The sequence below is a fragment of the Brassica napus genome, chromosome C1 (assembly GCF_020379485.1).
Source record: "Brassica napus cultivar Da-Ae chromosome C1, Da-Ae, whole genome shotgun sequence".
NCBI classification, from domain to species: domain Eukaryota; kingdom Viridiplantae; phylum Streptophyta; class Magnoliopsida; order Brassicales; family Brassicaceae; genus Brassica; species Brassica napus.
In genome coordinates this window covers 50186710-50326256 of record NC_063444.1, presented here as the reverse complement: position 1 = coordinate 50326256, position 139547 = coordinate 50186710, and the positions used below count along the sequence as shown (strand labels likewise).

The 139547-nt window shown below is 34.1% G+C and overlaps 22 protein-coding genes, 1 long non-coding RNA gene and 1 pseudogene across 26 annotated transcripts; 11 read left to right on the top strand and 13 right to left on the bottom strand.

The window, feature by feature from the left end:
- Window positions 1-20021: 20021 nt before the first annotated feature.
- Window positions 20022-22052, bottom strand: LOC111198574 (NAC domain-containing protein 46). 2 transcript variants are annotated; one of them, XM_022687243.2, is made up of 3 exons: window positions 21441-22052; window positions 21056-21336; window positions 20022-20837 (listed from the first exon to the last, which is right to left on the bottom strand). In XM_022687243.2, exons 1-3 carry the CDS (start codon window positions 21646-21648, stop codon window positions 20280-20282), a joined length of 1047 nt encoding a protein of 348 aa, XP_022542964.2. In that variant the 5' UTR covers window positions 21649-22052; the 3' UTR covers window positions 20022-20279. The 2 variants fall into 2 exon arrangements, with proteins under 2 accessions (XP_022542964.2, XP_022542965.2); XM_022687244.2 differs by having other exon boundaries at window positions 21450-22017.
- A 5564-nt stretch (window positions 22053-27616) lies between these two features.
- LOC106445293 (NAC domain-containing protein 67-like) lies at window positions 27617-29362 on the bottom strand. The gene is made up of 3 exons (NM_001316260.2): window positions 29076-29362; window positions 28589-28941; window positions 27617-28340 (listed from the first exon to the last, which is right to left on the bottom strand). The coding sequence occupies exons 1-3, from the start codon at window positions 29242-29244 to the stop codon at window positions 27789-27791; spliced, it is 1074 nt and encodes a 357-aa protein (NP_001303189.1). The 5' UTR covers window positions 29245-29362; the 3' UTR covers window positions 27617-27788.
- Window positions 29363-35425: 6063 nt separating this feature from the next.
- On the bottom strand, window positions 35426-38524 carry LOC125580738 (apyrase 1-like). The gene is made up of 9 exons (XM_048745766.1): window positions 37990-38524; window positions 37763-37891; window positions 37627-37683; window positions 37458-37550; window positions 36766-36971; window positions 36555-36646; window positions 36251-36468; window positions 35974-36163; window positions 35426-35810 (listed from the first exon to the last, which is right to left on the bottom strand). The coding sequence occupies exons 1-9, from the start codon at window positions 38275-38277 to the stop codon at window positions 35698-35700; spliced, it is 1386 nt and encodes a 461-aa protein (XP_048601723.1). The 5' UTR covers window positions 38278-38524; the 3' UTR covers window positions 35426-35697.
- A 304-nt stretch (window positions 38525-38828) lies between these two features.
- LOC125580739 (aquaporin SIP1-1-like) lies at window positions 38829-40999 on the bottom strand. The gene is made up of 3 exons (XM_048745767.1): window positions 40550-40999; window positions 39282-39554; window positions 38829-39204 (listed from the first exon to the last, which is right to left on the bottom strand). Exons 1-3 carry the CDS (start codon window positions 40835-40837, stop codon window positions 39001-39003), a joined length of 765 nt encoding a protein of 254 aa, XP_048601724.1. The 5' UTR covers window positions 40838-40999; the 3' UTR covers window positions 38829-39000.
- A 1299-nt stretch (window positions 41000-42298) lies between these two features.
- Window positions 42299-43220, top strand: LOC125580737 (agamous-like MADS-box protein AGL29). Its single transcript, XM_048745765.1, has one exon. It carries the CDS (start codon window positions 42423-42425, stop codon window positions 42978-42980), a length of 558 nt encoding a protein of 185 aa, XP_048601722.1. The 5' UTR covers window positions 42299-42422; the 3' UTR covers window positions 42981-43220.
- Window positions 43221-43255: 35 nt separating this feature from the next.
- On the top strand, window positions 43256-50268 carry LOC106403591 (glutamate receptor 1.1-like). Its single transcript, XM_048745764.1, has 5 exons — window positions 43256-46734; window positions 46839-48037; window positions 48298-48610; window positions 48911-49242; window positions 49326-50268. Exons 1-5 carry the CDS (start codon window positions 46473-46475, stop codon window positions 49626-49628), a joined length of 2409 nt encoding a protein of 802 aa, XP_048601721.1. The 5' UTR covers window positions 43256-46472; the 3' UTR covers window positions 49629-50268.
- A 247-nt stretch (window positions 50269-50515) lies between these two features.
- LOC106365675 (glyceraldehyde-3-phosphate dehydrogenase, cytosolic) lies at window positions 50516-52905 on the top strand. The gene is made up of 9 exons (XM_013805132.3): window positions 50516-50657; window positions 50744-50773; window positions 50861-50961; window positions 51341-51456; window positions 51549-51648; window positions 51779-51925; window positions 52028-52088; window positions 52165-52405; window positions 52481-52905. The coding sequence occupies exons 1-9, from the start codon at window positions 50654-50656 to the stop codon at window positions 52695-52697; spliced, it is 1017 nt and encodes a 338-aa protein (XP_013660586.1). The 5' UTR covers window positions 50516-50653; the 3' UTR covers window positions 52698-52905.
- Window positions 52906-53910: 1005 nt separating this feature from the next.
- LOC106445290 (40S ribosomal protein S16-3-like) lies at window positions 53911-54562 on the bottom strand. Its single transcript, XM_013886804.3, has one exon. It carries the CDS (start codon window positions 54490-54492, stop codon window positions 54052-54054), a length of 441 nt encoding a protein of 146 aa, XP_013742258.2. The 5' UTR covers window positions 54493-54562; the 3' UTR covers window positions 53911-54051.
- A 1270-nt stretch (window positions 54563-55832) lies between these two features.
- On the bottom strand, window positions 55833-61694 carry LOC106445285 (probable UDP-N-acetylglucosamine--peptide N-acetylglucosaminyltransferase SEC). Of its 2 annotated transcripts, XM_013886799.3 has the most exons (25): window positions 61402-61694; window positions 60960-61105; window positions 60788-60886; window positions 60652-60702; window positions 60450-60566; window positions 60317-60373; window positions 59776-59958; window positions 59621-59699; window positions 59415-59524; window positions 59286-59339; window positions 59137-59204; window positions 58967-59069; window positions 58677-58879; window positions 58419-58515; window positions 58256-58327; window positions 58105-58181; window positions 57665-58034; window positions 57470-57580; window positions 57303-57389; window positions 57089-57216; window positions 56924-57006; window positions 56735-56840; window positions 56505-56651; window positions 56294-56414; window positions 55833-56206 (listed from the first exon to the last, which is right to left on the bottom strand). In XM_013886799.3, the coding sequence occupies exons 1-25, from the start codon at window positions 61544-61546 to the stop codon at window positions 56093-56095; spliced, it is 2928 nt and encodes a 975-aa protein (XP_013742253.2). In that variant the 5' UTR covers window positions 61547-61694; the 3' UTR covers window positions 55833-56092. The 2 variants fall into 2 exon arrangements, with proteins under 2 accessions (XP_013742253.2, XP_048601719.1); XM_048745762.1 differs by lacking the exons at window positions 60450-60566; window positions 60652-60702; window positions 60788-60886; window positions 60960-61105; window positions 61402-61694 and having other exon boundaries at window positions 59776-60055; window positions 60317-60351.
- Window positions 61695-64572: 2878 nt separating this feature from the next.
- On the bottom strand, window positions 64573-66411 carry LOC106362542. The gene has a single exon (XM_048744086.1). It carries the CDS (start codon window positions 66409-66411, stop codon window positions 64573-64575), a length of 1839 nt encoding a protein of 612 aa, XP_048600043.1.
- A 1791-nt stretch (window positions 66412-68202) lies between these two features.
- Window positions 68203-72362, bottom strand: LOC106365672. The gene is made up of 10 exons (XM_048745763.1): window positions 71944-72362; window positions 71180-71351; window positions 70878-71095; window positions 70744-70804; window positions 70593-70665; window positions 70430-70507; window positions 69129-70353; window positions 68841-69044; window positions 68628-68761; window positions 68203-68550 (listed from the first exon to the last, which is right to left on the bottom strand). Exons 1-10 carry the CDS (start codon window positions 72316-72318, stop codon window positions 68352-68354), a joined length of 2739 nt encoding a protein of 912 aa, XP_048601720.1. The 5' UTR covers window positions 72319-72362; the 3' UTR covers window positions 68203-68351.
- Window positions 72363-72498: 136 nt separating this feature from the next.
- LOC125580736 lies at window positions 72499-73828 on the top strand. The gene is made up of 2 exons (XR_007318483.1): window positions 72499-73517; window positions 73634-73828. It is a non-coding gene; the product is annotated as an uncharacterized LOC125580736 (long non-coding RNA).
- Window positions 73829-79944: 6116 nt separating this feature from the next.
- LOC125580734 lies at window positions 79945-81450 on the top strand. Its single transcript, XM_048745760.1, has 2 exons — window positions 79945-80709; window positions 80793-81450. Exons 1-2 carry the CDS (start codon window positions 80492-80494, stop codon window positions 81013-81015), a joined length of 441 nt encoding a protein of 146 aa, XP_048601717.1. The 5' UTR covers window positions 79945-80491; the 3' UTR covers window positions 81016-81450.
- On the bottom strand, window positions 81131-84004 carry LOC106445283 (inositol phosphorylceramide glucuronosyltransferase 1). The gene is made up of 9 exons (XM_048745759.1): window positions 83669-84004; window positions 83450-83570; window positions 82717-83066; window positions 82528-82635; window positions 82316-82450; window positions 82100-82237; window positions 81736-82021; window positions 81543-81666; window positions 81131-81448 (listed from the first exon to the last, which is right to left on the bottom strand). The coding sequence occupies exons 1-9, from the start codon at window positions 83903-83905 to the stop codon at window positions 81307-81309; spliced, it is 1641 nt and encodes a 546-aa protein (XP_048601716.1). The 5' UTR covers window positions 83906-84004; the 3' UTR covers window positions 81131-81306.
- A 370-nt stretch (window positions 84005-84374) lies between these two features.
- On the bottom strand, window positions 84375-87466 carry LOC125580733. The gene is made up of 2 exons (XM_048745758.1): window positions 86993-87466; window positions 84375-86081 (listed from the first exon to the last, which is right to left on the bottom strand). Exons 1-2 carry the CDS (start codon window positions 87108-87110, stop codon window positions 84538-84540), a joined length of 1662 nt encoding a protein of 553 aa, XP_048601715.1. The 5' UTR covers window positions 87111-87466; the 3' UTR covers window positions 84375-84537.
- A 1654-nt stretch (window positions 87467-89120) lies between these two features.
- LOC125580735 (60S ribosomal protein L23) lies at window positions 89121-90141 on the top strand. Its single transcript, XM_048745761.1, has 4 exons — window positions 89121-89222; window positions 89419-89703; window positions 89785-89826; window positions 89944-90141. The coding sequence occupies exons 1-4, from the start codon at window positions 89210-89212 to the stop codon at window positions 90024-90026; spliced, it is 423 nt and encodes a 140-aa protein (XP_048601718.1). The 5' UTR covers window positions 89121-89209; the 3' UTR covers window positions 90027-90141.
- Window positions 90142-96931: 6790 nt separating this feature from the next.
- Window positions 96932-98333, bottom strand: LOC106449190 (protein LIGHT-DEPENDENT SHORT HYPOCOTYLS 2-like). Its single transcript, XM_013890985.3, has one exon. The coding sequence runs from the start codon at window positions 97655-97657 to the stop codon at window positions 97070-97072; it is 588 nt and encodes a 195-aa protein (XP_013746439.2). The 5' UTR covers window positions 97658-98333; the 3' UTR covers window positions 96932-97069.
- A 2052-nt stretch (window positions 98334-100385) lies between these two features.
- LOC106445278 (rubisco accumulation factor 1.2, chloroplastic) lies at window positions 100386-102004 on the top strand. The gene is made up of 2 exons (XM_013886793.3): window positions 100386-101250; window positions 101332-102004. The coding sequence occupies exons 1-2, from the start codon at window positions 100458-100460 to the stop codon at window positions 101868-101870; spliced, it is 1332 nt and encodes a 443-aa protein (XP_013742247.2). The 5' UTR covers window positions 100386-100457; the 3' UTR covers window positions 101871-102004.
- A 2866-nt stretch (window positions 102005-104870) lies between these two features.
- On the top strand, window positions 104871-106384 carry LOC106449188 (AT-hook motif nuclear-localized protein 19). The gene has a single exon (XM_013890983.3). It carries the CDS (start codon window positions 105091-105093, stop codon window positions 106042-106044), a length of 954 nt encoding a protein of 317 aa, XP_013746437.2. The 5' UTR covers window positions 104871-105090; the 3' UTR covers window positions 106045-106384.
- A 5833-nt stretch (window positions 106385-112217) lies between these two features.
- Window positions 112218-115732, bottom strand: LOC106445275 (protein EIN4). Its single transcript, XM_013886789.3, has 2 exons — window positions 113647-115732; window positions 112218-113068 (listed from the first exon to the last, which is right to left on the bottom strand). Exons 1-2 carry the CDS (start codon window positions 115405-115407, stop codon window positions 112529-112531), a joined length of 2301 nt encoding a protein of 766 aa, XP_013742243.2. The 5' UTR covers window positions 115408-115732; the 3' UTR covers window positions 112218-112528.
- A 417-nt stretch (window positions 115733-116149) lies between these two features.
- LOC106365666 (AT-hook motif nuclear-localized protein 14) lies at window positions 116150-118544 on the bottom strand. The gene is made up of 6 exons (XM_013805122.3): window positions 118040-118544; window positions 117780-117832; window positions 117455-117577; window positions 117135-117287; window positions 116663-117020; window positions 116150-116531 (listed from the first exon to the last, which is right to left on the bottom strand). The coding sequence occupies exons 1-6, from the start codon at window positions 118449-118451 to the stop codon at window positions 116473-116475; spliced, it is 1158 nt and encodes a 385-aa protein (XP_013660576.2). The 5' UTR covers window positions 118452-118544; the 3' UTR covers window positions 116150-116472.
- A 439-nt stretch (window positions 118545-118983) lies between these two features.
- LOC106365663 (tryptophan--tRNA ligase, cytoplasmic-like) lies at window positions 118984-121522 on the top strand. The gene is made up of 12 exons (XM_048746178.1): window positions 118984-119333; window positions 119416-119535; window positions 119599-119784; window positions 119868-119919; window positions 120007-120072; window positions 120150-120236; window positions 120457-120549; window positions 120628-120708; window positions 120806-120877; window positions 120964-121032; window positions 121128-121238; window positions 121351-121522. Exons 1-12 carry the CDS (start codon window positions 119113-119115, stop codon window positions 121399-121401), a joined length of 1209 nt encoding a protein of 402 aa, XP_048602135.1. The 5' UTR covers window positions 118984-119112; the 3' UTR covers window positions 121402-121522.
- Window positions 121523-124357: 2835 nt separating this feature from the next.
- LOC106445271 (histone deacetylase 19) lies at window positions 124358-128087 on the top strand. 2 transcript variants are annotated; one of them, XM_048746177.1, is made up of 9 exons: window positions 124358-124464; window positions 124572-124601; window positions 124894-125459; window positions 125978-126649; window positions 127020-127090; window positions 127174-127231; window positions 127615-127689; window positions 127784-127890; window positions 127930-128087. In XM_048746177.1, exons 3-8 carry the CDS (start codon window positions 124932-124934, stop codon window positions 127886-127888), a joined length of 1509 nt encoding a protein of 502 aa, XP_048602134.1. In that variant the 5' UTR covers window positions 124358-124464; window positions 124572-124601; window positions 124894-124931; the 3' UTR covers window positions 127889-127890; window positions 127930-128087. The 2 variants fall into 2 exon arrangements, with proteins under 2 accessions (XP_048602134.1, XP_048602133.1); XM_048746176.1 differs by having other exon boundaries at window positions 127784-128087.
- A 576-nt stretch (window positions 128088-128663) lies between these two features.
- On the top strand, window positions 128664-131781 carry LOC106445268 (annotated as a pseudogene).
- The last annotated feature ends 7766 nt before the right edge of the window (window positions 131782-139547 follow it).

Here is a 139547-nt window from a genome sequence, read left to right as displayed (position 1 = left end):
CTACTCTCCCTAAATCGATGGAATAACCACTATAAAATTATTATTTTCTTGATAAACGGAGACGACAAAGACTCCAAACCTTTTGAACATCATCATATGTTAGTGAATGATGCAACCAATATTAAAACATATTGTCATATTTTTTGAAATTTTCTCAAAATCTATGGGCTAACCCCTACAAAAATATTGAGTTTTTGGTAAATTCGTTATATAATGAAGCCCATAATCTTTAGTGTTGTTTTAAAATTCTACCATATTCTACATTTGTATTAATGTATAATAAACTCATTTTCATTGTAAATGAGCATCGTTCAATTGTTTTTATCAATTAATTTAGTAAAACTTCATAACACTCCCTAAATCGATGGAATAACCACTATAAAATTATTATTTCTTGATAAACGGAGACGACAAAGGCTCCAAACCTCTTTGAACATCATCATATGTTAGTGAAGGATGCAACCAAGCATTAAAACAATATTGTCATATTTTTTGAAATTTTCTCAAAATCTATGGGCTAACCCCTACAAAAATATTGAGTTTTTGGTAATTCGTTATATAATGAAGCCCATAATTTTAGTGTTGTTTAAAATTTCTAAACATATTCTAAATTTGTTATTAATGTATCTAAACTCATTTTCATGGTAAATGAGCATCGTTCAATTGTTTTTATCAATTAATTTAGTAAAACTTCATAATAACACTCCTAAATCGATGGAATAACCACTATAAAATTATTATTTTCTTGATAAACGGAGACGACAAAGGCTCCAAACCTCTCTGAACATCATCATATGTTAGTGAATGATGCAACCAAGTATTCAAAAAATATTTTCATATTTTTTTGAAATTTTCTCAAATCTATGGCTAACCCCTACAAAAATATTGAGTTTTTGATAAATTCGTTAGATAATGAAGCCCATAATCTTTAGTGTTGTTTTAAAATTTCTACCATATTCTATATTTTTATTAATGTATGCTAAACTCTTTTTCATGGTAAATGAGTATCGTTCAATTGTTTTTATCAATTAATTTAGTAAAACTTATAACACTCCCTAAATCGATGGAATAACCACTATAAAATTATTATTTTCTTGATAAACGGAGACGACAAAGGCTCCAAACCTCTTTGAACATCATCATATGTTAGTGAAGATCAACCAAGCATTAAAAATATTGTCATATTTTTTGAAATTTTCTCAAAATCTATGGGCTAACCCCTACAAAAATATTGAGTTTTTGGTAAATACTTTATATACTAAAGCCTATAATCTTTAGTGTTGTTTAAACATTTCTAACCATATTCTAAATTTGTATTAATGTATACTAAACTCATTTTCATGGTAAATTAGCATCGTTCAATTGTTTTTATCAATTAATTTAGTAAAACTTCATAATACTCCATAAATCGATGGAATAACCACTATAAAATTATTATTTTCTTGATAAACGGAGACGACAAAGACTCCAAACCTCTTTGAACATCATCATATGTTAGTGCAGGATTCAACTAGGCATTAAAAAAATATTGTCATATTTTTTTGAAATTTTTTCAAAATCTATGGGCTAACAACCCCTACAAAAATATTGAGTTTTTGGTAAATTATTTATATACTGAAGCCCATAATCTTTAGTGTTGTTAAAATTTCTACCATATTCTACATTTGTATTAATGTATGCTAAACTATTTTTCATGGTAAATGAGCATCGTTCAATTGTTTTTATCAATTAATTTAATAAAACTTCATAACACTCCCTAAATCGATGGAATAACCACAATACAATTATTATTTTCTTGATAAACGGAGACGACAAAGGCTCCTAAACCTCTTTGAATATCATCATATGTTAGTGCAGGATGCAATTAGGCATTAAAAAAATATTATCATATTTTTTGAAATTTTCTCAAAATCTATGGGCTAACAACCCCTACAAAAATATTGAGTTTTTGGTAAATTGTTATATACTGAAGCCCATAATCTTTAGTGTTGTTTTTAAAATTTCTACCATATTCTACATTTGTATTAATGTATGCTAAACTCTTTTTAATGGTAAATGAGCATCGTTCAATTGTTTGTTTTTATCATTAATTTAGTAAAACTTCATAATACTCCCTAAATCGATGGAATACCACTATAAAAAATTATTTTCTTGATAAACGGAGACAACAAAGACTCCAAACCTCTTTGAACATCATCATATGTTAGTGAAGGATGCAACAAGCATTAAAACAATATGTCATATTTTGAAATTTTCTCAAAATCTATGGGCTAACCCCTACAAAAATATTGAGTTTTTGGTAAATACTTTATATACTAAAGCCTATAATCTTTAGTGTTGTTTTAAAATTTCTAACCATATTCTAAATTTGTATTAATGTATAATAAACTCATTTTCATTGTAAATGAGCATCGTTCAATTGTTTTTATCAATTAATTTAGTAAAACTTCATAACACTCCCTAAATCGATGGAATAACCACTATAAAATTATTATTTTCTTGATAAACGGAGACGACAAGGCTCCAAACCTCTTTGAACATCATCATATGTTAGTGAAGGATTCACCAAGCATTAAAACAATATTGTCATATTTTTTGAAAATTTTCTCAAATCTATGGGCTAACCAACCCTACAAAATATTGAGTTTTTGGTAAATTCGTTATATAATGAAGCCCATAATCTTTAGTGTTGTTTAAAAATTTCTACCATATTCTATATTTTTATTAATGTATGCTAAACTCTTTTTCATGGTAAATGAGCATCGTTCAATTGTTTTTATCAATTAATTTTGTAAAATTTTATAACACTCCCTAAATCGATGGAATAACCACTATAAAATTATTATTTTCTTGATAAACGGAGACGACAAAGGCTCCAAACCTCTTTGAACATCATCATATGTTAGTGAAGGATTCAACCAAGCATTAAAAAAATATTATCATATTTTTTGAAATTTTCTCAAATCTATGGCTAACCCCTACAAAAATATTGAGTTTTTGGTAAATACTTTATATACTAAAGCCTATAATCTTTAGTGTTGTTTAAACATTTCTAACCATATTCTAAATTTGTATTAATGTATACTAAACTCATTTTCATGGTAAATTAGCATCGTTCAATTGTTTTTATCAATTAATTTAGTAAACTTCACAATACTCCATAAATCGATGGAATAACCACTATAAAATTATTATTTTCTTGATAAACGGAGACGACAAAGACTCCAAACCTCTTTGAACCCATCATATGTTAGTGCAGGATTCAACTAGGCATTAAAAAAATATTGTCATATTTTTTTGAAATTTTCCAAATCTTTGGGCTAACACCCCTACAAAAATATTGAGTTTTTGGTAAATTCTTTATATACTGAAGCCCATAATCTTTAGTGTTGTTTTAAAATTTCTACCATATTCTACATTTGTATTAATGTATGCTAAACTCTTTTTCATGGTAAATGAGCATCGTTCAATTGTTTTTATCAATTAATTTATAAAAACTCATAACACTCCCTAAATCGATGGAATAACCTCTATAAAATTATTATTTTCTTGATAAACGGAGACGACAAAGGCTCCAAACCTCTTTGAACATCATCATATGTTAGTGCAGGATGCAATTAGCATTAAAAAAAATATTATCATATTTTTTGAAATTTTCTCAAAATCTATGGCTAACCCCTACAAAAATATTGAGTTTTTGGTAAATTTTATATACGAAGAGCCCATAATCTTTAGTGTTGTTTTAAAATTTCTACCATATTCTACATTTGTATTAATGTATGCTAAACTCTTTTTAATGGTAAATGAGCATCGTTCAATTGTTTTTATCAATTAATTTAGTAAAACTTCATAATACTCCCTAAATCGATGGAATAACCACTATAAAAATATTATTTTCTTGATAAACGGAGACAACAAAGACTCCAAACCTCATTGAACATCATCATATGTTAGTGAAGGATGCAACCAAGCATTAAAACAATATTGTCATATTTTTGAAATTTCTCAAAATCTATGGGCTAACCCCTACAAAAATATTGAGCTTTTGTTAAATACTTTATAAAGTAAGCCTATAATCTTTAGTGTTGTTTTAAAATTTCTAACCGTATTCTAATTTGTATTAATGTATAATAAACTCATTTTCATTGTAAATGAGCATCGTTCAATTTTTTTATCAATTAATTTAGTAAAACTTCATAACACTCCCTAAATCGATGGAATAACCACTATAAATTATTATTTTCTTGATAAACGGAGACGACAAAGGCACCAAACCTCTTTGAACATCATCATATGTTAGTGAAGGATTCAACCAAGCATTAAAACAATATTGTCATATTTTTTGAAATTTTCTCAAAATCTATGGGCTAACCAACCCCCTACAAAAATATTGAGTTTTTGGTAAATTCGTTATATAATGAAGCCCATAATCTTTAGTGTTGTTTTAAAATTTCTACCATATTCTACATTTGTATTAATGTATGCTAAACTATTTTTCATGGTAAATGAGCATCGTTCAATTGTTTTTATCAATTAATTTAATAAAACTTCATAACACTCCCTAAATCGATGGAATAACCACAATACAATTATTATTTTCTTGATAAACGGAGACGACAAAGGCTCTAAACCTCTTTGAATATCATCATATGTTAGTGCAGTATGCAATTAGGCATTAAAAAAATATTTTCATATTTTTTTGAAATTTTCTCAAAATCTATGGGCTAACAACCCCTACAAAAATATTGAGTTTTTGGTAAATTTTTATATACTGAAGCCCATAATCTTTAGTGTTGTTTTAAAATTTCTACCATATTCTACATTTGTATTAATGTATGCTAAACTCTTTTTAATGGTAAATGAGCATCGTTCAATTGTTTTTATCAATTAATTTAGTAAAACTTCATAATACTCCCTAAATCGATGGAATAACCACTATAAAATATTATTTTCTTGATAAACGGAGACAACAAAGACTCCAAACCTCATTGAACATCATCATATGTTAGTGAAGATGCAACCAAGCATTAAAACAATATTGTCATATTTTTTGAAATTTTCTCAAAATCTATGGGCTAACCCCTACAAAATATTGAGTTTTTGGTAAATACTTTATAAAGTAAAGCTATAATCTTTGGTGTTGTTTTAAAATTTCTAACCATATTCTAAATTTGTATTAATGTATAATAAACTCATTTTCATTGTAAATGAGCATCGTTCAATTGTTTTTATCAATTAATTTAGTAAAACTTCATAACACTCCCTAAATCGATGGAATAACCACTATAAAATTATTATTTTCTTGATAAACGGAGACGACAAAGGCTCCAAACCTCTTTGAACATCATCATATGTTAGTGAAGGATGCAACCAAGCATTAAAACAATATTGTCATATTTTTTGAAATTTTCTCAAAATCTATGGGCTAACCAACCCCCTACAAAAATATTGAATTTTTGGTAAATTCGTTATATAATGAAGCCCATAATCTTTAGTGTTGTTTAAAAATTTCTACCATATTCTATATTTTTATTAATGTATGCTAAACTCTTTTTCATGGTAAATGAGCATCGTTCAATTGTTTTTATCAATTAATTTTGTAAAATTTTATAACACTCCCTAAATCGATGGAATAACCACTATAAAATTATTATTTTCTTGATAAACGGAGACGACAAAGGCTCCAAACCTCTTTGAACATCATCATATGTTAGTGAAGGATTCAACCAAGCATTAAAAAATATTATCATATTTTTTGAAATTTTCTCAAAATCTATGGGCTAACCCCTACAAAAATATTGAGTTTTTGGTAAATACTTTATATACTAAAGCCTATAATCTTTAGTGTTGTTTAAAATTTCTAACCATATTCTAAATTTGTATTAATGTATACTAAACTCATTTTCATGGTAAATTAGCATCGTTCAATTGTTTTTATCAATTAATTTAGTAAAACTTCACAATACTCCATAAATCGATGGAATAGCCACTATAAAATTATTATTTTCTTGATAAACGGAGACGACAAAGACTCCAAACCTCTTTGAACACCATCATATGTTAGTGCAGGATTCAACTAGGCATTAAAAAAATATTGTCATATTTTTTTGAAATTTTTTCAAAATCTTTGGGCTAACAACCCCTACAAAAATATTGAGTTTTTGGTAAATTCTTTATATACTGAAGCCCATAATCTTTAGTGTTGTTTTAAAATTTCTACCATATTCTACATTTGTATTAATGTATGCTAAACTATTTTTCATGGTAAATGAGCATCGTTCAATTGTTTTTATCAATTAATTTAATAAAACTTCATAACACTCCCTAAATCGATGGAATAACCGCTATACAATTATTATTTTCTTGATAAACGGAGACGACAAAGGCTGTAAACCTCTTTGAATATCATCATATGTTAGTGCAGGATGCAATTAGGCATTAAAAAAATATTTTCATATTTTTTTGAAATTTTCTCAAAATCTATGGGCTAACAACCCCTACAAAAATATTGAGTTTTTGGTAAATTTTTATATACTGAAGCCCATAATCTTTAGTGTTGTTTTAAAATTTCTACCATATTCTACATTTGTATTAATGTATGCTAAACTCTTTTTAATGGTAAATGAGCATCGTTCAATTGTTTTTATCAATTAATTTAGTAAAACTTCATAATACTCCCTAAATCGATGGAATAACCACTATAAAAATATTATTTTCTTGATAAACGGAGACAACAAAGACTCCAAACCTCATTGAACATCATCATATGTTAGTGAAGGATGCAACCAAGCATTAAAACAATATTGTCATATTTTTTGAAATTTTCTCAAAATCTATGGGCTAACCCCTACAAAAATATTGAGCTTTTGGTAAATACTTTATAAAGTAAAGCCTATAATCTTTAGTGTTGTTTTAAAATTTCTAACCGTATTCTAAATTTGTATTAATGTATAATAAACTCATTTTCATTGTAAATGAGCATCGTTCAATTGTTTTTATCAATTAATTTAGTAAAACTTCATAACACTCCCTAAATCGATGGAATAACCACTATAAAATTATTATTTTCTTGATAAACGGAGACGACAAAGGCTCCAAACCTCTTTGAACATCATCATATGTTAGTGAAGGATTCAACCAAGCATTAAAACAATATTGTCATATTTTTTGAAATTTTCTCAAAATCTATGGGCTAACCAACCCCTACAAAAATATTGAGTTTTTGGTAAATTCGTTATATAATGAAGCCCATAATCTTTAGTGTTGTTTTAAAAATTTCTACCATATTCTATATTTTTATTAATGTATGCTAAACTCTTTTTCATGGTAAATGAGCATCGTTCAATTGTTTTTATCAATTAATTTTGTAAAATTTTATAACACTCCCTAAATCGATGGAATAACCACTATAAAATTATTATTTTCTTGATAAACGGAGACGACAAAGGCTCCAAACCTCTTTGAACATCATCATATGTTAGTGAAGGATTCAACCAAGCATTAAAAAAATATTATCATATTTTTTGAAATTTTCTCAAAATCTATGGGCTAACCCCTACAAAAATATTGAGTTTTTGGTAAATACTTTATATACTAAAGCCTATAATCTTTAGTGTTGTTTAAACATTTCTAACCATATTCTAAATTTGTATTAATGTATACTAAACTCATTTTCATGGTAAATTAGCATCGTTCAATTGTTTTTATCAATTAATTTAGTAAAACTTCACAATACTCCATAAATCGATGGAATAGCCACTATAAAATTATTATTTTCTTGATAAACGGAGACGACAAAGACTCCAAACCTCTTTGAACACCATCATATGTTAGTGCAGGATTCAACTAGGCATTAAAAAAATATTGTCATATTTTTTTGAAATACTTTATATACTAAAGCCTATAATCTTTAGTGTTGTTTAAAAACATTTCTAACCATATTCTAATTTGTATTAATGTATACTAAACTCATTTTCATGGTAAATTAGCATCGTTCAATTGTTTTTATCAATTAATTTAGTAAAACTTCACAATACTCCATAAATCGATGGAATAGCCACTATAAAATTATTATTTTCTTGATAAACGGAGACGACAAAGACTCCAAACCTCTTTGAACACCATCATATGTTAGTGCAGGATTCAACTAGGCATTAAAAAAATATTGTCATATTTTTTTGAAATACTTTATATACTAAAGCCTATAATCTTTAGTGTTGTTTAAACATTTCTAACCATATTCTAAATTTGTATTAATGTATACTAAACTCATTTTCATGGTAAATTAGCATCGTTCAATTGTTTTTATCAATTAATTTAGTAAAACTTCACAATACTCCATAAATCGATGGAATAACCACTATAAAATTATTATTTTCTTGATAAACGGAGACGACAAAGACTCCAAACCTCTTTGAACACCATCATATGTTAGTGCAGGATTCAACTAGGCATTAAAAAAATATTGTCATATTTTTTTGAAAATTTTCAAAATCTATGGGCTAACAACCCCTACAAAAATATTGAGTTTTTGGTAAATTCTTTATATATTGAAGCCCATAATCTTTAGTGTTGTTTTAAAATTTCTACCATATTCTACATTTGTATTAATGTATGCTAAACTATTTTTCATGGTAAATGAGCATCGTTCAATTGTTTTTATCAATTAATTTAATAAAACTTCATAACACTCCCTAAATCGATGGAATAACCACTATACAATTATTATTTTCTTGATAAACGGAGACGACCAAGGCTCTAAACCTCTTTGAATATCATCATATGTTAGTGCAGGATGCAATTAGGCATTAAAAAATATTTTCATATTTTTTGAAATTTTCTCAAAATCTATGGGCTAACAACCCCTACAAAAATATTGAGTTTTTGGTAAATTTTTATATACTGAAGCCCATAATCTTTAGTGTTGTTTTAAAATTTCTACCATATTCTACATTTGTATTAATGTATGCTAAACTCTTTTTAATGGTAAATGAGCATCGTTCAATTGTTTTTATCAATTAATTTAGTAAAACTTCATAATACTCCCTAAATCGATGGAATAACCATTATAAAAATATTATTTTCTTGATAAACGGAGACAACAAAGACTCCAAACCTCATTGAACATCATCATATGTTAGTGAAGGATGCAACCAAGCATTAAAACAATATTGTCATATTTTTTGAAATTTTCTCAAAATCTATGGGCTAACCCCTACAAAAATATTGAGCTTTTGGTAAATTCGTTATATAATGAAGCCCATAATCTTTAGTGTTGTTTAAAAATTTCTAACTATATTCTAAATTTGTTTTAATGTATACTAAACTCATTTTCATGGTAAATGAGCATCGTTCAATTGTTTTTATCAATTAATTTAGTAAAACTTCATAATACTCCCTAAATCGATGGAATAACCACTATAAAATTATTATTTTCTTGATAAACGGAGACGACAAAGACTCCAAACCTCTCTGAACATCATCATATGTTAGTGAATGATGCAACCAAGTATTAAATTAATATTGTCATATTTTTTGAAATTTTCTCAAAATCTATGGGCTAACCCCTACAAAAATATTGAGTTTTTGGTAAATTCGTTATATAATGAAGCCCATAATCTTTAGTGTTGTTTTAAAATTTCTACCATATTCTACATTTGTAATAAACTCATTTTCATTGTAAATGAGCATCGTTCAATTGTTTTTATCAATTAATTTAGTAAAACTTCATAACACTCCCTAAATCGATGGAATAACCACTATAAAATTATTATTTTCTTGATAAACGGAGACGACAAAGGCTCCAAACCTCTTTGAACATCATCATATGTTAGTGAAGGATGCAACCAAGCATTAAAAAAATATTGTCATATTTTTTGAAATTTTCTCAAAATCTATGGGCTAAACCCCTACAAAAATATTGAGTTTTTGGTAAATATTTTATATAGTAAAGCCTATAATCTTTTGTGTTGTTTTAAAATTTCTAACCGTATTCTAAATTTGTATTAATGTATAATAAACTCATTTTCATTGTAAATGAGCATCGTTCAATTGTTTTTATCAATTAATTTAGTATAACTTCATAACACTCCCTAAATCGATGGAATAACCACTATAGAATTATTATTTTCTTGATAAACAGAGACGACAAAGGCTCCAAACCTCTTTGAACATCATCATATGTTAGTGAAGGATGCAACCAAGCATTAAAAAAATATTGTCATATTTTTTGAAATTTTCTCAAAATTATAGGCTATAACCCCTACAAAAATATTGAGTTTTTGGTAAATATTTTATATAGTAAAGCCTATAATCTTTTGTGTTGTTTTAAAATTTCTAACCGTATTCTAAATTTGTATTAATGTATAATAAACTCATTTTCATTGTAAATGAGCATCTTTCAATTGTTTTTATCAATTAATTTAGTAAAACTTCATAACACTCCCTAAATCGATGGAATAACCACTATAAAATTATTATTTTCTTGATAAACGGAGACGACAAAGGCTCCAAACCTCTTTGAACATCATCATATGTTAGTGAAGGATTCAACCAATCATTAAAACAATATTGTCATATTTTTTAAAATTTTCTCAAAATCTATGGGTTAACCCCTACAAAAATATTGAGTTTTTGATAAAGTCGTTATATAATGAAGCCCATAATCTTTAGTGTTGTTTTAAAATTTCTACCATATTCTATATTTTTATTAATGTATGCTAAACTCTTTTTCATGGTAAATGAGCATCGTTCAATTTTTTTTATCAATTAATTTAGTAAAATTTTATAACACTCCCTAAATCGATGGAATAACCACTATAAAATTATTATTTTCTTAATAAACGGAGACGACAAAGACTCCAAACCTCTTTGAACATCATCATATGTTAGTGCAGGATGCAACTAGGCATTAAAAAAATATTATCATATTTTTTGAAATTTTCTCAAAATCTATGGGCTAACCCCTACAAAAATATTGAGTTTTTGGTAAATACTTTATATACTAAAGCCTATAATCTTTAGTGTTGTTTCAAAATTTCTAACCATATTCTAAATTTGTATTAATGTATACTAAACTCATTTTCATGGTAAATAAGCATCGTTCAATTGTTTTTATCAATTAATTTAGTAAAACTTCATAACACTCCCTAAATCGATGGAATAACCACTATAAAATTATTATTTTCTTGATAAAGAGAGACGACAAAGGCTCCAAACCTCATTGAACATCATCATATGTTAGTGAAGGATGCAACCAAGCATTAAAACAATATTGTCATATTTTTTGAAATTTTCTCAAAATCTATGGGCTAACACCCCTACAAAAATATTTAGTTTTTGGTAAATTCGTTATATAATGAAGCCATAATCTTTAGTGTTGTTTTAAAATTTCTACCATATTCTACATTTGTATTAATGTATGCTAAACTCATTTTCATGGTAAATGAGCATCGTTCAATTGTTTTTATCAATTAATTTAGTAAACTTTTATAACACTCCCTAAATCGATGGAATAACCACTATAAAATTATTATTTTCTTGATAAACGGAGAAGACAAAGGCTCCAAACCTCTTTGAACATCATCATATGTTAGTGAAGGATGCAATCAAGCATTAAAACAATATTGTCATATTTTTTGAAATTTTCTCAAAATCTATGGGCTAACCCCTACAAATATATTGAGTTTTTGGTAAATATTTTATATACTAAAGCTTATAATCATTAGTGTTGTTTTAAAATTTCTAACCATATTCTAAATTTGTTTAATGTATACTAAACTCATTTTCATGGTAAATGAGCATCGTTCAATTGTTTTTATCAATTAATTTAGTAAAACTTCATAACACTCCCTAAATCAATAGATTAACCATTATAAAATTATTATTTTCTTGATAATCAGAGACGACAAAGTCTCCAAACCTCTTTGAACATCATCATGTTCAAGCAGGATTCAACTAGGCATTAAAAAAATATTGTCATATTTTTTGAAATTTTCTCAAAATCTACGGGCTAACAACCCCTACAAAAATATTGAGTTTTTGGTAAATTCTTTACATACTGAAGCCCATAATCTTTAGTGTTGTTTTAAACTTTCTACCATATTCTACATTTGTATAAATGTATGCTAAACTATTTTTTATGGTAAATGAGCATCGTTCAATTGTTTTTATCAATTAATTTAATAAAACTTCATAACACTCCCTAAATCGATGGAATAACCACTATAAAATTATTATTTTCTTGATAAACGGAGACGACAAAGGCTCCAAACCTCTTTGAACATCATCATATGTTAGTGAAAAATGCAACCAAGCATTAAAACAATATTGTCATATTTTTTGGAATTTTCTCAAAATCTATGGCTAACCCCTACAAAAATATTGAGTTTTTGGTAAATTCGTTATATAATGAAGCCCATAATCTTTAGTGTTGTTTTAAAATTTCTACCATATTCTACATTTGTATTAATGTATGCTAAACTATTTTTCATGGTAAATAAGCATCGTTCAATTGTTTTTATCAATTAATTTAATAAAACTTCATAACACTCCTTAAATCGATGGAATAACCACTATAAAATTATTATTTTCTTGATAAACGGAGACGACAAAAGCTCCAAACCTCTTTGAACATATCATATGTTAGTGAAGGATGCAACCAAGCATTAAAACAATATTGTCATATTTTTTGAAATTTTCTCAAAATCTATGGCTAACCCCTACAAAAATATTAATTTTTTGGTAAATTCGTTATATAATGAAGCCCATAATCTTTAGTGATGTTTTAAAATTTCTACCATATTCTACAGTTGTATTAATGTATGCTAAACTTTTTTCATGGTAAATGAGCATCGTTCAATTGTTTTTATCAATTAATTTAGTATAACTTCATAACACTCCCTAAATCGATGGAATAACCACTATAAAATTATTATTTTCTTGATAAACGGAGACGACAAAGGCTCCAAATTTATACCATATTCTACATTTGTATTAATGTATGCTAAACTCTTTTTCATGGTAAATGAGCATCGTTCAATTGTTTTTATCAATTAATTTAGTAAAATTTTATAACACTCCCTTAATCGATGGAATAACCACTATAAAAATTTTATTTTCTTGATAAACGAAGACGACAAAGGCTCCAAACCTCTTTGAACATCATCATATGTTAGTGCAGGATGCAACTAGGCATTAAAAAAATATTATCATATTTTTTGAAATTTTCTCAAAATCTATGGGCTAACCCCTACAAAAATATTGAGTTTTTGGTAAATATTTTATATACTAAACCTTTAATCTTTAGTGCTGTTTAAAAATTTCCAACCATATTCTAAATTTGTATTAATGTATAATAAACTCATTTTTATTGTAAATGAGCATCGTTCAATTGTTTATATCAATTAATTTAGTAAAACTTCATAACACTCCCTAAATCGATGGAATAACCACTATAAAATTATTATTTTCTTGATAAACGGAGACGACAAAGGCTCCAAACCTCTTTGAAAATCATCATATGTTAGTGAAGGATGCAACCAAGCATTAAAACAATATTGTCATATTTTTTGAAATTTTCTCAAAATCTATGGACAACCCCTACAAAAATATTGAGTTTTTGGTAAATTCGTAATATAATGAAGCCATAATCTTTAGTGTTGTTTTAAAATTTCTACCATATTCTACATTTGTATTAATGTATGCTAAACTCATTTTCATGGTAAATGAGCATCGTTGAATTGTTTTTATCAATTAATTTAGTAAAATTTTATAACACTCCCTAAATCGATGGAATAACCACTATAAAATTATTATTTTCTTGATAAACGGAGACGACAAAGGCTCCAAACCTCTTTGAACATCATCATATGTTAGTGAAGGATGCATTTAGGCATTAAAAAAATATTATCATATTTTTTGAAATTTTCTCAAAATCTATGGTCTAATCCCTACAAAAATATTGAGTTTTTGGTGAATACTTTATATACTAAAGCTTATAATCTTTAGTGTTGTTTTAAAATTTCTAACCATATTCTAAATTTGTATTAATGTATACTAAACTCATTTTCATGGTAAATGAGCATCGTTCAATTGTTTTTATCAATTAATTTAGTAAAACCTCATAACACTCCCTAAATCAATAGATTAACCATTATAAAATTATTATTTTCTTCATAAACGGAGATGACAAAGTCTCCAAACCTCTTTGAACATCATCATGTTCGTGCAGGATTCAACTAGGCATTAAAAAAATATTGTCATATTTTTTGAAATTTTCTCAAAATCTATGGGCTAACAACCACTACAAAAATATTGAATTTTTGGTAAATTCTTTATATACTGAAGCCCATAATCTTTAGTGTTGTTTTAAAATTTCTACCATATTCTACATTTGTATTAATGTATGCTAAACTATTTTTCATGGTAAATGAGCATCGTTCAATTGTTTTTATCAATTAATTTAGTAAAACTTCATAACACTCCCTAAATCGATGGAATAACCACTATAAAATTATTATTTTCTTGATAAACGGAGACGACAAAGGCTCCAAACCTCTTTGAACATCATCATATGTTAGTGAAGGATGCAACCAAGCATTAAAACAATATTGTCATATTTTTTGAAATTTTCTCAAAATCTATGGCTAACCCCTTACAAAAATATTGAGTTTTTGGTAAATTCGTTATATAATGAAGCCCATAATCTTTAGTGTTGTTTTAAAATTTCTACCATATTCTACATTTGTATTAATGTATGCTAAACTATTTTTCATGGTAAATGAGCATCGTTCAATTGTTTTTATCAATTAATTTAATAAAATTTCATAACACTCCCTAAATCGATGGAATAACCAGTATAAAATTATTATTTTCTTGATAAACGGAGACGACAAAAGCTCCAAACCTCTTTGAACATCATCATGTGTTAGTGAAGGATGCAACCAAGCATTAAAACAATATTGTCATATTTTTTGAAAATTTCTCAAAATCTATGGCTAACCCCTACAAAAATATTGAGTTTTGGTAAATTCGTTATATAATGAAGCCCATAATCTTTAGTGTTGTTTTAAAATTTCTACTATATTCTACATTTGTATTAATGTATGCTAAACTCTTTTTAATGGTAAATGAGCATCGTTCAATTGTTTTTATCAATTAATTTAGTAAACTTTTATAACACTCCCTAAATCGATGGAATAACCACTATAAAAATATTATTTTCTTGATAAACGGAGACGACAAAGACTCCAAACCTCTTTGAACATCATCATATGTTAGTGAAGGATGCAACTAGGCATTAAAACAATATTGTCATATTTTTTGAAATTTTCTCAAAATCTATGGTCTAACCCCTACAAAAATATTGAGTTTTTGGTAAATTCTTTATATAATGAAGCCCATAATCTTTAGTGATGTTTTAAAATTTCTACCATATTCTACATTTGTATTAATGTATGCTAAATTTTTTTCATGGTAAATGAGCATCGTTCAATTGTTTTTATCAATTAATTTAGTAAAACTTCATAACACTCCCTAAATCAATGGAATAACCACTATAAAATTATTATTTTCTTGATAAACGGAGACGACAAAGGCTCCAAACCTCTTTTAACATCATCATATGTTAGTGCAGGATGCAATTAGGCATTAAAAAAATATTATTATATTTTTTGAAATTTTCTCAAAATCTATGGGCTGAAGCCTATGATCTTTATTGTTGTTTTAAAATTTCTAAACACATTCTACATTTCTATTAATGTATATTAAACTCTCTTTCGTGGTACATGGGCATCGTTTTAGTTTTTTGTCAATTAATTTAGTGAAACTTCATAATAATCTCAAAATTGATGGACTAACCAGTATAAAATCGACATTTTCTAGAGAAACAGAGACAACAAAAGTTTCAACCCTCTTTGACCTTCATCATAAGTTAGTGAAGGATGTAACTATGCATTAAAACAATATTTTCATATTTTTGAATTTTTCTGAAAATCTATGTACTAACACCTATGAAAATATTGAATTATGTGGTATATGCTCTATATACTGAAGCCTATTATCTTTAGTGTTGTTTTAAAATTTCTAAACACATTCTACATTTGTACTAATATATATTAAACTATCTTTCATGGTACATGGGCGTCGTTTTAATTATTTTTTCAATTAATTTAGTAAAACTTCATAATACTTCCTAAATTGGTGGACTAACCAAAATAAAATTGCTATTTTCTAGAGAAACGGAGACAATAAAAGTTCAAAACTTCTTTGACCTTCATCATATGTTATTGAAGGATGAAATTATAAATTAAAACAATATTTTTATATTTTTGAATTTTTCTCAAAATCTATGTGTTAACCCCTACGAAAATATTGAATTTTTCGGTAAATACTCTATATACTGAAGCCTATGATCTTTATTGTTGTTTTAAAATTTCTAAACACATTCTACATTTTTACTAATGTACATTAAACTATCTTTCATGGTACATGGGCATCTTTTAGTTTTTTCCCAATTAATTTAGTAACACTTTATAATACTCCCTAAATTGGTGGCCTAACACCTATAAAATCTCAATTCTCTTGAAAAACGGAGACAACAAAGGTCCCAAACCTCTTTGACCTTCATCATATGTTAATGAAGGATGCAACTATACATTAAAACAGTATTTTCATATTTTAGAATTTTTCTTAAAATCTATGCATTAACCTCTATGAAAATATTAAGTTTTTCGGTAAATATTCTATATACTGAAGCCTATGATCTTTAGTGTTGTTTTAAAATTTTTAAACACATTCTACAGTTGTATTAATGTATATTAAACTCTTTTTCGTGGTACGTGGACATCATTTTAATTTTTTGTCAATTAATTTAGAGAAACTTCATAATAATCTCAAAATTGGTGGACTAACCATTATAAAATCGTCATTTTCTAGAGAAACGGAGACAACAAAAATTTCAAACCTCTTGGACCTTCATCATAAGTTAGTGAAGGATGTAAATATGCATAAAAACAATATTTTCATATTTTTGAATTTTTCTGAAAATCTATGTGCTAACCCCTATGAAAATATTGAATTATTTGGTAAATACTCTATATACTGAAGCCTATTATCTTTAGTGTTGTTTTAAAATTTCTAAACACATTCTACATTTGTACTAATGTATATTAAACTATCTTTCATGGTACATTGGCGTCGTTTTAATTTTTTGTCAATTAATTTAGTAAAACTTCATAATCTATACTATTAAAGCAAAATCCTTCTTATGATTATGCCCCTGACTTTTTTAAAAAATTACAAAACATACCATTGTTTTTTTTTTAAATACCTTTAATGATTTACATAAATTTAAAGCCCATTCGATAGGCCCAAATTGAACCATTGTTAACCCATTAGGCCCATTCTATTTAAAATATATTTAGTGAAAATCATTAAAAATATTGTTTTATTTTTTATACAGGGATTATACATTTAAGAGATAAACAAATATATTAATCTGCCAATTTGTGTAAAATATCTATACTTAAAATTATAAAAAGCCTGTTTTATTTTTAAAGTTGAGATTATACATTTAAGAACTAAACAAATTAATATATGTGATATATTTAAGAATTAAACAAACAACGGATTTGAAGTCCAATATGTGTAAACACAATTTTACTAATAACAAATAAATTACAATACAATTTATAAAAATAAAACCATATTTGATAATAAACTATTCAAACACATACTTTCACTAATTAGAATTACAATTTATAAAAATAAAACCATATTAGAAAATAGACTATTGAAACACATCCTCATCTAATTAGAAATAATATTAAAATTGAAAAATGACATTTTAATAGGTAAAATACCCGCCATTTGAAATGGCGGGTCAGTATCTAGAGAAACGGAGACAACAAAATTTCAAAACCTCTTTGATCTTCATAATATGTTAGTGAAGGATGAAACTATAATTTAAAAAAATATTTTTATATTTTTGAATTTTTCTCAAAATTTATGTGTTAACCCCCTACGAAAATATTGAATTTTTCAATAAATGCTCTATATACTGAAGCCTATGATCTTTATTGCTGTTTTAAAATTTCTAAACACATTCTACATTTGTATTAATGTATATTAAACTATCTTTCATGGTACATGGGCATAATTTAGTTTTTTCTCAATTAATTTAGTAACACTTTATAATACTCCCTAAATTGGTGGACTAACAACTATAAAATCTCTATTCTCTAGAAAAACGGAGACAATAAAGGTTCCAAACATCTTTGACCTTCATCATATGTTAATGAAGGATGCAAATATACATTAAAACAGTATTTTCATTTTTTTGAATTTTTCTCAAAATCTATGCGTTAACCCCTATGAAAATATTAAGTTTTTCGGTAAATGTTCTATATACTGAAGCATATGATCTTTAGTGTTCTTTTAAAATTTCTAAACACATTCTACAGTTGTATTAATGTATATTAAACTCTCTTTTGTGGTACATGGGCATCGTTTTAATTTTTTGTCAACTAATTTAGTAAAACTTCATGATACTCCCTAAATTGGTTGACTAACCAGTATAAAATTGCTATTTTCTAGAGAAACGGAGACAAAAAAATTTCAAAACCTCTTTGACCTTCATCATATGTTAGTGAAGGATGCAACTATGCATTAAAACAATATTTTCTTATTTTTGAAATTTTCTCAAAATCTATGTCTTAACCCCTACGAAAATATTGAATTTTTCGGTAAATACTCTATATACTGAAGCCTATTATCTGTAGTGTTATTTTAAAATTTCTAAACACATTCTACATTTTTACTAATGTACATTAAACTATCTTTCATGGTACATGGGCGTCGTTTTAATTTATTTGTCAATTAATTTAGTAAAACTTCATAATACTCCCTAAATTGATGGATTAACCACTATAACATTAGGGTTTAGGCTATTATTAATTACAACATTAGTCTTTAACATCTTGTATCTCTTATATAAGAGCAAAGGAAAAGAGGAAAGATTATAGAGAGAACTCATCGTTTAGAAAACGGTCAAGAATGCTCAAGTTCTCCGTATGCTTTTTACCAAAAAAAAAAGTTCTCCGTATGCTCGGAAACGGACGGTGCAATGCGTTAATTAACATGAAAAACGTTCTATATATTAACATCAATTGTAAAATGGCATTAGGATATACGATAGTTTTAATCATCAGAAGAAAAATATCACATAGAAATTCAACATTTTGTTTAAAACTCTTGAAAGCCAAGTTTATAAACACAAAGTAAGAAAACGTAAAGTAGCTGAGCGTGTAATAACTAAGCACTGTTCCTTAAGACAGAAGACTTAGGGATCTGGAGTTTGTTTTTACAAGAAATCCATCATTAATTACTGTCCTTGCTAAGCATCTTTTAATATATTTAACTAATTCTTAGATAATTTAATACTAGTAAGCTAACTCATTAGCCAAATTTAAGGAACAACTCACATGCTTCGTGAGCTGTGTTCTTCCTCTCAGTTTATTCAGATTCTATAGGTCCATATTTTGCCACTTTATGAGCAGAATAAAAGGAAAATTACTTTCTTGATATTCGTCTTCACCCAAATAAAGACAATACTATAGATATTTCGCACTTAGCCGTGCATGATATTATAACTATTGCTCTAGAAGTAAAGTATGACTTAAAAAAACTAATTAAGAGACGGTGGTCTAATAACTACTATGAATTGAATTGTCTGGTTGATAAATAGTACCATTCAAACTCACCTAACCGTAGACTTTACATTAAAACTACAAGCTTGTGGGATTAGTATTCACGAGTTTCGAACCGGGACGTTGCATCTCATAGAAAAGACCATATTGTCTTGTTATTATATCATAACCAAGAGTTGATAAACCCTGCTTGAAAGTCTTGATCCTTCAAAATCTTGAATTTATGTGCACTTCACCAATAATTTTTATATAGAAAAATCGACTACAAATTTATTTATATAAAATACCAAGAAACTTCATAACAAAGATATAAAATCATACGAAGAAATATATATGTGTATATATATACAAGTTAATCACAAGGAAATGTATTGCAAATTACAAAGTTTTTTTTATCCCAAACTAAAAACTAAAAACTAAGTAAACAATTTCGTCTACCTAAAGTTCATTGCCTAGGAACACCTAATAATCCAAGTGGATTTATAAACAAACTAATTCCCTGATTAAAATCACTAAGCAAAGTAATCAGTACCACTCACAGATTCACAACTAATAATAACACCTTCAAATTAGTTAGTAGTCGTCCCAAAAGATCCCCAAGTCATCATCATCGTAGGACGTCTTGTTACCATCCATCATCGCCGCATTGGCCGCAGTATTCACCATCCCTGGATACGAAGAAGATATCTCCGGCGTGGCGGTTGTGTTCACATCGGAACTTAAACCGGTTTCTTGAGACACACTCACCAGAGAATTCTCCCGCTTGATCATACCGTTGTTATTGTTGCCGGAACCAGTCCCATAACCAGAACCAAATCCATAATTTGGCACCGAGTTATAAGGGTAAGTGAGGGTTTGGGCTGATGGGTAAGTGTTGTTGATCTGCACGGTTGTAGGGTGATGAGGGATGGGTTTGAAGTCGTGTTGTTGGCCGGCACCGGAGAAGCTTGGGCCGGGCTGACTCAAGAAACCCGGATCGATGAGAGGAGGGAGAGACGAGAAGTCTAAGAGATGATCAATGTTGTCAAGAGAATCAATCCTTGTAAGTTGATTTGTAGTAGTAGTAGTAGTTGCTGTAGTAGTGGGAGGAGGAGCGTTCTTGTGAAAAACCCTACACACCACCCATTCATCCTATAATTATCACAACAACAAAAAGTTAAGTTAATTAAACAATTCTAATTAATAAAGCTCGTATTTATATGATTATATTATCTTTTACGATTTGGATTAATTAAGAACAATTATAAGATACACATTTCCATACCAAATGCATCAGAGTAAGGTAATTCTCACAAAGTTTCTAATAAAAATCAAACTAATAGTTCTGTAAAAATAGTTGAATTACATACCCTTGCGGTTTTAGGGAGGTTGTGATAAGAATAGATGCCATCAAGACGATACTCATGCATAACCCAATTGGTCTTTTCACCTTTTGGAGCTCTTCCTCTATAGAACACAAGTGTTTTCTTCATTCCAACAAAACAACCTTTGCCTCTAAAAATCTCCTTGTCCTTCCCGGTCGCCTTCCAATAACCGGACAGGGTTGCACGGTTCGTCCTCATGCCGGTCGGGTACTTCCGATCCCTCTGGCAAAAGAAGTAAAACTCCTTCTCCCCCATCTTTGCAATTTCTGCACCCCCAACAAAAATAAATTCAAGAATCAGAATCTTGATGTATTATAATTTCTGAAAAGGTCAAATAACAATGAAAGAAACAATTTATTTAGATAATGACTTGAGTTACTTGGTAGATCCCATGGCTCGTTTTTGTTAAGGTCGGCTTGACCAATTGCAGCCGAGGTGAATCGAACGTTGAAGACCTTCTCTTTGAGATAGTGAATTATGATCTCTGCATCAGTTGGATGAAACCGAAACCCTGGAGGCAAATCCACCACCTCTTGGTCCCCTCCTTGGTTCACAACTACACCTCCCTCTTCCAACATATCTATATGTATGTTTTAATCAAGAACAATAAAGATGAGGTAAGTTCTTGATGGATTAAGAAAAAAAGCAGGAATATATATATATATATATATATATATATATATATATATAGGTATGTGTTTGTTGCAGACACACGTCGACGTTGAAGAAGAAAGAAAGAGGTTGAAGAAAGATAGCAGAAGAAGCAAAGGTTGGAGAATTTTAAGGAACTAGACAGTTAAAGGAAATGGAAATAAAACTTTGAAAATTTAGGAAAACATTTGGCTTATTTATACAAAGGGAAGGATAAGAGCTTTGAATTAAAAATAATTAAAACCAAGAATTGTCTTCTTCTTTTTTTTTGGTGATGTAGCAAAGACACGTAAGCTCTAAGCAACTTCCTGAATTGTTGAAAAAGCCCCCACATAAAAATGCTTAAAATATCTTACTACATGATACATTTATGAAAATCAGGGAGATTCGCATGTGTATATATGTATTAATGTAAATAACCCGTTATTTTCTACACCTAATTAGTAATGTTACTAAATTTCTCTATTTTATTGTTTTTTTTTCTTATTCTAGTTTCATTTTTTTACTATGAATAATTGTAATATTTATTTTATTTTTATTGTTTTAATAGTATTTTTTTAACTAAGAAATAACGGTTAATTTAGTGGGAGACTTTTAGAACTTGCCGCTTAATATCAAATTTTGGATTTATAAATCCTATCATTTACTCTAATTACAAAGAAGCTAGATAAAATTCATATGGTGATGTTGAACAAAAAAAATCATATGGTGACACCTCTGTCGAATAGTATTATGGTTAATGCACTTTCTTTAGAGAATCAATTCGTTTTTAATCCTTCGTTTCATATGACTATGCCCTTAAGTTATAGGCTTATAGCTTCTTTAGATTTCCACAACAAAATGGCCGGCTTCCATTGCCACAATGACCAACATCTCTCTACCTTTTGACAAAAAAAAAAAATCCTTTGAGAAAGAAAATAAAGAGTCGTGGGAAAGAAAACGTTTGAAGCTGTGCTATAAATGTGGACCCATATTACTGAATCCCTCTTAAAATTTAACTATTCATAATGTATTATCATACTGAAAGGAATCAGTCTCTAAGGAAATCCTTAAAACGTATTTTACCAAAACAAAATCTTAAAATGTATGTTAATGTTGGTGTTATTAAAAAAATGTTAATTTAAGTTTTTTTACAAAGGTATATTTACGAGAATGTTTAAATAAATAAATCAAACAAAAATGAGATTTATAGTATGTAGATATGGAGCAATAGAAAACCCGTTAACAAACAAAAAGTAGAAACTAAAGTTTGGTTAGTTTTAATTTTCAACTAAAGTACATGTAAAATAATACAATTTATTTTATAAATGAATTAGATATTTAATATTTATAAGATTTTAGTTTTGAATATTGGATGTAAAAGAACTGTGAGTAACATTAACGTAGTTAAATCTTGATTTGATTTTTAGAATTGGAATTTAATTATTGGTTTAAGAATAAAATAATGTACGCTGTCCTTTTTGATATTTTAAAAATACGAAAATATTGTATTCTATAGCAAAAGTTTAAACTATTTCATACTTACATTATATACACATAAACGAATTTATACTGTATGTATAGGAGTTACAATTTAGGATATTAATCTCCAGTCTTTACTAATTTAATCGCATCTATTTCGGTATAATTCTAGTTTGAATGAGTATATTTAGTCGTAAAAAAGTATATGCCTTTTCTTAAAAGTTGGCTCAATTATGTGGTGACGGAACCCATTTACCAATATTGGAATTTGGAATCATTAGAAAAAGACCAAGTCAAATAGTCCTAATTAATTTTTTAGATGTACCGACACAAAAAAAGTTTTTTTAAGAGCATTTTTAAAAATATATTTCTAACTACACAAAATAATAGAACTGTTTTAAAAATATTTTTCTAACTACACAACATAATATGAGCATTTCTTTTTTTAGGAAGAACATAATTTGAGTATTCCTATTATAAAAATTTTAGAAGAGTGTCAATTATAACTGCCGCTGTATATTTAAAATTTCGGCCTAGATAGTATCATTTGATCAATAATATTATATATACGTATCAAAAAAAATCTCTCAGACTTTTTGTAGCATGCAAGAACTATTCTTTAGCAATGCAGCTAAACAAATCAATACGAATTTATAAATGAAACAAGATATTGACGAAATTAGTACAAGTTTCATGATATGATGAGCGAAAATACTAGCTGGTACTTAAGAAAAAATATTACCAGTTGGCTTTTGTGATATGATGATTCTAATTGGGGTTTCTCAAAAAGTCTAGTTGGTTTTTAATAACAGTTTGATTAGTTTTTTAACTTTTTTTTTTAAGTTGTTCTTTGGGGGGTTTCTTTGAAAAGAAGGATAGGACACCTAATCTTCAACTAACATAACCGTCTAATTGTCTCTGTTCACCAGTATATTTATTGTGTCAATATCACATACTCAAATCTCATCGATGATAACTATTTTTTCATTACTGTACAGCAGCATCTATTCAGAATGTGCTGCATATCAACATATATGCATGCTTTTTACCTTTTCCAGGTTAAATTCCGCTAAATACAACCCAGAGGAATCCATTAACCAGAAAATTGTATGCAGAGACTATTATGTTTGAATCATATTAGTGGAACCAGTTTGAATAGAAAAAAAAAAAATCGCCCATAAAACAAAACAAAAATACATACAAAAAAATAGAAATTGGCTGTATAACTTCTAAAATTATTAATGATTTTTCTCAAGAAATCCCAGCATTGATAAAGACCATATTAAACCGAACTACCTATGGATCGACTGCAATTATCATATCTTGTAACACAAATTATCATATCTTATCAACAAATTAACCCTAACTAAAATCCAAACAACTCCAAAAAAGTATTTTAAAAGTAGACGTACTAATAGGTTATCATATTAGTATATCGTGTGTTTGAATTATTAGTATTTTTGAAATACACTGATGTTTCGAGCTCGTCATTTTTTTTGAAACTAGCTCGTCATCTTCTCATTGAAGGTTGACATGTTTTGATCAAATCGAATGTATTTTAATTACTAGTAACTCGATACACGTTTGTCAATATTCGCAACCAATTACCGACCCAATCATCAATTTCTAAAACAATTAACTCATAGTTGACCAACTATTGCAAATTCGATTTTTTTTTCATTTACCCGTATATTACAGTATCTGTTTTATTATTTACTCAAAAAGAAAAACAAATAAAACTTTTTTTAAAAAGTAAAACCAATAAAACTTTACAACCTTCGTTACTGTATATATGCATTAATAGATGGTAGAAACTGGATAGGAATAAATCATCCCGATAATATATACAGTATGATATACAATGACATGTCGAACGCAAGTTGTGGAATATAATTAGGGATAAATAATACTCATAAATAATGCTGTTCTTAGGTTTTATTTATTGTATTCTGTCGAATTTTTTTTATAAATTCTGGTATGGCGCGTGGACCCCACAAATAGAATAGAAGTAGGTTCTAATATATACGCGGGCGTAGCTTAGGAAGGTTGACTTTTGCTTCCGAAGGCAAACACTTAAAAGCGAAGAAGACGGATCCTTCGGTGACGGATTATGACGTAAATTATGACATCACAGGCTCTTCTTATTGGGTCATGTGGACCCAGCCCAGGCCTTTTTAAACCATCGATACACACAGACAGAATCACTGTCCCATCGATGCAGTTGATCAGTCCTAATGTTATATGGAAAATACGAGTAACAAGATCATACCTGAGAAATTCCATGTGTCCTTAACTCAAATATTGTCATTTTTCTCGAATTGTATTTTCATCATTAATATTTCTATTTTTCGTTCGATCAGTATAGATAGTGTGACCCACACTATGCTCCTTGAAAAGGAGTATATTATTGGGAACATTACAAAAATAATATGTATAGCATAGTGCTGTAATGATGATGATGTCATTCAACCTTGCTCAAAGTCATGGCTACCACCACTATTTCTCAGTCATGCGTATATATTTAAGGTCTATATTTAAATATTTCTACACACAAATATATATAATTTAAATGTTAAAAATTGGTGTGTATTAGAAAACTTTTAAGTTAAATAGTAATGTAGGCTTCGGAATCAAGTGGGTGGACTTATTATAACTATATAGTACAATATAGCTTATATAAAATATAGACTTCAATTATTTATTTTATATTTCAGTTGCTGCCGCAACAATTTAGGATGTTAATATTATTATTTGTAAGAACCTTACAACATGATATGTGGATTTTCTTTTCAAATGGCTAATAACCTTACAACATGATATGTGGATTTAATTTATAGTATAGGGCTTGATTTGTAATCTTCGACAATGGAAGTAGAGTTTTTGTTACTCATGAAATGGTGTTATCTACATCAACAGTTGTATACTAAAGCAAATATTAAGATAATTTCGTGTTGAATTTTTTTTTTGTAAGAGATACTACTGCAAATATCCTAATATTAGGTTCTATTTGTTGACATCGTAAATTTCTTCTATATTTTGTAATTGTATTCGTCTCGGAAAATTTCTATAGATAGCAAGATACTATATATGTATTAAATAGTTGGAAATATATATAATATCCGAGACGAATTGAATATATTGTTAGGTCGACGTATATATACATACTACAACAAAGGGTTCATATAGTTTATATTTTTGGCTTTAGTTTTATCAGCTGGACTTCATAAAAATTAATAAATAAATCGATCAAATCTCAAGTTTTGGACACTTGTGTTGTGTGCACATAATGTGTTATATAGCTTGCAAATATAGTATCATTGGAGGGTAGAAGAACAATTTGTGTGGTCGACTTGCGTCACCTCGAAATGCAAGATAACATATTTAATCCGCCTATATATGGTTCTATTTATTTGAATTTTTATCCAAGTCGCTATTTGATAACTAAACAGCGAAATTGTCTATATATAAATCAATTGTTTAGAAATTAGAAGAATCGAGCCTTGAACTGTCGTAAAATTTTTGTGACACTATCCATTCTGCCAAAAAAAGATGGGGACAGCCTCTCAAAACAAGTCAAAAAATAATTTCCAAACACTTTGTAAAATAATAAAATCTAAATATAATTTTGGTAGTAGCATTATCATCATCACTCGTTTATATTTTTTTTTATCGCAGCAAATCAATTTAATGTGATATAGTAACATTCTCAAAAATAATAATTTAGCATAAGGGATAATTATTAGTTGTCTAATGGTTTTCATGCTGTCATGCTCCTACAGTGATTTAAATGTGATAATCTGGCTTCATGAGATTTGTTTTTGTATGGACGATGTGTATATTACTTATGGAGCCTATTTGACCTTTTTCTTTTTGCTAAAACTTATTTGAAAGTTTATAGATAGTATGATCTCAAATATACCAGGGAAAAACCATTCACAGTCCCTTATTGATGAAATCACACCGGCCTCTACAATGTTATAGAGTCAAAATTTGTTTTCCAATGACTCTCTTGAAGATCAGGCAGAGACATTGGATTTGGCCATGACGATGATGGGTGTTGTCAAATTGTCCATTTGGTTCTTGATGATTCACAAATTCGTTGTGTGCAAGTAATTATGGTGATGATATTTCAAGGGCTATGAAAGAAAGAATAATTGAGATGTCATCTCCACGTGGACTTACCCAAAACCGCAAATATATGTGTACACTGTCAACCAGGGACGAGGACAAGCCCTTTTAATACGGCTTGCGAAAATGATTTTACATACTATACATGTCACTCATTCTACATTTCTCAAAAAAGGTTTTAAGAATATTGGCTATTTTCATGCTCAACATGCGTGTCCATATGTCTAACATGTATGCATATGTGGAATATGTCGTAATAATAATATATAGAGAATCAGAATTCTGAACGCATTAGAAGAAGAGAGATGAAACCAAACTTATAATCTTGATATGATCATATATCCATTACAACTATTTTATATATTTTCCCCTTCCCCTCGCAATACTTAGTAATTTATATTATAACAACTCCTAACTTTTCAATCATATATCAAATGGGCCCTAATTCTCGTAATTGGGTTTTGAAACAATATTCTCGCTAGCCTTGATACTTAAGGTGAGGACTGATCAAGAGTTCTTGATTCAGAAAACTAGATTGTTGAATCAGACTATGATCCAAATGATCTATACTATTATTGTAACTAAAGTTGTTGATCTTCTTTGAATTGTTCATCATTTCTTCAGCATAATCCACTCTTTCTCTTTTGTTTCCTATAACTCTGGTCTCTGAAGTGGGAGAGCTCAACTGCGGTAACTTGTGATCCAAGTAACGGTTTCCGTAGATGTCAGGGTTTGAGAAATCTCCAAACAAGAAAGAAAACTCTGATTCAGTACGATTTTCCGGAGTTTCGTTTAGAAAATTTGTCAAGAACGTCAAATCTGTAGCGTCTAGTAAGTTGGAGAAAGAAGACTGCTGGCGTTTAAGGGTTTGATCGTTTGCCAAATTTGGCAAAAGGGTTTCGCTGACTACGAATGGTTCGTTGTCATTTTCCTCATGTTCCTGATCCTCGCTTGTAGCTGAAGCAACCTCTGGTGATGACAATGAAGCGTGTGATTTCTTGTAAATACGGCAAAGAACCCAATCATCCAGCTGCAAGAGAATAAGGAATATTAAAATCATAAGTATTGGGGGGAAATCATAAAACAATCAACATATATGTTGAATAGGTTCTTTATTAAAAAACAAAAAAATATTTATTCTATATCATGTATACTTTAGTTAAACAATATAGTTGAATTATTTTTTCCTTTTAACTGAATTAAAAATATCATAATTTTTTGGTTCACATAAAAATACATCAATTATAATAAAAATATTAAGTACTTCTGAAATCTTACCCTCATTGAGTATTCTGTAGATTTTAAAGTCCTATCTCCCAAATTATTGACTTGGCTACCGTTCCTAGCATGGGCCACTCTTTTGGGCGATAAGGATTCGGCAAGTCGATACTCATGCATGATCCAGTTGGTTTTAACACCTTTTGGAGGCTTTCCTGTGTAAAACACAAGAGCCTTTTTTATACCAATGTTTTCATTAAACCCTTCACGGTTTGGTACCGCGATTAATTTATCTGTTCCTGTGGCTTTCCAATATCCAGACGCGGCCGCTCTGTTTGGTCTTGCTCCATTGGGATACTTCCTGTCCCTCGGACTGAAAAAATACCATTCTTTCTCTCCAAACGGAGCCTTAGCTGATACAAACCAAACAACATGTTATAACACTAATAAAAAATGTGAAAAAGAGGAAATATGCATATTATAAGAAAAAAAAGAGGAAATATGCATACACAAGTTATTATAATGGAAATATATTTTGCTTAGTTACCTGGTAAGTCCCATGGATCAGACTTATAGATATCGACATCTGCGATGATCGAAAGAGGGACTGGTAAGGAGGAAACCTTCTTCCTTAGGTAATGGAGGATGAGTTCTTCATCTGTTGGATGAAATCGAAACCCTGGTGGTAAGCTTGATCTTGGATCCTTGCTTATCATTGTTTCTTGGTTTGATCTTTAAAATCTTTTATATAAATAGAAAGTCTTTATTGAAATGAAAGAACAGAGAAGAACTGTTTTGGTGAAGAAGAAGAAGTGAGCCAAAGATTGAAATTTTTCGTAGAGCAGGTTGCGAGGCAATTTATGGTGTGTGGATTTTTGTCCTCTAGTACTACTGTATATGTATAATAATTTATATAATTAAGATATTAGAAATTTAGAACAAAATAGAGGGTATTATATTCTTAAAAGTAGACCGGTAGAAAAAGTCCAAAAATAATGTTAAAGTAGTCGATAAAAAGAAATAAAATAAGTTCTAATTATTTCGAACTGGGTAATAGTTGATTTTCCAGTTATTAGAACTTTATGGCGAGAAGCTAGCAAATATCGTCATCGAGCTCGAGCATGGTCTATGAACAGAAACTTGTATAATGAATATCTTAACCAATAATTTTTGGTCGTCTTTTGCATGTTTTTTTTTGAGAAAACGTCTTTTGCATGTTGTCTATATATTCTCATCATTTTATACGTTTGGACTAATTAATTTTTTTATTCAGTCCAACGTAATTAAACTTCTTGTGCTAGATAAAATTCCATTTTATTGAGGATTTGCATCCTTAAGCTATTGAATTCAATACTAGGTATATATTTTTATAAAGTTTCTGAGAAATATTCTTCAATCTTCTCCTAGCAAATATCAAAAACATCTACAATGATCCAAGTATGAACACAAATGTTCCGTTTTCAAATATTTAATAGCTATATAATTATTTATTTGTCATTGTATTGAGTGTGAATAATTGAAGTTATCTTAGAGAAGTGGACCCAAAAGAGACAGCTGTGTCCTCTGAGATTACATCTGATTGGTTAGTTTTGCTTTTGTCCTAACCATATCCACGTACTCCCAGATGCGGTTGCTGACGTAAGCATCATACTTTCTCAAGAGTGATTTTCTTTTGTACTTGATAAGAAAAATGAGATGATTCAAGTACAACATTATTGAATTTGAAATAAACTTGTCGCAGTACAAACACATGTATACATTCCCTGGTTATCCATTAATGAGAAGATTATGAGAATGTTAAATTTTTTGGAGTATTAGTTCGCTATTTGTATAAGATATGATCTTAAAATTAAAATCCGCAACAGTAAAACCATTTCCAATGAGGTTTTTTCTATGGAGTTCATAATATATGTGCTATGTATATATATATATATATATATATTATATATGTATAAATAATCGTGGTTCTAACTTTTTAAGAATTCTCATTTATGGGATTCACACTAATTGTGAATCTCACAATTATTTACATACATATAATATATATATACATAATACATATATTAAGAACTCTATTGGAGAGAAACCACGTTGGAGATGGTATAAGACCCTAACGTACTATTTTAGATGTGATGCGAGCTGCTTTTTATGATTCATGAATTTTTCCAATTTTGTGACGTTAATTGAATTCTCCCTACTTTCCAAATGTAGATTACAATTATCATCCATGGATGATGAAAATAGGGTTGTGTGTTCGGAAAAAGAAAATTTAAATACGAAAGAGATTTCCTTCTGCCCTCTAATATAAAAGAGATAAGAACAACTTTAAATGATAAAAGCTTTGCATAATTGTTTCTGCATACTCTTTATCATCATGGGCTTGTACAATTGTAATTCATATACATATACAATACATTGCATATCCAAGTCGTATATACTAAACTTTTTATTTTTTTCTTTGTTATAATGTAGAAAATTAAAGAAAAATATGAATAGAATAAGGTCAGTAGTCAATAATATTTATTGTTCTACATCAAAATTTAGTCATGATGAAGATAGTCAGAATGTTACAAAAAATGTATTAAACATCTATGAAGCGTCCAATAATATCTAACGCACATTTTTTCTTGACTTTCAAAATATTAGCTTACATTTATATGAAAACCGATATATAGCTTTTCTCCCCAGACAAGTTGTATATTTACTATTGATCATTTATACCTGAGTATATAAAGATATCTGATGTAGAAAAATACTATATATTAATGTCTATCAAAATATGAATATGCATAGGCAAACACATATATAGAAATGCAATCGAATCATACAAATCCCATACTTCAGTTATTTGTTAACTTATTTTATGTACGTAACGACCAAGTTATAATGATAAATTAAACAAACCGATTTATTTTTCAGAAAGAACTAATAACTATGCCAGTTACAAAAAAAAAGAACTAATAACTATGCTGGAAGTTTTTATGGTTTGGTAATACGTTAAGTATATTTTATTAGTATTACAGTAAAATAGAATTGGATAGACGTATCAGACCAACATATTGATTGGGTTAACTGAGATAAGAACTACGTACCACGAAGCTTTGAATCAAATCCATATATGAAAAACAAAAGTAAACTTTGACCAGTGCTGCTCTAACATGTGTGAAGATGAAAAGGACAATAATTTGTTGACAAAAGACCAATAATTTTGTTTCAATGCTAAACTAGTTAATTAACTACGTGTTTTGTCTAATGAAGCAAGTACTTATTAAACTAATCTTAGTTTGATATGTTTCTTGGTGGGATGCAAACCAAATATAAACATTTGTTTCTTCCCGAAGAACAAACGTGGAATCATAAACACCCACATGATCTATTTAATGTTTACTTTAAAACGTAATTTAATAAGCTAATTAGACTATGTTAATTAATATTATTAAACCTACATTATTAAGATAAAGTGTTTTTCTTAAATGATAATGACATGCCACGGCGGTATTCACACACACACGCAAACCACACGCTAGCCCAACTTTCCCTCGAATATACTTCTGATTTTGACTCTTTGGTTCTAAATTTGTAATTACACGTCAGTGATTTATTTACCTTATTAATTGTAGGGATAATAAGCTTTAAAGGTTCAATTAAGCGTTGCTAAAAAAAAGGTTCAATTAAGCAAACCAATAATGGAACCTCATTAGTTCACCGAAAGAGGTATCACCTGACTGTCAATTATAAGTTGCATAGTTTACAAAAAAAATGTTATAAGTTTTTTTTTTGCTAACTGAGTATTCTTGCCCCACTGAAGTGGTATACACTAGAGACCGAAGTGAGCACGGACGCTGCCAGGGCGTCACCATGTGGCTCACCGTGTAACGGTCTTCGGTCTCGGATGTTGCAGCCCATATGTAAATTACGCAGTGGTCAAGGCTCGAACCCAGAGGCGGGCACTCCAGCCGGAACTCCTATACCACTGAACCAAAGCAATTTGGTTAAAAAAAAAATGTTATAAGTTACATAAATAACTAGGGGATCATAAAAGATATCACAAGCGCTATTAACCTTTTAATTACTAAGTTTCCAAATACACCACTTTGGCAACATAGAAGAGTATTTTCATATAGTAAAGATAAAAACGAATCACAGCGACTGTCTGGTAAATTTATCTATTATTTTCAAGTTTTTAAAAAAAAATATTAAATTGATCGTAGTTTGATTTTAGAAATTACATCGTAAAGCAATATAGAGGAATGAGTTACTCTCCTCACTTCTTGAGTTAAATATTCATAAAGGGATGAGTTAATCTCCTCAATCTTCTGAAAGTTCAAGTTTAATTAAATCATTTGATCAGTTCAAAAAAAAAAAATTAAATCATTTGGTAATGAATTAAGTTCCACCTTGTTTTCAACTTGAAAATTATTAATTAGAAACCCTCACAAAACAAACAGAGAGTAGTACTCTATATGCGAAATTCATGGACAAGAATTGGACAAATACGCTACACCTTTATGATCTCCTATGAATTTCATATGTATGCGTTGTATATGTAATCTCATATTACTAGTCAAATATTGCGTATCAACGTTAAAACCCACTGATTATGACTATTACATATGCACGTACGCATAACGAACAATACGCAAGCAAATTATAAAGAAACCCAACTAGCAACAAAGTAGTTGTAGAAAATACACGTTAAAATTTACAAGAAAGTGTTTTAATATGTACATAAAACACTTCGAATGATTTTTTTATTATCAAATGTGACTTTTGTTTCGTTTGTAGAAAATTGAATTTTATCTTACGCCAGTAGGCTTTAAGGTAATTCACAATAAATTTATTTTTTTATTGTTTATAAAATCTAAAGTCTCCCTCAAATAACAAGAAAACAAGAAACATGAAAAATGAAAATATGAAAAATGAAATAGTCAACGTGCCAGCAACAACACGTGTGACTTTCGATTCCACCATCAAGCGTCAACATTTTGCACCTAGCTAGAATTATAGGTGAGCATGTTCCTTTTAATATACGTATTATATTTTTCTGACAGGAAAAATTTACTGTATACATAGTTTTAAAGACTTAAGAATAAAAATAATAAACGCTACTTTGCTAAAAAAATAATCTATAATATTGGTTATGTGAAAGAAAAAATAATAAATACCAGACGAGACGAGTTGTTTGAATATATAGATCTGTGTAGGTGAAAGTTTGCTGACAAAATACATTTTATTTACATATATTTATGTAGATTATTTGTTATAAAAGTCTAATTTGTAGTTGTAGAAAGATAGTAGGAGAAATAGACGGTTATAGAAAATTGGAAAACGCCAAAATCGGAAGGGACTTGCTTTAGGAACCGAAAAAGAGATAGAGAGGAAGTGAGGAGCATTATTAATAATTTTATAATAAGCCAAACCGTAGAAGATAGCATATGCCAAAAGAATGAAGTAAGTCCACACTCCTCATAAAAGTTTGATATTATCCACTTGATTCAACCGGGTTTTAAACTGAGGAAAACAAATCTTGACAAGGAGATATATGGATGTCCATCGCGTTATTTATAGAGAAGAGGAAGATAACTAGTCTTTTGACGAATCATTTCATCAAATATTGGAGGTAACTAGATACATAGCTAGTTTAATATAAGCTACTTTTCTTATTTTACAACGAGTAATGTTTTCAAGTACTGTTTAAAATTTTACACATATTGATATCTTGTACATAATAGATTATTTTTGGTAGTAGGTCAAGAATCTATTCTACCGAACAGAAAAATATGGATATTCATCTTGTTTACATCCTTTTCTTCTTTGTCGTTATATACTTTTATATGAGATAGTTTTTTTTTTCTGGAATGATGGGTACTAACTTAGTTGAATAGTGGTCTCTTTACGTAATTTAGGAATGGTATATTATACTTTTAGTTTTATCACTTATTTCTCATCTTTCTTTCCACTTCTCCACTTTATAAAGATAAAGATATATGCTACTTTTTTAGGAAAAAAAAAGATATTATACGTATAATTATGGGTGTGGATATCCTTCGTAATTAAGATAATATGTAGCAGAATTAGATTTTCGATTTTCTAAATAAGTGTGGTTAGATATAATGAAAGTTTACTTGTTCCACTGGAATTTGAACACTAACTTGTCAAGTTTACAACTACTCACCAATCAACATCTTATACTTTTAAGTCTTAACTTTTGTATTCTAGAAGAGAATTTTGTTTTTAAGTTCGATTATCACATTTACTAAAAGTTATTTTAACATATTATAGAAGTTTTTTTTTTTGTTTTAAGCAGCAAACAATAATACATTGATTGTGGACCATTAATAGTTTTATATCCCTTACACAGTCTGGCCGATGGTTTAGCTGAACAAGTTTTACACTTGTATAGTCTGCATATATAGCTTTACCTGATTTGAGTTTCCATGTGTTTTCAATGGTTCATTACAAGTATATTAATGTAAAACTACTTTGGTCCCGGAAGTCAAGCTGGTGACATGAGATTAGAATGGGTGGGCGTGTAAATGGTCACAAATCAAAGTAGTAGTTCAGTTTATATGACGGGACCACTCATATAACGTATAAGTTCCAAACTATCTATAATGCCTTTGACTTGTCAACGCTCATCTCCAATTCTTTTTGCAAACTTATCTCCAAATTAATGTTGTTTGCTCAACAAATAAATTAAACAGAAATTTAAGGAAAAAAATATATTGGCTTAAAATGGACTTGGATATAGACTGCTTGTGGAGAAATATAATGATGTTTACTGAATTATAGACGTTGAACTAAATCAATCCACCCACAATAATTGTAAGTCTGAAGAAAAAAACAGAGACAAACAAGGACAGACTACAAAATCAAATTCGCAACCGCCAAGACAAATACTCTCAATAAGGAAAGCATTTATACGAAACCAAGGACACGTATTCAGTCTAGTTTTACAAAAAAAGGAAACTAATAAATTAGATATATAGTAAGAACAAAAAGTCTCTTTGTTTCTTTTCTAGAATGATTCTTGTAAAAAAAATCAATAGTAAGGAAGTAAGGATTATGATGATAACAAAACTTGGAGGTAGAAATAAAAAGGATGGGGTGATTTTGGGAGAAATCAAAAGAATATGGGTCTTCATGCAAATTCCCAAATATTTCCCCACTCATAGCGAGGATACGGCCTCTATGGCGCTTCCTAGTGGCCACGCAGCTTCCACTGCGTGTTCTCCATACTTCACCTTCTTCACTAACGTTATTGTCTGTGATGGCTTCAATCCTGTTTAAGATTATTAACGTTATTGTCTGTGATTGCTTTCATAATATCACTGAACTATTAAGAAATCTAACACATGCATAACCACTAACCATTATCATCAAACTTGTACTTATCATTATCGTGATAGGCTAATGTAAAACGAAATGCGTAGAGAGTAGCTTACCGAATCCATCAACGAGAAGAGTGTACTGGTAAACAAGATCCAAGCACAAGTAAGGAAGATTGTCTTCCTCCACACGTGGGAACTTCGTTTTCCCTTCTCCCATTTTCATGTTACACGCTTGGTTCGCCGCTTTCTCAAAGTCAGCTGGACGAACCGTAGCCACGGGTTGCGAGGGGTCAACGAAACCAGCCTGCCATTTACCACCATGGTTTACTTTTAAGCATTGACAAACAATGTGATGTCAACGAAGACTTTTAAAGGCGATAAAGATTTTTACCTCTGCGGCTCTGTCAAAGAAAAACGATGCGACAAACATATTCTTTTGGCCACCACCGCCTCCACCGTTCCACACTCCACCGAATGTGCATTTCATGTGTGTACAGACTGAATCATTGACTTTAAGTGCCTTAAGAGCTACTCGCTTGCATTCGTCTACACTTGCACCGGATGGAGAAGCAGCGGCCTTAAACGCTGTTCCACCATACTTGTAAGTACCTGAAATGAATCACATGTTCCACAGTTGGATGCAGAGAGTTCTAGTTTGAAACAGAGTGTTCCTCAAGTAATAATGTCTCACTTACCATCATAGCCGGTGACAATGCAGGGGTTGTTAGAGCCCTCGGAAACTTTCAAAATCTCTGCTCGGGCAGCTAATAACCCGTAATGTAGGTAGCTGCATTCAGCAAGCCAATAAGATATTGCGTTTGAGTTAATAAAAGCTAGGTTCATGTCTCGCATGTAAGGAGCAACGTATCATCTAATAGGGTACAAAAGCAATTACAGATGAACAACCTGTGAACATAGAGGAAATACTTTCGTCCCTTGAGATACATTTCTCTGACATAAGAATCCTCGCCTTGTAATGGTTTTGGTGCTGTTGCAGCATCTTTCTCAGATATAGCATACGCCATCTGAACAGATCCCCCTCCAAGATCAACCACTCCAACCGTTTCTGAGTAAGGCTTTCCCAAAGTCTTTAGCAAGTAGTTGATAGTCACCTTAATAATAGACAATTTAGGGGGAAAAAATGAAAACTTGTTAGTACTTAACTACAGGTTGTTTTAGGATAAAACAAAATTATTCAAAGAGATCAGTCCTCAAAATGAAAGATAAAAATACTAAAAGAGACACAACAAATACAAGCACTTAAGACCATCTCCAATGGTTTGCTCTATTTTTCACTTCAAAATAGAGTAACTCTATAATAGAGTTCAATTTTACTCCAATGGTACTCTATTTTAGAGTGAAAAATAGAGTGATGAACAAAAAATAAATAAGTTACTCTATATTTGGAGTAAACCTATTTTTTACTCTATTATAGAATGGAAAATAGAGTACCATTGGAGCATTTTTACTTCAAACTCTATTTTAGAGTGGAAAATAGAGTGGGGTTGGAGATGCTTTAAGTCTTAAGTTGTACTCTACAATAATAACAAATACGAACTGGATTTAACACTAATAAATGGAAAAATCAGAAAACATACCCACTGATAAGAGCCTTCTTGAGTACCATCCAGAACAGTAACTGCATTTGCCTCAGTCTTCAACCTGCTTCTATCTTTCAGGAGCTCCCTAACCTTCAAAACAAAAATATATTTTTCGTATAAACACTACAAAAGCAGGCGAATTTTAATATATTTTCACAAAAATTACCGCTTGCAAAATGTTTTCAGAAGCTTCGTGACCCAAAGCCCTCAAACCAGCAGTCGCCTGCACATAATATAATGCAAAAGATAATGAGTGATCACATGATTAGCTATCATCATGTGCAAGGAGCTCGTTTCCATACCCCAACTCTAACAGGAGTCTTGGGACGCAACTCATTAGGAACAGAGTCCTCTGCTTTATCAAGCAGAGTCACCAAAGAGTTCGCTGATTGTCTAGGATCATTAGGATACGCACTCAACCCCGGCTTAAGCTGAAATCAACATAACACAAACCGATTACAAAACAAGAAACACGAATCAAACAAACATATCCTCTAACGCCTAAGATCAATTTTATCATTTGCAACACCTGAAGGAAGAGCTCGAGCTCATTCTCCAAAGGAACGAGATCCAAATTTTTATCAAAGCAGTAAACATGCACGCGGCTCCCCGAGCTCCCCGCGTCGAAAATCACAGCGTACTTCTTCGAACCCGATCCTCCTCCGTTCAACGCGTACTCCGACGTCGTCCCCGGCATTAGCAGGATCACGAGAGTGATCAGCACGATCGGGATCGAGATCACGAGCAGGAGACCGCGATGGCGACGGATCTTATCGGGGACCGAGTCGTGCCTCCCGATGGCTCGCTTCGCCGTCATTTTCGCGCCGTTGTCGGAGTCGGAGGTGGGGGAAGTGGCGAGTCCTGACTCGAGTAGCTCGGAGGCGGAAGGGGAGCGGTAACGGATCTTGTTGGTGGTGGCGGAGGACGCCGATGTCTTCACGGACTGCGGCGGATCCTTTGACGGATCCAGATCGGCGATGGTTGGTGACGGATTGATCTCACAGATCTGTGAACGGAGAGTTTCGTGAGCGATGGGAAGCAGATGAAGTCGTTACGTTTATGATTTAACGATTTCGATAAAGAGTTAACCGAACCAAATTGAAGATAACCAAACCGAAACCCGGTTTATTCCGCAAGCTTAGAGAATGAGCCGAAAAGAACCAAAGTTAACCATTCATTGATAATCTACTGTTTCTAAACCGGGAGAGAGTCTGAAAAATTAATGCACAAACCGGAGAACAGTTGACATTTTAAATTCAAACTAAACCAAAACATCTGTTTATTCCGCAAGCTGAGCCGAACAGAACCAAAAATAAACCATAATAATTCTAAACCGGAAGAGAATCTGAATGATTAATGCACAAACCGGAGAAAAGCTGAATTAAATTGATAAATAAAGAGTGAATCTAAACAATTGATAAGGAGACTTTTTGTTGGTTTCTCCTTAATTTTGGAATTAAAAAAACAACATTATGAATCTTTGTAAAATCCCAAACCGGTAAAGAATTGAACCGGTGTTGTGTCTGATTGGTTTATCTCCTCAGGCTTTCTTCTGTTTCTCTGCTTTCTTCGGTTTCTTCTGTTTCTTTTGTTTCTTCTGTGGTCGAGGTGGAGATGGAGATGGAGGGAAGATAGTACGGAAGACCAATGCAGCAGATAAAGCTCCAACGAAAGAGCTGATCCAGTAGACATAGAAATGGTCCCATGTGTTGTGAGAGCTGGTCATATACGCCCACCCAAACGCCTGCATTTGCAAACACACAAAGACGTATTTTAGAGAGATCATTCATCTTTTTAAAACGTGAACCAATGGATACTTACAATGGCAGGGTTCATGGCTGGTCCGGTGTATTTAGACCCAGCAACAACGAAGCAAATGGTTGCGAGAGAAAGCAAGAGTGTCTTAGCGAGTAATCTTCGTGGACCCTTGAGGATAATAAGCAAAACCGCGAAGGTAATACCGAAACTCAAGATCGTCTCTGCGATGGCTCCAGTGTGCACATCAACCAGAAGGGAAGGCCCTGAGATCATATGCTTGTACTTCTCTGGTATGAACTCCATGATGGCTAATGCACCTCCTGCAGCACCAGCTGCCTGGTAAAATCACCAAAATGATCTCACATTTCATTTTCAAACATTTTCCAGGAATAAAAAAAATGTTTATTTCTAGAGCAAAACGTGGTAAGAAGAACAAATAATAAGTGAAAAAAAGAACAAATATTTAATCCTATTAAGAGGTGTTAAGGTCTTTTTTACTCAGTATAACTCCTCTACAAAGGAGTACAACTTACTCTTTTGTTAAATCAGCTTTAATCAATCTTCTAACAGTCTTTATATCTCTTTATGCTATACACAGAACCACACAAGAAACTTCAGAAAGAACAAAAAAAACTTTTGTTTCTAGACCCAAAGGATGTTTGAAAGAAGAAATAATCAGTGAAAAAGAACAAATATTCAATCCTACCAAGTGGTGTTAAAGTCTTTTTTACTCAATATAACTCTCAAAAAGGAGTACTAATTATAATTCACAACAACAATGGAGTTTGTTCCATTATTGTCCTCTGTTCTTGCAACATCTTGTAATTCAAGACAATAAATAATAAAAATATTAAGCCGTTAAAAAGGAGTACAACTTACTCTTTGTTAAATCAGCTTTAGTTAACGTTTCTAGCAGTCTTTCTATGTCTTTATAAAAAAAAGCTTAAAGATAAGGGGTTTTTTTTCAGCTTTAATAAAGTGGGAAACACGTAGATCAACAAAAGAATCTGATTCTCTGTGTTCTTCATGCACAAGAACAAAAAACAAACCCCACTATACTAACTAGATCAAAATTGAGAATATACTAACAGTAACAACACAAGATCATTCTCATTGTCCCAAAATGATATGATCTATGATGAAGTTGAGTACTTGCAAGTTGCAACCAACCAAAATGGGATTAAAAAAAATGCATATACTATAACAGACTGAGATTCAGACACAACTAGATTCAGATTCGTACAGACAAAACACAAACGAAATTCAAATTTAAGACTCAAAGTCCAAACCTTTCGAAAAAAAGTCTGGATCTTTAAGATTAGAGTATGTACCTGAGCAGGCAACCTGATGGCCAAGGTGAAGAGGGTATCTCCAGGGATCCCGGCGGCATAAAAGGCGGCGTTTCCGGTAGGGTTGAAGCTAGCGGAGCCGAACACAACGGTGAATAACGAGACGTAGACGAAAATGAGAAACGTGGTGATCGCCAACGGAGCCCAGGTGACTCCGTGAAGCCCCGCGGCGGAGATGATCTCCGTCGTCTGTAAACCGAAGGTCGCGGAGAGGACGACCCAGGAGAAGGTCATCAGCATATCCCCAGTCGCCGACTTGACAACACCCATTCTTCTTCCTTCTTCCTTCGTCGTGAGTATCGATGGTTCTGTTTTTTTTGGGGATCGGAGTAGTTTTTTTTCTCCCTCTAATAAGATTTTTATTTTATTTTTATGAAAGGAAGATATCTTTGTATGATTCGACAACCACTCGTCTTGAACTTGTTATACAATATGATTTTTATTATTATTATGTTGTAATAGATTTATATATGTATTCGAAGCATATATGTATCACTGAAGATTCAAAATTCATGGGTTCTTATATTAGTTAAGCTATGAGAGAAAACAATTGTATATTTCAGGTTATTTAATTATTTATTTAGTAAAAAGATGTTATTTAATTATTTGGAAAATTATTCGAGCAAAATGCCACTCTAAAGTTGTTTGTGTGTGATATAATCACAAGTACGGAATACTAGAAAATTATAATAGTGTTTTGTGTTTGAGATTATTTTAGACACAAGATGGGTTATTTAGTGATTTACATAAATATATTTTTTGTTGCAAAAAGTTCTAGGACGAAATTCATAATTTTTTAGGACCAAAAAAATAGTTGGTTGGTAAATAACTTTCTCGTAACTATTAAGGCTCGAAACTTGAATTTTCATCTGAAAAGTTTATTAGTAATATTGTGTAAACTTGACGAAATTTTCATTCCAAGCAACAATATTTTCTCTTTTACACAATCTTGATAGAATAAAATTGTTCAAAAATATATATTTAATCAGGATTGTTCAAGATTGTACATGTATTTGTAGTTGAATTTGTTAACAGCTAACAATTAATAAATTATATTTAAATATTAATATTTTCTCTTTTACTAAAGTGTCATTTTAATACTCTTACATTATATATATATATATATATAATTAAAAAGATATATAATTAATTTAATTTATTTAAAAATTATGTTTATATCAAAATTATTATTTTAAGAATAAATTTTACAATTAAAAGCTGTTGTTAAATAGTATTTCACATTTAAAATATAATAATTATATTTTAAATGTGAAATACTATTTAAAAATATTTGTATTGTAAATTTATTTTAGAAATCAAAATTTTATTTTCTGGATATAAAAATAATTTTATATATTATTAAATAAAATAAATGAATGAATTATATATTTTCCTAAATTTTATAAATTATAAATGTAAATGCTCTTCTAAAAGCTTCGTATGAAAGAATTGACCAGAGAGCATTTGGAGAACATTAACATTTAATAAATGCTTTTCTAAATATTTTTTTAATAAATGTTGATTGGATTATGTAGAATATAATGTTAATGCTAATGCTCTACCAATCAAGACCTAATTGAGTTACTAAATTACAATCTTAGTTTGTTGACTTTAATTCTGCAATAAGGACTACAAGATTTAAAATATATTAAGTGGTTGCCAAATAATTAGTCAAATATGTAAATTATTCATTTAAAAAAAAAAGTAAATTATTCATTACAGTCTCTTCATAAACATTAAATGTCTACAAACAATATACCATATTTCTATACATCTATTTTCCTATAAATATATTAAAGCACAAAACTAAAAAACATACCAAAAACCAAACTCTCCAAGTCCTAAAAAGGTGACAATGAAAAATACAAAAGGAAAGCAAAAGATCGAAATGAAGGAGGTGGAAGACTACGAAAACAGAATGACTACGTTTTCAAAACGTAAAACTGGGATCTTCAAGAAGATGAACGAGCTCGTTGCACTATGCGGTGTGGAAGCAGCTTTCGTGGCTTTCTCTGAAACCGGAAAGTCTCACACATTCGCACATCCGTGTATGGAAGATGCTGTTGGTCGACTGAAGAGCCCTTTGATAGATGAATCGCCCAGGAAAGACGATACCAATACTGATATTCTAGTGGGAGCTTATAAGAGTCAAAAGAACGAAGATCTCAAGAAATTGTATGCTGATTTCGCTGAAGAGTTGGAAATGGAAAAGGAAAAGGAAAAAAAATTGAAGAAATCAAAAAGTGACAAAAGGTTTGACAAAATGTGGTGGAATGCTGAAGGCTTGAGCGTGGAAGAGCGGAAGCAGCTGCACCAACGTTTTGTGGAGTTAAATGTTACCTTATGCGGTAAGGTTTCACAACAGTTTAGAAAAGACGGTGATGGTTCTGATCTTGCTGGACATGGACATTAGGGTGTGGTGAAGCCGATGGGTGTGAATAAATTTGAATTAATCTCTTCGTATTTGAATAATTGTTTTTATGTTGTTTTTCTTTGTCGTTGTGTGGTTGGGTGATAATTTGAATTGTTGTTTTTATGTTGTTTTTCTCTTGTCTTTTAGTCGTTGTCTTTTGAATTTCATTATAAATTTTATGTTTACAATCTTCTCGGACTTAAAAGGCAAAAAACATAATGGTATAATTAGATTCATATTCGTTGCCGCTCTTCAGACTCGTACATACCATTGATATGTTTTAATTTAAATTTCGTTTTAAATACATTATATCATCGAATTCATAAGATCTATGAATGTTCATGAACAGTATACATAAATTTAATTTTGATGGGAAATTAGTACTCATTATGACAATCTCTCGATCGGTTCTGTTTCATCTTTTTGATACTTGATAGTCAAACTTGCCTCGAAGACTATTGCTCCTTACCTTATAAAAGTTGAAAGTTTTTTAACAAAATGTCCATGTACAGAACGCATTGACTTTGACTAATAATTTGCTTAGAAATGATTATGACAACACAATAAATCAAAGGGCCGGTGCAATACACGGCCATACACAATCAATGGAGATTCTGATTTCTCTGCGCGTTTGTTTACTTCTCCTTCCGATGATTAAATCGGGAGTAGCTGATCAAAACGACGGCATTTTAAAGGAGGTTAGGGTGGGATTGGTAGTTGACTGTGGTTCCACGGAAGGAAAAATCCTCGAGACTTCGTTTTCCTTGGCCCTTTCAGATTTCTATGGCATCAACAACGAATATGGAACCATTACCATAGTCTCTGTTTTAGCTAGAGACCCTCTCCTTGTCTTTGCCGCTCGTGAGTTAAGTTTCATCTTCTTTAAATCTTTCTCCGTCAAACTATTTTATTCGTTATTTGTTCATGAATGTAACAGTTACAAACTCTCAAGAATGCAAAAGTCGAAGCTATTGTTGGTGCACAATCATTACAAGAATGCAGCAGTTAGAGCATGTTTAATGGTAAAACTCTTAAATGTCTCTTAATGAAAAAGCCAAAGTTCTTGTAATAAAGTGATCATTGGTGTATAGCTCCAAAAAAATTTGAAAAATAACTATATAAGATATATAAGCCCCAGAATTCAAGTTTAAGTATCCATCGCTTTGGATTCAAGAGACTTTGTTAAAACTAATATAAGTTCTTGAGAATATAAAAAAAAAAACAAGAAAACAAAAAATGAAGGTAGTGATCAATGTCATGACAAATTCTACAAATTTCTTTTAGTTAGATTTTGGAGTTGTTCGGATAAAGCTCTAGTGACTACAGTCATGATCACATAAGAGCCTTATAAAAAATTTCGGTCTTCTATTAAGATTGTGTGATTGGAACTGAATTAGTTAACAATTAACAATTAATAAATTATATTTAAATATCAACATTTTCTCTTTTATAAAAATGTCATTTTAATTATTCTTTAATAAATTATTATTTTTATAAACTTTTTTGTCCTTCATGAATATATTAGCAAAGATTTATTTTCTAGTTAATACATTAAAGTAGTAAAGTTTGAATTAAAATATTATTTACAATTTTTTATTGAAAATATAAAATGATATTTTTGTGAAATAAAAATGAAAATCTTAAAATGGCATTTTTGTAAAATTGAGAGTAATTTTTTGTTCTATTTTTGAAAGAATTGATATGTTCTCAAGATTTACGCTAATTGAGTTACCAAATTACAATCTTAATTTGTTGACTCTAATTCTGCAATAATAACTACAAGTTTTAAGAAAAAAATATTAAATGGTTGCCATTTTATTAGTCAAATATGCGAATTAATCACTTTAGTGAACATTAAATGTTTACAACCAATAAAAATTTCTTCTGTTTTTTTCCTATAAATATATTGTGCACGTGCATTGTTTTATTAAGACACAAAACTAAAAAACCTACCAAAAACCAAACACTCCGGCTCCTAAAAACGTGACAATGAAACATACAAAAAGAAAGCAAAAAATGAAGATGAATAAGTTTGAAGCCTAAGAAGACAGAATGATTATGTTTTCAAAACATAAAGCTGAGATTTTAAAGAAGATGAACGATCTTGATGTGGAAGCATCTTTTTGGTTTTCTCTCAAACCGGAAAGCCTCATACATTCACATATATGTCCATGGAAGATGTTGTTGGTCGAGTAAAGAGTTCTTTGGGACATGAACCTTCCGGAAAAGATGAGATCATTAGTGGAAGCTTATAAGCGGCAAAAGATCGAGGAGCTCATGAAAAATAATGATGATCTCGCTGAGGAGATAGAAATGGAGGAGGGGAATGGAAAGAAATGGTGGAATATTCCAGATGAAAGCTTGAGCGTGGAGGAGTTGAAGCGGAAGCACCAAGGTTTGTTGAGTTACATAATAGCTTATGAGATAAGGCTTTACAACGGTCGGGAAAAAAATGGTGATGGTTCGTCTTCTTGTCCTGCGAGACATGGACATTGTGGTGGTAGCAAAGCAGAATTAAGCGTGTGAACAAACTTGATTTAATCTAATCCAGTTTGAATTGCTGATTTTTATGTTATTTTCCTTTGTCGTGTCTTAATAGATTTGGTTATATAATTGATGTAATGAATCATGAACTATTCATCATCTTCTCTTTATTTCTAAGCTAGTGTCTTTGGAATTTCATTTTAAAGTTTATGTTTATAATCTTCTCGGACCTAAAAGACAAAAACCATAATGGTATAATTAATTAATTCATTGCCGCTATCCAGAATCGTATTTGATCGTTTTAATTTAAATTTCGGCGTACTGTATATACATTTTATGAACAGTATGCATAAATTTAGTTTGATGAGAAACTATATTTGCACTTTTTTCCTTGAACCATAGGAAGGCGAAACTTAATTTTCAAAATTATGCGTAACCAACTTTTACAAAGACTTTACCATATTAAAAAAACAGAAAAACTATGAATAACTACTTCTTTATAATCTTCACATCTGTAATGATTTTTATTAAAATTTAATATAGTATATAACCCACAAAGTTCTTAAACAAATGATTGATATATTGTATCTATATTTGCCCACACGTACTTGTAGTTGTATTGTTAAACAGATTGCCCATGCTCTTGCATTAACATGCTGCATTAACATGCATGCATACATGCACCTCATTTAGACGTGCCGTGATATATTGCTTGTTTTGTGGAAAGCTCTCGTCCCTTGATCTAATTTATTGCAAGGAAATTCACAACCAGTCCACATTATACACTAGTTTAACCATCTCTAGATCGGTTCTGTTTCAGCTTTGATACTTGATAGTCAAACTTGCCTCGAAGACTTTTGCTCCTTATAAAAGTTGAAAGTTTTGACAATGTCCATGTACAAAACTCATTGACTTTGACTATGCGATATAAATTATTTGAAATGATTACGACAACAACAATAAATCAAAGGGAACCGTGCAATAGCAATACACAGCCATAAACAATCAATGAAGAATCTGATTTCTCTGCTCATTTGTTTTCTCCTCTTTCCGACGATTAAATCGAGAGTAGCTGATCAAAACGAGGGAGTTTTAAAAGAGGTTAGGGTTGGATTGGTGGTAGACTTGGGTTCCACGGAAGGAAAAATCCTCGAGACTTCTTTTGCCTTGGCGCTTTCAGACTTCTATCGCATCAACAATGAATATCAAACCAGAGTCTCTGTTTTAGCTAGAGACTCTCAAGGAGACCCTCTCCTTGCCTTTGCCGCCGGTGAGTTTCATCTTTAAATCTTTCTCCGATCAAACTAGTTTATTCGTTATTTATTCTTTTTTTTTTGGTAACTTAGTCGTTATTTATTCTTGAATTTATAACAGTTACAAACCTTATCAAGAATGCAAAAGTGGAAGCTATTATTGGGGCACAATCATTACAAGAAGCGAAGCTTCTTGCAACAGTTAGTGAAAAAGCTAAAGTTCCGGTATTATCACTTCTTGCTCCAAACTCATTATCTTTGAACAAGTATGATCACTTTATTCAAACCACGCACGATCCGACATCAGAAGCTAAGGGTATAACAAGTCTCATACATGATCTAAACCAGACATCGGTTGTGGTTATATACGAGGATGCTGATGATTGGAGAGAGAGTTTGCAATCACTCGTGGAGCATTTTCAAGATGAAAGAATCAGCATCAACCGTACTGCTTCTTTCTCCGAATCATCAGGAGAGAACCATATGATGAATCACCTAAGGAAGGTTACTAAGGTCTCAAGAACAGCAGTTTTCGTGGTGCATATGTCTAATAGTCTTGTTTCTCGTCTCTTACATTGTGCGGAGAAGTTAGGTCTGATGGAACAAGGTCATGTTTGGATTCTCACCGCAAGAACCATGCATCATTTTCATTTCTCGGATCATTTCTCAACTAGGTCTATGCAAGGGGTGATTGGTTTCAGATCCTACGTTCCAGTATCATCAAATATTATGAATTTTACTTCAATAGCGACAAATACATTGATGGAAACTAAGCGTTATAGTGCATGGGCACACGCCGTTGCTTCTATTCTAGCAAACGCAGCTGAGAGAATGAGTCTAAAAACATCTGAAAATGTATCATCAAACCTTCTTGAGACAATGAGGCAGAGTAGTTACAAGGGTTTGAGTCATGGTGGTGACATCCAAATGGTTGGCAACAAGTTTATTTTAGGTACATTTGAGATTGTGGATATGGTTGGAACAAGGGAGAGAAGAATAGGATTATGGAGTTGTGATAGTTTTTGTGGAATAAGAAGAGATGTCATGGCTTCTTCAACCAATGATCTTGAGATCCCAAGACACCGTTTTCTGGAAGAGAATGGTGAAACTAAGAAGGTTCTTAGGGTCTTAGTTCCAGCAGGAAACAAGGTTCCAAATCTAGTGTCCATGCGTCTTGATCCTGAAACAGGTGTCTACACTGCCACTGGATTCTGCATAGAAGTTTTCAAGACTTGCATTGCTCCTTTTAACTACCAGCTAGAGTTCATACCTTATAATAACGGAAGCTATAACAACCTTGCTTATCTACTCTCTACTCAGGTGTGTTGCAAAAACAAAAAATAATAGTCACAATGCTATATATATATATATATATATACATACCATTTTAATTGTTAAGTTAAATAAACTTCCGAACTAAAACTGATTGGTGATAATTGGATTGGCACATATCTATAAAATATAACTCTAGATCATTTTCTTTCTTTTTTTGTCTTTAACACATACTCAAGATCCTTTTTTTTTCAATTTCCGATACCAGAGACTTTCTCTAAAACTAATAATGTGTTTTGTTTTGACAGAGTGACAAATACGATGCCGCTGTTGGTGATATAACCATCACTTCCAACAGATCTTTGTATGTTGATTTCACTCTGCCTTTCACAGACATTGGTATAGGAATCTTGACGGTAAAGAAGAAAAGCCAAGGCATGTGGACTTTCTTTGACCCTTTTGATACATCCTTGTGGCTAGCAAGTGGAGCTTTCTTTATCTTGACTGGAGTTGTTGTTTGGTTGGTTGAACGGTCCGTTAATCCGGAGTTTCAGGGCTCTTGGGGACAACAACTTTGTATCATGCTCTGGTTTGGATTCTCAACCATTGTCTTTGCTCAAAGTAAGTCTATGTTTAATCTCATACTCTTTCCGAAAATATAAATTTTCTATAGTTTTGAGGCATGTTACAATTAAATTTATTATTTATTTCTATCACACATTTTTCAATAGTTATATATTTAACTAATTAAGATATTTTTAGATATTTCTTAAAAATTTATAACTTACTGATATCAATGAATGAAAATACAATAAAATATATAAAAGTCTGTTTTTGTCTAAAAAAATCTATAAAAATATCTTCCGAAAAGGAGAGTAATGCTGTATACTTTTGGTCGGTAACGGGTGACATTCTTGGCAGGAGAGAAGCTGGTGAAAATGTCATCAAGATTCTTAGTCATAGTTTGGCTTTTTGTGGTGCTGATATTGACATCAAGTTATAGTGCAAATTTAACATCAACCAAGACCATTTCTCGCATACAACTTAACCATCAGGCGGTTTTCGCCTCTACCACTTTAAATAATATGAAGCTTGGATCCATAAATGCAGTAGATGCATATGCTCAAGGTCTGCGTGATGGAACTCTTAGTCATATTATCAATGAGCTACCCTATCTCAACCTCCTTCTTGGATACTATCCAGATGCTTTTGTAATGACAGATAGAGAGAGTAGTACCAATGGCTTTGGCTTTGTACGTGCCTCTCCTCAAAAATTTTATTATCTCCATATTGGTTTGTTAATTACCTCCATTAATCTATGTTTAAATGTTTTCAGATGTTCCAGAAAGGTTCAAGTTTGGCTACTAATGTTTCACGAGAAGTCGCAAAGTTAAGGGCATTGGGAACTTTGAAAGACATGGAGAAGAGATGGTTTCAGAAGCTGGATTCATTGAATGTACGTTCCAACGCTGAAGATGTTGCATCTCTTAATGACGTCGATGAAGCATCTAATCGGTTTAGCTTCCGTGAGTTGCGTGGTTTGTTCATCATTGCTGGAGTTGCTCATGTTCTTGTAATAGCCCTACATCTCGTTCATATGCGTCAGGAGCTACTCACCAAACTACAAAGCTTCTACTAGTAAAAAAAATGATTCATCATTCATAAGATGATGCAGTATAGGTATAGCCTTCGAGTTACAACTTTCAAGAACAAGAAAGTACAGTTGTAAAGTTTTGAAATGAATGTCACATGTAAATATAGTACTTTTTTTTTGGGGTGAAAATGATAATAATATATATATATAGTACTTGCTCCTAGTTCTAAGTATATATCAATTTTATTTCATGCTATATAAGTCAGAACAACACCAAAATTACTCAAGACAAGAATAGAAGAAGCATTATAAATTCTTTTTAAACAATTCTTTTTAGTATTTCTGAATAAGATTTTGAACTAAGTTTATAATCAGCATGCATATATGCTGGTTGCATTTTTCTGTTGCAAATATACGTCATCTCATACGCAACTTTTTGGATACTATCATGAATATTAAATCGAACATTTTACATTCAACTTTACGTTGACTTAAGGAAATAATAAAAATACTAGGCTTGGTTTTAAATAATGTAGAAGAGTCCATATAAAAGAAGCAAAGAACATAGAATTATATTATTTGTGGAAGTTATTACTTGGGGGCGTTACTTCTAGAAAATTTGAAATCGTCTACTAAAATGGGCCGCACTTGTCAAACGCGATGCGTTTCATGCCAAACCGACTTGACCCGGCCCGTTCTACGGTTTTTAAAGAATCTTCTAGTTCATCGCGTGAGCTGCAGACGCCACGACTCGCCTAATCGCCTCAATTAATTTCCTAATCACGAGTCAGGGGTGACGACATTTTTGCTAAAACAGAGTGGCTAACAACGGTAGATAAGGTAATTAAAGGGAGTAGCGTAGGGTAACTTGGTCATTTTGGTTTTTAAGAAAATATTAAAAATCAGATCTGACTTATTTCCCAAGAAAAACTCTCCACCGTTGGATCTTACCCGACCCCTTCGCCACGTTCTTCTCTCTTTTAAATACAACACCTCTTCACGGATCTCACTCACTCACTTAGTTTCTCTCTGCTAATCTCATCTTCAATCTCTCTCTCTCGCACATCACCATGGGTGAGTAGTATCTACTTTGTTGATTTGGTTTCTGCTTATGATGTTGTTTATTCTCATCTGAACTTTTTTTTTATTTCTGTTTGTAGCTAACGGTAAGATCAAGATCGGAATCAACGGTGAGTTTTCGATTCATTAGTTTTGTTTTCTTTCGTATATGTAGCAGATCTATCACAATCTGACGTTTGGTTTTATTTAATCGATAGGATTCGGAAGAATCGGTCGTTTGGTTGCTAGAGTTGTTCTCCAGAGGGACGATGTTGAGCTCGTCGCCGTTAACGATCCTTTCATCACCACTGAGTACATGGTTTGTGCTTCCTTCCTTCAACGACGCCGTTTCGATCATTTTGATATGATTTTTTATTCAGTACTCAGATCCAGAAACTGAGTTAGTTATATGGTTTTCGTGTTGATTGAGCTGATCAGATTCTTAGTGACTCTATAATGTTATCAATTACTCTTCGACGTCGTTTCCGATCCGTGTGATTGTTTAGTATGCATGTGTGATCTTATTGCTTAGATGAATGTTTATTCATTACTTAAGTCTATAAACTGGTTTAGTTGTTTGATTTGTATGTTGATAAGCTGATCAGATCTTAGTGCCTCTGTAATCTCATCGATTAGCCTGTTTTTGATTAATTGCATGAGCAACGTGACTGGTTACTCTATGTGTTTGATTGGTGCAGACGTACATGTTCAAGTACGACAGTGTTCACGGTCAATGGAAACACCATGAGCTCAAGGTTAAGGACGAGAAGACTCTTCTCTTCGGTGAGAAGCCAGTCACCGTCTTTGGCATCAGGTACTACATCTACAGGATTGTTATCTTTTCTTTGTATGTGTAAATTTGATTTTGAGGGTTTTGATCTTACGATTAATTTGTATTTTGTGAAGGAACCCTGAGGATATTCCATGGGGTGAGGCTGGAGCTGACTTTGTTGTTGAGTCCACCGGTGTTTTCACTGACAAGGACAAAGCTGCTGCTCACTTGAAGGTCTTTTTCTATCTGCTTTTGATGTTATATACCATCATATGTGTAGTGTTCGTAGAGATTGTTTCATTTGCTGTAGCTTATGTGATGCGATGTCTCAACTGAATGATTTGGTGATTTGTTGTCGTTACAGGGAGGTGCCAAGAAGGTTGTCATCTCTGCCCCAAGCAAGGACGCACCCATGTTTGTTGTTGGTGTCAACGAGCACGAATACAAGTCCGACCTTGACATCGTCTCCAACGCCAGTTGCACCACTAACTGCCTTGCTCCTCTTGCCAAGGTATACATTATCTCATCGTCTATTACAAAACAAGTTGATAATGTTTTGATCTTTGCAAGTGAATACGTTTCCTCATCCTTTATCATGGGTCTCTTCCTGTAGGTTATCAACGACAGGTTCGGAATTGTTGAGGGTCTTATGACCACCGTCCACTCCATCACCGGTAATTTTCCCAATCTTTAAATAACTGTTTGAGAGGAGACGCTGACACTAATTGGGGTTTGCTTTTATGATATCAGCTACTCAGAAGACTGTTGATGGACCATCAATGAAGGACTGGAGAGGTGGAAGAGCCGCTTCGTTCAACATCATTCCCAGCAGCACTGGAGCTGCCAAGGCTGTCGGAAAGGTGCTTCCACAGCTCAACGGAAAGTTGACCGGAATGTCCTTCCGTGTTCCCACCGTTGATGTCTCAGTTGTTGACCTCACCGTTAGACTCGAGAAAGCTGCAACCTACGACGAGATCAAGAAGGCTATCAAGTAAGCTGTTTGTTCCAGTTGAGCTTAAATCACTTGTTTGATCGTATATAAACTAACGGATTGAATTGTTTACAGGGAGGAATCTGAAGGCAAGCTAAAGGGAATCCTTGGATACACCGAGGATGATGTCGTCTCAACAGACTTCGTTGGTGACAGCAGGTCTAGCATTTTCGACGCAAAGGCTGGAATCGCATTGAGTGACAACTTCGTGAAGCTGGTGTCGTGGTACGACAACGAATGGGGTTACAGTACCCGTGTGGTGGACTTGATCGTCCACATGTCTAAGGCCTAAACACTAGAATGATGTTTGGAGGATGAAGTGTCGTCTTTCGTCCCTGCTAATGGTTTAAATTTGTCGTTTTTTGAATAAAATTTCTTGGGATTTAAATCTCCTTTTTCAGTTTAAGCGAATCTCCTTCAGAGTTTGTGAAGAGGCTCTTTTATGTATGGCTTTTGATATATTGAGTTGTGTTTTATCAGGATTCTAAAACGTTTCGTATTATCGTAACAGAGTAAAGTGTTTTAGAACAAAAAGAAATCCACTTCATCAGTCCCATGGCTAATTAAATTCTACGCTAATATATGGATACTTGTTTCTCCACATTCTTCTTTATTTGACTTCCAGTTCTTTCTTGTTCGGTCCGCTTTAATAGATTAAGTTTAGTTTGGTAGCATTCTGTTGAGCTTTCACCATGTTTTGGGTTGAGTTTGTTGACCGTTTTTGTTACTTAGAAGCTATGTTTGGCTTATGATATATTTACTTGCTTTATCAAATTTAATCACCTCTCTTAGTTAATTTTTGCGCAACCTATATCTTTTGATCAAAGGCTGAGAGAAAATTTTCAAATCTAAAATTGGCTTAAGATAGAGTGACAGACATTGATGAACACATATATTGGTTATTTCAGTCTCCCTGAAACCAACATTATCATACATTGTATTAGATCACGAACCCCATAAGCTGAGCCGGGAAATTTTTATGATGAACTTGCAATGGTTACACATTGGGTCTTGAAGACTTGCAGAGTAGGAGAAATGAACCAAAAAAATACGCCAGCAGGAAATCAAAATCTATACAGCATTAGCGAATAAACACTTTTATCTAAAATAACATCGCACGTTTCGTTTGTTAAGAATGGAACACGAGGCTGAAACTGCTTTACGTTTAGTTTGAAGACGAAGTTTTAAGAAGTTCAAAGGACAACGAAGAAATCAACAAACCAATCGTCACAAGACAAAAACATAGTCTTATTCTATTTAAACAATCAATAAACATGTACTCATTCGTAAGAGATCTGAACTTACTAATTATTCATGCTTCAACAACTTAACTAGAGGCAGAACCAGATCACATGTAAATACAATTCGTTATCTATAGGCGAGACAAATTACAACAAACACACTTCGGCATAGTAGAATTTATTCAATGCGTCGATAATATATCATGATCAACTAAACTATAAGACCTAGCAACTACAAGCCAGATCATTTCACAAACCCAATTATTTCAGCAAATCGAAAATGAGATTAAGATAGTGAACACTGTAAAAACATTAAGTTCTCCAATATCCAATAACAACGAAAAGAAAATGCAACAGCGAATAAGTCTCAGACTTGAACAAGGCATAATAAGACACACATTTGTTTTAACGGTAACTCTTCTGGAAACGAGAACGAGCACCACGCCCACCAAACTTCTTCGGCTCGCACCTCCTCGGATCCGCCACCAGCAGAGTCCTATCATACCTAATCAAAATATCCTTCACCTCCTTCTTCGACTGCTCATCCACATACTTCTGATAAAACGCAACCAACGCCTTAGCGATACTCTGACGAATCGCGTACACCTGAGAAGTGTGACCGCCGCCGTTAACGCGGATCCTCATGTCCACGCCGGCGAAACGGTGCTTCCCGAGGAGAAGCACCGGCTCGAAGATCTTGAACCGGAGGATCTCGGGCTGGAAGAGCTCGATCGGGGAGCCGTTGAGCTTGATCAGACCGCACCCGGGCTTGCAGTGGGTGACGGCGACGGCCGTCTTCTTCCTCCCGAAGCATTGCACGGATTGTTTAGCTGGTTTCGTCGCCATTGCTAGGGCTTTGTGATTCGGTTGCTCGGCTGCAGCAGCCAGAGTGATATATGAGGAAGAAGAGAAAGCCCTAATGTGATAATGGGCTATATTAAAGGCCCATTAGCTCTTATGTGAACATGGGCTATGATGTATTATTAAGGGCCTAGGTAATACTGCGTCGTATTGTGTATATACAAAATTGATGATACCTCATTGCTACTGCGAGTGTTAGTAATAATTTTACTGTTGACCAACATTTTTTTAATTAAAAATAGTTTTTTTTTGTGTTATACTTATATGGTAAATTCAGACATTTTGATAATTTTATCTATTAAACTTGTAATAGGCACATGCTACTTGTATAAATATTAAAAAACTAGGTGTCTTACCCGCATATGCGGGCTTAGTCGTTTTACAAATATTTATTAGTTTATTTTTTTATTAATTCAAAAACCAGCATAATAACTTATTATTTATGTTTTCAAAAAAATTAAAACAAACATATATATGTATGAAAAAATCTAATTAAATATATATGTTTAATTAAAATTTATTAAAGATAACATTGACTTTAACCACTGAATTTATTATAATTGTTTTATAGTTTATTTTTAAATTTTATAATTGAAAAATATGTTTTAAGATAACAACACAATATATAAGAATTATCTTATTTTTAAAAAAGTTAATATTATTAATAAAAATTCGTTTTAGATTATATAATTAATTATATATAAAATTTATTAATAGTATTATAGATATTAACCACTCTAAATTTTAACGTGAGAACTCGATTCCAAAAATTTACTTCGCAAATAATAGTATAGTTAATTAAAATTTATTAAAGATAACATTTGACTTTAACCACTGAATTTATTATAATTGCTTTATAGTTTATTTTTAAAATTTATAACTGAAAAATATGTTTTAAGATAACAACACAATATATAAGAATTATCTTATTTTTAAAAAAGTTAATATTATTAATAAAAACTCGTTTTTGATTATATAATTAATTATATATAAAATTCATTAAAGGTATTATAGATATTAACCGCTCTAACTTTTAATGTGAGAGCTCGATTCCAAAAATTTACTTCGCAAATAATAGTATAGATAGATACATGGTTTTTGCTACGGTTTAAATAGACCATTTTCTAATGAATGATATGAAACCTACCGGCTTAGGCAAGATAAACCGAGTGGTTTTATCTTTACCAGTTTGGTTTCCTCCAAATGATTCAGAACCTATTTGGCTTATAGACAGTCCTGCTTATAGAAATGACTTGGGAGTTAGGTTTGCACTTGCAAGTTTGGCTTATAGAAATGACTTGGAGTTAGGTTTTGGGAGTTAAAAGTTTAATAATGTTGAGGTTTATATTACACTGATATGACATGTTTGTTTTTTAATGTGATACAACATTGGGATCTAAAGGATAACATCACAGCAAGCTTCTGTTATAGTATACAACAGCCCCATAATAATAGGTAATCTTTTCTACCTCTCATAAATTTTATCAATCTTTATGCTACTAACTCTTCGGTTTGTTTTTTTTAATTTACAATGCCGAGTGAAATCTTGATTATGCTCTCAATTTTTCTTTTCCCTCATTTGTTTTTATCTGTCATGTGGGAACTCCAAGTCATTTTCCACTACTTTGAAGTGTTGAGGCTTCTGTCCAGAGCAGTGGAGGTTCCACATTTTGAAGTATGACCTCTCAAGATTCTTCACCTGTAGAGTTAGTAGCCAATGGGAAACTAACTGATTAAAGAAACAAACCGGAACAAGAGAGGAATGGAGATAAGAACCAAGACTAACCCAGCGCATGGTGTCAAATAGAGGACAGGTTAAGCGGCTGGCCCTCAGTTCCTTAGTCAGTGCTTGAAGTTTCGGCTTGTTAAGAGCCAAAGAGACAGCCTTCTCTTCGTATTCCTCCAAGCTGTTCGATTTCACCAAGCATCTCATCATATAAACTTAAGAATGTAGAGCAAACAAGTACAAGTTGGTTTTATGCTGATTAGACACTCACCTATTAACAATCATCTCATGTCCTAGACCAGTTGCAAGACAGAGTGATCCAGCCACTCGAGTCGCCATTTTCTCAAGTGGTAATGTTATCATCGGTACACCAGCCCACAGCACATCTGTTCCTGTTGTGTGTCCGTTACACAGAGGCCTAGGGACACAGCAAGATTGTGGTTAGAGTGTTGTTGTTTTCAGAAATATAATGAATCAAGTAGAGAGGGAAAAGGAACTCACGTGTCGAGGATAACATCTGCAAGGACACTTCGCCTTATATGCTCATTCTTCATGGCAACATCTGTGAAGATAATCTGATCAGGATGCACTCCTTGAGCAGCAGCATCTGTATAAAAAATATATGGTCGATTAGTAATGTTATAAGAAAGGACAAGACAACGCTAAGCAAGGGAATGAAACCACACGTACATGCGCGAAACCTCATCTCTCCAGCTGCAGGGAAACGGAGAAGCCAAAGAGCACTGTTGGGTACTCGTTTAAGAACGTTGCACCTTCATGGCCAAAAGAAAGAACAAGTCAGTTTTGCTGAAAGAGAAAAAAAAATCACATCTCTACCTAAGAAAAACATTTTACCAAGTATTGACGATCTCAGGATCCATTTTGTACAGCTGGTTGAAGCATCCAAATATGAATTTATCTTCAGGAAGTCCATAGTCAGATCTCTTGGGCTTAGACTTTGGATCCAACACATCCTGATTTTTCTGCAGATAGAATTTATACAATTGAGATGATACTCAAAAACTACATGAATGTAACATTATAAAAACAACTTAGTCACTGATCATACCTGCTTGTAATCATTGACAAAGTAGCAGTGGGGAAGATGGACAAGCTTCTCTGAGTAGATATGTGCATATTGCAGAGGAGACACAAACTGAAAAAGAAAAGAGAGTAACTCAGTCATTATTCTGAATTTTTGCTTGCTTTGTGAAGACTTTGAATTCAATTACTAACCTCATCAGTCACTAAGTAGTCGATGTAGGTAGCTCCAGTTGTACCAGGGAAGCCCATATATGAAACCTGGATTGGTGCAGGCTGCATAGCAAATATTTCATTCCTAGCTCCCTGCACAGGTTTAAACCAAGAACCATTACCAAAAAAGCTTTCCATGGGGGTTGGTTACAGCTCCAGATTGTTCTGAGCACATACCTTAGTGTAACCATTTAGATTAATCAGGATCTGGATTTTGTCTTCGTTTATAGTCTTGGCGATAGCATCGGATGACATAGCGGAAACGTCAAGGAAATGCTCAGCTTCTGACTGTGTGCGCTGTCTCCACTCAGTGCCGTCGTTTGGACTCAACGCATAGCAGAAAACCTCGACGTTGTCTCTGTTGTGCATCCCAAACACTGATCCCATGAGGTGTGACAACGGATGATTACCAAAATCACTGCTCACGTATCCAATCCTTAGTCTCTTGAATCCTCCCTCGCGTTTCACAGGGACACCAGCTGGGTGGTTGAAGGGAGGTAGTCCAAAACGGGAAGCGATTATAGAGCAGTGTGCAGCGTATTTACGACTGCAAAAATATAGGAGAGTTATAAGGAACATGCCAGTAAAGTTTTAGTTTTGAAGTTTCAGCTTCAAACCTGATCTCAAGGGCAAGGATGGGATCAATAGGATATGCTATTGCATGGAAGGGCTGAACACTTGGAAGGACAGACATCTGAAGAGACAATAGGAGATGATGAGCTACTTCCTTTACTCTGTAATTAGCATACAAATACCATACACACTTACATTTATTTGCCTCCTAATAATGCCTTCGACTTCAGTGAACATTTTGCTGCGGTCCTCCCAACAGCATACACACTGACACAGCAGCAGGAACCAATAAACGCATGAGAGACAATGAGAATAAACAATAGCCAAAGAATGGAGACAGAAGCTAAAAGTCTTATACCTGCAAGGTGTGCAGAAGGTTGCATGTTGCTTCTGGGAAGTCTGGTCGTAGTAGCAAGGCCTGCTTGTAGCTCGTTATGGCAGCTTCCACATGACCACTGCTTATGCAAAAAAGGTCCAAAAAAACATCAACCCAAAAATAAATATCATTCTGATGGATCACATACAGTTAAAAGAAGGCCAATGCTGCACTGCTAGTGTAAACATCTTAACTGTTCTAAATCTCAGAAACAAGCGTTTAAATAACATGAATGGATACCTATCCTTGTAAGCTGAGGCCAGGTTAGCATGAGCTTCAGCCATTGTAGGACGGAAGGTAATAGCATGCATGTAATCCTGAATCGCTTCAGTTACCCTCCCGATCTCTTTGAAAGTATTGCCTCTATTAACAAGAGCATCAGCAGCCAAGGGATCAATACGAAGAACCTCATTATAGCAGGATATAGCATTCGTGTAGTTTCCCTGCAGTTAAGGAAGAAAAAAAGCAACCATGTTCAAGAAGAGTTCAACAATAATTGGAGATTGACAAAGGACCATGTAGCCACCCACCTGTTGTTTGTAAATTAACGCAAGGTTGTTGAAAGGAGCAGATAGCCCTGTCGTCACAGTCAGAGTAGCTTGGAATAATGAGGAAGCAGGACCCATCATATTCCTGCTCAAAGTTACCGTAAGTATTAACACTGTGAATGTAGTAAGAAGCAAGAAAGAGAACCACATACCACTCCATATATATATTTCCAAGATTAGCCATTGCTTGTGGATGATTCGGTTGTAAATGAAGACAATGCTGCAAAAAAAAAAAAACACCACATGTTCGTCAGAAATGAGTTAATTCATTGACAAGCCTCAAATAAGAAACAACACTTACATTATAACACCGAACTGCTTCCTCTACACGCCCAATGTCCTTCAACGCATTACCCTTCAAGAAGATCATATGTTAATAATATAATTCACAGACCACAATACTCACATAGTATGCATCATTGATGCTAACCAAGTTGTTGTAAGCCTCTAAGAAACGTGGATCTCGGGAGATAGCCTGCTTGTAGTGTCGAATTGCTAAATCCAGTTGACCTTGCTCATAGTATATAGTGGCTATGTTTCCTGCGTTTTGTAGTTATATCTCAGTAATGAAAAAAAGACATCAAACAATTACTTGAACAATTGAATTTTATTACAGTTGGATCAAAATAAACTCACCAAATGCCATTGCAAAACTTGGCCGCGCCTGTATGGCATGCTGATAACACATGATTGCCTCTGTAGGTCTCCCCAGAGCCTTATAAAACAAAAGATCAAATTATATTTTCCAGAAAACATTGTTGCAGTTGAACTTTCAGAGAATATAAACGTACCTTATACACGTTTCCCAGATTAAAATATGCATCAGGGAATGCAGGTTTCAACTTCACAGCTTCCTTGTAGTATTGAAGGGCTCTGTTGAGATCACCAGACTCCATGAAAAGACCAGCAAGATTGGACCAAGCAATAGCAAACGTTGGTTGAATGCGAACAGCTTCAAGGTAGCAACTGTAAGCCTGCACAAAATATTTACATTCTAACAAATATGGACTCTAGTAGTAGAGGATCCTGACTATAAGACTGACGATCATCCCTGCCTGCCTTTCAGTATGTCTGTATTGATTGTGGATTATGACACAAGTACAACACAGAAACAAAAATGAAATGCGTCCATCAGTAATGGCACTTGATAAACCAGTAATCAGATGTGATGCTATATTACTAGAGCATCACTTCACCTCTCATTTAGTTATTTTTATTTAGTTTTAATTATTCTGCCATGAAGAAACTTGGATAAATCTATACGTCCATAACAAGAGACCACAAAAAAAATTGCAGATAAACTTGGATAATCTTTTAATTAGCTAGACTTACTTCCTGAATTAATCCTTGAGCCTTCATCAGATTCCCCAGATTACTATGTGCATCAACCTAATGGAATAAAATCACATTATCAGGGGAGAAGAAGTTGTTTGTAATCAGGATAAAAGGATCATAAATTCAATACCAGAAGTGGATTCAGTGAGAGGGCTTGCTGACAGCATTGTGTTGCCTCACTGAGTCTTCCCTTCCGCATGTATGCACTTGCCAAATTCGACCAAGCATCAGCATAGTTTGGCTTCAGCTGAGAAATAGATCGAAAAGAAAGGGCAACATTAGATAAAGTAACAGTATCAGTGTTAGCAAGCACAAGTTTGATGTAGCAGAACCTCAATGGCGATCAAGTAGTAGCGGATTGCACGATCAGTGTCCCCTTTTTCCTGAGAGAGAGCAGACCACAGATATATAAAAATCACATCCACTGGAAATAAACAAACTGATCAAGCAAAGGCCAAGCTAAGTCACCTTCCAAGCGTTCGCCATGTTTCCATAACACTCAGCAAACTGAGGTTGGATCCGAAGAGCTTCTTCATTTCTAGCAATGCACATATCATAATCTTGCAGCTGTCACACCATGTAAACACACAAGTTAACAACTCTACAAGTTCATTAAAAAAAACAAAAAGACAGAAAATACCTGGTAATAAATAGCACCAATAAGAAGAAGATTATCAGTGCGCAAAGGGTTCCTCTGGTAAACCAAGTTGCTATGCTCCAAAGCTTGTTTGAAATCGCCTGCCTTGTAGAGCTGATGAGCAAGTGTCAAGCGTGCATCATCATCAGCTGCAGCAAAACATCAACAATCAGAAGCTAACCAATAACAGTCACATTCTCACAAAAAGCAATTAACTTTTTTTCTTTAATCCTAAAACAAACAAAAAAACCAAGCTACCAAAGCTAATAACTTTCCTCATCCAAACAAAAAGAAAAAAACACAAGTTGCAGTTTGATTCCACACCAAAAGCTAAGATCTTTCGAATTTTCATCATCATAACAAAACTAGATCGCAAAAAAAACTATAGTTAAATCAACGGATAGAAAACACACAGATCAGGTGAAATTAAAAACAAATCAGAAACCTTCATGAGACTTATTAAACTGATTGAGAAGAAGACTCGAAGACGACGAAGACGTAGAAGACAAATCAAGCTTCCTGGTGAAAACTTCGTCAAGGAACACAGGTCTAGAGATCATCATCCCAGCTCCGTTTCTCGACGACAACATCTCCTTCCGATCTCAAAACTATCGCCGGAGAATCAAAGCTCCGATTATACGAAAAGGGCTATAAACCCTAGAATCGAATTTCGATTTCCCCTTTCTCTATGGAGACCTTCCTCGAGCTTTGTTTGCTTCCTTCTTCTTCTTCTTTAGCTTTTTCTCTCTTTTTATTATTATTACTTTTTTATTTTTTTCCTTTTTTCGAACCAATCAGAATCTTACAGACTTGAATGCTTAACACGTGTCAATTTTGTAGCCGTTGATTAGCGTGATGGTCAAAGAGTCAACAAAATCTGAGCAACCCCCAAGAGAAGGTGTGATTCTTTTGTCTGTGGTAACACGTGTCCATGTCGCAACAGTGTTGTACTTCTCAAAGGTTGTCCTAATAGATAGATATCCACCCGATTTTGTTTTTAAAACAGAAATATTTATTTACGAAATAGTGCCGTGATTAACTTAAACGTGCGAAAATAAAACGTAACTCTGATTAATTACCTTAGGATGAAAAACTAGGAAAGAGATTATACTACTTTGGGATACTGTATCTTGGTCTTAAAGTAAAGGCGATTATTATGTTTTTAATTGAACTTTTTTATTCAAATATGCAAAATAAACCAATGTTACAATCTTTCATCAATTGATTATGATTAGACACCCGTTAATCTGCTGTACAGTCGACCAATCAACAACTTACACAATGCAACTAACCGTCTTTTATATGGGATCAGTGCATGACACCTGAAAGTTTATGATAGATTATGAAAACCATGTCGAGTGTTGACAACAGTGACTAGCTTTCTCATATGAAGTCACCGAGACAATCGTTCGATTTTGTCTTTGGTTTTTATATATTTTACCAACTAATTAAATTAGTGAAAATAAGAATTCAAACGAATCGGCGCCAAACTATATCTAGAACATGGGAGAGTTACGTTAGACCATCATAAATCTTATCTCTATTTAACCCACTCAAGGGGCCCAACAATGGTTTGCTCAACCGACACCGAGTCTATATTTACCAAACTTTCTCCCTCAACTTGTCAACCCCACGTTCATCAGGGACCACCATATACAATCATCATTTTCAAAACGCCACGTACTTAATTGAAAGAAGAAGAAAGCGTCAACGTCCAACCTTCTTGGGCCCCTGAAGACAAAATAATGCGTAACAATTAACTAAAGTTTATAAAATCGGGTTACTAGATGATGATCTTCCACACATGACTTGCATGCATTTGGTCAAATGAGTTTTATATATTACTGATCTTTGAAGGGTTTAACTGTTTAAGTTATTGTTTGCCCTATGATGCTGATCTTCCACACATGCTTGCATACATTTTGTCACATAAATATAGAACATACATTGCTCTTTTGTAGATGTAAGATTTGGCATGGAGCAAGTGTTTAAATTATATTGTGTTCGACACTTGGAACTACTTTTCTGCTTAAATTAAACTTTCTCTGAATTCGATTTTTTTTAAACAAAACTTTCATAACTAAGCATGACACAGCTGCTTCTGGTCATTTCTGTTACTTATATAGAGCTTCACACTAAGAAGATACTAACAGCTTAGTAGATAATGATGGTGACTCTTCATGCTCAGACTTTGGACTCTCATTGGAGTGTCTAGCAGATATGACCTTGTCAAGAGCTTGGTCAGGGACATAAATCCATCTGGTTTCCATATCTGCAACTATGGCAAATTGGCAATGGCTGCATCAAGTTCTCCAAGGTCCAAGCAGAACATGATGATCTCATCGTGCAGTGGGCCGCAATAAATTATGGCATTCATTTAGTTTATATAGTCCACTTAACTCATTTTTAATGGCTTACACTAGCTTTTAGGGCCGTCTATTTGCATGTGGAATGGTCCAAAAAAAATTTAAAGTCCATTTATATGTTTTCTAATATTAAATTTAGATTTAATTAAAATTATGTTTATAAAATTTAAAATATATCTAATTCTAATCTTCGTATTTACTTATTAACTAATAAAAACAAAACAAACTATAAGCATCAATCATATCTCATCACGTGTGGTATTTTAATATTCAATATAACTGTAGAAAGTCAATACTCTAATTTGATTATGTTTAGAAACCTGTTATTAATTATTTTGTTATTTAAGAAATACATTTTCACCATTTTTTTACAAAAATTAATTATTCACATCTTTATCGCAAACCAAAATAATTAAATGAGTTTCAAAAAAATATTTTTAACAAAGTTTGAGACGTCGCCAAAAGAGTAGCCAAGAAGACTGAAGGCATAATGGAGCTCTTATAGCAGTTAAGTCGCCAATCGTTGGAACTCCACCCAATTCAATCACCTATACAAATTCATTATCAGTAACATGATGGATCAACAAATTTATAATATAATGCTCTAGATGTCTCTTGCCTTTTGACATGAGCACAATTGCCAACTCGACTTCCCACTCTTATAATGAATTGTTCACAACAGGAAAAAATGGTTCTATTGCCTTTGACATGAGCACATGAGCTGTTATTGCAAATGTTAAGTAACCAAAGATTAGGTTTTCATACCTGAGCTCAAACATTTATAATAAATTGTTCACCACAGGAAAAAGTAATAATTTGTGGCTATTGTTTGAACAATCATTAATCGGGTTCAAGATGTAATGGATGGAAATCTCCAGTAAATAGTAACTAAAATAGGCTAAGGCCACCATTAGTTACCTTTTCCGAATTACAAGGTTTCTTGTCATCTCGGAAAAGAAGAAGATTGAAAAATCCAAAAACCAACTGAGTTACCTACTTTACTAATTTTTTGTTTGTCAACCGGTGTTATATTAAAACATTAACGGAATACAAAGCCAACTAGCGGTAAACCGCTACCGGAGCCAACAACCCACCATAGGAGAGACAAAGACAGCAATACAAGAGGATAAACCATAAGATGAAACCTAAAAGAACCAACACTAAAAACTAAAAGACAACAAACCGTCATAAAAAACATATTACTTAATTTATTAAATTATACATTTCATTTGTTTGGGCATACGCCGAACTCAACCAACTAAAGGAGTTATGGTTGGACCGGTTCGGCCGGCTGGTCTGGTCCAGTTTTGAAAATACTGGTTAAAGTCTTGTGCTGAGTCTAGCAGAAATTTGAGAGAACACTCAAGATTACAACAATAAACCTCATAAGTATCCACCAAGTAGAACTTTAAAATAAGGGGAGTTAGGCAACGAGAGCCGCATGAGGCGCATTTAGGTCTCGTAGAACGGTCATTGCGAACAAGTTGTATTATCTCTTCCCCGTGGTGGCGAGTGCAGACTCTTGCGCCGTAGAGTGTAAGATTATGCCCTAGCACACATTGATAACGATAAGTGAATCCTGGCTTAGCATTTGGAAACTCACCAACCACACACTTAATATGAAAAGTGACTCCAGAAACATGGCATGTGTAAAACCATTCCTCATGTGGATCTAAAACGGCTTCACAAACTTCACACCAATACTTACCGCTGACTTCTTTCTCACCATGGCGCAAGAATAGAAAATGCTCATCACCCTTGCGTTTTATCTTTTTCGGTAGAGTAGCACACGCCAAGCACAATGAGAAATCACATTCAGTACAACGTAGCACATGCTTTTTGGTGAGCTTACAGCCCCCACAATTTCCCTCGTCCAGGGTAGTGATAAAGAGGGTATGCGGGTGACATTCATGATCACTATACGATGAGATCACGAACGCACATCGCATGTCTAGTGATACTCCCTTATCACTCTCGTACCTGAAACCATTGGATATTGTTTGACATGCACCACACCGAAAGAAAGAGTCGCTTGTATCATTGTCATTGGCGTTTAAATAAAACGGCGTCGTGGAGAGCCAATGTCGTTTTCGAAGAGGAAGATTAGCACATGTTTCGTGGATGATAAAGTGGCATTCCATACACTTGTAGTGAGCCTCGGAAAAGATAGGATGGACGCAAGCTTCACAACGCATGCTTCCGTCAGTCATATCATCCTCATCTTCAACCGTGTATAAGATATGTTCTTCATGGGAAAAATGTTTAATTGAAATTCCCTCTTCAATAACTTCGAATGGCAAAACATCAAAATATTCTTCAGGCACCCCTTCGAGCTCTACCCCATCCCACACATCACTTCTAGTTGCGCATTTTGAGTGAACGACATAATCATCAGGACATGTGGAACATGAATAAGCTCCGTACCTCCAATCCACCTTCTTGTGACAAATCATGCATTTCCTCTTCCCAAAACCAAGAGAAAAGGTGTGAGAGACTCGGTGGTTGTGGCGATTGATGTTTATGACGTGTGGTAGCTTGATACATTCCCAATGGAACATGACACCGCATGGAGCGCATACGTAAGGGCATCGTTCACCATGGGTACCACAAGCGTTGCAAGTGAAGGTGTCATTTCTAACCATACATGTAAGTGTATGCTCGTGGCACTTCGCTGTTTCCACAATCGGTGGTGGTGGCTCCTTGGAACACCTCACGTGCATGCTGAAATCGCATAGCGAACAATGGTAGAAATAGCTCTTGAGTTCTTGCTGGCATTCATCGCATTTACTCTTGGAGTGATCAGGTGGTCGTGGGACATCAATGAGAAGCTCCAGCGGATGGTATGGATGGAACGGGTGGTTTATATCGTCCGGTGAGCTTGGGACACAACGAAGATGCCACTTCTTGATGCATAAACTGCAACACCAGGGAAAATCATTGTCTTCAATATGCTCCAGACAGTCGCCACAAAAATTGAAAGGAGAACGATTAAGATTCTTTATCGCAGACTTCGCAGTAAAAGCGATCTCCCACCGATCATCGAAAGGAACCTCATCTCTATGGTCGGGGGACCAGAAATGTGTATCCATTCTTATCGTGGCTAAGTATGAAAATGCCTATAACAGATATGCATGTATATGATTATATAGCCAAAAGTAAATCAATCAACTTGGTGAGTCTTTTTTTTAAGAATACGATGTTACTCTACGGGTGTTGATATATTAATAAAATGATAATCAACCCTCTTTTTTTTTTTTGAACAAATCAACCCTCTTTAGCTGTCACCAATTAACTAATCAAGGTTATTTATCAAGTCAATGAAAATTAAATATCCTTAACTACAATATACATATCCTGAATAAAGAAAGACTAAATTATTATTAAAAAAACTACTGGTCCATAGCCTTGTGTTTCTCGCATTCCAAAGAAAACGTGTATCCAGCAGCACATCTGCACATGGGAACGCACAATCTCATGACTCTTCAAGCACGGAAGGCTCCGGGAGCAGACCACAATTTTTATTTACTCTGTACTATGTTTTAATACTTCTTTTATTTAGTGGAGTATTAGTGGAGTGTGTTTCAAACAAAAAAGTGTTTAAAAAAAAAAGGAGTATCAGTGGAGTGAACTGCATTTTCTCATTATGTTTGGGAAAATTAAAGTAAAATTGTATTTCAAATCTATTTGTGCTTTAATGCTTTAGTTTTTGTCTGTTTGGAGATGGTAATTCGGATGAGTGATCTATTTCTGATCTATCAAAGTTTTTATTAGAATGATTTATTTCTGATCTATCAAAGTTTGTATTTGTTCGGAGATGATAATTTGGATAATGTTTTCTGTTCAATATATTTTAAATTATCCGAGTTACCATCTATTTTTTCAACAAATTTTAACTATGCGGTATTTTTCAGAAAGTTAAATTATCCATAAAATCTATTATAAAGTTTAAAATACCAAAACCGAATTGGAACATAGATTTTTTAAAATATTAATCACAAAAATAATTGAATGGACCTTATAAACTAAAATAAAAATTCACAAATCAAAATAACTGAACCAAATCGAAAATCAGATAACTAACTGCTGAGGCTAGTTGTCCTGTAGATATCTACGAAGAAAAAATCGTGCCGTAATTAACTTAAATGCGCCAAAAATAAAACGTAATTCTGATTAATTACCTTAAGATGAAAATTAGGAAAACAATCGTACTAAATCCGGGAAAGTGTATATCATTGGTCTTAAAACCTATTGATTATCTGATTAGACACCCGTTGATCTGCTAAACACTTAATTAAACGCCCAATCAACAGGTTACACAATGCAAGTAGGAAAGCAGTCTATGGATCCATGACACCTGGAAGTTTATGACAGAATACAAAAGCTATGTCGAATTTAGACAGTGACTAGAGACAGCTCGCTGATAAGAAATCACAGAGACAATCGCTCAATTATTTTTTATTGTTTGACAAATAGGCGCCAAACTATATCTAGAACATGGGCCATCACAAATCTTATCTCTAACCTACTCAGGGCCCAACAAATAGTTCTGCTCAACCGACACTGACTCCATCTTTACGTTTATTTACCAAAGTTTCTCCCTCAACTTGTAAACCACGTTCATCAGAGAGTCAGAGACCAACACCATCATCGTTTCCAAAACACCACGTACTTGATTGAAAAGAAACAAAAATAGCGTCAGCGTCCAACCTTCTTGGCCCCTAAAGACAAATCAATGCATTGTTAACGCATTGTAAGTCTCTTTGCAAGCATTGTAAGTCATATATAAAAGTTATATTATGGATCTTCCGAAGGGTTTAGGTTAGTGTTTGCTCTATGATGATAATCTTTTCACATGCATATGTAAGATAATGGCATGGATATAAGCGAAGCTTTAAATTATAGACTAATCTACGCTCCCAACTACACTTGTACTTAAATTAAACTTTCTCAGGACTGGAGTTTTTTTTCTGTAAACAAAACTTTCATAACTAAGACTGATACAGCTGTATCACAATTGTGTAAGAACATACTAAGAACTTTCTGATGATGATGGTGGCTCTTCATGTTCAGACTTAGGACTCTCATTGGACTGTCTAACAGATATGACCTTGTCAAGAGTTTGATCAGGGACAGTGATCCCTGTGGTTTCCATATCAGCTACTATGGCAATGGCTGCATCAAGTTCTCCAAGGTCCAAACACAACGTGATGATCTCATCGTACAGTGGGCTGCAATACATTACGACGTTCATTTAGTTTATATACTCAACTTACTCATTTGAATGGCTAAGATTAGCTTAATTAACCTGCCAAAAGCGTAGCCAAGACTGTGTGTGGTCTGCAAGATCTTCAAGAAGGCTGAAGGCATGGGAGCTCTTATAGCAGCTCGTAATATCACCGCACAATCGCCAATCGTTGGAACTCCACCCAGTTCAATCACCTACACAAACTCATCATCATTAACATGATGGATCATGCAAATTTTTTTAATACTATAATGCTTTAGAGAGGTCACTTGCCTTTGACATGAGCACAATTGCCAACTCCACTTCCCATTCTTGTGACCATCTCCTTGGAGTTTTGTTCTTAAAATCCTTCTCCCATGTCCAACCCCAAACGTCTGCTATTGTATACATGTCCTTAACATCAAACACTTTTCTTTCCCTCATCTCTTTGAACGCTTCAAATGGTTCCTCAGGGAACCAATCCTCATCTGCATCATCCTGATGAAGGGAAACCACTCATGAACATGTGACTACTTAAATGAATAAATCATAAACATATCATAGGTTAATATGCATACACACCTCGAGTGTCATACGAGACGCCCTCTTCCCGCGTTTCTTTGTTCTGCTTGCTTCATCTGATTCTTTCAAGAGCTGGACTCCAATCATTTGAAGATGCCTCTTAGCGTCAGCTGCCTTATTCTTGACTAAATCCTCTCCTTCTGCTCGATTCTCAGGCTCTGCAACCACCACTTCTTCTTCCTCTTCCTCTTCGTTTTCATCATCCTCCTCGTCTCCTTCTTGATCCTCTTCATCATCATCCTCATCATCATCGGCTCCTTTTGCAACATCTTCAGTCTTGTTCTCCGGCCCACCTGCAGCTACTGATTCATCCGTTTCTATGGATTCAGCCGTAGTTTCAATCAAGCCTTCTCCAAGAAACCGCCGTTTCCAGAACTCTGTGTCTCCTTCATGGAGCTTGATCCTACATATTAGTTCGTCTACTTCCTCATCGACCTCCTCCTCCTCTTCTTCTATTGGAGGAACCCAAAGAGGTCGACCACGAGACTTGTTAATCCTCCTTGCTTTTTGGACACGCTGGTAAAGAACATTTCTCGTTCCATCAATCGGCAAGCCCTGAGCTTCAAGTTCTTCCTTCAACTCAGACACAACCATCTTGCTAGCCGCTTTCGGCTTCAGAAGATTCTGTGCAGGACCTTTGATTATGTTCCTCAACCTCTCCATCACCCTCATGTAATCAGATTCCGATGCGTCTCCCAGAACCGGAAGACCTTCGCTCTGCAAGGTCCTCAAGAGCTTCCTATGGTGAACTTTCCAATCATCAAGACATCTCTGTTTGAAAGATGTTTCAATAGGGTTCGAGTATATGAATCCAGCTGCGTCGGGGTCTAAAGGAGTTTTCCCTCTTCGAGGTACCCAGCGCTTGCGGTCACCGGTAAGCCCTCCTTCCTCTACGTACCTTGCTAAGTAATCAATCTCATAACCAAGCTCAGCTTCTTCTTGCAACGGTTCGATCCATGAGCTGACTAGTGTCCTATATTTTCTGCTCATAATCATGGCTCTTGGAGGGATAGGTTGGTTGTCTTTGCGCATTGCATCTAAAGCATCAATAAGCTCAACAATTCTTCCTTCTCGGCACAATGCACGGAGATATAAAGAGAGAGGATCCTCAAAGTTCCCATCATTGTGTAAAACTTTTGTTCCTCCTTCAAAGTTTTTCAGAGCACGAAAATGTCTAATCGCTTCCTTCACAACACAATATTTCGTGAAGCACTCAACCAAGAGCCTGAAAATAGATTATTATTACAGATCGTATTAGGATTTTTAGATAAAAGCAATTGAAATTATTAAGATGCTCTTACGCATGAGTCTTCACATTTGGCTGTACACGCTTGTGGTCCTCAACCATCATTCCAAGTAACTCAGCAACGTCTTGAACCCTGTGATTCGTTCAACAACACGCTATCTGAAATTTTAATACACCTTTTGAGAAAAATATGTGCAGTTAAAACCTCATTGAATTACCTATCATATGAATCGGCTCTTGTATAGGCTTGAATCACCCAGTTATATGTCTCGGTGTTAGGCTTCATAAAATCTAAAAACCAAGATTATATTAAGCCAAGTCAACTAAACCAAACAAATTGAGCAAAATTAGCCAAAGAAAATTACAAACCTTCACCATACTCCATATTCTCAAATGTAGCATAAGCCACCTCTGGAATCCCACAAGTAGCCTACACGAAAATTTGATGTCATTAGACAAAGAAGAGGCGTGTGTGTTTACACTCCAAGAATACCATAACAAACCTGCACACTAAGAAGACAGTTGAAATGAAAAGTTGTCGCAAATCTACCAGCTGCCTCCATTTCGTAAGAAATCTCCAAGGCATTAGAATGATCTCCAGCTTTGCAATCTTCTTCAATCATCAGATCATATAGCTGATCGGTTGCTCTCATCCCACCTTTAGCACCCTTCAAGAAAACTTTATTCGCCTCTTCCAAGTGGTTGGTCCTCACAAGCTCCTCTATAAAAACACCACAACCTCTATAAATGGTAGACACACCAAAAAAAACTGAATCTAACACATAGTGAAGGCAAGGGAGACTACCAACGAGAATAAGCCAAGCTTGACGAATGTCATAGTTAAGCTTTTCCATTGCAGCAAGAAGCTCTAAACCTCTTTGTGCATTTCCTTTAGAACCGGAGAGTCGAACCAGAGCAATCATGGTTTCAGGAAGCGGACGTTGGCCTGCACCTAGCTCCTTTCTCAGCGAGTGCATCTGCAATCACACATATACACACATAGAAAAGTAAATAACACTCTTTAGTTCTCACTTCAATCACCACACACATGAGAAGCTACTAGAGACAAGAAAGTCTCAATTCTGAAGTTTGTTGAAACCAATGTTCAAAAAATAGCTAGAGGATTATTGATTAAACAGACGTCTAAACTGATTTTTCGATCAATTTTATCAGAGTCCTGGCAAAGCCGAATGAAACATTCGCCTATGCTCTCCAAATTTGTTAAAACCTTATTTTATTAAAATCTTTATTAGTTGTCTACAGCTCCAAAATCTCAAGACCGGCCACTCTTAGAACCATTAGCTCAAGTTAATTAGACGCTTTATAGAAGATTAATGATTAGACAGACGTGTAGACCGATTTTTTAAAATAAATTATTGATTAAGTGGACGTCTAAACCAAATTTTAAATTAAATTATTGATTAGACGGACGTCTAAAACTGATTTTTTTGAGTCTTAGAACCATTAGCTCAAGTTCTATACAGCACAAAGTAATACCGATTCGATTCTTAAACAGATTATACAATCGACATTTCAAGAATTGAACTATAAGAGGAGGCGTTTTTTTACCGCGCCTTGTTCGTCGCCGTTAAGCGCGTGAGCTACAACCAAGCCGTGGAAAGAGCGTGGGCCAGGGGTAAGCCCAGCGGCTATCATGTCATAGATAACCTCCGATACGCCTGACGGATCTCGATTCCTGGCTCGCTCCATGAGCTCATCCATGAAAGTGAGGCGGAGACTCCTCTCCAGCGCCGAGACGGCTTCGCTGCTGCCGAAGGATGAGGAGTCTTCATTCTCGCGCTTCTGAATCTGCTTACGCCTCCTCCTGGGCTTCTTCTCCGGCGCGGAGATTGAGCATCGAGTGGTGGGGATTCCGGCGGCGCGGCGAGGAATCGGGTGGATTGAGTTGGAGGGAAGCGATGGATTGAGGAAGAAGAGAGACATGGCGAGTGAGTGAGGAAATGGATAAAATGATTTTGAATTAAAAAAAAAAACAATTCACACTTATTAGAGGACTTTAATCTATATTGCCCTACTATCTCCCTTGTTTATTCTATATTGTCCCACTAATAACAAACATTATCTTTTTTATTATATTTAAATCGAAAACATTGGAAAAGACATAAAACCCCTTAATGAATCTAAGAAATTACAAACTCAAATCGGATCATCCACCCAAACCCATACCCAATACGGATCCCATCAATTTAATAATAATAAGTAAATAAGAAAAAGAAATCAAAATCCCTAATCTTTCCAGCTTCTTCTTCACGAGCCTCCTTCTTCATTCTTTTTCTGTCTTTTTCAATTTCTCGCACAACACATTCTCTGTCTCTGATGAACCCTCATTCTAAAAACAGGGACACAGATTTTAAATCAGAATGACGCATGTACGTTGCTGAGTCTGGCACTCGTTGAAAATTAAAACTCAATCGGAGCCTGCGACTCGATTCCGTCGCTTACAAGTTACAAACGCTTAACGCTTAATAAAAATAAGAAGAGAGAGGTCACCACCGAAGCAGTGAAGCCATTGGTGGATCTCGCAGCGGAGAAGGCGATGGTGGTTCTGAGCAGTCATACAACAATCGAGGAGAACAAAAGCTCAGCCGGAAGCTATGACGCGATTCCGCCGCTTACAACGCTCTAGAAGTTGTGCACGCTTCAGCAAAACAAGAAGAGTTGATTCACCACCAGAGGGGTGAATCCGTTGGTAGACTTTTGGGGCAAAGTAGGGGACTGTAGTGGTGAAATGGTAGAGAAGGCGATTTGGAGGCTATGTGGTATGTTTGATATTTGGTTGTTTTCACTTCAGCTGCATTTGCTCAGAATGTGATCTCAATTTAAAATATTTTTCTTCTTTTGTAGGACATTGTTTCAAAAAAGTAATTTCCTTTTCACACAAAGGACATTTTTACCATACTTGGATCGAGTTTGTTTAAGATAGTGTTTGTGAGATATGGTTTAAATCTTTTTGCTAAGCTGTTGGATTATCTTTGCCACTGTTTTTTTTTGGTCAAATCTTTGCCACTGGTTTAGATATCGTTTATGTTCATAAATGTGGCGTCATTCTTGTAAAATGACAGTAACTGAATCCGAGATGCGATCATATGGGTCACTTGCAACGAAGATTTCATATTGGCTGGGTAACTAAATGTCTTCGCTTTATGGTTTGAGCTTGTGTTTCTCATGTTTGTTAGATTTGATTTACTAATTTGGAAAGGATCAACAAAATATCTTCGCATTATTCGCAATGGAATAGGAACAAAGCTGATAAAGAAGTTGACAAAGTATCTGAGGATGAAGAGGAAGAGAAATAAGGATAGAACATAAGGTTCAAAGGCTTGGAATATACTGATTATGTGTTAATTAAGAATTTAAAAGTGTAGTTTACGAATATTGCGTAGGAAAATTTGTTATGTTTGTTGCAAAACTAATTTGGATATTTTGAATGTGACTGAATGTCATATAGAGTGTGATTGGTTATCAACAAGAGTAAAATGATGAAAAAATATGATGGAAATAAGAGGGATAAATAAAAAAAATTGGAGGAAACTTTATCTTCTCATTCATAGTTGAGGTAAGATTTATGGTTAAATGAGATGAAACTATAGAGAAAAAGACTAGGATAGTACCAAACCAAGTTTTTGTTTCTAAACTAACACTCAAAGTCACAAAAATAGGTTTGATTAAAGAGATAAATATACACTTATATCTTTTGGATAGAGTTTAGAGTTAAGCGGGATGGAGTTTTGTAATTAGGGTTTAAAATTTTATAAAATAAAAAATAAATATTAAAAAATTAAAAAAAAAACAGTTTCAAAAAGTGTTTTTTAATTATAAAAAGAAAATTTGAAAAAAAAATAAAAAAAATTTAAAAAAAAATTCAAAAAGAAAATTATAAAAAAATTCGAATCTGAAAACATATAATCTGAAACTATAAAATTTTTTTTTTTCATTTTTTAATTTTTAAATTTTAATTTTATTTGCTTTTATTTATTTTTGTTTGTTTATTTAATTTAAACCAAGGATATTAGGGATATTTTGCCTTTTAATAAATGTCATTTTTGTGACTTTCTCCTTTTAGTGCTATTTTTGAGACAAAAACACAAAATGTGTTATTATTGACAATTGCCCCAAACTATATTCCACGTAAATTGGCTGAAATAAAATTTTCTTTTAATTTATTCTAAATCTATCATATAGTCATACCCATAAAGTGAATATTTATAGAAAAAAATATTAACTCTTCGTGGTAAAACCAAAAATTTGAACTACTAAGTTCGATAGATATTTATTAGGAGGACAAAAAAATTTATCTAAAACGTGTTAAAAATTTTAACAAGAAAAAAATTTTTGTAAAACAAGTTTAAAATTTTCAACCAGAAAAAACATATTTGAATATTTACACTTAGTAATACTCAAGGCGGTAGTAATATTTCTTTCTTCATAGTAATACTTTTACAAATTACAATAATTTTTAGTAATACCGCATCAAAAAATCAAATTTATTAGTAATACCAATCAATTTAGACAGTTATAGATTGTATATAACATATTGGCAGGAAATGTTTTTCAAAAATATGTATTTTATGTTATTCATCTTAGTATGGCCTTCCCTTCAAGACGTTAGTATGGAAGTATAAGGATGTTTTCTATGGAAATGTGAAGTTTTCTATCAACTTGAGAAATTAAGAGTATTTTATGTCAATTTGACAAATAAACACATATATGGACATATAATTACGCAATATATGAGATATATCTTCTAAAATAAATAATAAGACAAAAATTAAGGTTCTTAGAAACATGCATAATACATAGTAATTCAAGGTATTTTAAGGTAGTTCACAGTAGTACCTAGTAGTTCATTACCATCCATCTTTTTTCCTCTCGATGCTTGTTCGAATACAATACTATTGGAAAGTAACTAATATTCATCATCCCATCTACCTTAATATCTCTGCATATACTCTCAACCCATCCATAATATGTAACCTCTTCCACATATGTCTTCATCGCTAAAGTGTGAATTTTATCTTTTCTCAAAATTCATCTTATCTCAGCCTCATCTTTGATGTAAGTTTCCTCGTAGTCAAAACATATGATTGTAATATGAGAAACTACATATTTCCATTAAGAACAAAAAAATATTATTAGTTAACTATTTAAAGAATCTAAGTTGTTCAAGAACTTTTAATACATAGTCGATCCAGTAATACTAGTAATACACGTTTCACTTTAGTAGTACTAGTAATTCTAGTAATTCCTCGAAATTTTCATTTTCATCGATTTAACCTTTTTAACCGAACACAAGGGTGTTATACAATCCACAATATTATCTACCAACATTGTAATGTATTATTTTGCTTCAAAATAGTGCAAAATAAACAGAAATATACAAAATAGTCTGTAAACATCCTTTCATATTTGTTTTATACCAATATACCTAAAACTTTATTTTTTCATTAATTTACGTGTTTTTAAACGACCAAGAACGTGTTACAAAATCCAAATTATCGTCTAACACCATTTTAATGTCTTTTTTTCTTCTTCAGAACGATGTTAAATACAAAGAAATATACATAATCTTCTTTAAATTTTATTTACATCTAATCTATTAAAGCTGAAGTACAAATAAATCTTAACCCTAAGTTTTCCTCAACAATTACCATCCAATGCCACTAACTTTATAGATAACAATTTTCATAAACATGGCTACGAAATTGCCTAATATTTAGGTACCTAATAAATTTAAAAGATATGCAATCTTTCATTTACTTAAAAATCAAAAAGTCAATGTTTCAATCCATAAAAGAAAAACTATGAAATATATTAAATTATCAGATTAATTTATTGGTTTATTGAAAATTAAATTAATCAAAATCGTTTTAATGTTCAGAATAATAAAACTAACTCAGTTATATTTAACTAATTAGCTTCTTCTAATTTAATTAGTACAATAGTATATGTATTTAATTTTCGAACGTTTACAAAAATTAAAAGTAAATACTCGTGCGGACGCAGGGGTCAAGATCTAATATTTCTTTAAAACTCCACGATTTGTTACCCTTAATACATACAACGTAGATATTACATTCCTACAAAAAAAAATTATGAAAAAAGCGTACCAAATTACTTTAATAATCACTTTTGAAATCACCAATGGAGCTCAAAAAAAAAATGTCGAATATTGTTGGAGAATAAAAAAAGGATAGACACGTGTTAAGAGGAGAGAAAGCATCTGAGAGTGGAAATCCTATGATTTTGGTTAATGTATCAGCTTTATGAGAAAAGGGTCCCCACCTGAGATTAAAATAATGAAACAAACTGAGATGGACAAGAGAGACGTGGAGTCCGTATAACATTAAAATAATGAAACAAAATGGGTGAGGAAGAGAGAGGGAAGTGGGGTCCGCGAGTAAGAGAGAGGGATTTGGGGTCCGCTGAATAAATAAAAACTAATATAAAAAGAAAGGGTAATAAGAGAAAGAGAAAAATAGTGGGGTAATGAGAAAAATAGTGGGGTAGTGAGAATAATTTTTTTCCAATTGGGGCATATAAGAATACTTTCCCTTATTAGAAGGAGATCATGTGGAGATCACGTGATGATATTTAACCGAACCAAAATTGGTTGAACCGGATTCATACCTTAGTTGTATAAACCGGATTAAACCAATATTTTTTAATCTTGTAGGATGCATAGGAGAGAGGTCATGTTGTTGAATCCCCCTAATATATTATTGTCACTGTATTATTATTACCGCCACATGTTACACGTTCAAACTTGTTTTTGTTTTTGTTTTTTGAAACTACGTACGTTCAAAACTAGTTTGAATGCAAATGCAATCTTATAAATTAATTAACCCTACATCAAGAAACTAGTTTATCTAGATATCACAGTTATTTTATATATAATGAAAGTATATCAAGCGTTATAAAAAATGAAAGTATACCAAGCAAATGTATAAATGTTTTTTTTTGGCTAAAAAATAAATTTCATACTTCAGATTTTTCAAAAGAAACTTAAGCATTGGTATTTGTTAATGTATATTCTCTTAGTTATGGTATCCTTTGTTTTTTTCAATATTTATATTTTTGTTGTTTGTGAACTATCTTGGAGATCTGATAATTTATGTTCTTGATTAAACTATCTTGGAGATCTGATACTAGAAGAAAGGAACAAGAACAAATGTTTTCGACACTACAAGAAATATGTACATTCTTAGCTCACGAAAAACGCTATAATAGGCCTTTCATAGCGTTTTCTCATATGCTATGTCATCGCATTTATAAAATATTGTGAAATGTGCAGATACGATAGCAATACTTGGATGTTGTTATTAACTTTAATTATAGCACTATTTTTTTGTTACAAATTGATTGTGATTCGTATATTCGTGCTATAATAGGTCTTTTGTACAATAAACCACAAATAATGATAATTAAAAATAAATAATTAAAAATTAAACTGAAATTACTTTATAATTAAAAATAAAATAAATTTTATTTATAAATTTAAATTGGTTTACAAATAAATTCTGGTTTACTAAACTAAACCAGATATTAAAAAATAAAGTTAAACCACTACAATTTCCTAACTCTACACCAAACCAAACCTAAAAAAAAAATTAACCCTAATGAAACCGCCGCTTCTTCTTCATACGCCTCCACATGCCGTCGCGTCTTCTTCCTCGGCTTGGACCTGCTCGCCGTCGTCACCGTCCTCTCCACACCAGAGCTCGGACCTGCTCGCTGTTGTCGTCTCCAACAGATCTTCCTCTCCTCCATCTTCTTCCGCCATCTCGCCGTCGTCGCGTCTTCTTCCCCTCCTTCCTTTGTAGAGGTGGAGAATCCATGTCCGTCTCTGCCTCCTCCGCCGTCAAGCTCAAACCGTAAATCTTTCCATACCAGAGCTTTTCTACTTCTGTTTGCGAATGACTCAGGGGCTGGTCACACCAGAGCTCCTCGTTGGCGTCGTCGTTGTTGAGAGATGATTGAGAGGGAAACAATGGAGAAGAAGGATGTGAGAGTTGTTAAAGATTTGATACATGAAAAATTGATTGTCGAAGAGACAAAGTTCTGGAGAGAAGAAGATTGGAAGAAAAGAAGAAAAAGGAATCGACAGAGGAAATCTTGGAGAGAGAGAGAGATACACACAAAAATTGAATCTGAACCATTGATTATAATTAATCAATGGCTAAAAATGGCGATCCTCACATCACTATCTTAACCAATAGAAAATTAGGAGTATTTTTTTTTCTTTTATGTCTTCGACAAGAGTGTATTATTTATTATGTTTAGTTTATTAAAGCTTTAATAGTATATAGAAGGTATGGTGAGTTTGTTTTATGTAGGGTATATGATCAAGATAATGTTTGAGAAGTATGGTTTTTTATGTTTCAAAATAGAGTTTAATTATAGAATGAAGATTTAGGGTCTGTGTTTTGAAAGTTATAGAATAAGATTTAAAAGATGAAATTTTGATTTTAATTTTAAGATTTGAGGTTATAGTATAAGAAGATTATAAATTTAAAGTTTATGTTTGAATTTTAGAACTTTAAAAAAAAATTGTTTAGGTGTTTGTAGTGTTTGTAATTTATATGTTAAGATTTGGTGTTTAAGTTAAAAAATATTAGTTTTACAGTGTAGATTTCAATTTTTGGTACAGTACATAGGGTTTAGAGTATATTGGGGGTTTGTGGAATAGGTTTGGACTTTAGATATAGGGTTTGGAATTTAAATTTTTAATTTAGGGGTTATAAATGTTAAAATGAATTATTAAATATACATGTAAAGATTTAATTATAAAATTAAAGAATTTTAGAAAGTACAAATTGTGTTTAAATATAAAAAAGAGCTTATGATTTGGTACGTAATTTAAGTAGTTTAGAGTTATAGTGTTTGAAATATAATGTTAGAAAATAGTTTTTCTTAGCGTTAGAAAAATGCTATTATATGTCTTTGAAAGTATTATGGAAGCCGCTTAAATAAATTTTTTGGCGCTTAAGTATAATTTTCCGCTAAGTACTGGTGAAATGAGTGATTTATATTCCCGCTTACTTATTCTTGAAAATAGCATTAATTAAGTGTTATTTTAGGTTTCACTCTATCATAGCGTTTATCGAATGCTATTATATATTACGGAAATTTCAAACGCACATACGATAGCAGTTCAGTAAAACGTGCTATAACAATGTGCTATCAATGTGAACTTTTTTTGTAGTGCGACGTGTGAATGATCAGACCAAATCAAAACATGATATCTATCGTTTTCCAAATTTATCAAGGTGTTCACATGGAGATTTTGTTTTCATCTTGAAGCTAAACTTCCACTCTTTATCCACTTGTTCATATTACTCGTCTGAAAGAAAGAAGATTGCAAATACTAGCATGCAAATTCGAGAATGTTTCCATAAATATTTGAACGTGTGCATGTATGTAAGGATATAATAAGAAGTGTATACACTAAAGTACTAATCCTCACATGCCATGACATAACAGAATAAAAAACAAACAGAGCTAGTACTTGAGGAAGCAGCCAAACTAGAGGGGGGCTACACAAATCAATGTCCCGATTTATCACGTATCTTCCACCGCAGAACCAGTCAAACATTCTCGAAACTAAAAAATAAAATCATATACTAAAATTTAGTGAAGATATGAATAACAATCTTAACAGAAGAATCATTTATTACTTGCTGTAAAAGCAGAGCTCAAGCTACAGTCTAGATACCATACTCTCGAGTCTCGACTGTACCCATTATATTTGATCACTGCAGAATTCACATGGTTACTACATTGTCCAGAGATAGTTGAGTCTTCACTGTAAAAGAGAAAGCATGATGGACTGACTGGGACAAAACATAAGGGGTCCATGCGCTTGGAGACTAAACAAGCATTTTGCCTTCTAGAGAAACAATCATAATCAGATTAACTTATAAAACAAACAGAAGTAGAATACCAGACATTTGTAATATTATCTACTTCTAGAATGACTATCTAAATAATACAACCTAATGGATGTATTGTATGTATTTGTTGACTTTGTTTTGTATCCATTATTAGTCAAAGTGCTTCTTTGAAGATTCCTTTCTCCTATGGTCGATCTCTTTCAATAATGGAAAAAAGAAATGTCACTTTATTCATACATGTTTATATATTACACATGCAGACCAACTACTGTCCTTCACCATATAAATACATTCTCATAAACCTACTTTCTTCATATCATCCTTTCCTCTATTCACCTTACTCCTCTTCCAAAATGAATATCATAGTTGAACACAATCCTTCGAGCATAAAGTTATCTGAGCTTGGAGTTATGTCATGGCCTAAGTAAGTATCAAACATGCACAAGCTCTAGTTCTTCTATTCCTCATTTTATTGGTAAGAACATGATTAGTTTCTCTGATAAACAGATGGTCTTGTCAGCCTGGGAAATATGCATTGGTGTTTGAAGAAAGAGAGACATGCTATTTGGTGAAGGGAAAGGTGAAGGTGTATCCAAAAGGTTCATCATCAGAGTTTGTAGAGTTTGGTGCAGGAGACCTTGTGACCATCCCCAAGGGACTTAGCTGTACTTGGGAAGTCTCTCTATTCATCGATAAGCACTACAAGTTTGATCCTCCTACTTCTCTATAATGTTTCCTACTTATGATCTATTTCTGGATTAGTCTTTATCATCACAAAGCAAATAAGCTTCTATATCCAGACAGTAAAGTATAGAAGAGAAACCAAAAAGACAATGCTTAGAGAATGTACAAAGCCTTTCCTAGATTATGTTCTCAAATGTGACTTCTTTGGAGCAATGATCAAGAAAGAACAATGATATAATAACACAAGAAAGTACAAAACTCAAGAGCTGTCCTAACAGAATAAAGAAAATCATACATAAGCTGTGTTGTGAATTACACTGCGACACACTTTTGAATGTCAGCAGAGGAAACAGATTGACTTTGTTCTCGTCGTGTCACGGTCTTCTAGACCTTTGAGGAACCATCTGACTGCGAGGTGCTCTGAAGCATAAGTCATGAACGAAACTAGAACCATGGCTACTGCTATCATCAGACCCAACCTGCTCCATATGTAACCAGTTTAGTACATAAACCACTACTAAACCGAGCAACACAAACACATTCTCTACAGGTAACTAAATGAAAAAAGTTTACCTTAAAAATAAAGCTGTGACCCCTAACATGTAGGGCAAAGAGATGGCAGCAAAAGCCAAAAACACCATTCCTAATCCATAATACAATGCAGTGAAGTCACAAGACGCATCTGCCCGCTGATGACCTGTTGATTTTTCAGAGAAGTTTAGTGATAAACAAAACTAAGAAGACATATGTGTCTCTGTGGCTATACCTTTTCCTGAATCATCCAACGATGATTCTGTTTGAGATGAAGGAGATCCTGTTTGAACTGCTACTTTCTTGCCATATTGGTACACTAGAAGTAGGAAGCCACCATATAATAGGAAGAAGATTGTAAAAGTCCACTCATATATCAAAATCAAGCCAGTCCATGGCATGATTTGCCTTGGCACAATCATAACGGAAACTCCAATGGATGTCAAAACAGCCGCGAAGCAGACCACAACTGAAACTGCCCCCAAGTATTGAGGAACCTTAGAGTGAGCACCAGTGTGGAGCTGCAGTGTTAAAAAAATTAACATTAGATAGATTCTTTTAGCATCTAGAAAAAAGCAAAAAGGCAGATAAGAACTAACTTGATAGTTGGAGTTCATGGTAGACAATGTCGATACACCACTATAACCAAGTGTTCCATTAGATCTGAGTTTGTAATAAAGATGTCTGATCTGGTTGCATACAGAGCTCCTGCACAATGAACTCAAGAAGTCACGTCCCTGCAATAGAAAACAGAGATCCAAATGAGATAATAGATGAAAGAAACGGTTGGGTACAACTAGAATAAGAGTCTTAACCTTTATGGAACGATAAAGGAAGAACAAAAAGCCACAAAGTGGTAACAAGAAAAGGAGCTTGACGATGAACTCATCATTTGGGGTTTTTCCACCTCCAGTTCCTGGAAGAGTCTCCTCAAGCCCTACCCTAATGCTCTGCCATATTACAAGTGAAACTTAACTTAGAAACTCACTCAAAACAACTTAAACTTTCCACAGACAAGAAGACCTACATGCCACGCCTCAACAGGCTTCACTAGCCATGCTGTCCACCAGTCCCAAGGCTTAAGAGGCCCCAAAGTGTAGTGAATAATATGAAGTTTGCTATCATCAACCATCCACTGCATAAACAATGAGAATGTTAAGATTCCAAATCACATCACATCAATCTATTGAAGAGAACAAAAAAAAAGGTTAACTACCTTGTTGGCAAGCATATAAAGACCAACATCTGCATTATACAACGTAGAGAGCCTCTCCATTTTAGGAACCGGTCTCGCTTTCACAGCTTCAGGTGACAAACTAGGATCGAAAACACGAGCATTCGGAAAATCAGGATAGTAAGAGTTCAAGAACCCTTGATCTCCCCCGGTGTAAGAAGACAAGGTCTTCACTTGCTTCACCATATCGTCAAACAAAGCTGCAGAAGGTTCGACCACCATGACTCCAGAGTTCAGCCTCTCGGAGTGCTTCAAGTTAGCGCAAAACTTGGAGCACTTGAAAAGATCCTCAATGTTCTTTACCACAATTGTATCAGCATCCAGATACACAACTGTTAACAAATAAAAAAACATAACATAAAGTACATAGGACAAAGCTCTAGGATTTGTCAAAACAAGTGTTCTAAACATCGGTCTAGGCGGCACACATAGGCTCGCCTAGTCGGCAAATAGAGTATGAGCAAAACGATTTTTTCAAATCGATTAAAAAAATCAGCCTAGGCCTTCAAAAAATCGGCCTAGTTTTCAAAAAATCGGTCTAGACGTCCGCCTAAACAATAATCCTTCATAAGACGCCTAACCAATAATCCTAAACAACAATCCTAACCAATAGTCCGTCTAAACAATAATCCTTCATAAGACGCCTAAACAATAATCCTTCATAAGACGCCTAGCTGTTTTTAGAACATTGACTCAAAACACACAAAGGACTTACCTTTCTTGTAAGCAGTCATGTTAAAGATCTTGAGCTTTGTGTAAACACCCCAGAACCTCTTTGGATGAACTTGGTTTGGGTTTGCTAGTAAACTAATCTTCTCTACTTTCCACCCATCAGCCTACATAAACCCAAAAAACTCAAAATCAATATCCAAAAAAGGAAAGATCTTTACTTTAAGCTTCTTTTAAGCTTTCCAGGAATAGAAATGTTTATTACCATAAGGAGCTTCTTAGAGTAGTCAGAGACACCATCAGACACCAAAACAACCATGTCCTTGTGAGATCCAGTGTCTCTGATCGATTTACCCAATACCCTGACTCCTAATAAGAACTCGTCTCCGTATAAGAGTGTGACGTAAGCTTCGTTAGTTGATTGGGATGCGAAGGAGCCTTTGAATTGGATTGAGAGTAGCGTGATTGAGATAACCCAGAAACTCGGGTTGAGTTTCGCCATGGATTCGGATCTAATTGCCACACCGATATTCTCGAGGAGTTAGTATAAAAAGGTCGGGACTTTTATAAACGGTTGTAAGTTTGTTTTGTTTTTGTTTGTGTTCTGTTTCTGCTTCTTGTTACCATACTCATGTAACAGACAGTAAGAATAACAGACACGTGTCGGATTAATAAGAGTTCAGGAGAGGAGAACTTTAGAGCTGAGATCAATGCTTAAGAAGTCGTTAACTGGTGGTTATGGAGGATTATTGAGTGCTTTAGACTGATTTAAACTGACTCTTTACAAAAAATGTTATAGAAAAATATTTAGATTCTAATAAATGTCTGTGTCTTAGTGTTGCTTATACCGATTTTTAGAATACTAGTTGGTTGTGACCGATAAGAGATATATATCTGAATCTCTTTTTGTGTTCAGACTCTGTGAAGAAAGTAAGGTTCAGCTAGAGAATCTAATCTATGAACCTGTTCAATGACACAACATGTGACAATGTTAGAATATAGCAACCTGCCACTCATGTATATGAAGTTTGTATAGAAACAAAACAACAAAGTAGTGATACTTTTAACATCATCATCATACACAACACAACACAAGTAGCAAAGATTCACACCGAACAAATATGCCTTCTTCTTTCAACAAAGCTCATCTCCTTCCCAGTTATCCTTCTCCTTAGGCCCCGTGGGACCTTCCTCTCCGTAAAGAGCAACAGGAAACAAATCCACAATGTTCTCAACCGAGAACCTAACAACCAAAGGAAGAAGATCCATAATCTTACTAATCTCAGACCCTGAATCATACTCTATCACCGGCCCCCACTCTCTCATATACTGCAACCAACACGGCTCATCCACACCACCTTCCCTTAAATACTCAGCCGCTACAACCACATACCTCTCGCTAGACTCCACAACGTACTCGCTCTTCGCAACATCGTTCCTCACACCAATCCCAAACTTGGACGAGCCTTGTAAATACATTCCCGGGTGAGGGAAGCTAGCGTGTCCGTGCTTAGACGAGTAAACCGCAGGTTTGTTACCTTTAACAAACTCTATCTCAGACGCATCCACCCACCCTCCGCCGCTGTGCTGAGAGAAGAACATCTGCCAAAGCTCCCCGGAGAAGTTACACACTCGGAAAGTGAAATGCTCCCAGTCCCCCACGTGCTCTCCTATTCTCGTCATAGGTAAAGTGAAGAGACCAATCTTGAGCGTTGCAGGGCCGTTGAATGGGCAGAAGATCCACATTACAATGTCAGTGAACGTTCCACCGAGCGCTGGCTTCACATGGACGTAAAGCTCAGCGCTCTCGAGGTTTCCTCTTTTGAGATTGCTCTTAGCTTCTTCTTCTTCAGGGAGATCGATCCAATACTCCAGATCATTGCTTCCTCCGGAAGGTAGGTTCGACCCTGTGGAGCTGATCGGTTCGCCTTGTGGGTATAGTAAAGCTCCGTTTTTAAAGAACCATTGTACTGATGAAGGCATGTAAGTCTCTTCAGGGTGGAAGTAGACCGTTGGTCCGTAGTGTTGGATAACAGCATGGACTTGGTTGAGGTTCGGCATTGCGTGTAAGGTCGGATCAAGATTCTTTAAGCAGGCGATGTCACGGACCGTTTCATGAGATGATAGTTCGTAAGTGCAGCAGAAGAATGTCCCAACGGAGACTCCTTGTGCCCTCATCCCTCTCTCGCAAGGCTGCACGGTCCATACGCTAAAAGGGTTTGACTTCTTGGAAAGTATCATCTCAGAGGTTTCACAGCTCTCGGTGAGATCCTCTCTTACGCATCTAACCTCTTCCGTTTCAGGCTCCTTTGGCTTGTCTGTTACTATGACTCCCATTGCTTTGTAACCAGCAGGAGGGTTAGGTAGCCAGAAGTAACCACCACCATCTACACTCGAAACTAAAGTGTAACCCACAGGCTTCTTCAGGGGTGGTGGATCATCGGTTTTGGTGGGTTTGCTAGCGCGAGCGGCGAGTATATAGCCTCTCAAGGGCTTATCCGTTGGCTGGCAGTAATGACCAAGGGAGTGGAAACCTTGTGGAACTTCCTCGGCTCTGTAAAATGCTACACCTTTTGATTTTTTGTGTGAAGAATCAGAGCTCCAGAGTTTGTGGAACTTGGTGATTTTAACCACTTCTATCTCTCCTAGGTTTATTCTTCCAGTGGCAAAACCTTTACCTGCAAATAGATTGGCAACAAGAGAAAGAATGTCATTTTCAGCACCAAAGAACTAACAAACACTTATAGATAGGATTGACTTAAAGAGTACCACGAAGAGGAGCTTAGCTTTAACAACATTAAAAATGATAAAGAAAGTATCAATCATTGGCTTTCACATGTATAACCAAAGGTGAAATTTGTTTCCATCAAACGCCACTCATTCTTTTCCCTTACAAGCAATGGTGGGGACACAACTATTAGAGATACAAGACCTGGATAAACTATTATGGTACCATATCTGGACCATCTACATTATCAAAACATTAAATGATGGTAGAGCCATTTTTTTATATGGTCGGACAACATAAACAAAACTAAGAAGATTATTATAGCAAAACTAAGAAGATAATGAGAGTACTATTAGACTTGGAACCAACTTGTGTATCAAGTTGTAAAAGAAAAAAAATCTTGAATCAGAGTCAAACAAAGAAGAAAGAAAAAAAGACAATGAGAACACCATGCAGAATATTCCAAAGCATCTTCCTTAGTCTACACTTTTTTTTTTTTGTCAACAGTCTACACTTTCAATAAGCCAGAGAACAATATTAAACAAAGCCACAAAAGTAGATAAGATTAAGTGACTAACCAAGGAAGGATCTATGATTAGTTAAATCTTATCTTATGTAACGCATGTAAAATAAAATAATGACTAATCAAACTCAAATGAGAGCTAATTAACAATCTTCTGGTTTTATCTTGTCTGAATCTTTTGATTCTTTTCCCCTATATTATCCAAAGTTTCACACATTTGTTAATAAGACCGAAATTTCAGCTGGAGAAAGAAAAAAGACTAAAACTTCCTAAAATTAGAACAAAAATTCAAGGCAATATAAATTGCAATTTCCAGAAAAGGAAAGTTCTTTTGGTACCTTGTGGCCAGCGAGGAAGAGGAGAGGGAAGAGAGAAGGGCTTTGGCTCGGACGGCTCCGAATCAAGCTCGGAGAATCCTCTGCTCCAGTAGAAACAGTCACACCCAAACCAAAACATCTTGTGGGGGAAATTCAAGATTTTGTCTCCGGATTCGGGAAAATTAAGAGAAACCCACCAAAACCCACGAGTTGATTTACAGTTCCCCGATTTGGGTCGAATCAGCCGATTGTTTCTCCGGGAACTCTGTTCCTGGCGTCTCTCTCTGCCCCTGTCTCTCTGTTTCTCAATTTGAGAGAAGAGAGAAGCAACAAAAGCAGAGAGCTTCTCCTTCTATGAATTGATCAACATTCAAGGTGGAGAGAGAGAGAGAGAGAGAGAGAGAGAGAGAGAGAGAGAGAGAGAGAGAGAGTGGAGTTGAAGTTATAATTGCGTAAGAAAGAAAGGTTGATGATGAAAGTTATTGGTGTGCGTTTGATGCGTTTTTTAGACGTTTCACAATTGCCCCATTATTATATAAAGTTCAGAAAAGTCCCTCTAAAGTCTAAAATAATCTTGAGGTGAAAAAAAAACAGGAAGTTTTATTCAAAATTTGATCTCATACCTTTCAAACTTGCAAATTTAACCCCATTTAACCAAATACATTACTAAAACATGAAAACAACCCTTTCTTATCTCATACAAACTAGATTAAAACTATTTGACCAAAAAAAAAAACTATTGGGAGGTTTTCAAAATATTCTAAAATGAGAATTGTATTATTAAATAATAGTAAAAAAAAAGTAAGAATGGATTCTCAAAAAGATTAAAACATTTGAGATGTCAAAAGACAAAAACACCAATGAAACACCTATTAGCTCAATTTTTTTCAATACAACGTAATATATTTGGTTTGAGCAGATTAATTGATGCCACCAAAACCTCTGTCATTTGCTCCAAATTGCTCTTATCTTCTAAGCTTTACAAATACAACACTTTTGTAGTGAACTCTACCCGAGAAAGTTTGTTTACCGTGTGAAAGTAATTTAACGTTACTCTCATGTGATGAGGGAAATCTGATCCATATGGAGGATATATAATTTTCAGAAGAATTGACTAAAGCGGATGAACAAATAAATTTTCTTGGTTGCTTAACATAGACATAATGACAAGGAAATTGAGAGAAGACTTGTTTTCCACATGCATTAGATAGATGAAGAGTGTACCCGGTTCAATTCTTGCAAAGTGTTCTTCAGATAAAGAGGTGTGCCTTATTTGAGTATGATGGTAGCATTCACTTATACTCGGAAGGAGAATACAGATTACTCTATCGACCATAAGAAGCTTCAACAGTCTTGATCATTTTCAGAATATGAACTCATCAAGTAAGTAATAGCGTGCCAATTATCCATGGCTGATTGCGAGTAGTTGCTTGGTTTCAGATTGCTTAGGTCTTCTGTTTCTCTTTAGCCAAATGGTGTAATTAATGATTATTTCAAAATTTAAACGAACTAAACATTCAATTGAAATATCAAACTTCACGGTTACCACCACATAACATTGCCACGTAAGTTGTTGCTCACATTAACAATCCACATCTACTACTATGGACTGAACAACTTAGCCAATGAAAATAGATAGTGATTCATATGGATCCAAAATCAATCTAACAAAATTATTGACCAAAATTAGTACAAACATAACAGATATCTTAAAATTTGTAAACAAAGCAGAAAAACTTGGAATATAAAAATTATGCTTACATATTTAGAAAAAGTTATATATTCATATCATAACTTATCTAATAAAAAAATTAAAATTTATTTTTATTTGTGGCTAGTTTATATATTGTATTCATTAAATTTATAAATGATATTTAATTTGAGAGCCTCAAATGCGATTCTACATAGATAAAGAGATTTACCATCAAGATTAATTTTGTGAGTTAAAATTATGATAGTGAGAAACTAATTATGTAGATTTAGATTTTATGATGATTCTAGTGTTATTCAATTAAGACATGTCAAAACTATGTTAAAATCTTGTGTTATTTGTTTATGAAAAAATAAAGAGAATTCACTAATTATATTGTATTTGCATTATTGGGCTTTTAGTAGGCTTTTACAGCCCATACTATCAAATCCAGGTAAGCCCATAATATAGTTATATAGAAAACCCTAGCTTAACAATACATAAACCTTCTCTCTTCACCACCATCATCGAGCTGCTACTCTGCAACCATGTCGAAGCGAGGTAAAAATCCCTCTCCAGCTCTTCTAGCATCATCCGTATACTGTAATGTTAGATCAAGAGCTCTTATACATATACATTAACATCTTGAGCTGTCATCTTTATCATTTTCCGACCAAATGATCCTTAGTGACTCGTCTTTAGTTTCTAGATAGCTGGTTCTGTTACTGATCTGCCATTTGTTTCATATGTTTAATAGGAAGAGGAGGAACCTCTGGTAACAAGTTCAGGATGTCACTGGGTCTTCCAGTGGCAGCCACTGTGAACTGTGCTGACAACACTGGAGCCAAGAACCTTTACATCATCTCCGTTAAAGGTATCAAGGGTCGTCTTAACCGTTTGCCGTCTGCATGTGTTGGTGACATGGTTATGGCTACTGTGAAGAAAGGTAAACCTGATCTACGTAAGAAGGTTCTGCCAGCTGTCATTGTTAGGCAGAGGAAGCCTTGGCGCCGAAAGGACGGTGTCTTCATGTACTTCGAGGGTCAGCATCTCTATCATCATCTCTTATGTTTATCTTATCTATTAAGGCTAAGAGTTTCATCAGAATAGGTGATTTTTGTAGATAATGCTGGTGTCATTGTCAATCCCAAGGGTGAAATGAAAGGTAAGCAATTCATCCAGTAGTGTTACAATAAACACGAAGTTAACTAGTGACATTAGTTTAATGAAGTCTCTTTGTTTTTTTTTTGTGTGTGTGTGTGATATATATATATATATATAGGATCTGCTATCACTGGACCAATCGGGAAGGAGTGTGCTGACCTGTGGCCAAGGATCGCAAGTGCTGCAAATGCTATCGTTTAAGATCTCTCAGTTTGTGTTTGTTGAACGTTTATCTCCTCTGTTGAGGATACTTTGTTTTTGTGCTAGACTTATAGTTCCGGTTTGTTACTTAATTATAGTTTGGTTTGACCTTTAATTTTGCAAGTGTGCTTATCTAATTTAACAAAATATATGGACATGTTCTTCCTCTGGTCTAGTTCGGTCAAACTTGATACATTTAGCTACTAGAGATTCAAAAAGTAATGCGAATGTAAATTATGATTTGGAACGTAATTTTTCCTGTAAAACACTAGTTAGCTGCCAACCGGAAAATTAGAGCTTTGATTCTTTTGAAATCTCAATTTTACTTGGTTTCTATAACGTTACAGTAAAGAGATACCGACTACCTTCGGTCCAAAGGCTAAAAAAACTTCTAAAGCTCTATATGTAATATGATTGGCGCCCAAGAAACTGAGTTGGGTTTTGCTCTAACTGGGTCTAAGAAACGTGTTCGTTGCTCTTCTGTTTGTTTACTTTTATGTGAAACTCACACCAGATAAATTGATGATTTTCAAATGCGAGTATGGTTTGGTCACGGTTAAAGCTCTAGAAGAACAAGAGATGAAGGAAAAGCGAAATTCAATAACCTATTAGTTTAGAAACTAAATTCATGTCTTAAAAGTTGTGAAATAGTACATAAGAAGCTAATAGTAAATATACATGAAAAGAGACTAGGACTCAAAGCGCTATATCCCAGCCCGCCATAGTAGAAGAGCATCATCAATTCTGCTTTCTGAACCTTCATCAAACTGTAGCACATGGTGTTGTGTGTGTGCAACAGAAAATTTCAACCAGTAGAAGACGGAAGATATAATCAATGATGCGAAGGTTATGGAGGAAGCTCGATTTACCGAAGTCTTCTACAAAATTGATACTCAATGCTGGAGTATATTGGTTGTATTTGTGAATATTTTTCAAATTGGCAAACTAACATTTTTTCCGTTTTAGGATAAATAAGAAGCAATAAATAGTCCAACAAGTTGTGTGAGATGAAATTTGCATTTTATTTTAAAGTTTTCACATAAAACATAGCTTCAACTGCATATCACTTAATTTAGTAACTTACTTAATTTCCTTTATACATTTCTTTCTCCAGTGTTTTTAGAAGATTACACTCTAAAGCAACCAAAAATATTTTTGAATATTTTCCTTATATTTTTCTTATATTTTATTTATAATTTGTTTTTTAACTAAATTCCTATAATGATCAACCGGACTGTCAGCTAGATGGATACACAATCGGAAGGGCAATACCCGACAAGTGATTGACCAATACATAACTATTGTGACAAAGATATGGCTAGAATCATCATCATCATGTGGTACGTTAATATGTTGAAAGTCTCTCTTTTTTTTTTTGATCAACTAATATGTTGAAAGCCATTTGGCAAAAAAATACAAAGAGCGATAACTGATTGAGCTTTTTGGGGGTTTGAAAATAACACACAGATTGTGTTATACTGTTATATGAAAATAAAGAGCTGGAGAGAATGGTAATGCATCGAGTATCATCAAGGGTTTATAGAGAGACTGCATTTACGAACATAATATTTTCGTATAATCGACTCGAACTATTGTGTGACTACTTTTTTTAATGGAAATATGTTTTTGCAAAATAAATATACCAGTAGAGACCTAAAAAAAGAACTACACTAGATACCTTTGTAACAAAACTTAAAAAACTAACAAAACATAGCAAAATCCACATATGGATCACATAAACTAAAAATTAGTATGAGTTTTGACGTGATATATATTTCATTGTAAAAATGCAAAAAATGTAAATTCTAAGAATATTTAGATATTTATGAAAAAACAACTTTAACATTGCAATACAATATTATTCGATTACTAATATACAAAATGACACAATAGTTATGTATATAAGCTTTTGACTACTTTGTCAAAAATAATATAAATGTCGACTAATAATAATTTGTTTAAAATTATTATATTCACAAAAGCATGTTCCTGACTGATAGGGAATGTGGACAGATTTTATAGACTAAAGTTTTATATGAAATCAATGAGTTACTTTGATATATAAAACTAAATAATATACCATCCAGTTGACCAAAGGCTGGCTGTTATGATAATGGTCTGGGTTAACCTAAAAATTAGAATAAATTTATTTTAATCATAAGAAAAAAAAGTCTTTGATTCTTATGATATATTGATGTCAAAAGAAAACAAACAAATAGTTGATTTGATTGAATTATATGTTTTAGTTTTGAGCGAACTATGTATCGATGAATTATGATAAATACAAAAGGAGAAACGAGTGAGAATATCTCCCATCCTACCTTTACTGTGTTTAGGACCGATCCGTTGTACAGTCCGGCGACTAGCCAGATCTGAGAAAGACTAAATTCGCCTGATTCTAGCCCAACTATGATCCCAAATGTTTGTGGTAGCATGTGCTCCATATATAACTTTGGGGGTATTTGTGATGGTTTAATACAGTTAATCAGCAAAACTAAATTGTATATTTAAAGATTTCATTTGTAGTTTGTTTTTAAATAGTTACATCATGTCCTTCCTTGGCAGCATAATAGGGGATTCCCTTGCGAGTACGTCGGGCGTCAGTCACATGCTTTTTTTGCCCGAGGTGTTTGTCCCTGGGTCTGCTCCATCTCGTGGGTACTGTTTGGTCAGGACATACGTTCCATTTTGATTCCACATCTGCCGCATTTTTTTCCCTTTCATTTTAATTATCATGCTCCATTTGACGTCTGTGCTTTCTGATTTATAACAACAACAAAATATTAGATCAAAGAAAATAGAAAATTGGATAAACAAAATATTCGATCACTGAGAATAGAAAATTTGATTCTCTTATCAGAAATGAATTCCATAATCCCCTTTAAAATAAACAATTCGAGAAAAAGAAGATTAATTAACTTGAAAAATATGATTTTTGAGCAGGGGATTATTGAAAGCGGGCTGGTCGTCTATCTCGCTGCAATCTATTATATCCCCCAGAACTCTTCCAAATTAAATTAAGTAAATAAAAGGTCGATACCAATAGCAATTGAAATACAGAAAAATACTAAAAGTTTTCTAAGAGAATATATGAATTTTGTGTTTTAAAATAAAATAAATAACTTTTGGGAACCTTGATTGTTAATAGAGGATGTAAAATTTCAAGAAATTTGATGTAAAAATAACTAATGAATATTTAGTAATAGAAAATACTTGTGAAATTATATATGTAATTATCATATTAGCTTTTCCAACACATATTATGCATCTTCTTCGATCTCTTCTTATTTTTTTATTTATCATTTCGTTATTTTTATTAAACTTTTGCTAATGTATTCCTAATTTTTTACATGTGTTTTGCCAACTATTTACTTCTCTCTCTAAGTAGTAATACAATCAATGAATCAAAAAATCCATCTTATATTTTTTTAATCATAACATTACCTTATTTACTATATTATTTGATTTAAATAAAATATATATTGTAAATCAAAGTTCTCACATGATCTGTTTAGTAGGGGTTATAGTTGTTGTATTTTTAATGGATTTGAAAATCTGAACTAAATCTAGTGTTATTGGTTCTGTGATTTTCAAATCTGTATTAAAATTAAGTGTTATTGGTTTAATGATTCATAAATTCTATATTAAATCAAGTGTTATTCAATCGTACGGATTTACTATTATATTTGATTTTATAATAGATTTGAATAGATTTGTTTAGATTTTTTAGTTAAAAATACAAAGACTCAAATCCGAGAGAAAAATTCCGGATTTGCATATTTTACTTGGATTTATAAATATTATATGGATTTCTAAATCAATCAAAATATATAAACCAATAACACCTAATTATTTATACAACATATTTATGGACATTATAATAGATTAATAATTATAATAGATACTAATATATTATTATATGAATATGAAATCATTATACTGATTTCTATAAATGGTTTTCTATTCACTATTTTATGTAGCATATAAGGATTAAAGAACAGATCAAATTTTGTATAATTTTTTGAATTAGTTATCATAAAGTGCATGTCAAAAAAAAAAAGTTATCATAAAGTACTATTTACAATATCAATTAAGTTTATTTGGCAATTGATAATAAGTTAATTTTTTGAATTAGTTACACGAATTAGTTTCAAATGTCCTAGGCCCATAGCCGAAACATCTATAGGTAACTACGATTTAATTCTCATGGCTGGACACAAGTGACAATTTTCGAAGTTTCTACTGATGAGTGACCACATTACAGAGATACACACATGAATACGTGACGCAAACAAGTAACACGTTCTCGTATCCTTATTAATTTTAACCGTTCGATTGATTGTTAAATAGTGAACACATGAGATGGTACGTTTTGTTAAGGCACAAGACCAAACCCAAAACAATACCAGCAAGCCCAATACTTTGTTGTAAACCCAGTGCCGGCCCTGACCTAAAGCTGGTAAAGCTAGGGTTTTAAGCGCCAAATTATAATAAGAATTTAAGGGCATCATTTTTACAAGTGTTTAGGGTTCTCTTTACAAGTGTTTCCTATAACTATTAATGTTTATATACTTATCTTGTCTCGTAACCTTTCAGTTCGTTGTTTGCAAGTTCAAATCAAAATTCAGAAATTCAAATATAATTACAGACTTACAGTCTAACTAGTATATTTTTGTATCATTCGACTAAAAATATATTTTCATGTTGCTTGAACAAGTTCGAATTAAGCAATAAGTTTCCGATACATCTCACGTGGATACTCGATTAAAGACTACTTTCGATTTGAGCCGTATTTGTTTTTATCACTAGCTAGTGCAACATGTAATATGAACGATTCAACCATATACGATTCCGAAAACGCAATTACCAAAAGTATTTTGAATAAATGAAATATTGATCCAATCACTTATTACAAGACAACGCAACTATATGCTGCTTGTTTCAACAAAATAACAACCGTTTGTTGTTACCAATGCAACTCAGATTCTCACCGTTGAGGCTGCTCTTAGAAGCCAAATCATTTTTACCAATGCAACTATGCAAGTTTCATATTCGGATTTTTTTTCCTACCATTTTTATTTTGTTGATTTTAAACTACAAATTCTGAAAAGTCTTCAAAACAAATATGGTCAAGAATCCAAAACTGTAGTCGTATTAACTTTTTCGCTGGCAAGTACTATATATATTTATGAGTTATGACTGACTCTCAGTAAACAAACGTGCAAGACTTTAAATATAAAAAGTTGACAAAAAAAAAAAAAAAATATATATATATATATATATATATATATATATAAACATGGCCCCTCCCAAATAGAGCAAATCCACAGGTTTGCCAAATAAAGCAAAAGCAGTTTCCAACAAAAGATAATGCTATTTTTCTTACAGCTATGAAACCTACCTCGTACGGACGTATAAACTGCATGTCTCCAGACTTTCGAAGTGGTTATTGCAATAGCCTTAGCCGAAACATCAAGGTAACTAGTCTATACGATTTCAACTCTCATGGCTCGACAGAACTGACTATTCTAATTCTGCAAAGCTTTTACTGATGAGGGACCATGTACCAGAGGTACACACGTGAATACGTGACGCAAACAGGTAACACGCTCTCGTATCCTTATTTATCTTTAATCGTTTGATTGACACATGATACTGTACGTGATTAATTAGTAATTCATTCAATTTATATATATATATATATATATCTTGCCTCGTGACTTTTCAGCTCGTTGTTGCCATTATTTGCAAGTTCAAATCTGCTGAATTCAGAAATTCAAATATAATTACAGACTTACTCTGACTAATATATTTTCATATTTTGACGAAAAATCTATAATCATATATTGCTTGAGAGTTCGAATTAAGCAATTATTTTCCGATACATCTCACTTGGATACTCGGTTAAAGCCTGTCAAATTGAGCCGTATTTGTTTTCATCACTAGCTAGTGCAATGCAATATGAGCGACTCAAACATATAAGACTCCAAAAACGCAATTACTAAAAACTATTTTGAATAAATGAAATATTGATCCAGTGGTCACTTGTTAGTTGTTACAGGACAAAGCCTTTTTTTTGTCACGATTACAAACAAAACCCTAGAACAACCATTGACGCTTGTTTCAACAAAATAACAACCGCTTTGTTGTTTTAAATGAGCTGCGCCACAATAGCGGCAGTAACACGAATTATTTGAATACATCATTCATGGTAAAGTGTCAAATCCAGATTCGGCTAATAAGAAATGTGTGTCACAAGATTAGCTGTCATCAATAATTGACAATATGACCTTATTTTGTCCTTTTGTAATAATAGCTAGATAGGTTTAGAGTTACCTTTAAAAACTTGTATATTGTGTAACGTTTTCAACTATAATGCTTTGTCAATCCAATTCGTATTCAAGTACTGTATATCCGCATCAAAATTTTAGCACAGGTTCATACGCTAATGAGTGTACATATATGTCTATATCATAACTGTAACTATGATGTAGATGTCGATAATTTTATGAATGATAGTGTTAGGGTTCAATTTGTACTGATATGTATCGCTTATACTTATGAATTTTCTTCATCTTCAATCTTCATGAATCGTTGGTCTTATTTACCTTTGTTATATGGTATTTACATATGTACTCACCGTCAACTTTCTGTGCATTTATTCCGTGTCATAGTATACGTTTTATTAACGACAAAACTTGTTACATTATGTAATTTAATTACTATCACTGACAGGATAAAATATTTATTCGTCATCTGATATCAGTTAGTTAAATAATGTTCGAGAATCGATTTTATAAAACGTTGATGTTTTATCTTGAATGATTGTGATTTACAGAAGAGGTTAAGATACTCATAATCTATATATATATATAAGACCAATTATTAAAAAGACAAAACACTAGTTCAAGAAACAATAGCGGTGGATGGAGTAAAGTAGGGATATTACATTACACAAATACAAGGGAATGGTACGTATAAATAGATAGATACGAACGTACATTTATCGAAGTTGTACAATATCATCTAGTTGACCGTGGTAATTAATTATAATTAGACATAATAGACTGACCATGCTGATGCTGTTGTGGCTGCGGCTGTAGAGGCGGCTGAGAACTCGATTGAGTTATTTGCTTGTTATTGACCGTCTTCCTCTTCTTCTTGTAGCTAACGCCACGAGATTTAGCCTGGAACTCTCTAACCTCCCTGAGAAAAATCCTGACTGAACGTGAGCCAAAAGGGCTAGTCTCTGGAACTCCACCGTTCTCCTCGTAGGCGGCACGGAGACGACCGATAAGGGCGTCAAGTGAACCCCAAGCTTGCCGGAGAGGACAAGGACAAGGAGCCGGAGGATTTAGGAGGCCAAAGAAAGAGCAGTTTTGGTGGTGGACTTTGGTTTTTCCGAACTGGTCAAGGTAACGCAGAAACTCTAGGACGTGTTCGCCGCTGCAAGACGGTGGCGAGAGCGGTGGACGATGGTTTCTAAGGTATTGGCAGAAAGTGTTCCAATCACGGCGTTTCTGGTTCTCGTAGCGGCTAGAGGATGGTGGAGAAGAAGAAGAAGAAGAAGGCTGTGTTGTGAGAGTGGTATTAGGGTTCTTGATATTGTGCTCTTGAGAGATCAGATCCATAACTTAAAAAAGATATGATCCAAAGTAGGGTTGGAGAGATTAGGGTTCTTTTTCTTGATTTTGAAAGCTTTAGGCCAGAAGAAATTAGGCTTTTAGTACCTCATAAAATGAAAAAATTAGGTTTAGTCTTGAGACTTAGAAGTGGATGGATGTAACTTCTTGGCTCATTAATTACAAGAAGAGATAGATAGAGGACTTAAATACTTCCTGGTACTATTGAGGTAGGTGCTACAAAAAAAAGATGGATTTGGTGATGGTGTTGTGCAGAAATAGTGAGACAAAGTGGAAAAACCTGCAAAAAAAGGAAGAGAGAGACCTTTGAAGCTGAGAGATATAAGTGGAAGAGATCAAAGTTGAATTTCTTTCCTTTTCTTAATTTTTGTTATTGTCTTTTTGTGTTTTTCTTCTTTTCTTTTATAGAGAGAGTAGATGGATAGCAAAATGCATTGACAGTTGCTCACATATATAGCTGCAAAAACATTATAAGCTCACTTATAGCGTGAGAGAGAAAGAGATATAAGTCGCCAGACTAATCATCAATAATCACAAGTTTCCATTTAAGACACAACACAGGAAGATAAATAGCAGAAGAGGACTTATTGTTATACATACATAGTGTATAAAAAGATAACTCTATATAGGTAAAAGAGATAGATGGTGAGTACTGGGTCAACTGGAGAAACGAGACGCAAATGTTTTCGTGATTTTCAATAACTTTATTTTGTTAATACTGTAGTTGATTCCGGACGAAAGTTCACAAGTCGAATAATTGTGTATATTGCTTAACTAACTTTTTTGTTTGAATTGGCATGCTATTATACTAGAACACTAGATTCTAACCCGCCCTTTGGGCGGGTATATTTTTCGTTTTAATTTTTTTCCGAAAAACTTAATTTTTATATATATAAACACAAAAACTTGAAAGAATCGATTCGTACCAGAATAGATATCAGAATACCTATGTTTAATTTCAATGTGTAGTAATAGCTAATAGTTATATATAATTGTCAATGGAAATATCTTTTTTTTGAATATCCAAAATCACAAATAAATTAAAATATTCTTAAAGTTATTAAATATATAAATCAGTGCATATAACCATTTAAAATATATATATATATCAAACATATTTGACAATATATAGGTCGTTCATTAAAACCCATTAAAATTGAATAACACTGGGCTTTTTTAATTGCACATATGGATGAATTATATGGAACATGTCATATATGATCATATTCTTTATAAAGTATATTAACATATTTTTTTGGCGAAACATGCTACAGGGATTATAGTCGAACATGTCATCATTTTTGTTACATACTCAAATATATTATATAAACATAGATTTTAATTGGTTAAGATAAGAGTAGTGGATCCCTAAAATATAGGAATAAAAGAAGTGGTTTCGATTTGGCTCAAAAAAGGAGAGGTTATGATATATAAGGTTTGGTATTACTTTTGTATTTTGTAGAATAAAGCAGTTATTTTAAAAGTAATTTCAGTTGGACTACACATATATCAATAGGTCATGCTGCTGTTTTAATAGAATAGATATACTTTAGTAGTTTATCACAACTAATAATTATTTATTTATATTACTCATATTCATTTGCATGTTTCATTTAAATTACTGTTTTTGATTGGTAATGTGATTGTACACACGTGATTCAGGTCAAAAAGTATGTACAAATCTAACTTATTGTTGTTTACTTTTTCCTTACAAATTCTTAGAAAAACGACTGGCTTAATAACTTATTTGCTCACTCATGAAACCATGATTACTATTTAAGATGTGAAGTTTTATTCTTGTTTCGGCATATACGTTTTGATTGATATATAGATGATCAACTTCATTCATTTAAAAAAAATCTGCCAAAACATCATTGAACTACTTGACTAATAAATTAAAATCGTATTTTGGTAGATAATCCTCAACCAAAAGAAGCAAGCTACAAATATAACTATTTTTAAAGTGTTAATGAATTGTAAAACGTTTTTGCAATCTGTTTATACCAAAGCTATTGAAATCGAAGAATGTACCCGTACTTCTGAAGATGACATATCAAAAGTATCAATTGATGATTCGGTTACTTGATTGAATTTGACAATAAATTTCTATTTTAACTGAAGTACCATAAGAAAAATTCAGACTACATATGTATTTTTCCTATATATAGTATAGTATAGATGATGATTTTGAGAGATCATGGTGTTAATTAGGTCGAAAGTTTGAGATATCATGCGTGATAACGAAGGTTATGGTCGGCCCATTGTAGATTAAAATGATTTTTCTTGTTGGGCCTATTTAGGAAGTCTTCAGATCTATTGGGCTAACTGTATCATAGGTCCCGTTTTCAGGTTAAATATGTTTGGTTTACAAAATGCTGTATTTAAATTAGCATAATTGGATACAAAAACTTATAATTCGAGTTAATACCTAGTGGCTAGTAGTCACCGAAACATTTTTCAAATTTTGAAGAAAACGAATCCTTCACCGTTTTTTTTTTCCATTTAAATTACCACTAGTCATTACATAGCATATCTGTTCAGTAAAAGTCATTACAGCAGCACTTGTTTAAGAGATTTAACGATGATATGTTAACGTCAATATCCTCCACTAGAAGAGAAGAAATATCAAGTGGCCCCAAAAGATCTAGATCGAATATGCGAACTTTTTAACCAATCCGGTTTACATCCGGTTAAACATCGGTTAACATCTCAACAATTCTTGAGATAAGGCAAATTCTACCAATCTTCTTCTTCACACTCTGCTAACAACCTCTCACTCACACACACCATGGTTTCTCTCACAGCAACCATCCTCAAATCCTCACTCTTCACACAATCCACAACCCATGGGTTCCCCACCAACCCGATAACCCGACCCGTTAACCCAGCACCACATACTCTAACCGTCACCGCCAACGTCTCCCGCAAACCGCAAAACATGATCCCCAAAAACCCGCCGGCGCGCCAAAACCTCTACCAACCCTTCCGCCCTCCCTCCTCCCCCGTCCCGCCGCAATTCCGCTCCCTCGACTCCGCCGGAAAAATCGAAATCCTCGCCGGCCGCTTAGCCCTATGGTTCGAGTACGCCCCCCTCATCTCCTCCCTCTACGCCGAAGGCCTCACCCCTCCGAACATCGAGGAGCTCACCGGAATCTCCAGCATCGAGCAGAACCGCCTCATCGTCGGCACCAAGGTCCGCGACTCGATCGCTCAGTCCCTCCACGAACCGGAGCTCATCGCGGCCTTCGACACCGGCGGCGCGGAGCTTCTCTACGAGATCCGCCTCCTCAGCACCACGCAGCGCGTCGCCGCCGCGACTTACATCATAGATCGGAGCTTCGACTCGAAAAAGGCTCAGGACCTCGCGCGTGCGATTAAGGATTACCCTAGCCGCCGCGGAGACGTCGGCTGGGTGGATTTCGATTACAATCTCCCCGGAGATTGCCTCGCGTTCTTGTATTATAGGCAGAGCAGAGAGAACAAGAATCCATCGGAGCAGAGGACGTCGATGCTCCAGCTGGCGTTGGACGCGGCTGAGTCAGAGAAGGCGAAGAAGAAGCTGGAGAAAGAGTTGCACGGAGGTATATTTAATTTCTGGTTAAAATCGTAACAAACTATTAAACCGCGTAACAGAATATTAAACCGGTCGGTTTACTAAATAGGAGGGGAGGAAGAGGAGGAGAAGGTGAAGGTGGAGGAAGTTAAAGCCGTTACGATTCCTGTAGTGAGGCTTAAGTTCGGTGAGGTGGCAGGAGCGAGCTCTGTTGTTGTTTTACCTGTCTGTAAAGCGGAGGAAGGTGAGAGGAACGTTGTGGAAGCTCCGAGGGAGATTAATGCGGGAGGGGAGTTTAAGGTTGTTGAGGCGGAGAGAGGGTGGAAGAGATGGGTGGTTCTTCCGTCGTGGAAGCCCGTGGCGGCGATCGGGAGAGGCGGTGTTGCGGTTTCTTTTAGGGATGATAGGAAGGTGCTGCCTGACGGAAAGGAGGAGCCGTTGCTTGTGGTGGTGGATAGGGAGAGGAGTGCGGTGGAGGCTGATGATGGGTACTATCTTGTGGCGGGTGAGAGTGGGCTGAAGCTGAAGAAAGGATCGGTGTTGAAGGAAGGGAGTGTTGGGGAGAGTTTGGGGATGGTTCTTTTGGTGGTGAGGCCGCCGAGAGAAGATGATGATGATTGGCAGACGAGTCATGAGAACTGGGAGTGAGTGTGTAGAATCAATACCCCCATGTTCTGTAATAGAATCATTTTGAGGCATGATCATGTATAATTTTTGGATAAAGGTTGAAAGTTTTTGTTTTAAGACACAATGAGAAGAGACAGCAAAGATTTTCTCGTTAATTTTGGTGAATGTTTATTAACCAATGTCTATAATAGTTTGGGACCTGAAAATGATTTCAATCATTTCACACGTTCTTGACAGAGATCAAACAAAGAAGAACTCGGTGAAGCAATTAGCGTCAAGTATGGAACTCAGACCTTCTGCATGACAGATATTAATAGGCACCTAGCAATATTACTTTAATCTGTTCAAAGCTCCAGTAGTTTAAAAAACAACCGGCCATAATAGATATCAGACACCATTGATGATGTAATTTTAACACGAGTCTAGAATCTAGATTAATGCCGAAAATTAGATTCACAGGAAGTTGCAGGGAGCGTATCACTGCTTAATCTTCACCTTGAAAATGTTATTATCATGTTTGTGCAAACGCATTCATATGTCTATATATATATAGATAGATATGCATGTGTATGATTTTAGATATATGCATAGAGAAAGTGATTTCATTGATTGACTACTTTTGAGGGAAATGAGCTGAAGCTACAAACTTTCATACTATGTATTAACGGAGCGTATTTTGAGACACTCAACGTAGGAGGCAGCGAGCACTTTGCCATTTCAGCTGCATAGAGAGAACACAAATTAGTAAAATTACATCCATACTACTTTCTTACACAACTTACTTTTTAAAGATTAATTACATCAAAAAGAATAATAATCTTTAAGGTAATATATATAAGTGCAGTGACAATCTTTCATTTTTATACATTATCTAAAAAAAGTAAACATTTCCCCGAAGAGAGAAAGTGAAAAGTCCCAGTAACCACGCGCCATGTTTATCTAAGTTAGCAGCGGATTCGAATTCGGATCTCTTACGGATTCACGGAACGCTTTGTACCACCCGATCATAAACGCATGGTTACTGTTCTTATTGTTAAGAACCACTAAATATATTGTTTCCCCAATGGGAGTGGGAAAATGCTGGTTTATACATTATCTATACATTATTAATAGTTAATCACTGAAATATGTTAATTGTGAAAGAGATAAGACTTTTGAAAATTCGTAAAGATTGTTATATACTTTATTTTGTGTTATGTTGTCCCAAGGTGTTCAGCTACCCATTGTTTTTTTCTCAACCTCAATTATCAATTAATAATGTGTAGCTATGTTTGTATAAACTATAAACTAATGTTTTAGTTGAGAGTTGTTTTTTTTTTTTTTAGAGTTGTTGAGTAGAAGAAAAAGATGAACAATGGAAAAACTAAATGAAGTAATAAATTACAAGACGATTAATATTTAGGCAATGGATAATATGATAACGAGGGGTGGCTCGAACTTGAAAGAAAGGTGTATTGGTTACTTTTGCCATGATGAGTCGTGGAAATATAGTTACATTACTATTTACTAATTTGGCTACAACTAGTAACATTCAGTTATTCTGCTCGGATTAATTTAAAATAAGTTGCATACGTGTATGCTTTATAATATACTATGATCTGCCAATTACTGTGTTAATTTGTTATTATTTTAGTGAGTTGAACAAGTACTTGTTCTTATAGAATTATCTACAATAAATATGACAAAAACTTAATATTCTATTCAAGTATTTGATAAAAGCATTTTTCAAAAAAAAAAATATTTGATAAAAGCTATGCAAATGCCAAATTCTATGTTATTCCCTCTTGAATTTTGAAAGGATCTTTTTTTTATCAAAAACAAATTGTCATCGATGTCAAAAAAAAAAAAAAAAAACAAATTGTCATATTATCGTTATTTAATAAACCATGTATATAAACGCATATTAATTGTACATTCACCCAGTGTAGTTTTTAATTCAATCTCTTTATTTATCCAATTTTTTTTAAAAAATGTATGGCAAGAGCATCCTATTATTCTTTTTTTAAACAGTATCCTATTATTCAATAGTAGCAAATTGATCATAAATCTCTTGTATGTCATTGTTTAGATATTCGGCGAGGTGGTTTGATAAAATATTCATATTCTCTTCTTACCAAAAAGAATGAAGTTCAAAGAAAACACTACTCATTTTTTTTTGTCAACCTAAACACTACTCATTTTAATCCAATAAATACAGCGTAGATATTATATTATTTTGTTTTTATATTCAAGAAAACCTTATGATTCAACTTTCGAAATAAAAATATTGTAATGGGAAAACGATCGTGCGCTCCATTTGTTGAACCTCGGCGCTCGACCCCACACATCAATTATAACGCTAACTAAATTTTTTTATATAAAATGATAGGTTTAAAGAAAATTATCTTAGAGTGTGACTGGCATTACAAAAAAGTAAAAACAGAGCCCGGAATAAATTTTTTATTTCACTTAACCAAGAGAAATACATTACTGTATTTTTACTCCACTTTTTTCTTTGGGCTAAACAAATAGTTGTCCTGATTAAACAAAAATAGTGTAAATCATCACCTGAATAGTTTGTACTCCAATTTATTATCATCCATTGTGTCATCTAATCACACTCTTGACCAACCAAATATTGATGCCAGAATAAGAATACGGTGGTAACTTATTAAAAAGTATATGTTTAACGATTTTCTATGGACTATGGTTTAAGTTTTTTTTTTCCTTCTAAATTTAATTTTTTATATTCATGAGAACTCTAGTAATGTTAAGTAGTTCATTTAATGATTATACAAAATTGGCCATACGCATTATTATGACAAAATCTCTGTCAAAGTGTAAGTTAAAACAATCTTCTTACCAAAAAAACGTTAAAAATCTCGATCGTAATAAAACCTAGAATACATATTCTAATCCTATTTGTAATAAGACTTTTGTAATATATATATATATATATATATATATATGTATTATATTAGTTAATATCTACATATGCCTCCACTTGTTATATAAGTTAGCTTACATTACATCTTTTCTCTTTCTTGCTTATAGCATCATTCTTTGTCGTGTTCTTTTATTTAACCTTTCTTTGTCTTGTGTTTCCTCACAACACTTTGTAAAAGTGTTTTAAAATCAAGATCTGAAAATCTTATCTCCTCTATTAGAATTTGCTAATCTTCTCGTTCTAAACAATCACTTATATTTCTATAGGGCTTCACTTTTGGAATATATAATCAGATACAATCTATTTAGGGTTTTAATGGCGAATCCATGGTGGACAGGACAAGTGAATCTCTCCGGCCTCGAAACGACGCCGCCGAGTTCCTCTCAGTTAAAGACACCAGATCTCCACATCTCCATGAATATGGCCATGGACTCAGCCTCAGGTCATAACAACCACCATCATCATCACCAAGAAGTCAACACCAACAACAACAACGAAGACGATAGAGACAACTTGAGCGGCGACGACCACGAGCCACGTGAAGGAGCCGTGGAAGCTCCCACGCGCCGACCACGTGGACGTCCTGCTGGTTCCAAGAACAAACCAAAGCCACCAATCTTTGTCACGCGTGACTCTCCAAACGCTCTCAAGAGCCATGTCATGGAGATCGCTAGTGGGACTGACGTCATCGAAACCCTAGCTACTTTCGCTAGGCGGCGCCAACGTGGCATCTGCATCTTGAGCGGTAACGGCACGGTGGCTAACGTCACACTCCGTCAACCATCAGTGGCTCCCGTTGCAGCTGCCCCTGGTGGTGCGGCTGTATTGGCGTTACAAGGGAGGTTTGAGATTCTTTCTCTAACCGGTTCTTTCTTACCTGGACCGGCTCCACCTGGATCCACTGGTTTAACTATTTACTTAGCTGGTGGTCAAGGTCAGGTTGTTGGAGGAAGCGTGGTGGGGCCATTGATGGCTGCTGGTCCGGTGATGCTAATCGCTGCCACGTTTTCTAATGCGACTTATGAGAGATTACCTTTGGATGAGGAAGAAGCGGCTGAAAGAGGTGGCGGTGGAAGCGACGGAGGAGTGGTTCCAGGGCAGCTCGGTGGCGTAGGTTCCCCGCTGAGTAGTGGTGGCGGTGGAGGCCATGGGAACCAAGGACTTCCCGCGTATAATATGCCCGGAAATCTTGCTTCTAATGGCGGTGGAGGAGGACAGATGAGCGGCCAAGAAGCTTACGGTTGGGCTCAAGCTAGGTCAGGATTTTAACGTTAAGATGGCTTTTTATTTACAGCAGTTAACAATAAAGAATTACGTTGATGTCTATTATGATAATGATGATGAAAACTAGTTGCTACCAGTGAGCTATATAGTGTGTGGGTACATTATATTATGTTCTCTTGACTATATTATTATATGCTAAATTTCACTTACTTGTGTGTGGTTTATGATCTTTTATTATGTGCTAAATTTCTCTTTGTTGGATTCTTCATTTGTTTTTATAATTAAGTTATGTGTGCATATATGTATGTGACTGGTCCTGATTGAATCGTTAAGGTTGGTCATGTTTTCCATGTATATGAATATATGCCATATATAATTGGTTTTATATATTTTGTATGTTTGCATGCATTTATTAGACCCCTGATTGGCAATTGCCTTACACTCACCAAGTCTCATTAAATATAAGTTGGTTTAATTTTGCTACAAATTATGTAAGAAAATGTAAGAAAATATTGATTTACATGTAACCCAATACTTCAAAAATGCATATATATATCTCAGCCTTCTGACAAAACATCGGATTATAACCCGATTAAGAGCAACACGAACACGTAAAAGAACTGTTTAAGCTATGCACATCAGCATACATTATATCATACAAAAGAAAAAGAATTGCCCAGAAAGATCAATGAACTCCGGTTCCAGGAGTTTAGTTCGACTCCAAATATTCACAAACAATTTGTTTTATTATTTTCGGTTATGATATTTTGGTCTAGTGATTTATTTGATGGTAAACTCACACAAAACTACCATTTCCGAAGAATATGTTCACATCATGATAAGTCGGATGATAGAGTGAAGTGATCAAATGAAATTAACAAAAAAAAATACTTTTAGAATAAACATGCATAAATTAGATTAGTATCAGATCATCTCTTGAACAATCTAGGGTTTCAATTTCGATTGTAACCTAACCTTCATTATTCAGTTAATTATGGTTACAATTTTAATTTTAAAAAAATTAGTATGTTCGCTTAGCATGCAGTCATCATTAAAATATACTCTAGTGGAAAAGATGATGTATCCAACAAAAGTAATCTATAAATGCTATTACCGCAAGCTATATATTAATAGGTTATTTCAAATGAAATGACATTTGACAATAAAATGTTCTAATAAAATATAAATGCATGTGTTATTTGAAAGTTCAAATCACCTGGACTGAAACTCAAACTTATAATTAATGGCTTTGTGAATCTACAGCGGTCTAATATATATATACAAAGAAGCGGTAGTCAACCACAACTAATATAACTAAATCAGTCGACTCAAAAACTAATTTTGTTTAAAAAAAAAACTAATTTAGTTATAATATATATATTTTTATGGTACACACCAGGTTCAATGCAACTTATTATACCACGGGAATAAAAAAAGGTCCAATGCAACTATGATACCAATTTTTAATACATGTGTGTGTGTGCCTGTATTAATAATCCCCCTTGCTATCTGTCAGCTTATAAGTGTCGTCATTTAACCAAGTTTTTAGGCTTTCTTGACCATCTTTTAATTAAAAATCATAGACAAAGTATGAGAATACAGGAGCTTATTCACATGGTACCACATGCGTTCCTCTTGCAAAACGCAAATCCTATGGACCTGTCTATTATATATATTCATATCCGTACTTTCTTGAGCAGAAATGCATTACACTAAAATGATTAACTAAAGTGCTTTAGAATTTAAAAATATTTACATTAGTGTAGCCATTTATTAAGATCCAAGTATAGCGATTTATCTAGAACTCAAGATCCAAGTAAAACAGTGTAAACATAAGATAAGAAAGACTATCTGTGATTTCCTTATTTTAGCATATACGGATCCTCAGCTCTCTTTTTTTTGGTCATCTGACTAAATTAAGAGAAAATACAAGTTCACAACAAATCCTAACGACCCATATATAAACAGGTGAACACATATATATACCACCATCTCTGGCTCTTATAGTTTATATACCAAAACTATTATTTTATATTAAGATGTAACAACTTTCACATAAAAGTAATGAAAGTTCAGGTATAAAGCCGTATTCATATTTAAGTCCAACAAAGTTAACAGTTTTTTTTTTCTAAAATGAGTGAGTCACCGCATTTCGATAAGTAAGTTACACATTGGGCTAATTGGTTGAGTAGCCACAAAAAAAAAAAAAGTCAAGAGAATGGACAAGATTTTGACGTAATGCATTCGTTTGCTTTTTGCTTTTTTTTGCCGGTTATGTCCTTATACATAAGAAGTTACCGGTTCCAACTCATGGAGAAAACAACGTGGTGATTTTGTGTCTTTTAATAACAATGACACACCTTAGAAAGCGCGTGGATAAACCATATTCAAAAGCAAAGGAAGGAAAACATAGAGAGAGACGAGTTAATGAAAAGCTTAAGTGTGAAAGAAACAACAGTGTTTAACGGAGAATGCAAGAATGTAGTTCCATACTATATATTTTAGATAGAATAATATAAGTTCAAATATATGGGAGAAGTTTCCATTCGACATGACTAACGTAGAATAGAACCCTGTTTGTAATTTAGTAATATAATCACGAACAAAGACAGTGGAGTGGGCAGTTGGAGAGAGACAATGATGTATTTACTGCAATAAATTTACAATTGTGGGTTACAACTCTTCCGTTTTTAAGAGTAGGAGAAAGCCACAAGAATGTAGTTCCATACTATATATTTTAGATAGAATAATATAAGTACAAATATATGGAAGACGTTTCCACGTATATCTTACATACATATGACGAGTGTTCTGTTCCGTATCACCTAAGTAGTATAGGATTATAAATCCACTTATAATCCCTAAATACTAAATATATCCCAACCACAATTCCTAGATACTAAACATTATTTTAATCTCACCCAACCCCTAAATACTAAACCCTAAAATCTAATCAGTAAACCCTAAAAACAAATATAAACAATAAACTCAAATATAAACCCAAAACCCAGATAGAATGGAACAAAATAAATAACATAGTACATATTGGTGAAATTATGAAATGTCTATGATTGCATCAAAAAGTTAACGTCGACAATAACCATACTTCCCCACCTTCTAAATACTAAACCCTAAACTCTAATCACTAAACCCTAATCCAAATATAAACCCTAAACCAAAATATAAATCATAAACCCAAATAGCATGGAATAAAATAAATAACATAGTATCTATTGGTGAGATTATGAAATATATATGATTGCAAGGAAGAAGTTCATGCCGACCCAAAACCATACTCCTTCACTTTCTAAATACTAAACCCTAAACTTAAATCACTACACCCTAATCCAAAGATAAACCCTAAACCCAAATATCAAAATTTAAAAAGTACATAAAATTGTGTAGTATTAAATTATATTATGTAATATTAAAGAAACATCATATGAATACCATTCGACTCAACATCACATTGTATTATGTTTTATCTGATGTCATAATAAATTTTATTACATTTGTGTTTAATATACTATTTCTCTTTACAAAATCATATACACATCAATATAAAATATGGAAAGGTCAATACATTTAATATTGTTTGTCATTCACAACAATAAAAAATAAGTATATCTGACGACATCAGTGAAGATAGTACATGCAACCGCATCGGAGAAAATAATTTTGTTGTTGATTCACTAGATAGAAGAGAAGAACATACAGTCATAAAATTATGAGAAGAGAGACAATTGCGGCATAAACGAATACAATAGTTCCGATTGTATAGATGAAGGTGATCGCCACTGAACAAGTCATGTCACCACCAAAATATAGTTTATATATTATGGAAATAGACATCTATACTACTTTATTTACTTCTATATAGTATATTTTATTTACAAATTCACACAAACAAAGTATTGGAGGTTGACATAGCTATTTTCATCAGGTCTATTTCCATGTATATACACAGTTAACTATATTGTCATGCAAATGGAGTACAAGCACCATGTATATAAACAGAAAACCCAAACTTTTGGTTTCTTTACTTTACAATATCAGATTCCGACATATAATGAATGAAAATTCAGAAAATTTAAGAGCAGTAAAACAACTTACATAATAGGCAATGTGATTTTGTTTTACCGCCGTTACGGTGCCGTCTTACTCACGCCTTTTGTTACCTACCGAGCCTTCGATAATGGTCTTCTTCTCCACAAACTCACCAAAAATGTAATCGGTGGTGTCTTAATCGCTCAAATATGAAGATGAATCTATTTGACCTTTCCATATTTTACCATTTGCTTTGTTAACTATGTGAGAGTAACTAAAGGCCATGTCTTTCTTTTAGAATCACTAGTTATTAATTTAGATTATAATTTTTTTGCAGGTTTTACCAGTTAAATGTAAGGGTAGGATGGCAATATTATAGAAAAGACACATTGTGTATCGTTATATTAGGGAAATTGACTATTTCATGAATTATCCTATTTTTCTTGGTTATACCGGCATATTTCCCTTACACATATGATTATCATTAATCCAAACTACTTACCCAAACTTTTTAATGGTATACTGAACGGCCGGTTTAAAACTAAGAAGTACAAAAATTGAAAAGTATTGTGTAGAGAGATACCAAATCATAAATTCTTGTAATATTTTATCGAAAAGCCAAGCCCTAAACCGCACTCAAAAGAATATAATGGTTAATTAGAAAAAGTCTAAAACTATAGCAATTAACAACTAATACTTTGAAAAGGAATCCATAAACAAGCATTATTAAAAGTATAACAAAGACCACAAGATAAAGCATAACTCGGGGTCCAAAAAACTATATCAAAAGATTAAAGAAACATTAATTAGTATGCCGAGGTAGTACTGCTTCATTGAACAAAATAATTATAAAATCTGTTTCTTGTTTTTGTATTTTATATATGTATATAAATATATAAATAAATAAATAAATATATATATATACTATTAAGCTTATATTAGTATATATATTGTGTTAAAAGGGTTCTCATTTTCTCATTAACATACAAGTATCTTACATAAATCCAGAAACAACAACAATTAAACATGTATAAATTAATGATCATTGAGAAGAAGATCGAGAAAGATGGAAGTACACTTGCACAACCTAAACGAGAACCATAGAGAAAGTAGGAGGAGGATTAGAACATCTAATCAACTTGAAGACCACAACCTTAGAAGAGATGAAAAAGAAATGTAGGGACTTCTATAAAGAGAATCATCACAGACTAATTATTCTATAAAATTTAAAACGATTCAGTCTAGTAAAACTGAAAGGAGAAAAAGAAATGAATTGATGTTTTTAGTCAATAAAATACTTTCTCAACATTTTATTATTTCGAAGGAAAAATGTGTTAATTCTCTTGTTTGAGAGAAACGATAATTAAATTTCTAAAAAAAAGTTGGAACATGGACCTTTTTGTCGTTAGGGGATTGTTTATAGGAGTACCATCCAACCAAAATATGGAGTATATTGACATCATATCTGTCGAACATTACATGAATTGTAGCGTTACGTGATGTTTCTTCTTAACCCTACACAAAGCATAAAATGACACTAACTTTGGTAGTCGTATTCGTATATTAAACGCTTGGTGTGGTGGTCTGAAACAGTCGAGCTGGGAGCCTCCGAGTGTATTGTGTAAACTAATTTATATAAAGAATAAAATGTTTTATAGATTAAAATAAGAAATATTGTACTCCCTCCGTTTTTTAATATAAATTTTTTTAAAGCTATGCACATAGATTAAGAAAATCATTAATTTTTATATTTTCGAAACAAAAACATCATTAATTATTTACCTAAACACAATTTAACCAATAAAAAAATAGAAGATATATTATCATTGGTCAGATAATATTAATTATTAATAAATATTACATAGAAAATCGAAAACGACATATAATTTGAAACAAAATTTTTTCTCTAAAATGATTTATATTGAAAAACGGAGAAAGTATTACTTTGACAAAAAAAATCAGATTACATTTAAATTATTAAATATTTCTTTCTTTTTCGTTGACACAGAGTTTCCAGATCTTTTTAGTGTGTTGAAAAGTTGAATCATTCAGCCTGAATATAGAACAATATACGTAGTTTATACAATAAAATGATTACTGATAAAATAAGAAACAGTATGATTAGTTTCATAATGAGATGAAAAGAATGTAGACTTAAAATCACCAAAAAATAATACATAAAATTAAATATTATTAAATCTAATAAAACTGGAACAAGAAAAATAAATCTAATAACATTATGTTATTTTCGCTGAAAATGCGACAGCATTACGTATATATAGTTTCGGACCAACCAATCCCCAAAGTCCCAAACTAGGCTTCTCATCATCGTATAACAAGGGAACAACAACAACAACAAAACTAGACTTCTCATCATCATCTTACAAGTATCACCACTTTGGTTTCCTTCATTTCTTGATTCTTGAATCATCTTCAAGATTCTCAAAACTTGTTTTCTTCCCTCTGAGCTTTGCTTCAAACTTCACTCGCTTGCGCTCTGTAAAGCCCTTCTAAGCTCAGAAGCCATGACATGCAAAAGAACAGGTTTCTGAATCATACCATTCATCCCCATCTGCAAACACCTCTCCCTAACATGATCCTCAGTACTCGCAGTCAAAGCTATAATCAACGGCCAATGATGTCCACAAAACTTCCTTATCTTCATCGCTACTTCGAAACCATCCATCTCAGGCATCTGCAGATCCAATATCACAACCCTATACGACATTTCCACATTAGACAAGGCACTCAAACACTCGAAACCAGAAGACACAGCTGTCACTTCGCAACCGAGTTTCTCTAAAAGCCTCTTGGTTACTGTTCTGTTCACATCGTCATCATCTGCTAGAGTGATTCTTAGACCACGAAGAATCGAGTTTGAGTTTGGATGTTGAAGCTCTGGAGCGTTTCCTGCTAAGATTGATCTTCTAATAGAAGGTCTTGTCTGAAACCTCAGAACCAGTTGCATACTTTGTGTTTGTCCATGAGACTTTGGTGATATCCATATGTTCCCTTGCATCATCTGCAGACAAATATCAAATCACATATTAGGCTGGGCATTTTTATCCCAAACCAAAACCAAACCTTAATCCGAACCGAAAAAACGAAATCCTATCCGCTATAAAAAGATATCCAAACAAATTTAAGAGGTAGCTAATTTTGGGTTCGGAACTTAAGAATCCGAACCGAAATCCAAATTAGGATCCCAAAATATCCGAAATTAGTTAAATATATAATGTTTTTAGATATTTTAAAGCATTTTAAAGATTCTTGTAGTTTGTTCTAATTGTTATTTTCAATACTTATTAGGTAGTTTAACTAGTTTTTATATAGATTTTGAATAATTTATATATTCTGAGTCTTTTTGGTCAATTTTTCAATTTTTATTTAAAATTTTTTGAACAATTTCAGACATCAGTTATAACCTGATCTATAACCTGATCCAAACCGAATTCGGAAGGATCCAAACTGAAACTGATCCGAAAATTATTGAAAATTGAACTTATGAACATAGTACTGAAAATCCAAACGCCCATGCCTATCACATATACAAAGACTGTAATAGAAAAAAAAACAGATGTATATATGTGATTCACTAACCTGTGCAAGTTTTCTACACATGCCTAAGCTCAAGCCTTCTTTAATCCCATTGCTATGATACCTTCTGTTTGTAATATGCCTCATTGCAATCACCGAACCATCCAACGGAGGACTCTTAATCTCATTAATCTCAACTTCAAACTTAACACCGAGCGAATCATCAGACAAATGAGACTTCCACATCCCACTCTCCCTTTTGTTCTTGTCTTGACTACTCCCAGTGCCTTCAGACACAACCCTAAACGTAACCGTCTTCCCTCCTTCACTCATATCCAATATATACCCAAGCATATACATCACAAGCTGAAACGTCCTCTTCTCATCTCCCACCACTAAACTAGGCAGACGCGTCTGAACATCCATCTCGAACCCGTAGCCTTTGTAAACGCTCAAACACTTGGCAACACAAGCGGCTTCTCTTATCAGAGAATGGAGCTGAAACCGTTTAACCTCCAACGGAGACTTCCCGTTGTCTTTAGGAGAAATATCTATCACGTCGTTGATCAAAGCAGAGAGGACAGTACTCGTTTTCATGAGCGCGTCGACGATGATCTTCTGGTCGAGGCTCATGCTCTCTGACTGAAACATCGAGAGGAGGCCGAGGATCGTGTGCATCGGCCTCCTCATGCCGTGACTCATGACCTTTTGGCAAGTGTTCCTCGCCTGGCTGGCCATCATCGCGTTCTGTTTCGCTCGGAGCAAAGCTCGGTTTTGAATACCGAGCTTTTCTCTCATCAGCTGCGACTCCTCCAGCACCGAGGCGTGCGAGAGAGCCACAGCCACTTGGTCAGCGACGACCTCGGCTATCTCAATCTCCCTGTCCGTCCAAACGCGAGAGTTCGCGTTTGGAAGGACCAGAACCATTATAGCGTAGGAAGTATCAACAAACTCAGGAGTCCCTCCTTTGAAATTCGACCCGTGGAGCATCGGCATCCGAATAGCCGCCACGGGTCCACTCTCATCAGAACCACTGCTCTCGACCGCAAGAAGAGAATCTTTCCTCAACAGCGCAACCACTTTGGCCTCTCTAACCTGAACAACGTCAGGATCGTTGATCGGCACCACTCTGAAGCTCCTCATAGAATTCGACCTCAGCTCATGAGTCAAATGCATCTCTGTTCTGTTCTCGTTAGGCATCCAGACAGCAGAGTTCTGCAAATCAAGAATCTTTGACAACTCAACAAGCGTCGTCCTCAGTATCATATGCTTATCAAGAGACTTCCTAATCTCTCTAGTAAGCATCCTAACGTGCACACTCATCTCCTTCTGCCGTTTCATCAGCCCAACCTCCTCGTTAAGCTCAAGCACGTTCTGCTTCAAGTAAAGCTCTCTCACTTTCCACTTCAGTAGCAAAGGGATCAAAGTCAAGAGAGTAATCGCCGTCGCGCACGAGACCAACGCCGTCAAGAACTTAAAGATTGTGAGCCATAGCATGAGCTGGAACGAGTGGGGTCCATAGTAAGTCCAGGCGTTGAGGAGGTGAGTCATACCGCAGAGGACGATGAAGGCGATGAACTGTACGAGGACCCACTTGAAAGGGACGTTGGAGAAGCTGATGAAGTAGAGAAGCTCGAGGGGGATGGAGAAGTAGGCGATGGCGATTAGGAGATCGCTCACTCTCTGGCATTCTAGGATTGTGTGGACGGTGAAGAAGTAGTAGCCTTCGTCGTCGCAGTTGCAGCTTCCGTAGTCGTTGTTGTCTCCGGTGACGAGAGCGATTAGGGCGAAGAGAAGCAAGCCTAGACCTAAGGATCTTAACATCTTGATAAACTCGGCGTCAGATCCAATGGAAACAAGAGATTCAATGTTAAAGGAGAGACCTTTTGAATCTAGGAGAGGTGATTAGAGAGACCCGTCTGGGTGAAACAGGATTTGCATCGGACGGAATCTTTATGTCGGGTCAAATCTGAAATTTTTTTTTCTTACAGAAGAGGAGAAACAGAACAGATGAGGAAGAGAAACCGAGTTTTGTCGGGGCGTGGTTGATCTTTTTACGGGAGTTTCAGACTTGAGTCAGCAACAGTTCAAAGTCTTTTAAGACAAAAAGGAGCAGACTTTGAGCTCAAGCCGTTTCTGGAGAAAGTTGCTTAATAAAGAAAAAATGGTTTTTTTTTCATGAACACATAAATGCATCATTAACAGGTTAATTCCCCTAAAATAGAATTTAAAAAAAATTACAAGTGGTTTAAGAAAATTACAAGTTGACATAAAATAACTAAAAATATTTTTTTTAAAAATACACTTTTTACATTTTCAATGCATTTTCTAATGAGTAATAATTGTAAATTTCAAAGAAATTAATTGTGATTTTTTGTATTTTGCTTCACAAAAAGTTGTGATCGAGGTAAATAGTTAATCACAAAAACAATACCTTTTATAATTAAAATTTGAGATGTTTTATTAAGATGTATAAATTTTTTTAAATGTGTAACAACTTGAAGCAGAAGGAGTAATTACTATGAACTTCAATGTAGAAAAAAATTAGTCAAATATTGAGGAAATATAAAGCAAACAAAAGAAGTGTATTTGTATTCATAACAGAGCATTTTCTTTTCATGTGAGCAAAACAATAACAAACTATATAAACATAGGAGAAGAAAAGGATTGAAATGAAAGAGAAGCAGGAAAAAAAAGGCTGTGGAGTTTATACATATTACACCGTTAACCAAGAAAGAACAAAAAGCATCACTCAACTTCTATTATCTCAGATGAAAACACTTCAGACAAGATTCTGTCTTTTTAAGTCATATCTCTCTCTCAGTTCAGATTCTTGCTCAGGGCTTCAGTATCTAATTTGGATCTAAACTCTACACACGTCTCTGGAAGCTAATCCGGCATTTGCTGCTCGTCATCTCCATTCTCAAACGACTCATGTCCTAGACGTCCTGCACAAGATTACATCCATTAGGTACACAAGTCACATTATCCCCAAGGAGAGCTTTAGCTTTGCTTTATCTCTACCACTAGTTTAATGGAAATGGCGTCATCTTTTAAGAAAGTATTGAGCTTTCTTTACCTGACAAATCATACCCCCCGCCACCACCTCTACCGTCATGACCACTGCTGCCTCCTCCTCCTCCCCATTCAGATGGCCGGGGATGTGTCATGTGCATTCCCTGCGGCGCTTGCATCATGAAGTGATGATGAGATCCACCCATACCGGTTTGTTGATGATGATGATGCTGCTCATCGTTTCCCCTCATTGGATTTCTACCAGGAGATTCCATAACACAACGGAAGCCCATGCCAAGCAACGGTCCAGGGCCCGAGCCAGGTCCAGTGCTAGATGGAGAAGTTAACCGACTTCCGCTGTTAGAAGCTTCCCCTTTCACACCATCCTTTTTTCTATCAAGCTGGAACGTACCAAGAATCACCTGTTTTTGCACAAACCTAAGGCGATCAATCTAAAGCCATAACTTAACTAATATAACACATGAACACATGAACACAGATGAAAGTTGCAACTATGAGACACAAGAGGAGTTTACCTGAACCGGACCAGCAGCTGTCAAGTGAGTCCCAACAGCTCCTCCGATGATCTGACCATCAGATCTAGATAAAGAAACGCAAAGTCCACCGGTTTTACCACCTTGTTCAGATCGGATAAATGATCCGGATAGTGAGATAATCTCGTACTGACCCTGAAATAAATAATCGAAACTATTATATGCAAACTTCAAAGAAAGGAAAGTCTAAATAAAAAAAAAATCATTTAGCTTCCACAGCATGCACACTGTGTTATATATAACTCAATTCTTCTCTAGCACACAGAAGAGAGAAGATCAGGAAGAAAAAAAAGAAAATTCACCTCATAAGATATGTTGCCTCCTGGCTGACGCAAGGAAGCAGTAGAGATGGTGCCAGACGCAGAAAGAACGCATAGCTCATGCTTGCTTTGCTGTGCAAACATCACAATCTTCTGAGCCACATCCTGTCACCAGAGAACACTTCAAAAGCGTTAAAAGATTCCTCTATGCACTCACATCAATTAAAATAAAAGGCAGTATATTTCCTATATTAGCTTTTAGCATCCTTGGACAGTAGATTTACAGACAATGCTATAGATTATCCTAATCAGAAAATATATAACAGGGAGAGAGAATCTAGAGTGACTAAAGAATATCATGACATACCTCACCAGGAGCTATGTTAACTATATGTGGAGTAAAGCTTTGCCCAGTTTTACCTGCAACCAAAACAAAACCAAAAAAATTATTCTGAAACTCAAAGATTCTTACTTCACTAGAGGATCACAAACAAGAACCTCTCTACTAATATTTCACAGTGTCTACTAAAACAAGAACCTCTCTACCAATCTATAAATTCAATAGAAAGATTGAAACTTTATAATCAATAAGCATCAGATTAGGAGAAACACGAAGAGGGTTCTCACCAACGGAGCCAAGGTGAGATTTTTTCGATGACCCGGGACTAGACGACGTCGTAGTACCTCCGGCTGCTTGCTCTCTCCTCTCCTTAGCAGAGGAACTGCTCGCGGCGGACGCCATTTTCTTGGCCTCCAGGGCTTGCTCCGGCGTCACGTACTTCCTCGGACGACCTCGTTTCCTCTTTAACGGCTCAGACGGCGCCGTTACCGCCGAGGAGTGAGGAAACACGGCGTGAGAGGAGGAACCATCGTTAGCCTGCGGCGGCGGCGGGGGGAAAAGACCATTGTTGGGAGGTGGAACGGCGTTTTCGGAAGAGACGGTGGATGGATGGTGGTGGTGGTGTTGCAGGTGGTGGTGGAAGTAAGGAGAGCTGAGACGTTGCTGCTGCTGTTGGTGGTGACTTTCGTGAGGTTCCATTTCTTTTTTTTAGAGAGAGAAAAAAAATCTAGAGAGAGAGAGAATTAGGGATTTTTCGATTTTTTTTTCTTTGGGATTTTATTAGCTTTTACAGATTTTTGATTCTTTTTAGACAGGAGATATCATTGAAAAGGAGAATAGATGATGGAATATTGACCGTCGGATCTAGATTTGACTTTAATCTATTTTGACTTTCTGATGTGTAAAAAGCATCTCTTCGTTTTCCTTTTTTTCTGTTTCGTCTAAAAAGAACCGAAAATTGTTGAAATAATAGGCATTTTGGGCCCAACTTAGGCCCAGCATCCCAGATCGCTCGATAAAATTCAACCAAAAAGTTAAATTTCATGAACCGATCGGTTATCTGAATATCCATCTCGAATAATAAATACATCTTCAGGTTTGCTGTTATAGTGTGATTTTTGGAAGGAGAGGGTCCTTATTGATAAATTAAAAACTTAACAGCACAATTGACTATAAAGTAAAATTATAACTCCCATACTGTAATAAACATATAATAATTTAAACCTCATTTTCTTCTTCTTCTTCTTCTTCTTCTTCTTCTTCTTCTTCTTCCCAGTCACCGCCGTCATTTCACCGGAAACTCCATAGCTCTCTCTAGCTTCGTTTCTTTAATCAAGGACTCGCCTTTGAATCAGACACAATGGAGGTTGACAAGAAGGAGGAGATAGCGTCTGATTCATCCGAGCAAGTGGTGAACCCATGGGAAGTCTCCGCCAAAGACGGCGGCAAAATCGACTACGACAAGCTCATCGACCAATTCGGATGCCAGAGACTCGACGAATCGCTGATCGATCGCGTTGAGAGGCTCACTTCTCGCCAACCTCACGTCTTCCTCCGCCGCGGCGTCTTCTTCGCACACAGGTTCGTGATGATTCAATTATTCAATTGAGTTGATGGGTTTGAAGAAAGTTAACTTCTTTTTTTGGCTGAGTGTTGTTAACAGAGACTTCGATTTGGTTTTGGATGCGTACGAGAGAGGAGACAAGTTCTATCTCTACACTGGGAGAGGACCTTCTTCAGAGGCTTTGCATTTGGGTCATTTGATTCCTTTCATGTTTACCAAGTAAAACTTGCATCTTCTGTCTTTTTAAAGGTCAGTGCTTTGTTCTTTATACTCTCTGTGTAGATACTTGCAGGAAGCGTTCAAGGTTCCTCTCGTTATACAGCTCACGGACGATGAGAAGTGCATGTGGAAGAACTTATCGGTGGAGGAAAGTCAAAGGCTCGCTAGAGAGAACGCGAAAGATATCATTGCTTGTGGGTTTGATGTCACTAAGACGTTTATTTTCTCGGACTTTGACTATGTTGGCGGGTAAGTAAAGAAGATAGTCACCTTTTTTGTTTTTGATGTTTACATTTTTACATATTTTTTTTTCTGGCTGATGATGTGTGTAGTGCTTTCTATAAGAACATGGTGAAGGTTGCAAAGTGCGTTACGCTTAATAAGGTTACTTTAAACTCTATCTCCTTGGACTGCAACAATGTGGTTCGTGTGATTTGTTACTTGCTTCATGTCATTCAACTTCTTTGCTAGGCTATGGGAATCTTTGGCTTTTCTGGCGAAGATCATATTGGGAAACTCAGTTTCCCTCCTGTCCAGGTGTGTCTTTTTGTTCCTATTGGCCTGTGAGGTGTGTAGTATAAATTTTGATAAAATGTTTTTCCATGCATTTGCAGGCAGTTCCATCGTTTCCTAGCTCATTCCCACACTTGTTCCCTGGCAAAGACAAGCTCCGTTGCTTGATTCCTTGTGCAATTGATCAGGTGTGCTGTTTTCACAACGGTGCTAATTCTCATGTATTCTTTTTTTTGAATGAATGTTAAATTATAATCGAATGAAAAAAAACATGTGTCATTGTTGTTTTAAATATAAAGTGCAGAACGCCAATTTTTTTATTAAAATAGTTCCATTGTCTTGAATTATTGTGTTATGCTGTTTTTGTGTTTATAACCAATCTTTAATTTTTTTTTTTGTATTATTCAGGATCCTTATTTTAGGATGACACGTGATGTTGCACCACGGTTAGGCTATAGCAAGCCTGCTCTGATTGAGTCATCATTTTTCCCTGCTCTGCAGGCAAGTGTACTTTCTTTATTAGCCTTCTAGAGTTGTTACTGAGAGTGATAGAGACATTGGTCACCTTTTTTTCCGCAGGGAGAGAATGGAAAAATGTCGGCAAGCGATCCAAACTCGGCAATCTACGTAACTGATACTGCAAAAGACATTAAAAACAAGGTAAAATCCAGTTCTGTGTTTCGGTAATAACCTTGTTGTAAATGCACATTTTTTTTCATATTATCTTGTTGATCGTTGAAGTGTTTATTATGTACAGATAAACAGATATGCGTTCAGTGGTGGGCAAGACTCCATCGAGAAGCACAGAGAAATTGGAGCAAACCTTGAGGTACTAACATATAAATAACTATGTTCAATTTGCATTGTGATCCAATGACCATAGTTTCAGACTTTCTATTTTTATCTTCTACACAGGTGGATATACCAGTCAAGTATCTTAGCTTCTTCTTAGAAGATGATGCTGAACTTGAACACATAAAGAAGGTAAAATTACGTTACACTCGCCACTAGCTTGTTATAAGATGATCGGGTTATCTGACATAAAAAGTGTAATACACATTGCAAATCCATTGTTTAAGGAATATGGAGAAGGAAGAATGCTAACGGGAGAAGTAAAGAAGAGACTCACTGAAGTTTTGACAGGAATGGTGGAAAGACACCGCATGGCTCGAGCTGCTGTTACTGAAGAGGTAAAAAAATACATCGATTTCACTAAGAGACTGATGATAAATCAGGATTTTGTTTTGTTTTGTTTTGTTGATTGTTACAATACTAACAAAGAAGACTAATGATAATTATCAGATGGTGGATGCGTTCATGGCCGTGAGACCTCTCCCAAACATGTTCGAGTAACTAGATGATTACCTCTCTTTGAATTGTTTTCTGTTTTTATTTGATAGATTTTTTGAAATGATGAAATGATTCCTGAAATCTTGAAAAGAATTTATTTACAATGAGAATCATTTTATTATTATTTACACATTAACAAAAGAAAAATACATTATTACATAACTTGCGTTTTGATAAATAACAAACCAGCCTCTCTTTCGCTATAATCTTTTGGTTTTGGTTTTAAAAGACCCTATATAAACAAGAATTGGAGCAAATGTATCCATTATGTTCGTCATTGACTTGTAAGATGACTGGGGCCTTGCATCGATCGTGGCAACTTCTGCAAGATGGCCGACTGTTCTGATTGTTAAGAATCACTGAATATTCTTTTCCCCGAAAGGGAACGGAATAGTTTGGAGTGAGACGTGAGAAGTCTCCTAGTACGCATTTATCATGCAAAGTGACCCCACAACCAAAACATGTAAAGAACCATTTACTTGAATCTAACTCCATCTCACAAACTTCGCACCAGTTTGTGCCGGTCGCCTTCTTTCCGCCATGATATAAAGTGAGAGGGTGCTCATCGCTTATATGCCATATCTTCTCTGGCAAAGTAGCACAATACAAACACAAGTCAAAGTCACAATCACTACAATTGAGAACGTAGCCATCTTGAAATCTTGTACATGCATCGCAAGGACTGTTCTCCACTGTTTCAACAAAATATAAGGGATGCAAATGGGCATTATGGACGAATGGCTCAGAAATGGAACTACAATGTACATCTACAAAGGAATAATTCCCAAAAGGGTCTTGCGATGTGTACTTAAAACCACCAGAGAATAAACCGAGCCAACTCCTCTCATGCCCCTATTTCTATAGAGATAATCTCTTATGAGCTCATTTGATCTCTTATGCCCCTTTTTCATAATTTTTTTTTGATCAAAACCCAAACTTCCAAATCAAATCCTTTCCGCTCATCAAAACTAAACCCCCCCCCCCCCTTATGGATTAGTGAACCCATAGACAAATATTTAAATTCTATACCTTTCAAATTCAGAAAAAAATATTTTAAAATCGTTTTTAATTATATTTTGATGATTTTTTCGAAAATATGGAAAACAACATTTTTGGATTTTTGAAATATTTTTATCAAATTCTATAAATCAAATAAAAAATATTAACTTTTCCATTTTAATTTTATGATTTTTCGTTTGACTTATAAAATTAAAAGAACAAAAAGGTCCTTTTGAGATTGTGTTATAAGATATAGGGGTATGAGAGGATTTGTCTCGAATAAACCACACAAGTAACAGTATACAGCCTTGCCTTGATACTCCAACATGTACGGTGTGGGGTTAAAGACAAGGTTTTTCTTCATAGGAAGATGAGCACACTTTTCGTGGAGAAAAAAACGACATTCCTGACAACTGTAGACTAGGCCAAATAACCCGATCTGTGAGACGCATGCTTCACATCGTACCCTCTCGTAGTCGTCACCAACCATGTCATAATCTTTCAAGAGCAGTAAAATATGTTTTTCATGCATGAAATGACGTATCAGATTATCACCCACCACTTTAAATGGTACAATATCTTCGCTGGTCTCAGGTATCCCTTCGAGTTCCACACCATTCCATAAATTAAAATCAACAGCACATTGTAAGTGAACTACATACTTAGGGCAAATCGAGCAAGAATAAGCTCCGTAGTACTGACTTAAACTTTCCCGACAAACTCCACATTTTGCACCCTTACGGCCAAGATGATGCATAAAAGCGACGCGATGATCGTGACGATTGGTGTTTATGATGTGGGGTAAGCCAACACAAAATACAGAGACAATAAAACCACACTTGAGACATATATAAGAAAAGCTATCGATTACCCTCTTCCGCTGGAGCCATCTTAGTGAGCAAGAGAGGATGCTCAGGATGGGAAGGGTGATGATTGATCTCTAGTGGGGATTCCGCACAGTCCTTATGGAACCAACAAAAACAATTAGCTTTGTTGCAATAGTAGCTACCGTACATGAGTCCTCTTACCCGGCAACCATCACATTTCCCGACAATGAACATAGCTGAAGGGAGAAGAGGATGCTCGTGAATAGATAATAGCTTATACATTGGTGATATTGTCGTATCCATGTTTGTATGTATGTGAATTAAAGAAGTGTTTTTTATCAGATGTATAAATACGAAACCGAAAGACATCATCATCACATATATATATACAATGATTGTAGTTGTTAAGGAGTCGTTTACAGAACTCCTTAGATTCTTCTATCAAAACACGGCAATAGCCAATGTCATACGATAACTAGAGCATTGTACTCTTTGCTATTCTTTTCTTGAATTTCAAATCAAAACACCTTAAACTTGTAGCTTTCTAAAGCATAAGATTCTCTTTTTTATATTCTTTTTGTCCACGGACCAAAAGAAAAAATAATCTATTTTCTTTTATATACGGCCTCAAATTTATCAATTATGTTTTATCTTAGTTTTAAAACTACAACACCTATTAACTAATCTCTTTAATTTTCATTTTTTTATCTACAGCTATAAAAAAAATATAAATCGTATTTTATTTAGTTCTTAAATGAACATTAGAAAAATAGAAAAAAATAGTTGTAGGATGCTTATTTTTTAAAGCATTATTTATTAACTTAAAAAAAAACTGATTGTATAAATATCTTTCTTTTTTTGTTTAATTATTAAAACTACATCAAATCTTACAAAACTAATCTCTACAATTACAACTCAACCGATTATAACAAAAAATTTACAGACTAAACTATACATCAAATTTTCTACATACAGTTACATTCTAACCAACAATCATCTGCAATGCATTTGATTTGGTTTATCTATCCCAAAGTAAAAAAAAAATGGCTAGTTATTTGTTTTGCATTTATGAAGTTGGGCCTTTCTCACTCGGCCCAGTTCTCTCAAGTTGATGGCCCAAATCCGTGTAGTTTGGCATCATCATCACCCTCAGTGGAAACCTAATCTCTCTCTTCCGTGGAAACCCTAGATTTCGAGTTCTCTCTGTTTCTGGAGCTGAAAAAAAAAGTTTCAATCTTTCGTATGTTTTTTTCCCTTCTCGTAGTTGTAATATCGAGTTATTAGCTCGTAATCTTATCAGATTTTTGTTCACTCACTCTTAGTTTCACTCTGTTTTTTTTTTTGCAGCTCCATCAGCAGAAAGTGATGATGCTCTAGGTAAAATCTCTTACTCTGTTTATTTAAGACAAGAACTCTTATGTCTTAATCTCTTGGGTTTGAAATGGAATCTGAATGATTGCTTGAGTTCACCAGACACGTTTTCAGTTATTAACAGCTTTTGTTGTTTCAGTTAGACCTTGTTTGCTTGTTCTGTTATTACACTCACTGCCAAAGATCTTTGCTTTTACTTAATTTCAGAAAATGAGGATCTGAGTAACACTTTCAGTTATTTCAGTTAGACCTTGTTGGCTTCTTCTGTTATTACATCCCACTGTTCTTTCTATTACAGGCCCGAGATAACTAAAAGTAATCTTTTTTTATTTACTGATGGACACCGGAGGAAACTCGCTGGCTTCTGGACCAGACGGTGTGAAGAGGAAAGTGTGCTACTTCTACGACCCAGAGGTTGGGAACTACTACTACGGCCAAGGCCACCCCATGAAGCCTCACCGCATCCGCATGACGCACGCCCTCCTCGCTCACTACGGTCTCCTCCAGCACATGCAAGTCCTCAAGCCTTTCCCCGCCCGTGACCGTGACCTCTGCCGCTTCCACGCCGACGACTACGTCTCCTTTCTCCGCAGCATTACGCCCGAGACTCAGCAGGATCAGATCCGCCAGCTCAAGCGGTTCAACGTTGGTGAAGACTGTCCTGTCTTTGACGGTCTTTATTCCTTTTGTCAGACGTATGCTGGTGGCTCTGTTGGTGGTTCTGTTAAGCTGAACCATGGGCTTTGTGATATTGCTATTAACTGGGCTGGTGGTCTTCATCATGCTAAGAAGTGTGAGGCCTCTGGCTTCTGCTACGTTAATGATATCGTCTTAGCTATCCTGGAGCTGCTTAAGCAGCATGAGGTTTGTCTTCTCCTCCCTACTTACAGCTTTCTCCCATATTTAAAATAACGATTTATACGATTCAAACCATTATAGAACATTTTAAACCGGTTTAAACTGTCTAAATCGATCTAAACTAGACTAAATTTGTTAAATTAACTAACAATGTTAATATAAATCCACAAATTTGTATAATTGTCTTTTGTTTTGTATATCTAATTTGGTAATAGACCATTCTAAGCCGGTTCAGACCTTTAGAAACCATTCTAAACCGTTCTAAATCGGTTTAAATCAATCTAAATCAGACTAAATTTGTTAAATTAACACACATATCCACATATTTGTATAGCTTCTTTTGTTTTGTATATCTAATTTTGATAATTCATAAAACAATTTTGTAATTAAAACCAAAAAAAAACTAAAATATCTTATATCAGTGTAAATTATGTATAAAATAAATCAACTATTAGTAATAATCTGTTCTTTGCAAACATTGTTGAACATGATCTAATGTATTTGTCTTTCTTCTTGTTTCTCAGCGTGTTCTGTACGTTGATATCGACATCCACCACGGGGACGGAGTGGAGGAGGCATTTTACGCTACCGACAGGGTCATGACCGTCTCGTTCCATAAGTTCGGAGACTACTTCCCCGGTACAGGCCACATACAAGACATTGGCTACGGAAGTGGAAAGTACTATTCACTCAACGTACCACTGGACGATGGTATCGACGATGAGAGCTATCATCTCTTGTTCAAACCCATCATGGGGAAAGTGATGGAAATTTTCAAACCAGGTGCGGTCGTACTCCAATGCGGCGCTGATTCCTTGTCTGGCGATAGGCTGGGATGCTTTAACCTCTCCATCAAAGGCCATGCCGAGTGTGTCAAGTTCATGAGATCTTTCAACGTTCCGTTACTGCTCCTTGGTGGTGGTGGTTACACCATCCGCAACGTTGCGCGTTGCTGGTGCTACGAGACTGGAGTTGCGCTTGGGATCGAGGTCGAGGACAAGATGCCGGAGCATGAGTACTATGAGTACTTTGGTCCGGACTATACGCTCCACGTTGCTCCGAGTAACATGGAGAACAAGAACTCTCGGCAGATGCTGGAAGTGATTCGTAATGACTTGCTTCAGAATCTCTCGAAGCTTCAGCATGCTCCTAGTGTGCCGTTTCAGGAAAGGCCGCCAGATACTGAGACTCCTGAGGTAATGTTTTTGGCTGCTTGCTTTACTTCAGTAGCTCATTCTTTCTTGTGTGAGTTTATTGAGTTTCTAATTTAAACAGTTTATTTTGGCACCAATCTTAGTATTAATTTTTTTTCTAATTTAAACAGTTTATTTTGTCACCAATCTTAATATTAAACAGTATTAATATTTTCCTAATTTAAACAGTTTATTTTGCTACCAGTCTTAGTATATTTTTTTCTAATTTAAACAGTCTATTTTGCTACCAATCTTAGTATATTTTTTTTATAATTTAAACAGTTTATTTAGTCACCAATCTTAGTATAATTTTTTCTAATTTTAATAGTTTATTTTGTAACCAATCTTAGTATTAATTTTGTGTAAATTTCAGGTAGATGAAGACCAAGAAGATGGAGATAAAAGATGGGATGCAGATTCTGACATGGATGTAGATGATGATCGGTATGTAATATCAATGCTTCCTAATTTTTTTTCCGTGCTAGCAGTATTAGTGTGTATATTTAATTTGCTATTTGGTTGTGCAGTAAACCTATACCAAGCAGAGTGAAAAGAGAAGCTGTTGAGCCTGATGGAAAGGACAAGGTAAACCTATTTGCCTTGGTTTCTCAAACATTGCTATAAACATTATTTAAACTCATATAGGTTTGAATTATTCTCTTTTAGAACTGAATCTTCTCTGAGAAATGTGCCAAAAACAAAATATTATCTTTCCATCAGTCTAAAATTAAAGTTAAATCTGAACTGGAGATGCATTCACTCTGGCTAGGGATCAATACGTTTAGTCTAGTTAGAATGGTTAAACAAATGACTTGAGTAGCAGACGTGACATGCTTGCTGAGCTGAATCATCTGTGCATCTCAGTTCCCTATTCTTTTGTGAATTATCTCTGGATTCTAATGAGTTTATATTGTGATTGACTTGGTAAGTTGAAGAGGTTGATTTAATCATAACGTGTTAATGCACAGGATGGAGTGAAAGGAGTGATGGAGCGTGGAAAAGGTTTTGAGGTGGGCATGGAGGAGAGTGGAAGCACCACCAAGGTGAAGTGAAACAATAAACCCGAGAGTTTGAGATTGATACTGAGATTAAAACAAGTTGTCTAAAGTGGTTTGGTTTGGTTTGGTTTGGTTGCAGGTTTCAGGAGTAAACTCAGTGGGAATGGAGGAAGCAGGTGTGAAAATGGAAGAGGAAGGCACAACAAACAAGTCAGGGGGAGATCAAGTGTTTCCTAAAACATAAAAAAAGACTTTGGAGGCTTCTCATTTATCTTGTTGTCTTCCTAAGTCTTTCATAACTTTTTAGTTTGTTTATTGATAATTGAACGAACACGTACGATGTTATGTATTTAGTCGTTGCAAATGTGGCATGTCTTAATGATCACAAGACTCAGATAATTCTATTTGTTATGTATGAAATGTATGGGGCTGCTTCTATCAAACACGACCAATTACATCACATAACTAAAACTTTGTACTCTTGCTACGTTCTTCTTTAGTCCACAGACAAAATGGAGAAGAATATTTTTGCGTAATGATAGTTTGTTTATCTATATAATTAATTATGGGAAATTATGTGAGATAGCTAAGAAAAAAACATAATTCACTAAGTACCCAAATCCACACTCTCTCCCCTATTCTTTCTTCCTATCTCTCTCTACCTTCTCTACAAAACTAATTTCTCTTTTTTTGCAATGTTTATTTCACAAATAAACCCTATAATTATATCCCAAATAAAAATAAACTGCGAGTCCTCCTCCTGGTATTTAACAATAATTTTTGTCACAAGAACATAAAAGGTTAATTAATAGATAGCTGAAGTTACCTGGGCTTAATTCTCTAGTAGGACTCTAAAACTGTGACAGCAAATCCACAATAGAGTATTGGGCCTATCTTAGTCGGCCCAATGGTCTCTAGCTGGACTACGAACGATGATGGCAAGTCCGTAAATAATGGGAAACTAAAAGGGTAAATTAAGCGAGAGGAAGTAATAAAAAAGATAAAAAAAAAGGGAAAAAGACATAACACTCCCTATTGTTGTCGGAGAGAAGGCAAAGTTGTAGTTTGGCATCATCGCCCTCAGAGAAACCTAATCTCTACCTCTTCTGCCCCTTCTGTAATTCCCGATCACACCCTTTTCTCTTCCCCCTTCTCCCCATCAACGATTTATCCTTTGTTTTACCCGCCAAATTCAACTTCCCATCTCCAACGACTCCTTTCCCCCCAATTCGATTCCCAAATCGAAACCCTAGTTTTAAGATTCACGGAGGCTTGGATCTTCTCTTCTCTCTCGTTTCAGAATTTTAATCCTCGTGAGTTCTCTTTTTCTTCAGTTGAAAATGTTTCAATTTTTTTGTTGTCTTCTTCATTCGTTCTAGTCTCTGCTCAGCTCAGATCTCTCTGTTAGTTATCTTAGTTATGGAGTTACACTCATGAGCTGATGATGTTCACTAACTCTTAGTTTTATAATCTATTTTTTTGTAGCTTCATCAACCCTTCTGTTCGTTGAGGAACTTACTGTTCAGTGAAAGTGAGGATATGCACTAGGTAAAATGCTCTCACTCTCTTTCTTTGGGTTTTAAACATCAGACACTTTCAATTATTAATATCTTTCGTTATGTCTATGTTTTGTATTCTAAGAGTTGGATGATTATATCTTTGTTGTCTTCTTCTCTTTATTACAGGTACTGATAACACAAGAGAACTAGTTACCTTTTCACGAGTGGGATATATCAAAAGCTTGCTTCTACAATGGCCAATCGCGATTTAATGCTTGGACAGAACCACAACATCGGTATAAGCCAAGATCAATCACTGGTCCTCGGTCACAACCACACTCTAGAACTCGGTCAAAACCACGACATGGGCTTAGAACAACCTCATCACGAACTTGACTTAGCACATCAACACGATGACCACGAGCTCGACTTAGGAGAACACAACGAAAACCAAGACGAAGAAGAACATCATCATCACGATTACATGAACGAGAACGAACTCTCCGTTGATCAAAAGCCTGAACACGAAGACGACGACGAGAACCAAATGTTCACCTTATCCGGCACCAACGAGAACCTCGAGCTAGCCATCGACTCAACCCACGAGATCGAAATCGACCACCACGGCGAGATGGTAATGGTCACCACCCCCGTCCAAGCCCGCGCCCTCTCCGCCGAGTCATCCTACCAGCTAACCGTCGGGCAAGAGTTCCCAGACGTCAAGAGCTGCCGCCGAGCGCTAAGAGACATGGCCATCGCCCAGCACTTCGAAATGCAGACGATAAAATCAGACAAAACACGATTTACAGCCAAATGCTCTACCGAAGGATGCCCGTGGAGAGTCCACGCGGCTAAACTCCCGGGCGTCCCGACGTTCACTATCCGTACCATCCACGAAAGCCATACCTGCGGAGGGATCAACCACTTGGGCCACCAGCAGGCCTCGGTCCAGTGGGTGGCCACCTCCGTGGAGCAGCGTCTCCGCGAGAATCCGAACTGCAAACCTAAAGAGATTCTCGAGGAGATACACCGCGTCCACGGCATCACCTTGTCTTACAAGCAAGCGTGGCGCGGTAAAGAGAGGATCATGGCGACTATGCGCGGCTCATTCGAAGAAGGCTATCGCTTGCTTCCTCAGTACTGCCACCAGGTCAAGAGGACTAATCCTGGAAGCATCGCTTCGGTCTACGGTTATCCGTCCGACGACTGCTTCCAGCGTCTCTTCATATCCTTCCAAGCTTCCATCTACGGGTTCTTAAACGCGTGCCGCCCGCTTATTGGTCTAGACAGAACCTATCTCAAAAGCAAGTACCTGGGTACATTGCTTTTAGCGACCGGGTTCGACGGAGACGGCGCGTTGTTTCCGCTAGCGTTTGGGATTGTGGACGAGGAAAACGACGAGAACTGGATGTGGTTCTTGTGTGAGCTTCATAATCTTCTTGAAACCAACACCGAGAACATGCCGAGGCTCACTATACTATCCGATAGACAGAAGGGGATAGTCGAAGGAGTCGAGCAGAACTTCCCAACGGCCTTTCACGGCTTCTGCATGAGGCACTTAAGCGAGAGCTTCCGTAAGGAGTTTAACAACACGCTCTTAGTTAACTACCTCTGGGAAGCGGCTCAAGCTCTTACAGTGATTGAGTTCGAGGCAAAGCTACTAGAAGTCGAAGAGGCTTCTCAAGACGCTGCGTACTGGATCAGACGTATCCCTCCGAGGCTGTGGGCGACTGCCTACTTCGAAGGGCAAAGGTTTGGTCACTTGACGGCTAATATAGTCGAGTCGTTGAACTCGTGGATCGGTGAAGCCTCCGGGCTTCCGATTATTCAGATGATGGAATGCATCAGGAGGCAGTTGATGACTTGGTTCAACGAAAGGCGGGAGACCAGCATGCAGTGGACTTCGATCCTCGTCCCGAGCGCCGCGTTGCCGAGGCGCTCGAACTCGCGAGGACCTACCAGGTCCTCCGAGCGAACGAGGCTGAGTTTGAAGTTATATCTCACGAAGGGAACAACATTGTGGATATAAGGAACAGGTGTTGTCTTTGTAGAGGGTGGCAGTTATACGGTTTGCCCTGTGCGCACGCCGTGGCGGCGCTTTTGTCTTGTAGGCAGAATGTTCATAGGTTCACTGAGAGCTGTTTCACTGTGGCGACGTATAGGAAGACGTACTCTCAGACGATTCATCCGATTCCGGATAAGAGTCTTTGGAGAGAGATGTCTGAGGGAGATCCGAGTGTGGGTAAAGAGGGTATTGATGTTGTTATAAACCCGCCTAAGTCGCTGAGGCCGGCTGGTAGGCCGAGGAAGAGGCGGGCTAGGGCTGAGGACAGAGGACGTGTGAAGAGGGTTGTGCATTGTAGTAGGTGCAACCAGACTGGTCATTTCAGAACCACTTGTGCTGCACCCATTTGATCTGCAACACTCTTTATCAACAGACGCTTGAAGAACAGTTACTTGTTTGTTTTTTTTTTGAGCAACACTTGTTTGTTATTTATTTCCTTTCTCTATTTATATTTGTATGCTCAGCTGTAGCTGTATTGTACGCATAATAAGCTCTTCTGTTTTTGTTTTAATAAGTCATGAGGTCAAATTTTATATTTAAAATGGAATGTATTTTAAATAGGGTTATTCTTTATTCGTTACACAAACTCAAACACAAACCAGAACATGAAACAATGAGTTTCTATAGACTAGTTTCCTGAATAACCGGCAAGATATGCCTTTTCTTGCTTCTTTGTCTCGAGTCTCATCATGGACATGGTACTGTAAACCATTATGCATCTCATCTAACCCATGATCTGGTACCTGATCACTATTATGTGCAACAAATTTTTGGCTGATCCTCTGCATCAGCCATGACTACAGCGCTGAATCGATATCAGAGAACATGCACGCCCTGTTATAAATATTCAACCTTCTATCATATCACAGCCAGTGTTTCGGAATATACTAGCTTAGGTACATTGTCATTTCTTATTAGTAACATATTTGTCTTGCTTTTTTACTATTTAATATTTATAGTTAGTGGTTTTCAAAACAAGATTATGTAGGTTTAAGCCCATAGATTTTGAGAAAATTTCAAAAAATATGACAATATTGTTTTATTGCCTAGTTTCATCATGCACTAACATATGATGATGTTCAAAGAGGTTTGGAGCCTTTGTCGTCTCCGTTTATCAAGAAAATCATAATTTTATAGTGGTTATTTCATCGATTTAGGGAGTATTATGAAGTTTTACTAAATTAATTGATAAAACAATTAAACGATGCTCATTTAACATGAAAAAGAGGTTATCATATATTAATACAAATGTAGAACATGGTAGGAATCTTAAAACAACACTAAAGTTTATAGGCTTTGTATCTAAAATATTTACCAAAAACTAAATATTTTTGTAGGGGTTAGCCCATAGATTTTGAGAAAGTTTCAAAAAATATGACAATATTGTTTTAGTGCCTAGTTGCATCCTGCACTAACATATGATGATGTGCAAAGAGGTTTGGAGTCTTTGTCGTCTCCGTTTATCAAGAAAATAATAATTATATAGTGGTTATCCCATCGATTTAGGGAGTATTATGAAGTTTTACTAAATTAATTGATAAAAACAATTGAACGATGCTCATTTACCATGAAAAAGAGTTTAGCATACATTAATACAAATGTACAATATGGTAGAAATTATAAAAGAACACTAAAGATTATAAGCTTCAGTATATAAAGTATTTACTAAAAACTCAATATATTTGTAGGGGTTAGCCAATAGATTTTGAGAAAATTTCAAAAAATATGACAATATTGTTTTAATGCCTAGTTGCATCGTTCACTAACATATGATGATGTTCAAAGAGGTTTGGAGCCTTTGTCGTCTCCGTTTATCAAGAAAATAATAATTTTATAGTAGTTACTCCATCGATTTATAGAGTATTATGAAGTTTTATTAAATTAATTGATAAAAAATTGAACGATGCTCATTTACCATGAAAAGGAGTTTATCATACATTAATACAAATCTACAATATGGTAGAAATTTTAAAACAACACTAAAGATTATAGGCTTCAGTATATAAAGTATTTACCAAAAACTCAAGATATTTGTAGGGGTTAGCCCATAGATTTTGAAAAAATTTCAAAAAATATGACAATATTGTTTTAATGCCTAGTTTCATCATGCACTAACATATGATGATGTTCAAAGAGGTTTGGATCCTTGTCGTCTCCGTTTATCAAGAAAATCATAATTTTATAATGGTTAATTCATCGATTTAGGGAGTATTATGAAGTTTTACTAAATTAATTGATAAAAACAATTAAACGATGCTCATTTACCATGAAAAAGAGTTTATCATACATTAATACAAATGTAGAACATGGTAGAAATCTTAAAACAACACTAAAGTTTATAGGCTTTGTATCTAAAATATTTACCAAAAACTTAATATTTTTGTAGGGGTATCCCATAGATTTTGAGAAAATTTGAAAAAATATGACAATATTATTTTAATGCCTAGTTGCATCCTGCACTAACATATGATGATGTTCAAAGAGGTTTGGAGCCTTTGTCGTCTCCGTTTATCAAGAAAATAATAATTTTATAGTGTTTATTCCATCGATTTAGGGAGTATTATGAAGTTTTACAAATTAATTGATAAACAAAAATTGAACGATGCTCATTTACCATGAAAAAGAGTTTAGCATACATTAATACAAATGTAGAATATGGTAGAAATTTTAAAACAACACTATTATAGGCTTCAGTATATAAAGTATTTACATAAAACTCAATATTTTTGTAGGGGTTAGCCCATAGATTTTGAGAAAATTTCAAAAAATATGACAATATTGTTTTAATTCCTAGTTGCATCCTGCACTAACATATGATGATGTTCAAAGAGGTTTGGAGCCTTTGTCGTCTCCGTTTTTCAAGAAAATAATTATTTTATAGTAGTTACTCCATCGATTTAGGGAGTATTATGAAGTCTTACTAAATTAATTGATAAAAAAAATTGAACGATGCTCATTTACCATGAAAAAGAGTTTAGCATACATTAATACAAATTTACAATATGGTAGAAATTTTAAAACAACACTAAAGATTATAGGCTTCAGTGTATAAAGTATTTACCAAAAACTCAATATATTTGTAGGGGTTATTAGCCCATAGATTTTAAGAAAATTTCAAAAAATATGACAATATTATTTTATTGCCTAGTTTCATCATGCACTAACATATGATGATGTTCAAAGAGGTTTGGAGCCTTTGTCGTCTCCGTTTATCAAGAAAATAATAATTATATAGTGGTTATTCCATCAATTTAGGGAGTATTATGAAGTTTTACTAAATTAATTGATAAAAAAATTGAACGATGCTCATTTACCATGAAAAAGAGTTTAGCATACATTAATACAAATGTACAATATGGTAGAAATTTTAAAACAACACTAAAGATTATAGGCTTCAGTATATATAGTATTTACTAAAAACTCAATATATTTGTAGGGGTTAGCCCATAGATTTTGAGAAAATTTCAAAAAATATGACAATATTGTTTTAATGCCTAGTTGCAACGTTCACTAACATATGATGATGTTCAAAGAGGTTTCGAGCCTTTGTCGTCTCCGTTTATCAAGAAAATAATAATTTTATAGTGGTTACTCCATCGATTTATAGAGTATTATGAAGTTTCACTAAATTAATTGATAAAAAAAATTGAACGATGCTCATTTACCATGAAAAGGAGTTTAGCATACATTAATAAAAATTTACAATATGGTAGAAATTTTAAAACAACACTAAAGATTATAGGCTTCAGTATATAAAGTATTTACCAAAAACTCAGTTTGGGAATAGCATAGCTTCATCGTTGTTCCAATCAAACCAGGATGAATCACTTTGTGAGAAGCTTGATTTGGATACATAAAGTGGTGGCGAATCACCAGGAAGTTGAATAAATCTCATAGGAGTTGGGATGAAGAAGTTATCCCAATTTCAAATCAGGTGATTCCAGTTTCCCAGTTTGGGAATAGCACAGCTTCATCGTCGTTCCCATCAAACCAGGATGATTCACTTTGTGAGAAGCTTGATTAAGATACATAAAGTTGTGGAGAATCACCAGGAAGTTGAATAAATCTCATAGGAGTTGGCGAAAAGAACTTATCCCACTTTCAAATCAGGTGATTCCAGTTTCCCAGTTTGGGAATAACACAGCTTCATCGTCGTTCAAATCAAACCAGGATGAATGACTTTGTGAGAAACTTGATTTCGATACATAAAGTGGTGGAGAATCACCAGGAAGTTGAATAAATCTCATAGGAGTTGGCGAAAAGAAGTTATCCCACTTTCAAATCAGGTGATTCCAGTTTCCCAGTTTGGGAATAGGACAGCTTCTTTGTCCTTCCAATCAAACCAGGATGAATCACTTTGTGAGAAGGTTGATTTGGATACATAAAGTGGTGGAGAATCACCAGGAAGTTGAATAAATCTCATAGGAGTTGGGATGAAGAAGTTATCGCAATTTCAAATCAGGTGATTCCAGTTTCCCAGTTTGGGAATAGCACAGCTTCATCGTCGTTCAAATCAAACCAGGATGAATCACTTTGTGAGAAGCTTGATTTGGATACATAAAGTGGTGGAGAATCACCAGGAAGTTGAATAAATCTCATAGGAGTTGGGATGAAGAAGTTATCCCAATTTCAAATCAGGTGATTCCAGTTTCCCAGTTTGGGAATAGCACAGCTTCATCGTCGTTCAAATCAAACCAGGATGAATCACTTTGTAAGAAGCTTGATTTGGATACATAAAGTGGTGGAGAATGACCAGGAAGTTGAATAAATCTCATAGGAGTTGGCGAAAAGAACTTATCCCACTTTCAAATCAGGTGATTCCAGTTTCCCAGTTTGGCAATAGCACAGCTTCTTCGTCGTTCCAATCAAACCAGGATGAATCACTTTGTGAGAAGGTTGATTTGGATACATAAAGTGGTTGAATAAATCTCATAGGAGTTGGGATGAAGAAGTTATCCCACTTTCAAATCAGGTGATTCCAGTTTCCCAGTTTGGGAATAGCACAGCTTCTTCGTCGTTCCAATCAAACCAGGATGAATCACTTTGTGAGAAGGTTGATTTGAATACATAAGGTGGTGGAGAATCACCAGGAAGTTGAATAAATCTCATAGGAGTTGGGATGAAGAAGTTATCCCAATTTCAAATCAGGTGATTCCAGTTTCCCAGTTTGGGAATAGCACAGCTTCATCGTTGTTCCAATCAAAACAGGATGAATCACTTTGTGAGAAGCTTGATTTGGATACATAAAGTGGTGGAGAATCACCAGGAAGTTGAATAAATCTCATAGGAGTTGGGATGAAGAAGTTATCACACTTTCAAATCAGGTGATTTCATTTTCCCAGTTTGGGAATAGCACAGCTTCATCGTCGTTCAAATCAAACCAGGATGAATCACTTTGTGAGAAGCTTGATTTGGATACATAAAGTGGTGGAGAATAACCAGGAAGTTGAATAAATCTCATAGGAGTTGGCGAAAAGAAGTTATCCCACTTTCAAATCAGGTGATTCCAGTTTCCCAGTTTGGGAATAGCACAGCTTCTTCGTCGTTCCAATCAAACCAGGATGAATCACTTTGTGAGAAGCTTGATTTGGATACATAAAGTGGTGGAGAATGACCAGGAAAGAGGTTTGGAGCCACTGTCGTCTCCGTTTATGAAGAAAATAATAATTTTATAATGGTTATTCCATCGATTTAGGGAGTATTATGAAGTTATACTAAATTAATTGATAAAAACAATTAAACTATGCTCATTTACCATGAAAAAGAGTTTATCATACATTAATACAAATATAGAACATGGTAGAAATTTTAAAACAACATTAAAGTTTATAGGCTTTAGTATATAAAATATTTACCAAATACTCAATATTTTTGTAGGGGTTAGCCCATAGATTTTGAGAAAATTTCAAAAAATATGAAAATATTGTTTTAATGCCTAGTTGCATCCTGCACTAACATATGATGATGTTCAAAGAGGTTTGGAGCCTTTGTCGTCTCCGTTTATCAAGAAAATAATAATTTTATAGTGATTATTCCATCGATTTAGGAGTATTATGAAGTTTTACTAAATTAATTGATAAAAACAATTGAACGATGCTCATTTACCATGAAAAAAAGTTTAGCATACATTAATACAAATGTACAATATGGTAGAAATTTTAAAAGAACACTAACGATTATAGGCTTCAGTATATAAAGTATTTACTAAAAAAACTCAATATATTTGTAGGGGTTAGCCCATAGATTTTGAGAAAATTTCAAAAAATATGAAAATATTGTTTTAATGCCTAGTTGCATCGTTCACTAACATATGATGATGTTCAAAGAGGTTTGGAGCCTTTGTCGTGTCCGTTTATCAAGAAAATAATAATTTTATAGTGGTTACTCCATCGATTTAGGGAGTATTATGAAGTTTTATTAAATTAATTGATAAAAAAAATTGAACGATGCTCATTTACCATCAAAAGGAGTTTAGCATACATTAATACAAATTTACAATATGGTAGAAATTTTAAAACAACACTAAAGATTATAGGCTTCAGTATATAAAGTATTTACCAAAAACTCATGATATTTGTAGGGGTTAGCCCATAGATTTTGAAAAAATTTCAAAAAATATGACAATATTGTTTTAATGCCTAGTTTCATCATGCACTAACATATGATGATGTTCAAAGAGGTTTGGAGCCTTTGTCGTCTCCGTTTATCAAGAAAATCATAATTTTATAGTGGTTAATTCATCGATTTAGGGAGTATTATGAAGTTTTACTAAATTAATTGATAAAAACAATTAAACGATGCTCATTTACCATGAAAAAGAGTTTATCATACATTGATACAAATGTAGAACATGGTCGAAATCTTAAAACAACACTAAAATTTATAGGCTTTGTATCTAAAATATTTACCAAAAACTCAATATTTTTGTAGGGGTTATAGCCCATAGATTTTGAGAAAATTTGAAAAAATTTGACAATATTATTTTAATGCCTAGTTGCATCCTTTACTAACATATAATGATGTTCAAAGAGGTTTGGAGCCTTTGTCGTCTCCGTTTATCAAGAAAATAATAATTTTATAGTGGTTATTCCATCGATTTAGGGAGTATTATGAAGTTTTACTAAATTAATTGATAAAAACAATTAAACGATGCTCATTTACCATGAAAAAGAGTTTAGCATACATTAATACAAATGTAGAACATGGTAGAAATTTTAAAACAACACTAAAGTTTATAGGCTTTAGTATATAAAATATTTACCAAATACTCAATATTTTTGTAGGGGTTAGCCCATAGATTTTGAGAAAATTTCAAAAAATATGACAATATTGTTTTAATGCCTAGTTGAATCCTGCACTAACATATGATGATGTTCAAAGAGGTTTGGAGCCTTTGTCGTCTCCGTTTATCAAGAAAATAATAATTTTATAGTGGTTATTCCATCGATTTAGGAGTATTATGAAGTTTTACTAAATAAATTGATAAAAACAATTGAACGATGTTCATTTACCATGAAAAAGAGTTTAGCATACATTAATACAAATGTACAATATGGTAGAAATTTTAAAACAACACTAAAGATTATAGGCTTCATTATATAAAGTATTTACCAAAAACTCAATATATGTGTAGGGGTTAGCCCATAGATTTTGAGAAAATTTCAAAAAATATGACAATATTGTTTTATTGCCTAGTTTCATCATGCACTAACATATGATGATGTTCAAAGAGGTTTGGAGCCTTTGTCGTCTCCGTTTATCAAGAAAATAATAATTATATAGTGGTTATTCCATCAATTTAGGGAGTATTATGAAGTTTTACTAAATTAATTGATAAAAAAATTGAACGATGCTCATTTACCATGAAATAGAGTTTAGCATACATTAATACAAATGTACAATATGGTAGAAATTTTAAAACAACACTAAATATTATAGGCTTCAGTATATAAAGTATTTACCAAAAACTCAATGTTTTTGTAGGGGTTAGCCCATAGATTTTGAGAAAATTTCAAAAAATATGACAATATTATTTTAATGCCTATTTGCATCCTGCACTAACATAGGATGATGTTCAAAGAGGTTTGGAGCCTTTGTCGTCTCCGTTTATCAAGAAAATAATAATTTTATAGTGGTTATTCCATCGATTTTGGGAGTATTATGAAGTTTTACAAATTAATTGATAAACAAAAATTGAACGATGCTCATTTACCATGAAAAAGAGTTTAGCATACATTAATACAAATTTAGAATATGGTAGAAATTTTAAAACAACACTAAAGATTATAGGCTTCAGTATATAAAGTATTTACCTAAAACTCAATATTTTTGTAGGGGTT

Excerpts from the sequence above, each read along its gene's own strand:
- LOC111198574 (XM_022687243.2), bottom strand. The coding sequence starts at position 21,648 with ATGTTGGAAGAGGGAGGTGTAGTTGTGAACCAAGGAGGGGACCAAGAG. Across the intron at positions 21,337-21,440 it reads GGATCTACCAAGTAACTCAA|AAATTGCAAAGATGGGGGAG; the intron begins GTCATTATCTAA and ends TTGGGGGTGCAG. Across the intron at positions 20,838-21,055 it reads ACCTCCCTAAAACCGCAAGG|GATGAATGGGTGGTGTGTAG; the intron begins GTATGTAATTCA and ends TGATAATTATAG.
- LOC106445293 (NM_001316260.2), bottom strand. The coding sequence starts at position 29,244 with ATGATAAGCAAGGATCCAAGATCAAGCTTACCACCAGGGTTTCGATTT. Across the intron at positions 28,942-29,075 it reads TGATCCATGGGACTTACCAG|CTAAGGCTCCGTTTGGAGAG; the intron begins GTAACTAAGCAA and ends GGTTTGTATCAG. Across the intron at positions 28,341-28,588 it reads CTACAGAATACTCAATGAGG|CTGGATGATTGGGTTCTTTG; the intron begins GTAAGATTTCAG and ends ATTCTCTTGCAG.
- LOC125580738 (XM_048745766.1), bottom strand. The coding sequence starts at position 38,277 with ATGACGGCGAAGCGAGCCATCGGGAGGCACGACTCGGTCCCCGATAAG. Across the intron at positions 37,551-37,626 it reads CTGAAAACATTTTGCAAGCG|GTTAGGGAGCTCCTGAAAGA; the intron begins GTAATTTTTGTG and ends TTTGTTTTGAAG. Across the intron at positions 36,647-36,765 it reads TATTTCCTCTATGTTCACAG|CTACCTACATTACGGGTTAT; the intron begins GTTGTTCATCTG and ends TGCTGAATGCAG.
- LOC125580739 (XM_048745767.1), bottom strand. The coding sequence starts at position 40,837 with ATGGGTGTTGTCAAGTCGGCGACTGGGGATATGCTGATGACCTTCTCC. Across the intron at positions 39,555-40,549 it reads CCATCAGGTTGCCTGCTCAG|GCAGCTGGTGCTGCAGGAGG; the intron begins GTACATACTCTA and ends TGATTTTACCAG. Across the intron at positions 39,205-39,281 it reads CAGCCATGAACCCTGCCATT|GCGTTTGGGTGGGCGTATAT; the intron begins GTAAGTATCCAT and ends TTGCAAATGCAG.
- LOC125580737 (XM_048745765.1), top strand. The coding sequence starts at position 42,423 with ATGAAAAATACAAAAGGAAAGCAAAAGATCGAAATGAAGGAGGTGGAA.
- LOC106403591 (XM_048745764.1), top strand. The coding sequence starts at position 46,473 with ATGAAGAATCTGATTTCTCTGCTCATTTGTTTTCTCCTCTTTCCGACG. Across the intron at positions 46,735-46,838 it reads TCTCCTTGCCTTTGCCGCCG|TTACAAACCTTATCAAGAAT; the intron begins GTGAGTTTCATC and ends AATTTATAACAG. Across the intron at positions 48,038-48,297 it reads CTTATCTACTCTCTACTCAG|AGTGACAAATACGATGCCGC; the intron begins GTGTGTTGCAAA and ends TTGTTTTGACAG.
- LOC106365675 (XM_013805132.3), top strand. Across the intron at positions 51,649-51,778 it reads AAGCTGCTGCTCACTTGAAG|GGAGGTGCCAAGAAGGTTGT; the intron begins GTCTTTTTCTAT and ends TTGTCGTTACAG. Across the intron at positions 52,406-52,480 it reads GAGATCAAGAAGGCTATCAA|GGAGGAATCTGAAGGCAAGC; the intron begins GTAAGCTGTTTG and ends AATTGTTTACAG.
- LOC106445290 (XM_013886804.3), bottom strand. The coding sequence starts at position 54,492 with ATGGCGACGAAACCAGCTAAACAATCCGTGCAATGCTTCGGGAGGAAG.
- LOC106445285 (XM_013886799.3), bottom strand. The coding sequence starts at position 61,546 with ATGTTGTCGTCGAGAAACGGAGCTGGGATGATGATCTCTAGACCTGTG. Across the intron at positions 59,340-59,414 it reads TAGAGGCTTACAACAACTTG|GGTAATGCGTTGAAGGACAT; the intron begins GTTAGCATCAAT and ends ATCTTCTTGAAG. Across the intron at positions 56,207-56,293 it reads TATTTGACACCATGCGCTGG|GTGAAGAATCTTGAGAGGTC; the intron begins GTTAGTCTTGGT and ends CTAACTCTACAG.
- LOC106362542 (XM_048744086.1), bottom strand. The coding sequence starts at position 66,411 with ATGGATACACATTTCTGGTCCCCCGACCATAGAGATGAGGTTCCTTTC.
- LOC106365672 (XM_048745763.1), bottom strand. The coding sequence starts at position 72,318 with ATGTCTCTCTTCTTCCTCAATCCATCGCTTCCCTCCAACTCAATCCAC. Across the intron at positions 70,508-70,592 it reads AGAGCCGATTCATATGATAG|GGTTCAAGACGTTGCTGAGT; the intron begins GTAATTCAATGA and ends AACGAATCACAG. Across the intron at positions 68,762-68,840 it reads CAATTGTGCTCATGTCAAAG|GTGATTGAACTGGGTGGAGT; the intron begins GCAAGTGACCTC and ends GAGTTTGTGTAG.
- LOC125580734 (XM_048745760.1), top strand. The coding sequence starts at position 80,492 with ATGGAAAAAAGAAATGTCACTTTATTCATACATGTTTATATATTACAC. Across the intron at positions 80,710-80,792 it reads GGAGTTATGTCATGGCCTAA|ATGGTCTTGTCAGCCTGGGA; the intron begins GTAAGTATCAAA and ends TCTGATAAACAG.
- LOC106445283 (XM_048745759.1), bottom strand. The coding sequence starts at position 83,905 with ATGGCGAAACTCAACCCGAGTTTCTGGGTTATCTCAATCACGCTACTC. Across the intron at positions 82,022-82,099 it reads CCATGAACTCCAACTATCAA|CTCCACACTGGTGCTCACTC; the intron begins GTTAGTTCTTAT and ends TTAACACTGCAG. Across the intron at positions 81,449-81,542 it reads GTCACAGCTTTATTTTTAAG|GTTGGGTCTGATGATAGCAG; the intron begins GTAAACTTTTTT and ends CATATGGAGCAG.
- LOC125580733 (XM_048745758.1), bottom strand. The coding sequence starts at position 87,110 with ATGTTTTGGTTTGGGTGTGACTGTTTCTACTGGAGCAGAGGATTCTCC. Across the intron at positions 86,082-86,992 it reads TCTTCCTCGCTGGCCACAAG|GTAAAGGTTTTGCCACTGGA; the intron begins GTACCAAAAGAA and ends ATCTATTTGCAG.
- LOC125580735 (XM_048745761.1), top strand. Across the intron at positions 89,704-89,784 it reads TGTCTTCATGTACTTCGAGG|ATAATGCTGGTGTCATTGTC; the intron begins GTCAGCATCTCT and ends TGATTTTTGTAG. Across the intron at positions 89,827-89,943 it reads TCCCAAGGGTGAAATGAAAG|GATCTGCTATCACTGGACCA; the intron begins GTAAGCAATTCA and ends ATATATATATAG.
- LOC106449190 (XM_013890985.3), bottom strand. The coding sequence starts at position 97,657 with ATGGATCTGATCTCTCAAGAGCACAATATCAAGAACCCTAATACCACT.
- LOC106445278 (XM_013886793.3), top strand. The coding sequence starts at position 100,458 with ATGGTTTCTCTCACAGCAACCATCCTCAAATCCTCACTCTTCACACAA. Across the intron at positions 101,251-101,331 it reads GGAGAAAGAGTTGCACGGAG|GAGGGGAGGAAGAGGAGGAG; the intron begins GTATATTTAATT and ends TTTACTAAATAG.
- LOC106449188 (XM_013890983.3), top strand. The coding sequence starts at position 105,091 with ATGGCGAATCCATGGTGGACAGGACAAGTGAATCTCTCCGGCCTCGAA.
- LOC106445275 (XM_013886789.3), bottom strand. The coding sequence starts at position 115,407 with ATGTTAAGATCCTTAGGTCTAGGCTTGCTTCTCTTCGCCCTAATCGCT. Across the intron at positions 113,069-113,646 it reads TGTGTAGAAAACTTGCACAG|ATGATGCAAGGGAACATATG; the intron begins GTTAGTGAATCA and ends ATTTGTCTGCAG.
- LOC106365666 (XM_013805122.3), bottom strand. The coding sequence starts at position 118,451 with ATGGAACCTCACGAAAGTCACCACCAACAGCAGCAGCAACGTCTCAGC. Across the intron at positions 117,288-117,454 it reads GAGGCAACATATCTTATGAG|GGTCAGTACGAGATTATCTC; the intron begins GTGAATTTTCTT and ends TATTTATTTCAG. Across the intron at positions 117,021-117,134 it reads CAGCTGCTGGTCCGGTTCAG|GTGATTCTTGGTACGTTCCA; the intron begins GTAAACTCCTCT and ends GTGCAAAAACAG.
- LOC106365663 (XM_048746178.1), top strand. The coding sequence starts at position 119,113 with ATGGAGGTTGACAAGAAGGAGGAGATAGCGTCTGATTCATCCGAGCAA. Across the intron at positions 119,920-120,006 it reads AGTGCGTTACGCTTAATAAG|GCTATGGGAATCTTTGGCTT; the intron begins GTTACTTTAAAC and ends CTTCTTTGCTAG. Across the intron at positions 121,033-121,127 it reads AACTTGAACACATAAAGAAG|GAATATGGAGAAGGAAGAAT; the intron begins GTAAAATTACGT and ends CCATTGTTTAAG.
- LOC106445271 (XM_048746177.1), top strand. The coding sequence starts at position 124,932 with ATGGACACCGGAGGAAACTCGCTGGCTTCTGGACCAGACGGTGTGAAG. Across the intron at positions 125,460-125,977 it reads AGCTGCTTAAGCAGCATGAG|CGTGTTCTGTACGTTGATAT; the intron begins GTTTGTCTTCTC and ends CTTGTTTCTCAG. Across the intron at positions 127,690-127,783 it reads AGAGTGGAAGCACCACCAAG|GTTTCAGGAGTAAACTCAGT; the intron begins GTGAAGTGAAAC and ends GTTTGGTTGCAG.